Here is a 144,179-nt window from a genome sequence, read left to right on the forward strand (position 1 = left end):
ATTCCACCAGCGATAACGTTTCGAGGGCCTCCACGTGGGCGACCCCTGGCGACAGGAGATTCACTAGGTGTTGGAGGTACCCTAGTTCCTCCTTGAGCCCCTCTATCTGTTGCCGCACCGCGACCCGGCTGCGCCGTATTTGCTGGGGTTCCTCTATATCCTCCATCTGTAATTAAGGAGGGTACTGGGGTGTTATCGTTTTGTTCGCCCTCGAGCGGTGGAGTGTACGGCTTCAGGTCGGACACGTGCGACTTTCCGGCGTCCTTCCCTTCGGGGGTACTTAGTCGATAGACGACTGACGATAATACTTTCGCGACTCGGAAAGGGCCGCTGAACTTTGGGCACAATTTGGCCGCGATGTTCTGCGCGGCGGACGAGAGGACGCGCTGTCGACGAAGGACGAGGTCTCCCTCCACGAAACGGATGTCTTTTCGGTGCAGGTTGTAATTTTTCGCCTGCGTCTCGTACGCTCGCTCTAAGTTTTCGGTGACCCAGTGGCGTAATGTGGCCAGGTGCGACATACGCTCTGACCATCCCTCGATAGGCGCTACCTCCAGGTCAACCGGCGATTCCTCGCTCTCGCGAATGCATGACGCTGGTTTCGGTTCGCGTCCGAAATTCAAGAACGCGGGCGAAGCTTGCAGCACTGAGTGGTACGCGGTGTTATACGCGAATCGAAATTTCGCTAAGTGCGCGTCCCACGTACGGTGGTCTTTTTCGATGTAGGATACTATCATCGTTTTTAGTATCCGGTTCACCCTCTCGACAGGATTCGCCTGGGGGTGATACGGGGGTGTCGTCGTGATCGCGATCCCGTAAGTTCGTGCGAGTTCGTGAATCGCTTTATTCACGAATTCGGTACCGTTATCTGTGAGCAATACCTCGGGCGTCCCCCAACGTGAGAAGACAAGGTCTTCCAGCGCGTCCGAAATCTTGGCCCCGGTGGCCTTCCGCAGGGGGCAACACTCGACCCATTTCGTAAAAAGGTCTTGAATTACGAGCAGGTACGAAAACCCTGCACGACTCGGGGGAAGCGGGCCCATAATATCGGTTGCGATAACCATCCACGGCGCGCCTATACGACGCCTTCCCATGAGCCCAGAAGGGAGTGATTGCTCAACCTTCGTTAACTGACACGTGGGGCAGCGTCGCACGTATTCTACGACCGTGCGAAACATTCCCGGCCAATAGTACCGGGTCGCTATTCGATGGTAGGTTTTCTCAACCCCCAAATGACCCGCTTGCACCTCGTCGTGGCTTTCCCTCAAAATTTCAGTTCTTTTCTCGGCCGGTACGACGAGTTTCCACTCGTCTAAATCACCGCCGAGAATTTCGGAGATTAACGGGTCGGTACGACGATGGAAAAGTTGCCCCTCGCGAATGGACCAGTCGGGGTGGCGCTCTGGGCCGCTTTCTACTTCTCGGAATTTCTGATCGAACCATTCGAGTTTCGTCACGGCCGCGGTCACTAATTCGACCCCCCCTTCCCCCGGTTCGACTCCCTCGTACATGCGTGATAACGCGTCCGGTACGCGATTGAGCGCTCCTTTTCGATACTTAATCTCGAAATCGTACTCTAATAGTTGGAGCGCCCACCGCGCGAGCCGACCGGAGGGGTTCGACAATTTTCTTAACCACCGTAAACTATTGTGGTCGGTCACGATCGTAAAGTGGTATCCTTCGAGATACGCTCTGTATTTCTCTACGGCCCACACTATCGCGAGGCATTCTAGTTCGGTCGCGGAATATTTTCGTTCAGCCGCGCTAAGCGACCGACTCGCGAACGCGATAACCCTTTCGGTTCCCTCGATCTCTTGTACAAGCACGGCTCCCAGTCCTACCATGCTCGCGTCAGTCTGTAAGGTGAAGGGCACCTCGAAATGTGGGCAGGCCAGGGTTGGGGCGGTCGCGACTAACGTTCGTAATTTTTCGAAAGCGGATTGCTGTTCACGCTCCCACTTCCACTTCGCGTCCTTCCGCAAAAGGATGTTCAGCGGATCCGCGACTGTGGCGAAATCCGGAATGAACCTGCGATACCACGAGGCCATCCCCAGAAATCGCCGCAGTTGTTTTACATTCCGCGGGACCGGAAACGATATTACCGGTGCGACTTTATCGGAATCGACCTTTAACCCTTCCTGGCTGACCACAAATCCGAGGTACCGAACTTCCTCCTTACAGAATTCGCATTTATCCGGGTTTACGAGTAATCCCGCCGATTTTATGCGATCTAGAACCCGTTGGAGCCACTCGAGATGGCCTTCGAACGTGGGTGTCGCGATGATGACGTCATCTAAATACACGAACACGTAAGGCTCCATTTCGGGCCCGATCAACCTGTCTACGAGACGTTGAAAAGTTGCCGGGGCTCCCGTGAGCCCATACGGCATTCTCTTAAATTGGAATAACCCTTTCCCCGGAACGGTAAATGCTGTTATCTCCTTGCTCGATTCTTCGAGCGGAATCTGGAAGTACGCTTGCGAGAGATCGAGGGTCGAAATGTATTTCGCGGCTCGTAATTTATCTAGAATGCTCGACATGATAGGCAGCGGGTACGCGTCTTTCTTAGAAACTTCGTTCACTTTCCGGAAGTCTAAACAAAACCGATATTTGCCGTTCGCTTTCTTTACCATGACGATCGGACTCGACCACTCACTTTCCGACGGCTCGATTATTCCGTTTTCCAGCAGCGAATCCACTTCTCGGTAGATCGCTTGCTGGACGATCGGCGAGACCGGATAGTAACGTTGTTTGATCGGCCTATTATCACCGACATCGATTCGGTGAGCGGTCAGAGTCGTCACGCCAGGCACCCGGTCGAAGCCTTTCATTTCTCGCTCGAGAAATACGCGCAACCGCTCCTTCTGCGATTCGGAAATTCGCTGTAGGCCGCAGCAGAGCGGCTTTTCCGAGATACAACCGAATGAAAATTCTACCTGCGGCCGCGATGCAAAGTGCCATTTCTCCCGATGATATTCGACAACGATACCGAACTGAGCGATCGCGTCGACTCCCAGCAAAACCGGATTTACTAAATTATCGAGGACGTAAGCGAAAATTTCCCTCGTTTGGTCTCTGATTCGTAGCGAAAATCGAGCTTGATCTACGGCGCGATCGACGGCTCCCGTGGCCAGAAGAAAATAACACTCGTTTTCGGCCGTCGTTATCGTGGCCGCCTCCCCCACGACCACAATGGTTTCGCGACTCACGAACGAGAGCGACGAGCCCGAGTCGATCAGTGCGAGCACCCGGTGGAAAGCAATGCGCGCGCCTACGACAAGTAGCGGAGGTTTCGATACGGTTGCTGATCCGAACTCTGTATTCGCTACGCGGGCCGAAATGACTGGGTACGAGGCCGTTCGGGCCCTTACGAGCGGCTTCGGTAGTAGTTTTCCGCCCGCGGAGGGCAACGACGGCAGTCTCTCGCGGTTACCCCGGGTTCCCCGCAACGATAACAATGTCGAGTCTGCGGCTCTGGACATTGGCGCGATCTATGCCCTGGCCGGTGACAATTCCAGCACGTGCTGTCAGCCGCCGGCTGTCTGACCGGCGAAGTGACAGTTCGGCTGGTCTCGGTCGCGGTCGGGTGCGTTCGGCGCGGCTCGTCTCGCGAGCGGTTGAACGGCGGTCGGTTATGACGCGGTTGCTCGGCGATCGGGGGTTCGCGCGGACGAGAGGGGCCCGCACGATACCGCGGTTCCCCTCCTGACGCGTCGACTACCGCGTTAACCCTTTCGTACTCCTTCGGCTTTTCCGGCTCCGCGTCCGCCGCCTTCGCGTATTTCTTCGGGTCGTACGCGAATTCTTTATTCGCTATCGTGTGCACGAGATATTTATCGACGCTTTGCGGCATCGCGAATCGTTCCGCCTCGCGCATTAATGTCGCGAGCTCCGCTACTGACGTAACCGTCCGTTTTTCTATACCGACTCGGCACTCTGCCCTCGCGCCCCAGAAAATGCGGTCGATTTTCATTTGCTCCGACCACGGTCGCTTCAATCGCGCGAACATACTACGCATATTCGCGAGGAAATCGCGAAGCGGTTCTTCGGGTCCTTGCCTTCGAACGAGAATGTCGTGCTCGAGCAGCTGTTGGTAGTCGGGATCGCGGAAATTCTGGTGCCACTCGTACTCGAATTCCTCCCAGGTGGACATCGGAGGGCAGGTGTCAAACCATTTCGCCGCGGTACCGGTGAAACAAATCGGAAGACAGAGTAGGAGGTCGTCATCGCGAACGGTACAGGCTCTTCGCATAACGGAGAGCCTCTTGAAAAATTCCTCCGGGTCTTCCCCGGGTTTCCCTTCAAACGAAAGGTCCCATTTCCGCATGACCTCGTACGCCGTCTTGTTACCCTCAGAGTCGGCCGGAGGGACTGAAGTCGTTACTGCGGCTGGACGCGGTACTGTCGGGGATGGTTTCCATCCCGTCGGTACCTGCAGCATAGTTGGACCAGGGGGGTGGGACTCAGGGTCCTGTTTTATTACAGTCCCGTCGTCCTCACTCCCGTGCGCGCTGTAGTACGATTTGTCGTCCTCCGGCCACTTCGAAACGTAGGTCCTACTACCCTCCGCCATCGCTACCTGAGAGTTATTTACGAGAACCGTACTCGAGAGCGAGACAAAAGATCTTGAAATGTGGCCGGCAACGCCGAAGCTGTTTTTCGAACGCGATGTCTCGACTTGTTTTTCACGCGCGACCGTTACCGAACTTTACCCGGAGCTGTCGAACTCAAGGACCCTCGACCGCGCAGTGTTTATCCGAACGTCCGGGCACGGCTCGGATTCTTCGCTACGATACGAAACTCGACTTCGAGCTCGACTAGATCGCGGTTGCTAACCGAAATCGCTGTCCTTGAGAATCGAAATATTTTCGTTTTCGAAATCTAACCGCCTCACTCAGTGCTGAAGTCCCGTATTCCCAAATATCTCGCAAGGTCGTTACAGGGGGTATCTCGTCCTTGCTTTGTACGCGTCGAGAGTCGTTCGCACACAAAAAAAAATACAAAAAAAAAGACTAACTACGCGACGAACACGAGGGAATTTGCCTCTACAGGCGGGGAACAAAAGGAAACACCGAAGACGTACACTCCAACAAGCACAAATTTCAATAAATTAAATAAATTAACAAGAAATACGTGGGCAAGAATTAAGAAAAAAAATTCTTGTCGAGCTGGCTCGCCTCAACAAGTCCTCGTATCGCGAGGAACCTCGAAAGTCACGCGACGGAACGTGGTTGTGCGTGGCTTTCGTTTGATACGTTCGTGAGAGTAATTTCACGAATACGGAGAAATTTTCGTGCGTTGCTTTAATTTTCTCTAATCGCCGAACCCGTGTCTCGCAATTCCCGTCGATTCTCCTAATTCCGCGCGGGTGATCACGGCGTGCCGGAAGGTCGATACACGATCTGCCCTGTGAGAGTCTTTCGTCAACCCGTGCCTCTCTCCGTGTTCAGGGAAAACCCTTTCGAAAGAGAGGTCCCTGTTCGGGCGCCAATTTGTCACGTTAACCTTTTTCCGTCGAGCTGTTAGACCCGCGGAAGCCGGTTACCTTCGGGCCTTGCAGGCGCTGAGACCAGGCCGCGTGCAAGCCGAGTGCACGCGGTCCGCCCGAGACAATACGAGACTCGAAGATTCGACGATTTCCTCACGAAAGCTAACGGTTCGGGCGCCAGGCACCGCAAGGATGCCACACGAAACGCAAAACTCTGCTCGAGCTCGGAGACGCCGAGGTCGAGAGCCGAATCTTCGAGATACGCGGATCGAAAATGACGTCACGACTAGGCCAGATGGTTCGAACACGGGGTGACTAGGACAGCCCTCTCGGCAGGACGGATCTCACAGGGAATCGAATAATTCGACTACGATATGGTCTCGAGCTATTTATTGTAGCAGTCGTTGATTTACAAAATCAGCGGCCACGTGGCCGCGACCCGAGAGCCCGCGCTCTTCATACAAGATAGCGAAAAGATGGCCGTTCGCTGCGCGGTTGTCCTACCGATTTCGCTCGCAACGATACCGCTGACAATTATCGTCGTTTCGTTCGCAACGAACTTCGGAAACGCGAGGCGCAGATGACCGGCGAACTGCGAGACTGCCGCGATGACTTCCGCACGTGAATCGCCCCGACGCGTACGTTATCGATTACGCGATCGAACGCCGACGGACAGAATACGCGTTTCGACAGGAGACCCAGGATTCGAGAAACGCGAAGATACCGAATTGAATTACTTTCACGAACGCGACTCCTCGGAAGACACTCTTCCGCACGCAATTTACAGAGGAAAACTCTCCCGAAATATTCCCGAACAATCTCAAAGCATTCCGAGAGGAATGCGAGCGAATTATCGAGGACTGAACGGGAAGCGTTCGTCCTCGCACGACGAAGGTCGAGCCGGCGCGCAACGAAAATACCGAATGGATCACAAGTGCGACTTACCGCTTCTCGTGGCGTTATTGTTCCGTTTTCCGGAGGATAAACGGCTCCCGATAGAGCTGGGCTCGTTGAAACTTTGCCGACGCCACGTAATCCTCTCAACGGGACACTCGGTTCGCAACTTCCGATTTCGCGGCGCGATTACAATGTGGGAAGCACGTCTCAACGTCGTGATAGCCAGCGCGACAGTGATCCATCGATTTTCGGCCGCCTAGCGGATCGAACTCGGCTCCCCCCCACTCGACCGTTTTCCCGAATTGCTTATGGCGTGTTTCCACGGCGTGACTCGGCGGCACAGGAGCGTTCCCTCTTCGCGCCCTAGGGCCCCGGGCAATCACGAAATTGGTCAAGGAGCCTATCGCTCGACTTGACCAGCGGAGGGGCTTCCTCTTCTTGGCTACGAGGGCACCGACCCCGGGGCAGCTCTCCCTTGATGGGGCGAGACGACGTCAGGGTGTTCCGTCAGTCCGTATCGGACGAGATGTTCGCAAGCTGCTGTCCTGGCGGCGCCTCCGGTTTGCTTGCCGAGTGTCCTCGCACCAAGCTCTAATTTCTCGAAACGGCCATTCGCTTTTCCGTCGGGAGCTTCCTGGCCTTGGGGCGATTGTTCATTTCCCGTGACAATTCGGACGATCGGTGGTTCCTTCTGCGCGTTCCATATACGGCCCTGAAACTTGCCGTTCTCGGCACGCGCGACAGATGTCATTAGGAGGTCCTCGATAATATCGGAATCTCTTAGAGGAGCGCTCTCGAATCCTGTCTCGGTACGTGTCCCGTTAGAGGGCGGTCCGGTCCTTTATCGCTCTCGAAAATATGCACGAAACAAACGGAGAAGGGACGTCGCAAACGTTGCAACGTCACAGTATAAACTTGGTAGTATAATAATAAATGAATTAAACGTAATAATCGTATACGGAGTATGAGTTAGTAAGAGTTAGAATTGGAATTGATTTAGGAATTGAATTGGAATGGATTTGGAATAGAATAGTAGAACAAACGTCGATGAACGTCGAAGCGCGAATTAGAAGAGCGCAGATCGACACGTCTGCTCGCTTCGCTGGCTTGGGCCAGACTGACTGATGTCGTTGTGTGAGAATGGAGTGAGCGCAGACCGACACGTCCGCTCACTTCGCTGGCTAGCACCAGACTGATGCAAGAGGCAGCTCTGCGTAGCCTCCTTCGCTCGGAGTGGGGGTTGCTGACGCTGCAGTCCCTTTGTCCTCGCTCGTCGGAGTGGTGACGGGTGCAAGACTGCTGACGTTGCAGTCTCTTTGTCCTCGCTCTCGACAGAGTGGTGACGCGTGCAAGACTGCTGACGTTGCGATCTCTTTGTTCTCGAGGTGGCGTTTACTCGAGCGGAGTTGAGGATTTGAACAAGTTGTAAGTGTAGATGAGGGTTTGAACAAGTGAAAGTAAGTTCGGAGTGATGGTTGGGTTTAGAACAATTGGGAGAGTCGAGATTTAAGTAGTGATGGGTATTAGAACAAGTTTAGGGAAAGTTGTGGGTGAAGTAGTGATGGGTTTAAGAGGTTGTTATGTACTTAATATTTAGTCTTAACCTAGAATAGAGGTACGGTCCTCGATTCGACCAACGTCGGAGGTCGTCCGACGTAACACGAGACAGGGATGACATTTCAGTGCATCCTGTCTACCGCCACCCAGAGGCAGAGATTCCACTGCGTGAAATCTCTTCTCTAAGGGGGGAGGTGTGACGTCGGTCGCACCTCCGACGTTAGCTTTAAGACTACATGTAAAATTAGATACATAAGAGCGAGCGTTACCCTTTAAAGATTCCAAAACTCCTAAAAATCCTTCATAACAATGAATCCTTAACACCACGTACATCTGATCGAAATCCATCAACATAACCTAAAATCCAAAATCTGTCAAAATCCTAAAATAGCCAAAAATGGCCCAAACTCGAAGATTGAAATATCATTGGACTCGTGAGCGAAAATCATGAAACTAACCTAAAAATTTGTAGGTTATGTTCTCAATTCGCGTTTGTTTAGACTTTACCAAAATTTCGATTTTTGGTAATTTTCAAAAGTACTTAGAATATTTTCAAACATATGATCGGTCGACAAATGATGTCAACTAATCATATGACATATAAAATTTACATCGAAACGCCTTGCAAGAGCAAGCGCTCGAAAATATTCTAAGTCCCAATTTAATTAAATAAATAAATAGGTACGCCAATGGTTACCACTTAATTTTCGAGTCCTGCACCACTGGGAACGAAAACTGCTGACTCTAGTGCGGCGGCCATCGCGCTGTTTACGACGAAGACCGGCACAAAGAGGACACGGTCCCCTTTTGCGAAGTCAGCATTTTTCGAACGAACGTTGTTCGTCGACGAACGTTCGATTCTCCCCAGTCCTCTCCGGGGACCCGAGTGGGTCAGTCGAGTTTTCGTCAATCTTCCAAATCCAGATTGTTTAGACACAATCTTTCCAAATCCATACTGTTTAGACACAGTCCCTAATACCATTCAATAATATCGTATTCTTATTCGTTTAATTCAAACATTACTTCGTTTATTCAATTAAACATTTTTATTGCGTTTCATATTTCGTACTTAGTACGTATTTCGATTTCGTTAATAATAAGCATCTTTACCTTTGTATTCTTTTACGTTTATAATATACTTTGTTTTACCAGAGTCAATCTAAATCCCAATTATTATTTCCTTGCTCCTAACTTCGTAGTTTGAAGTGACACGTTGTTAGCTAGAGATAGAGTTCTCACTGGAAAGTTCGCGAATAGTATTCCTTATTCAATTTCCTGTTTCAACGTGTTCGCGTACGTGCGTGATAGTGATAGACTTGCTCGCATAGCAAGCCCCGCAGCATCCACGTCCGTTTTCTCGAATCAAAATATCGTCAACCACGCGGACGATATTCGCGAGAAAAATTCACGGGATCGCACAGCGTCCACGCCCGTTTTCGCTAGTTAAAATATCGTCAATCACGCGGACGATATTCGTGAGTTAGATTCACGGTATCGTACAGCGTCCACGCCCGTTTCCTCAACGAGCGCATCCGTCTACAATACCGTAGCCGCCAGCTGTCAACCATTGGAGGTCGTTCCTGCCAAATATTGACGTGACAGAATTTGGCGCAGTTGTCAATTGTTACGTCGGACGACCTCCGACGTTGGTCGAATCGAGGACCGTGTCACGTCCGTCACTGTGTTTTTGTTACAGGTACCAAGAGAGAGAAAAGGATGGCACTCAAGAACAGTGACAGACGGACGGTGGATATATGAAAAGTAATTGAGGAGTGGTCTTTCGTGCCGAGACAGCCGCGGGCTGTCATATGCACTAGGACAACCGATATTGCTATGGATGCAGTCAAGAAAAGAACGTCCGACGCGGTTACAAGAAGTGTCCCGACAAGAATCACGCGCGAGATGATGCGACGAAAACGGTGAGTTTACAGGATTCAGCAATTATACAAGACATTATACGACTCACCGCAATGCTGTATTAACGCCTAATAATATTGTTGCAGCAGGAACTGGCGGTACTGGCAGTAGGTGTCGTACATCGGGTCTTCTATACAGATGTCCTCGAGGTGGGGAAGATCTGGCAGAGTTGCTGCTGCTCGGTTCGGGACGACGTTAGTGGCCTTGGATGCTGGCCGCAAGACGACACGTTGATGAGTTGGCAGAGGAACGTCACTGATGATTCGGCAACGGACCCTGGGAACGATGATCGTGTCTCGGCTGTCGTCGTCGTCGGATATGTCGATTACCTCTGGACGATCGACCGGATGCAGAACTGGCGTCGGAGCTCGCGAGAGGTCCGCGTGGTTGACCTCTTTAGGAAGGCTGCAAGGGCAACCGTATACAGAAACGTAATCGGACGCGTCACACGGAATGTGTTCGGTGGTTCCCAGAAGTTCTGTCCACTCGGTAGTGGCAATGATTTGATCGAGCACCGCTTTATTTCTCAACGCGCGCCTCGATTTAGCAAGTTGATACTTGCGTCCCGCTCGACGTGGGCGTCGCATAGGTAAGGAATAGTAATGATGGAATATTAATAATATAATGAAAATGAACTTCCACTTGTTATTAACCTTTTTGGTAGTTAACTCGCTTCACGTCTATAGTGGCGGCTCAGCGTTTCCACTGCGCACTTTAGACCAATTCTAGACGTGGCACGAGAACTTCTCTATGACTCGCTTCAAATTCCTTATTGGCGGCTCAGCGTTTCCACTGCGCACTTTAGACCAAGTCCGGATATGTCACGAGTATAATACATTCAATGTAAGAACTGAATTGGAAGATGGTGTTGAACTAACACAAGAATAACAAGATCGAAGCACTGGTATAACAACGATATATTAAATAAGAACTGGTAAGTACACTGGTATACAATATGTAAGTAGTATTATAATAGGAGTAGTAATTGGATTAATGAATAATGGATATTGTAATATGTTATAGGAATAACGTATGAGAATTAGGACTTGAGTTGAGTTGAGTTAGAGTTGGAATTGGAATTGGAATTAGGAGTGAAGGATCGACACACTTCACTTTCGCGGAGCTAGACTGAACACGTCTGAATTTGTACTGACAGTTTATAAGCAGTGCAACGCAGATAACGGCTCCGCGCTTGTGATACATAAAGTGTGATAAAAAAGCTCAAAAAGTGGAAAATTTTGTGACGGGTAAGAACGTTTAATAATATTACACGCTGGCTGAAAAAATTACAACAAAAAAATTAATAGTTTAAAAGCTATCAGCAACTAAAGATTCCAAGCGGCCAACGGCCGCCGGAAAATTCAAAAAAAAAAACAAACAGAATCAGAAATTAAAGTACTATTATACTAAAAATAATTCATCCTCAAGGCCCACAAGGCACCAAATAACCCGAAATTCAGGAATATTACTGCTAAGCTCAAATTTCGACCGATACTAAGTAAAACAAATGAAAAAAAAGAAAACGAAAAGTGACAGGTACAACGGTAGAGTGGACAAAGAAAACGCGACCGCGGAAGTTTTGTCCGACTCCCAAGTGAAAACGGTGAAGAAAGCGAAATTAAATAGAAAATATCTACTGCCAAAAACTTACTGGGACAGAATAAGAAACAGTAGGTCTCACTTAGAACAATAAGAACCTTGTGAAAGTGAACTGCCACTTAGGTTAGGAAACCTGTCAAAAGACACAACAGTAAATAGGAAATATGGAAGACCCCGGAGGCACAGGATCCAACATAGAAAAGATTAGGGAACTCATACAAAACTCCCTTAGCGATGAGAGCCTACATATACTCTCAGGAAGCATGACCCCCACGGAAATCAAGGAACTAATGAGCTCTACCATCCGAGAGGCAAGCGAAAAACCAACGGTGAACAAGACACAAGGAGGAAAATCAGACCCTGGAAAGAAATTTAGCACCATTCAAGAATCTGACCCAGACAGTGAAACTACGGAACTAGAGGTCTTCTCTGAAGTGGAAGAGAAGCTAAAGAAAACGGACAGGCAGAACTACAAAACACCGATACTGGCAAACATATACAACCCGACTAACAAAGGAACGGAGGCAAACCAGAACAGAGAAAAGAAAACGAACACCCCAAAAATCACTAAAGTTACAACATTACAACAACAAATGAACCTTAGAGATGAACTCGAAAGAGGAAACGTAGGGTTACAAGGAACCAACAACCAACAGAACACAGAACCAAAGGAAGGAACAGACAACAAGCACGCAAAAACGACAGAAGAGGAAGAAATCAACGACAATAAGCCAGACACAGATACCGAAACAGTAGACAGAATGCTCACCTCGGACGAGATCATTAGGAAATATGAAACAGGATCGGGGAGCCTCTACCTCAAGAAATTCCCCCGGCTTTCTAACATAACAGCCGGTACAGAGGAAGAAAGAACGTACAGGATGAGAAATTACGACGTCAATGTAAACGTCACTGAGGTAGTCAACAGCATCCACACCCTACAGAGGAACTTCTTAGCAATCGAAAGAGAGTTACAAAAATCCAAATACACAAAGAAAAGTACAAAACTACTGACAACTATAACAGTAAGTGAGATGAGAGAGACGATCAAACAAACCAACAAGCTTCTTAACACACTCGAAGCACAAGACCGTGAGGTACAAGACATCCTCGAAAATAAAAAGAAGCAAGTACTTCTGGACCTCTCGGCGGAAATAAGGTCAACAAAAGAAGACAAAACAGGAAAGACTAAAAGAAAGAGGGACTCCCCGACAGACGGAAGAGGAATCCATAAACAAATACGGAGAGTCCAGGAAACGGAAACAAGAGACTCAGACGCAGACAATGAAACCAATACTACGAACGATGAAGCCACCCCCGCAAAAGACAGATTCAGAACACAGACACGTAAACATAAGAGATCCACGAAAACGGAAACAACTAAAAACTCACATATGTTCATATTCGGCCAACCGAACCACAATACAGAAACGTCTTCTAAACAGGTGACAGACAAAGATACTAACGCAACTAACAGAACACCTGCAAACAACACTAACAAAATTTCGTGGGCGGACGTAGCCAGGAAGTCTGCGCCCTCCACTTCAGATGGACTAGAACAAAAGAAGGGCAAACAAATTAAGAAACTTGAGATACAGGCCTCCAAGAGAAACAATGCCATAATAATCAACACTAAAATAGGAACACCCGACGCCGAAAATAAAAAGGAAAACGGAAGAGGAAAAAATAAAACTTTCGCTGAGATCCTTACAGAACTCAAAAACAAAAAGACACTTGATCCCAAGGAAATCACTAACGTCAGGAAAACGAGAGAAGGTAATCTTCTTATAGAAATCACGGCGAACGCAAACGCAGAAAAAATCAGAGCACAAGTAGAAGCAGCCACCGATAACTTGTACCCGGTGATCAAAAAAGTACAGAACACTACAATAGAGATAGACAGTGTAGAACCCTCCATCACAGAGGACGAGATACAGAAAGAATTGTTCAAATACTTAGAGTTGAAAGGCAATACTTCAGACATTAAAATTATTAAAAAATACACAAACAACAACGGACTTCAAAAATTCATTGTCAGATTCCCTACCCCGGACAAAAAGATAGACATTGCAAGCAAAGAAAGGCTGAGATTAGGATACTCTATCGCAAAAATCAAGATCCTTCCCAACATCAACAGGTGCAACAGATGCCACTCTCTCGAGCATCAAACAACAAACTGCAACAAACCAGCTAACTATATAGTCTGCCGAAAATGCAGCGAAGAAGGCCATCTTATGGAAAAATACACTAATGCACCTAGCTGCAGACTCTGTAAGGAAAATGGATATTCTCAAAACAAATGCCTACATGTTACAGGCTCTTTAAACTGCCCGTCTTACAAAGAGCATGTGAAAAACCTATAAGAAGCAACCCGGCTCATTCTGGAAACCATAAAATAGAGACAAAAGAAAAAAGAAATGGAAGCACAACAGGGAAAAGGAGCAGTGCTGGAACATCGATCAAATTGCTACAAATAAATCTAAATCACACCTACCGAGCAACAACAAACCTTGAGTTCAAACAATCCCATATGGAATACGACGTGATAGCGATTACCGAACCGACAATAAAAAATAGAAAATGGATATACAATAAGAAAAACACTGCAGCAGTCCAAGTCGGGTATAGATCCACGATCTGGCACTACCAAGACCGGAACATCATAGAAGACCACTGGGTAGCAGTTTACATAAGAGATACCTACTACTTTTCCACGTACATCTCACCAAACTGCAAATTCGAAGAATACAAACACATAGTAGACGAACTCTTCACACAACTCCTAAACAGGACGGACAATAACTTTGTAGTCACCGGGGACTTCAATGCCCACTCCCCGGAATGGGGTGATAAGAGACTGGACCAAAGAGGAAAATACCTGGCCCTGGCAATCCACGAAAATAACTACAAAGTAATACAAACCATAGGTACCTACACCTTCAACAGAAACGGACGAAATTCTAAAATAGACATCGCCTTCGCACCTACGGCAAACTACAAAAAATTCAATAGAGCAGAAATCCTCAAAGAAAATACAGTGTCACGGCCGTCACTGTGTTTTTGTTACAGGTACGAGGAGAGAGAAAAGAGAACAGTGACAGACGGACGGTTGAGATATTATGATTAAAATGAGGAGTGGTCTTTCGTGCCGAGACAGCCGCGGGCTGTCATATGCACTAGGACAACCGATATTGCTATGGATGCAGTCAAGAAAAGAACGTCCGACGCGGTTACAAGGAGTGTCCCGACAAGAATCGCGCGCGAGAGGATGCAACGAGAACGGTGAGTTTACAGGATTCAACAATTATACAAGATATTATACGACTCACCGCAATGTTGTATTAACGCCTAATAATATTGTTGCAGCAGGAACTGGCGGTACTGACAGTAGGTGTCGTACATCGGATCTTCTATACAGATGTCCTCGAGGTGGGGAAGATCTGGCAGAGTTGCTGCTGCTCGGTTCGGGACGACGTTAGTGGCCTTGGATGCTGGCCGCAAGACGACACGTTGATGAGCTGGCAGAGGAACGTCACGGATGATTCGGCAACGGACCCTGGGAACGATGATCGTGTCTCGGCTGTCGTCGTCGTCGGCTATGTCGATCACCTCTGGACGATCGACCGGATGCAGAACTGGCGTCGGAGCTCGCGAGAGGTCCGCGTGGTTGACCTCTTTAGGAAGGCTGCAAGGGCAACCGTATACAGAAACGTAATCGGACGCGTCACACGGAATGTGCTCGGTGGTTCCCAGAAGTTCTGTCCACTCGGTAGTGGCAATGATTTGATCGAGCACCGCTTTATTTCTCAACGCGCGTCTCAATTTAGCAAGTTGATACTTGCGTCCCGCTCGACGTGGGCGTCGCATGGGTAAGGAATAGTAATGATGGAATATTAATAATATAATGAAAATGAACTTCCATTTGTTGTTAACCTTTTAGGTAGTTAACTCGCTTCACGTCTATAGTGGCGGCTCAGCGTTTCCACTGCGCTCTTTAGACCAATTCTAGACGTGGCACGAGAACTTCTCTATGACTCGCTTCAAATTCCTTATTGGCGGCTCAGCGTTTCCACTGCGCACTTTAGACCAAGTCCGGATATGTCACGAGTTTAATATATTCGATGCAAGAACTGAATTGGAAGATGGTGTTGAACTAACACAAGAATAACAAGATCGAAGCACTGGTATAACAACGATATATTAAATAAGAACTGGTAAGTACACTGGTATACAATATGTAAGTAGTATTATAATAGGAGTAGTAATTGGATTAATGAATAATGGATATTGTAATATGTTATAGGAATAATGTATGAGAATTAGGACTTGAGTTGAGTTGAGTTAGAGTTGGAATTGGAATTGGAATTAGGAGTGAAGGATCGACACACTTCACTTTCGCGGAGCTAGACTGAACACGTCTGCTCTTGAAGTCGGAAGAAGCCGGACTGGCACGTCCGTGCGAGTCGCTCGCTTGGAGCGGACCGTTCGAGTCGCTGTCTGAAGGCGGACTGATGCAAGCGCCTGCTCTGCCTTGCCTCCTTCGGTCGGAGTGGGGATAGCTGACGCTGCAGTCTCTTTGTTCTTCAGTCGTCGGAGTGGGAGAACCGCTGACGCAGCAGCGTCTTCGCTCCCGGGGACTGCACGTGCATTTCTGCTGACGCTGCAGTCTCGTGGCTGTCCTATTGCCCTCTACGAGCGTGGGACTGCTGATGCAGCAGTCTTTGGACTTCTCGACGTTTCTAGAAGCTTCTAGATGCTTCCAGAGTGATGCAATACTTTATTGCATTATGTGTCGTGGTGATGGGTTGAAACTGAGGTAAGGTGTTGATCAAGGTGAAGTTATGGTGATGGGTAGAGACGGAGATAAGGATTAGAACAATAGAATAATGAGATCTTAATACTATGCTCTTATGTCTAGGGGACGGTGTATGGATCTTATGCAGATCAGACCTTGTATACATAGTGTGTGTACAAGGCCAACGTCGTACATCGGACGACGTAACACCTCCCAACGCGGAAAAGAAATTTCTTACAAGGAAGAAATTTCTCGCTCAACACTCGATCACACACTCATTCATGCGACGCATCGTCCGGAGGTACTCCGCGCAGGGAGCACAGTTCTCGGCGAGTATTTCCTATATTTGTACGAAACACTGGTCGCACTGAAATGTTGTCGGTGTCGGCACGTGGGGCTGGGGCTGGTTTTGTAATGTCCGACAAGTCGTATTCGCAATGTTCATTATTCGACTGTCTTTTCTCGGGGTTTAGGGTGGGTGGGGAATCACTGGTGTCACTGTCACTTTTGTCTTTTCTTATCTGTGTCCAGATGAGTGTCACGCTTCGCTGACGCGGGGTTTGCGTTGGATTATTCGGCGCACGCTTGAGTTTGTTTGCATGTACAATCTTAAAATGGTTCCCTACTTTAATTTTTACATTGTTTGAGTCTAGAATTTCGCAAATTTCGTGAGGACCCGTATATTGCGCATCGAATTTGCCCTTGCAGGGTTCTTTGAGTAGGAATACCTGTTCTCCCACCTTGAATTCTACCGGGTTAATTCTTCTATCGTAGTATGATTTTGATTTTCTTTTCGCGGAGACTAAGTTTCCGCGCGCGCGAATCTGGGTTTCGGTTATCTTTCTTTGCAATTGGGAGAGGTAGTGGGTATAGGAGTCGTTTTCGCATTCGTAGGAGTAGGAATCGGCGGATGGGACTCGTGCCAAAGAGCCGAATACTAACTCGTGCGGCGTGAAATCTGTGCCCTCGTGGACACTCGTATTGTAACTAAACATTGCCAAATCGACCCATTTGTCCCAGTTGTTCTTGTGGACGTATTGCTTCAGGTACTCTGCCAAGACGTGGTGGGATCTCTCGATTGACCCGTTGCTTTGAGGGTGGAAAGCTGTTGTTTGCAGCCGAGTTATTCTGAATCGTTTTGCGATGGCCTTCATCAGGGAACTTGTGAAATTCGCTCCTTGATCCGTTAGGATGGCTTTAGGTGTTCCGAAACGGCAGATAAAATTGTTTATAAATGCGTCCGCAGTGCTGATGGCATCGGCGGATTTAAGAGGGATTGCGGTTGAGTGTTTCGTTAATAGATCCTGTATGGTTAAGATGTATGTGTTTCCGTCGTTGGTTGTTGGAAGGGGCCCTACAATGTCCATGGACACCTTATCGAACGCTCTACCGGGTGTATCCGTTATTCTCATCGGCAGGCGCGTTTTTACCCTGGTCAGTTTATTACGTTGGCAACTGAGGCAGTTATTAACGTAGTTCGTTATCTGGATCTTCATACCGCTCCACCAATATCTTTCGCGGATTCTCTTCAGGGTTTTTGTAATTCCTTTGTGCCCTGCGTACGCAGAGACGTGATTTTCTGCGATAATATCATTCCATCTATCTTCGGCCGGTATCTGGATTTCGTTTGCGCAGAAGAATATGTGTACGGGGGTGTCTTCGAATGTCGCGATGAGGAGGTTCGAGACGTACTCCATGGAATTGTCGTCTATATAGGTTTTAGAGATTGAAAATGTTCGCAGTCTGAGTTCGTTGGCTACATCAAGTAATGTCCGGAAACATTCTTTTAGGTCGTCAGTTGAAACCTCGTGAGTCAGGAATGGTTTGATGGGTATCTGTATCAGCTTGTTGCTACCGAAATTACTTATCTTTGCTTTGAATAAGGTCAGATCTCGACCGTCGGACAGTTTCCTTTGTCTATGGAGGTCTACGGCTCCTGGGTCTACAGGTTGACCATCCAGGGTTGTGAAACATACTAAATTATCTTTCCTCATAATTAGTCGGTCGCGGAGATACGTTATTCTCCCTTGTCGTCTTGGCTCCTCATCTTCTTCCTCGTCCTCGGAGGGTAAGGTTTCTTCTTCTTCATCGAGCCAGTTTGGTCCCGTTGGTTGGGGAATTAGGCTGGGGACGGCGGTTAAAATGTCCTCTAGTCCTGTTATGGGTGACTCCTCTTGACTGGAGGCGGGTACTAGGGGTGGTGATACCAAAAGGCTGTCGTCATCTGAACTCGCCCTAGGGCGTGGTGGCGTTTTCGATGGTGGTTCAGATGTTGAGTTCGACGATGATTTCCTCTTCCTCGGGGGAATTGACTGAGGCGGTGGCATAAGATGCGAGTCGGCCCATCTCCTTCGGCGGTTATCGAAGAGAGGGGTTCCTGGATTTGATAACGGTGCTCTTGGCGGCGATGTGCCTCCAGGGGTGCTCCATGAGAGGGGCAACGTAACTGGGTTTCGGGAGAGGGCATCAGCGTTAGAATTCGCTTTTCCCGGTTTGTAGACGACTTTATATTCAAACTCGGCCAGTTTTAGGCGCCATCTGAGGAGGCGCGACGTAGGGTCTTTTACTGACGTCATCCAGACCAGCGGTTTATGGTCTGTGATTAGTGTAAATTTTCGGCCGTAGATATATGGTCTAAAATACTGTACTGCGAATATTATTGCTAAGCACTCCTTCTCTATTGTAGAATAGTTCACTTCAGCGCCCTGCAGGATCCTTGAGGCATAGGCAACGGGACGATCCTTGCCTACTTCGCCTTGGCTTAGTACGGCGCCGATGGCATATCCAGATGCATCGCAGGTGACGTTAAACGGCTTATCGAAATCCGGGTATTGAAGGACCGGTTCGTCACACAGAGCTTGTCGTAGGTCTTCGAAGGCCTTTTCTTGTTTTGGACCCCATTCGAAATTGTGCTCTTTGGCGAGGAGTTGGGTTAGGGGTTTGGAGATTTTAGCGAAGTCATTAATAAATTTGCGGTAGTACCCTGCAAGGCCTAAAAATTCGCGCACGTTTTTCGCGTTCTTAGGTCGTGGGAAATTTTGTACGGCATTAATTTTCTTTGGACATGGTCTGACGCCGTCTTGACTGATCTGATGTCCCAGGTATGCCACTTCCTTATGAAGGAAGCCGCATTTCGAGGGCTGTAATTTGAGGTTGGCTCCGCGCAGTCGGCGGGCTAGTTTATTGAATTTGGCATAATGTTCTTCTAATGAACGCGCGTAGATCACGATATCATCGAGGTACACGAAGAGTTCGTTGCCTTGTAGGCCGCAGAGGACTGTGTCCATTAATCTTTGGAAGGTAGCCGGAGCATTACGGAGACCGAATGGCATTCTGTTGAATTCGTAGTGGCCGAAAGGCGTGGAGAAGGCGGTCTTCGCGGCATCCTCCTTCTCCATTCCTATCTGATGGAATCCGCTGGCTAAGTCAAACACACTGAAGTATGCGGCGCTGCCTAACTGATCTAGGATTTCGTTAATGCTAGGTAGCGGGTACGCGTCGGCCACCGATTTCTCGTTTAATGCGCGGTAATCGATTACCATGCGCCATTTTTTGTTACCCTCGGCGTCCGCTTTCTTAGGAACAATCCACAAGGGGGAATTATAAGGTGAGTTAGATGGAACGACTATGTCATTCCGTAAGAGTTCGGACATTTGTTTGTTGATTTCGTCCTTGTGGATTGGTGGGTAGCGATACTGTTTAACATGGATTGGAATATCATCCGTCGTGATGATTCTGTGAGTCACCGCATTTGTTTTTCCCAAACGATCCCCTTGGAGATGGAAAAGATCATTGTGCTTTTCTAACAAAGATTTAACATGGTCCATTTCGTCGCCGCTGAGATGATCCATGGGGATAGTTTCTAATAGCTCTTTCACGCGAGCTTCGTGGGAATTTGCGATGGAATAGGTCATTCTGACCTTGGTTTTATCGGGCTGGTTACCGGAGTTAGTATAATGATCGGGCTGGTTACCGGAGTTAGAATAAGGATCGGGCTGGTTACCGGAGTTAGAATAAGAATCGGGCTGGTTACCGGAGTTAGTAAGGTCGGGATGGTTACCGAGGTTAGAATAAGAATCGGGCTGGTTACCGGAGTTAGTAAGGTCGGGATGGTTACCGAATACGTCGGGACGATACCCGGAAGTAGAATGGTCGGGATGGTTACCGAATACGTCGGGATGGTTCCCGGAATTAGAAAGGTCGGGATGGTTACCGAATACGTCGGGATGGTTCCCGGAATTAGAAAGGTCGGGATGGTTACCGAATACGTCGGAATGGTTCCCGGAATTAGAAAGGTCGGGATGGTTACCGAATACGTCGGGATAGTACCCGGAATTAGAAAGGTCGGGATGGTTACCGAATACGTCGGGATGGTTCCCGGAATTAGAAAGGTCGGGATGGTTACCGAATACGTCGGGATGGTTCCCGGAATTAGAAAGGTCGGGATGGTTACCGAATACGTCGGGATAGTACCCGGAAGTAGAAAGGTCGGAAGAGTACGACTCGATTTCTTCCATCTCCAATGGGGGCAATCGAAATGAAACTCTTTCCGACGAGGTGTTAAAGCACCGGAGGCTCGCTTTGCCTTTACGATTGGTGACGACGCAGTCACCCAGGAATACATCCGGCGCTACGTTAACACGGCGGATATATCCCTGTTTAGGTCCTTCAACGTCGACCGCTATGCACGCAACGGTACGAGGTTCGAGGACGAATTCTTCGGAGTTCGGAGGAGTCTTTGTTCGGACTCGATCCTCACGCTCCACGATCTGACTTCTCGCAGTGTACTCCGATATCTATCGAGTCTCCTTCGATTCCGGCCGGCTTTTCACGGCGTTTTTCTCTAGGGAGTACTCGATCGAATCCCGAGGAGGCATTGAAATAACCTCCGTCACCGGAGCTCTGCAAGGTCTGACCGCGGGTGCACGAGGATTTGAGGAAGACACTCGAACGTTCCTTGCCGAATGTTCCTTACGCTCGACGGCTGGAGTTTTAACGAGATCGTTGGTCATAGACGAAGGCATTGAAATAACCTCTGCTGCCAATTTATCGCGAGGCTCAGCCGTGGGCGCGCAAGGGTTCGAGAAGGGAACCCGAATGTTTCCTATCGTAATGTATTCATTCGCAAAGGAGATCTCGGCTCCTGTTCTGAAGAAGGGAGAACCGAGGATTCCGTCGATGTTAATTGGGAAGTTTTCTTCCAAGACATGAAATTCAATAGGGTTTTGACCCTGTAAGTGTATTTTAATTTGACCGAGAGTTGGAATGGATCCCTCGGTTATTCCTTGGACTTCTATAGTGTTCGTATGATCTATAGGTAGATTTGGTTCTAGACTTGACGCACGAATTAAATTGATCTCCGAACCCGTGTCCAACAAAAATTCACACTTCTTTTGTAATTGAGGGGCGGAGATTTTTACGCGCGGGATTGGTGAGTCTGCAGCAAGATTTACTGCTGAGACGAATCGTCGGACTGGTCGTTCGTCCGGATAGCTGTTTGGGTGCGGGCTGTAGTTTGGGTTGAAGATGCGGCCTCCCGCCTGGGGTTGGCTTCGGTCGGGAGGCCGGACTCGTTTCCCGACCTCCTATTATTATTAAAAGCGCGCTTACGGCACTCGTGAATATCGTGCCCGGGGACTTTGCAGTAGTTGCAAAATTTGTTAGAGCTTGAAGGGCGATCTGTGCGACCATCGCGGTACGTGCTTTGGTCGCGAGGATTATTTTCCCATCGCCGTTGCGGCGTCGGGGAGCGATAAGAGTCCCGGTTTAAGTTTCTCGAGGACTGCTGAGACGAGTCCGGTCTGTTATCGCGGCGTTCTTGAGTTCGCTCTGGAATGTCACGAGGGGACTCGTACGTGGAACGCTGGCGATACGGCCGGTTATCAGAGAAGCTGACTCGTTTTTCTTCGCGGATCAGTTCTCGTCGACGAGTCTGGTCTGACTCATACTGCCTGTAAGCAGAGATGGCTGCTTCGAAAACAGTGGCAGGATTTCGCGAAGGGCAATGAAGCACTTCGGCACGCAGCTGAGGAAGGAGACCTCGTAGAAAACAATCTACTACGAAGCGATCTAGTTCTTCGTAATCAAGGCCAATATCTGTGGCATCTTGAATCGCGGTTCGAAGGTCCTTAACGCGATTGATGAAGTCTAAGATGTGCTCGTTTGGAGCCTGGAGTACACTCGCGAGATCGCCACGGTACTGGTCAACGAATTTGTATGGGCCCAGTACTGTTCGTAATTTCTCGCATAGTGCAGAAATTGTGAATATGTGCTGGCCTTCTATAGCGGCATAAGCACGATCGTGGAGTTTATTGCAGAGCAATTTCGTGAGGGCACGCTCTGCAGTGGCCGGTACGGTGTCACGCGCGCGTTTGCATGCACGTATGAATTGTAGGACGGAAGACGAAGTTCCGTCGAATCTAGGGACAAGCTCGGCGGCTTGTTTTAGAGCGAAATTACCAGTAGGTTCATACTGTGGGATTTCGCGTGGCTCTGGCGGTGAAGGTTCCCGCATATTAGAGACGTTACTAGGGCCTGGTGTAGGCGATTGTTGACGTAGGGTTTGACTCGTGATTTGGATGTTATGAAGCTCTTTTCGTATTTCGTCGAGCATATTCTTTTGGTTTTGTGCGTCTTCTTCATATTTGAGACGCAATTTGGCAATAAAATCAGTTTCTTCTTTGAGATATTGCTCTCTACGGGCGAGGTCTTGCGCATAAAGGAGTAGCTCTTCCTCGGTCATTGGAGGAAGGTCTGCGTTAGGATCTGCTCGGAGATCCTTTTGAGATCGCGTGATTGGGCGAGACATTTTGAAAGATATAAATGGGATTTAAGAAATGTGAACTTCGCTCTGACACGCGTCGGGGCTTATTAATGCAAATATCGGCGACCACTTCGATGTCCTACCGACTGCGCCAAATTTGTCACGTCCGTCACTGTGTTTTTGTTACAGGTACCAGGAGAGAGAAAAGAGAACAGTGACAGACGGACGGTTGAGATATTATGATTAAAATGAGGAGTGGTCTTTCGTGCCGAGACAGCCGCGGGCTGTCATATGCACTAGGACAACCGATATTGCTATGATGCAGTCAAGAAAAGAACGTCCGACGCGGTTACAAGGAGTGTCCCGACAAGAATCGCGCGCGAGAGGATGCAACGAGAACGGTGAGTTTACAGGATTCAACAATTATACAAGATATTATACGACTCACCGCAATGTTGTATTAACGCCTAATAATATTGTTGCAGCAGGAACTGGCGGTACTGACAGTAGGTGTCGTACATCGGATCTTCTATACAGATGTCCTCGAGGTGGGGAAGATCTGGCAAAGTTGCTGCTGCTCGGTTCGGGACGACGTTAGTGGCCTTGGATGCTGGCCGCAAGACGACACGTTGATGAGCTGGCAGAGGAACGTCACGGATGATTCGGCAACGGACCCTGGGAACGATGATCGTGTCTCGGCTGTCGTCGTCGTCGGCTATGTCGATCACCTCTGGACAATCGACCGGATGTAGAACTGGCGTCGGAGCTCGCGAGAGGTCCGCGTGGTTGACCTCTTTAGGAGGGTTGCAAGGGCAACCGTATACAGAAACGTAATCGGACGCGTCACACGGAATGTGCTCGGTGGTTCCCAGAAGTTCTGTCCACTCGGTAGTGGCAATGATTTGATCGAGCACCGCTTTATTTCTCAACGCGCGTCTCAATTTAGCAAGTTGATACTTGCGTCCCGCTCGACGTGGGCGTCGCATGGGTAAGGAATAGTAACGATGGAATATTAATAATAATATAATGAAAATGAACTTCCACTTGTTATTAACCTTTTAGGTAGTTAACTCGCTTCACGTCTATAGTGGCGGCTCAGCGTTTCCACTGCGCACTTTAGACCAATTCTAGACGTGGCACGAGAACTTCTCTATGACTCGCTTCAAATTCCTTATTGGCGGCTCAGCGTTTCCACTGCGCACTTTAGACCAAGTCCGGATATGTCACGAGTTTAATATATTCGATGCAAGAACTGAATTGGAAGATGGTGTTGAACTAACACAAGAATAACAAGATCGAAGCACTGGTATAACAACGATATATTAAATAAGAACTGGTAAGTACACTGGTATACAATATGTAAGTAATATTATAATAGGAGTAGTAATTGGATTAATGAATAATGGATATTGTAATGTGTTATAGGAATAACGTATGAGAATTAGGACTTGAGTTGAGTTGAGTTAGAGTTGGAATTGGAATTGGAATTAGGAGTGAAGGATCGACACACTTCACTTTCGCGGAGCTAGACTGAACACGTCTGCTCTTGAAGTCGGAAGAAGCCGGACTGGCACGTCCGTGCGAGTCGCTCGCTTGGAGCGGACCGTTCGAGTCGCTGTCTGGAGGCGGACTGATGCAAGCGCCTGCTCTGCCTTGCCTCCTTCGTTCGGAGTGGGGATAGCTGACGCTGCAGTCTCTTTGTTCTTCGGTCGTCGGAGTGGGAGAACCGCTGACGCAGCAGCGTCTTCGCTCCCGGGGACTGCACGTGCATTTCTGCTGACGCTGCAGTCTCGTGGCTGTCCTATTGCCCTCTACGAGCGTGGGACTGCTGATGCAGCAGTCTTTGGACTTCTCGACGTTTCTAGAAGCTTCTAGATGCTTCCAGAGTGATGCAATACTTTATTGCATTATGTGTCGTGGTGATGGGTTGAAACTGAGGTAAGGTGTTGATCAAGGTGAAGTTATGGTGATGGGTAGAGACGGAGATAAGGATTAGAACAATAGAATAATGAGATCTTAATACTATGCTCTTATGTCTAGGGGACGGTGTGTGGATCTTATGCAGATCAGACCTTGTATACATAGTGTGTGTACAAGGCCAACGTCGTACATCGGACGACGTAACACGATCTTGTTATTCTTGTGTTAGTTCAACACCATCTTCCAATTCAGTTCTTGCATCGAATATATTAAACTCGTGACATATCCGGACTTGGTCTAAAGTGCGCAGTGGAAACGCTGAGCCGCCAATAAGGAATTTGAAGCGAGTCATAGAGAAGTTCTCGTGCCACGTCTAGAATTGGTCTAAAGTGCGCAGTGGAAACGCTGAGCCGCCACTATAGACGTGAAGCGAGTTAACTACCAAAAAGGTTAATAACAAGTGGAAGTTCATTTTCATTATATTATTAATATTCCATCATTACTATTCCTTACCCATGCGACGCCCACGTCGAGCGGGACGCAAGTATCAACTTGCTAAATTGAGACGCGCGTTGAGAAATAAAGCGGTGCTCGATCAAATCATTGCCACTACCGAGTGGACAGAACTTCTGGGAACCACCGAGCACATTCCGTGTGACGCGTCCGATTACGTTTCTGTATACGGTTGCCCCTGCAACCCTCCTAAAGAGGTCAACCACGCGGACCTCTCGTGAGCTCCGACGCCAGTTCTACATCCGGTCGATTGTCCAGAGGTGATCGACATAGCCGACGACGACGACAGCCGAGACACGATCATCGTTCCCAGGGTCCGTTGCCGAATCATCCGTGACGTTCCTCTGCCAGCTCATCAACGTGTCGTCTTGCGGCCAGCATCCAAGGCCACTAACGTCGTCCCGAACCGAGCAGCAGCAACTCTGCCAGATCTTCCCCACCTCGAGGACATCTGTATAGAAGATCCGATGTACGACACCTACTGTCAGTACCGCCAGTTCCTGCTGCAACAATATTATTAGGTGTCAATACAACATTGCGGTGAGTCGTATAATATCTTGTATAATTGTTGAATCCTGTAAACTCACCGTTCTCGTTGCATCCTCTCGCGCGCGATTCTTGTCGGGACACTCCTTGTAACCGCGTCGGACGTTCTTTTCTTGACTGCATCCATAGCAATATCGGTTGTCCTAGTGCATATGACAGCCCGCGGCTGTCTCGGCACGAAAGACCACTCCTCATTTTAACCATAATATCTCAACCGTCCGTCTGTCACTGTTCTCTTTTCTCTCTCCTGGTACCTGTAACAAAAACACAGTGACGGACGTGACAAATTTGGCGCAGTCGGTAGGACATCGAAGTGGTCGCCGATATTTGCATTAATAAGCCCGACGCGTGTCAGTGCGAAATTCACATTTCTAAATCCCATTCATATCTTTCAAAATGTCTCGCCCAATCACGCGATCTCAAAGGGATCTCCAAGCAGATCCTAACGCAGACCTTCCCCCAATGACCGAGGAAGAGCTACTCCTATACGCACAAGACCTCGCCCGTAGAGAGCAATATCTCAAAGAGGAAACAGATTTCATTGCCAAATTGCGTCTCAAATATGAAGAAGACGCACAAAACCAAAAGAACATGCTCGACGAAATACGAAAAGAGCTTCGCAACATCCAAATCACGAGTCAAACCCTACGTCAACAAACGCCTACACCAGGCCCTAGTAACGTCTCTAATATGCGGGAACCTTCACCGCCAGAGCCACGCGAAATCCCACAGTATGAACCTACTGGTAATTTCGCTCTAAAACAAGCCGCCGAGCTTGTCCCTAGATTCGACGGAACTTCGTCTTCCGTCCTACAATTCATACGTGCATGCAAACGCGCGCGTGACACCGTACCGGCCACTGCAGAGCGTGCCCTCACAAAATTGCTCTGCAATAAACTCCACGATCGTGCTTATGCCGCTATAGAAGGCCAGCACATATTCACAATTTCTGCACTATGCGAGAAATTACGAACAGTACTGGGCCCATACAAATTCGTGGACCAGTACCGTGGCGATCTCGCGAGTGTACTCCAAGCTCCAAACGAGCACATCTTAGACTTCATCAATCGCGTTAAAGACCTTCGAACCGCGATTCAAGATGCCACAGATATTGGCCTTGATTACGAAGAACTAGATCGCTTCGTAGTAGATTGTTTTCTACGAGGTCTCCTTCCCCAGCTGCGTGCCGAAGTGCTTCATTGCCCTTCGCGAAATCCTGCCATTGTTTTCGAAGCAGCCATCTCTGCTTACAGGCAGTATGAGTCAGACCAGACTCGTCGACGAGAACTGATCCGCGAAGAAAAACGAGTCAGCTTCTCTGATAACCGGCCGTATCGCCAGCGTTCCACGTACGAGTCCGCTCGTGACATTCCAGAGCGAACTCAAGAACGCCGCGATAACAGACCGGATTCGTCTCAGCAGTCCTCGAGAAACTTAAACCGGGACTCTTATCGCTCCCCGACGCCGCAACGGCGATGGGAAAATAATCCTCGCGACCAAAACACGTACCGCGATGGTCGCACAGATCGCCCTTCAAGCTCTAACAAATTTTGCAACTACTGCAAAGTCCCCGGGCACGATATTCACGAGTGCCGTAAGCGCGCTTTCAATAATAATAGGAGGTCGGGAAACGAGTCCGGCCTCCCGACCGAAGCCAACCCCAGGCGGGAGGCCGCATCTTCAACCCAAACTACAGCCCGCACCCAAACAGCTATCCGGACGAACGACCAGTCCGACGATTCGTCTCAGCAGTAAATCTTGCTGCAGACTCACCAATCCCGCGCGTAAAAATCTCCGCCCCTCAATTACAAAAGAAGTGTGAATTTTTGTTGGACACGGGTTCGGAGATCAATTTAATTCGTGCGTCAAGTCTAGAACCAAATCTACCTATAGATCATACGAACACTATAGAAGTCCAAGGAATAACCGAGGGATCCATTCCAACTCTCGGTCAAATTAAAATACACTTACAGGGTCAAAACCCTATTGAATTTCATGTCTTGGAAGAAAACTTCCCAATTAACATCGACGGAATCCTCGGTTCTCCCTTCTTCAGAACAGGAGCCGAGATCTCCTTTGCGAATCAATCCATTACAATAGGAAACATTCGGGTTCCCTTCTCGAACCCTTGCGCGCCCACGGCTGAGCCTCGCGATAAATTGGCAGCAGAGGTTATTTCAATGCCTTCGTCTATGACCAACGATCTCGTTAAAACTCTAGCCGCCAAGCGTGAGGAACATTCGGCAAGGAACGTTCGAGTGTCTTCCTCAAATCCTCGTGCACCCGCGGTCAGACCTTGCAGAGCCCCGGTGACGGAGGTTATTTCAATGCCTCCTCGGGATTCGATCGAGTGCTCCCTAGAGAAAAACGCCGTGAAAAGCCGGCCGGAATCGAAGGAGACTCGAGAGATATCGGAGTACACTGCGAGAAGTCGGATCGTGGAGCGTGAGGATCGAGTCCGAACAAAGACTCCTCTGAAATCCGAAGAATTCGTCCTCGAACCTCGTACCGTTGCGTGCATAGCGGTCGACGTCGATGGACCCAAACAGGGATATATCCGCCGTGTTAACGTAGCGCCGGATGTATTCCTGGGTGACTGCGTCGTCACCAATCGTAAAGGCAAAGCGAGCCTCCGGTGTTTTAACACCTCGTCGGAAAGAGTTTCATTTCGATTGCCCCCATTGGAGATGGAAGAAATCGAGTCGTACTCTTCCGACCTTTCTAATTCCGGGAACCATCCCGACGTATTCGGTAACCATCCCGACCATTCTACTTCCGGGTATCATCCCGACGTATTCGGTAACCATCCCGACCTTTCTAATTCCGGGAACCATCCCGACGTATTCGGTAACCATCCCGACCATTCTACTTCCGGGTATCATCCCGACGTATTCGGTAACCATCCCGACCTTACTAATTCCGGGAACTATCCCGACGCATTCGGTAACCATCCCGACCTTTCTAATTCCGGGTACTATCCCGACGCATTCGGTAACCATCCCGACCTTTCTAATTCCGGGAACTATCCCGACGCATTCGGTAACCATCCCGACCTTTCTAATTCCGGGTATCATCCCGACGTATTCGGTAACCATCCCGACCTTTCTAATTCCGGGTATCGTCCCGACGCATTCGGTAACCATCCCGACCTTTCTAACTCCGGTAACCAGCCCGATTCTCATACTAACTCCGGTAACCAGCCCGATTCTTATACTAACTCCGGTAACCAGCCCGATCATTATACTAACTCCGGTAACCAGCCCGATCCTTATTCTAACTCCGGTAACCAGCCCGATCAATTCCAAGACCAACTCCATTCCTACGACAATCAAAGATTTTCAAGACCCATATGTAAGCAGGTCTGTTCTATATTGCACAATAAATCCAGCGACAGTTCTAAACCAGAGAAGGATATCAAAGCCTCCAGAGTAAAAGAACTTCTTAACTTACTTCAAAATCATATCTTTGATGATCCACAGAAACTCGATTCCTTTCAACTTCCATCTGCACGTTGCCATGCGAAGCGAAACGAATACGATAAAATTAATCTCTGCGCTACAGCGAAATACGCGTCAGCAAGAAAGCAATATAAATCCGAGTACCCTCGCGATAACGGATATTCCTATGAGAATAAGCGAGCGAAATTCGAAGCCCAGCATCGGCAAAATCTCCTTCGACCACCGGAAGATATAGAACAAGTATTCCTACTCAAAGAACCCTGCAAGGGCAAATTCGATGCGCAATATACGGGTCCTCACGAAATTTGCGACATCCTAGACTCAAACAATGTAAAAATTAAAGTAGGGAACCATTTTAAGATTGTACATGCAAACAAACTCAAGCGTGCGCCGAATAATCCAACGCAAACCCCGCGTCAGCGAAACGTGACACTCATCTGGAAGAAGATAAGGAAAGAACCCTGCCCGTTCTCAGTAGCCCCCACCTCCCTGATGAGATACAGGCAATACCAAAGTAATGACGACACTAGCAACTTGACGAAAGACCGTCAGTACGCTACGAACCGTCACGACAGCAGCATCCAAGCGGGACAACCTAACAAGATGTGCAAACAAGGCAAGATCCATAGGACATCAGACCGTAGAGCCAAGAGGTATCTACAGAACTACCTCCAAGTAATCTGTTTCACGGGAACAATCTACATAACCTCCGAGGGAAAACAATTATGCTGCACATGCAGTCTCCCTGCTAAGATAGGAAGAACGGAACGCTTCGATCACGTTAGAATGTACGGCATGTACAACACATGTGAACAATGCAAAGAGAACATCTGTGATGAAAAGCCAGTCTGGGACTGTGCTCCATGCGCTTACCAAATAGCACGTATGCGATCCAGGACAGATTTCCCTCACAGCCGTAGGCCAGTTATCGAAGAATTCAGTTTCGACTCTGAATCCAATTCCGACTCCGACACTGACTTCGACTCTGACTCCGACTCGGAAGACCTCCAAACCAGCGATAGTGACGCCACTTCAGACGAAGATGACTGGACGGTGCCATCAAAGGTACACATAGCTGCAGACATCAGGGACCACAATGCGGATCCCGACCAGGACGGAACAGCCGAACCTAACAATTAAAATATACAGTCAGTTACAGAAAAGTGCAAGTGAAAGTATTAGTGAACAAAGTGATTCCCCACCCACCCTAAACCCCGAGAAAAGACAGTCGAAAAATGAACATTGCGAATACGACTTGTCGGACATTACAAAACCAGCCCCAGCCCCACGTGCCGACACCGACAACATTTCAGTGCGACCAGTGTTTCGTACAAATATAGGAAATACTCGCCGAGAACTGTGTTCCCTGCGCGGAGTACCTCCGGACGATGCGTCGCATGAATGAGTGTGAGATCGAGTGTTGAGCGAGAAATTTCTTCTTTGTAAGAAATTTCTTTTCCGCGTTGGGAGGTGTTACGTCGTCCGATGTACGACGTTGGCCTTGTACACACACTATGTATACAAGGTCTGATCTGCATAAGATCCATACACCGTCCCCTAGACATAAGAGCATAGTATTAAGATCTCATTATTCTATTGTTCTAATCCTTATCTCCGTCTCTACCCATCACCATAACTTCACCTTGATCAACACCTTACCTCAGTTTCAACCCATCACCACGACACATAATGCAATAAAGTATTGCATCACTCTGGAAGCATCTAGAAGCTTCTAGAAACGTCGAGAAGTCCAAAGACTGCTGCATCAGCAGTCCCACGCTCGTAGAGGGCAATAGGACAGCCACGAGACTGCAGCGTCAGCAGAAATGCACGTGCAGTCCCCGGGAGCAAAGACGCTGCTGCGTCAGCGGTTCTCCCACTCCGACGACTGAAGAACAAAGAGACTGCAGCGTCAGCTATCCCCACTCCGAACGAAGGAGGCAAGGCAGAGCGGACGCTTGCATCAGTCCGCCTACAGCCAGCGACTCGAACGGTCCGCTCCAAGCGAGCGACTCGCACGGACATGCCAGTCCGGCTTCTTCCGACTTCAAGAGCAGACGTGTTCAGTCTAGCTCCGCGAAAGTGAAGTGTGTCGATCCTTCACTCCTAATTCCAATTCCAATTCCAACTCTAACTCAACTCAACTCCTAATTCTCAAACATTATTCCTATAACATATTACAATATCCATTATTCATTAATCCAATTACTACTCCTATTATAATACTACTTACATATTGTATACCAGTGTACTTACCAGTTCTTATTTAATATATCGTTGTTATACCAGTGCTTCGATCTTGTTATTCTTGTGTTAGTTCAACACCATCTTCCAATTCAGTTCTTGCATCGAATATATTAAACTCGTGACATATCCGGACTTGGTCTAAAGTGCGCAGTGGAAACGCTGAGCCGCCAATAAGGAATTTGAAGCGAGTCATAGAGAAGTTCTCGTGCCACGTCTAGAATTGGTCTAAAGTGCGCAGTGGAAACGCTGAGCCGCCACTATAGACGTGAAGCGAGTTAACTACCAAAAAGGTTAATAACAAGTGGAAGTTCATTTTCATTATATTATTAATATTCCATCATTACTATTCCTTACCCATGCGACGCCCACGTCGAGCGGGACGCAAGTATCAACTTGCTAAATTGAGACGCGCGTTGAGAAATAAAGCGGTGCTCGATCAAATCATTGCCACTACCGAGTGGACAGAACTTCTGGGAACCACCGAGCACATTCCGTGTGACGCGTCCGATTACGTTTCTGTATACGGTTGCCCCTGCAACCCTCCTAAAGAGGTCAACCACGCGGACCTCTCGTGAGCTCCGACGCCAGTTCTACATCCGGTCGATTGTCCAGAGGTGATCGACATAGCCGACGACGACGACAGCCGAGACACGATCATCGTTCCCAGGGTCCGTTGCCGAATCATCCGTGACGTTCCTCTGCCAGCTCATCAACGTGTCGTCTTGCGGCCAGCATCCAAGGCCACTAACGTCGTCCCGAACCGAGCAGCAGCAACTCTGCCAGATCTTCCCCACCTCGAGGACATCTGTATAGAAGATCCGATGTACGACACCTACTGTCAGTACCGCCAGTTCCTGCTGCAACAATATTATTAGGTGTCAATACAACATTGCGGTGAGTCGTATAATATCTTGTATAATTGTTGAATCCTGTAAACTCACCGTTCTCGTTGCATCCTCTCGCGCGCGATTCTTGTCGGGACACTCCTTGTAACCGCGTCGGACGTTCTTTTCTTGACTGCATCCATAGCAATATCGGTTGTCCTAGTGCATATGACAGCCCGCGGCTGTCTCGGCACGAAAGACCACTCCTCATTTTAACCATAATATCTCAACCGTCCGTCTGTCACTGTTCTCTTTTCTCTCTCCTGGTACCTGTAACAAAAACACAGTGACGGACGTGACAAAGGCACAGTCCTGGGAAAAATTCATCTGCAGCTTGAAGAACAACCCATGGGGCAAACCCTATCAGATAATCAGAAACTTGATCAAAGAGAAGAAACAGGCACCAATCATCACCAAAGATGCCGCTTCAGCAACACTAGACGCACTCTTCCCTGAAGACAAGCCAGAGCTATGTCTACAAAGAAGAAATAAAGATATCATGGACCCAGAAAATCCTGATACTTCCATCGGTGTTCCAATAACATACATAACACAGCCAAACGGCGATACATACGACATGCACACACAGAAGCTAGTCGCATTCAGACCTGTCACAGTAGAGGAAATCACGAAAATAACAAACGACCTTAACAACAAAAAGGCACCCGGCAGAGACAATATGAGCGCGCCTATATGTAAATCTATAGTACACGCGATCCCACAGCTGATCACAAAAATCATGAACTCGTGCCTAAGAACAGGATACTTCCCCAATCAATGGAAGGTACAAAAAGTGATCCTAATCAAGAAGCCGAACAAACCGGACGGCGTACCAAGCAGCTACAGACCACTTGCCTTACTAAGCACCTGGGCAAAGATACTGGAGAGACTAATCAAAAACAGAATGGAAGAACACTTGGAGACTAATCCGCTGCACAAAAACCAATTTGGCTTCCGTAAGAACAGAGGCACGATTCATGCCATCACTGCAGCAACAAACTTCCGTGACGCTGCCACAAAGAAAGCACACTACACAGCGATCGTAACATTGGACGTCAGGAATGCGTTCAACTCGGTGACATGGAAGGCCATTAGAGATGCAATAACAACGAGAGGTTTCCCTGCAAACCTACAGAAAATCTTATTCAATTATCTGTCAAATAGATCGCTGATTTACGAACCACAAAACAAATCTTACACGATTAAAAGAGAGATTCACCGCGGAGTGCCTCAGGGAGCTATAATAGCACCGCCGATGTGGAACATCGCATACGACGACATATACAAACTGGAAATACCCAAAACCGTCAACATCATCACCTACGCAGACGACGCAGCACTATTGGTTTCCAGTAGAAATCTAGAAAAAATGAAAAACGATATCAAAACGACAATAGATACAATAGAAAGATGGATGGGCACCAAAGGACTAGTGCTAGTGTTACGTCGTCCGATGTACGACGTTGGCCTTGTACACACACTATGTATACAAGGTCTGATCTGCATAAGATCCATACACCGTCCCCTAGACATAAGAGCATAGTATTAAGATCTCATTATTCTATTGTTCTAATCCTTATCTCCGTCTCTACCCATCACCATAACTTCACCTTGATCAACACCTTACCTCAGTTTCAACCCATCACCACGACACATAATGCAATAAAGTATTGCATCACTCTGGAAGCATCTAGAAGCTTCTAGAAACGTCGAGAAGTCCAAAGACTGCTGCATCAGCAGTCCCACGCTCGTAGAGGGCAATAGGACAGCCACGAGACTGCAGCGTCAGCAGAAATGCACGTGCAGTCCCCGGGAGCGAAGACGCTGCTGCGTCAGCGGTTCTCCCACTCCGACGACTGAAGAACAAAGAGACTGCAGCGTCAGCTATCCCCACTCCGACCGAAGGAGGCAAGGCAGAGCAGGCGCTTGCATCAGTCCGCCTCCAGACAGCGACTCGAACGGTCCGCTCCAAGCGAGCGACTCGCACGGACGTGCCAGTCCGGCTTCTTCCGACTTCAAGAGCAGACGTGTTCAGTCTAGCTCCGCGAAAGTGAAGTGTGTCGATCCTTCACTCCTAATTCCAATTCCAATTCCAACTCTAACTCAACTCAACTCAAGTCCTAATTCTCATACATTATTCCTATAACATATTACAATATCCATTATTCATTAATCCAATTACTACTCCTATTATAATACTACTTACATATTGTATACCAGTGTACTTACCAGTTCTTATTTAATATATCGTTGTTATACCAGTGCTTCGATCTTGTTATTCTTGTGTTAGTTCAACACCATCTTCCAATTCAGTTCTTGCATCGAATATATTAAACTCGTGACATATCCGGACTTGGTCTAAAGTGCGCAGTGGAAACGCTGAGCCGCCAATAAGGAATTTGAAGCGAGTCATAGAGAAGTTCTCGTGCCACGTCTAGAATTGGTCTAAAGAGCGCAGTGGAAACGCTGAGCCGCCACTATAGACGTGAAGCGAGTTAACTACCAAAAAGGTTAATAACAAGTGGAAGTTCATTTTCATTATATTATTAATATTCCATCATTACTATTCCTTACCCATGCGACGCCCACGTCGAGCGGGACGCAAGTATCAACTTGCTAAATTGAGACGCGCGTTGAGAAATAAAGCGGTGCTCGATCAAATCATTGCCACTACCGAGTGGACCGAACTTCTGGGAACCACCGAGCACATTCCGTGTGACGCGTCCGATTACGTTTCTGTATACGGTTGCCCTTGCAACCCTCCTAAAGAGGTCAACCACGCGGACCTCTCGCGAGCTCCGACGCCAGTTCTGCATCCGGTCGATCGTCCAGAGGTGATCGACATAGCCGACGACGACGACAGCCGAGACACGATCATCGTTCCCAGGGTCCGTTGCCGAATCATCAGTGACGTTCCTCTGCCAACTCATCAACGTGTCGTCTTGCGGCCAGCATCCAAGGCCACTAATGTCGTCCCGAACCGAGCAGCAGCAACTCTGCCAGATCTTCCCCACCTCGAGGACATCTGTATAGAAGACCCGATGTACGACACCTACTGTCAGTACCGCCAGTTCCTGCTGCAACAATATTATTAGGCGTTAATTCAGCATTGCGGTGAGTCGTATAATACCTTGTATAATTGTTGAATCCTGTAAACTCACCGTTCTCGTTGCATCCTCTCGCGCGCGATTCTTGTCGGGACACTTCTTGTAACCGCGTCGGACGTTCTTTTCTTGACTGCATCCATAGCAATATCGGTTGTCCTAGTGCATATGACAGCCCGCGGCTGTCTCGGCACGAAAGACCACTCCTCATTTTAATCATAATATCTCAACCGTCCGTCTGTCACTGTTCTCTTTTCTCTCTCCTGGTACCTGTAACAAAAACACAGTGACGGACGTGACAAATTTGGCGCAGTCGGTAGGACATCGAAGTGGTCGCCGATATTTGCATTAATAAGCCGACGCGTGTCAGTGCGAAATTCACATTTCTAAATCCCATTCATATCTTTCAAAATGTCTCGCCCAATCACGCGATCTCAAAGGGATCTCCAAGCAGATCCTAACGCAGACCTTCCCCCAATGACCGAGGAAGAGCTACTCCTATACGCACAAGACCTCGCCCGTAGAGAGCAATATCTCAAAGAGGAAACTGATTTTATTGCGAAATTGCGTCTCAAATATGAAGAAGACGCACAAAACCAAAAGAATATGCTCGACGAAATACGAAAAGAGCTTCGCAACATCCAAATCACGAGTCAAACCCTACGTCAACAATCGCCTACACCAGGCCCTAGTAACGTCTCTAATATGCGGGAACCTTCACCGCCAGAGCCACGCGAAATCCCACAGTATGAACCTACTGGCAATTTCGCTCTAAAACAAGCCGCCGACCTTGTCCCTAGATTCGACGGAACTTCGTCTTCCGTCCTACAATTCATACGTGCATGCAAACGCGCGCGTGACACCGTACCGGCCACTGCAGAGCGTGCCCTCACGAAATTGCTCTGCAATAAACTCCACGATCGTGCTTATGCCGCTATAGAAGGCCAGCACATATTCACAATTTCTGCACTATGCGAGAAATTACGAACAGTACTGGGCCCATACAAATTCGTTGACCAGTACCGTGGCGATCTCGCGAGTGTACTCCAAGCTCCAAACGAGCACATCTTAGACTTCATCCATCGCGTTAAAGACCTTCGAACCGCGATTCAAGATGCCACAGATATTGGCCTTGATTACGAAGAACTAGATCGCTTCGTAGTAGATTGTTTTCTACGAGGTCTCCTTCCCCAGCTGCGTGCCGAAGTGCTTCATTGCCCTTCGCGAAATCCTGCCACTGTTTTCGAAGCAGCCATCTCTGCTTACAGGCAGTATGAGTCAGACCAGACTCGTCGACGAGAACTGATCCGCGAAGAAAACCGAGTCAGCTTCTCTGATAACCGGCCGTATCGCCAGCGTTCCACGTACGAGTCCGCTCGTGACATTCCAGAGCGAACTCAAGAACGCCGCGATAACAGACCGGACTTGTCTCAGCAGTCCTCGAGAAACTCAAACCGGGACTCTTATCGCTCCCCGACGCCGCAACGGCGATGGGAAAATAATCCTCGCGACCAAAACACGTACCGCGATGGTCGCACAGATCGCCCCTCAAGCTCTAACAAATTTTGCAACTACTGCAAAGTCCCCGGGCACGATATTCACGAGTGCCGTAAGCGCGCTTTTAATAATAATAGGAGGTCGGGAAACGAGTCCGGCCTCCCGACCGAAGCCAACCCAAGGCGGGAGGCCGCATCTTCAACCCAAACTACAGCCCGCACCCAAACGACTATCCGGACGAACGACCAGTCCGACGATTCGTCTCAGCAGTAAATCTTGCTGCAGACTCACCAATTCCGCGCGTAAAAATCTCCGCCCCTCAATTACAAAAGAAGTGTGAATTTTTGTTGGACACGGGTTCGGAGATCAATTTAATTCGTGCGTCAAGTCTTGAACCAAATCTACCTATAGATCACACGAACATTATAGAAGTCCAAGGAATAACCGAGGGATCCATTCCAACTCTCGGTCAAATTAAAATACACTTACAGGGTCAAAACCCTATCGAATTTCATGTCTTGGAAGAAAACTTCCCAATTAACATCGACGGAATCCTCGGTTCTCCCTTCTTCAGAACAGGAGCCGAGATCTCCTTTGCGAATGAATACATTACGATAGGAAACATTCGGGTTCCCTTCTCGAACCCTTGCGCGCCCACGGCTGAGCCTCGCGATAAATTGGCAGCAGAGGTTATTTCAATGCCTTCGTCTATGACCAACGATCTCGTTAAAACTCCAGCCGCCAAGCGTGAGGAACATTCGGCAAGGAACGTTCGAGTGTCTTCCTCAAATCCTCGTGCACCCGCGGTCAGACCTTGCAGAGCTCCGGTGACGGAGGTTATTTCAATGCCTCCTCGGGATTCGATCGAGTACTCCCTAGAGAAAAACGCCGTGAAAAGCCGGCCGGAATCGAAGGAGACTCGAGAGATATCGGAGTACACTGCGAGAAGTCAAATCGTGGAGCGTGAGGATCGAGTCCGAACAAAGACTCCTCCGAAATCCGAAGAATTCGTCCTCGAACCTCGTACCGTTGCGTGCATAGCGGTCGACGTCGAAGGACCTAAACAGGGATATATCCGCCGTATTAACGTAGCGCCGGATGTATTCCTGGGTGACTGCGTCGTCACCAATCGTAAAGGCAAAGCGAGCCTCCGGTGCTTTAACACCTCGTCGGAAAGAGTTTCATTTCGATTGCCCCCATTGGAGATGGAAGAAATCGAGTCGTACTCTTCCGACCTTTCTACTTCCGGGTACTATCCCGACGTATTCGGTAACCATCCCGACCTTTCTAATTCCGGGAACCATCCCGACGTATTCGGTAACCATCCCGACCTTTCTAATTCCGGGAACCATCCCGACGTATTCGGTAACCATCCCGACCTTTCTAATTCCGGGTACTATCCCGACGCATTCGGTAACCATCCCGACCTTTCTAATTCCGGGAACTATCCCGACGCATTCGGTAACCATCCCGACCTTTCTAATTCCGGGTATCATCCCGACGTATTCGGTAACCATCCCGACCTTTCTAATTCCGGGTATCGTCCCGACGCATTCGGTAACCATCCCGACCTTTCTAACTCCGGTAACCAGCCCGATTCTCATACTAACTCCGGTAACCAGCCCGATTCTTATACTAACTCCGGTAACCAGCCCGATCATTATACTAACTCCGGTAACCAGCCCGATCCTTATTCTAACTCCGGTAACCAGCCCGATCAATTCCAAGACCAACTCCATTCCTACGACAATCAAAGATTTTCAAGACCCATATGTAAGCAGGTCTGTTCTATATTGCACAATAAATCCAGCGACAGTTCTAAACCAGAGAAGGATATCAAAGCCTCCAGAGTAAAAGAACTTCTTAACTTACTTCAAAATCATATCTTTGATGATCCACAGAAACTCGATTCCTTTCAACTTCCATCTGCACGTTGCCATGCGAAGCGAAACGAATACGATAAAATTAATCTCTGCGCTACAGCGAAATACGCGTCAGCAAGAAAGCAATATAAATCCGAGTACCCTCGCGATAACGGATATTCCTATGAGAATAAGCGAGCGAAATTCGAAGCCCAGCATCGGCAAAATCTCCTTCGACCACCGGAAGATATAGAACAAGTATTCCTACTCAAAGAACCCTGCAAGGGCAAATTCGATGCGCAATATACGGGTCCTCACGAAATTTGCGACATCCTAGACTCAAACAATGTAAAAATTAAAGTAGGGAACCATTTTAAGATTGTACATGCAAACAAACTCAAGCGTGCGCCGAATAATCCAACGCAAACCCCGCGTCAGCGAAACGTGACACTCATCTGGAAGAAGATAAGGAAAGAACCCTGCCCGTTCTCAGTAGCCCCCACCTCCCTGATGAGATACAGGCAATACCAAAGTAATGACGACACTAGCAACTTGACGAAAGACCGTCAGTACGCTACGAACCGTCACGACAGCAGCATCCAAGCGGGACAACCTAACAAGATGTGCAAACAAGGCAAGATCCATAGGACATCAGACCGTAGAGCCAAGAGGTATCTACAGAACTACCTCCAAGTAATCTGTTTCACGGGAACAATCTACATAACCTCCGAGGGAAAACAATTATGCTGCACATGCAGTCTCCCTGCTAAGATAGGAAGAACGGAACGCTTCGATCACGTTAGAATGTACGGCATGTACAACACATGTGAACAATGCAAAGAGAACATCTGTGATGAAAAGCCAGTCTGGGACTGTGCTCCATGCGCTTACCAAATAGCACGTATGCGATCCAGGACAGATTTCCCTCACAGCCGTAGGCCAGTTATCGAAGAATTCAGTTTCGACTCTGAATCCAATTCCGACTCCGACACTGACTTCGACTCTGACTCCGACTCGGAAGACCTCCAAACCAGCGATAGTGACGCCACTTCAGACGAAGATGACTGGACGGTGCCATCAAAGGTACACATAGCTGCAGACATCAGGGACCACAATGCGGATCCCGACCAGGACGGAACAGCCGAACCTAACAATTAAAATATACAGTCAGTTACAGAAAAGTGCAAGTGAAAGTATTAGTGAACAAAGTGATTCCCCACCCACCCTAAACCCCGAGAAAAGACAGTCGAAAAATGAACATTGCGAATACGACTTGTCGGACATTACAAAACCAGCCCCAGCCCCACGTGCCGACACCGACAACATTTCAGTGCGACCAGTGTTTCGTACAAATATAGGAAATACTCGCCGAGAACTGTGTTCCCTGCGCGGAGTACCTCCGGACGATGCGTCGCATGAATGAGTGTGAGATCGAGTGTTGAGCGAGAAATTTCTTCTTTGTAAGAAATTTCTTTTCCGCGTTGGGAGGTGTTACGTCGTCCGATGTACGACGTTGGCCTTGTACACACACTATGTATACAAGGTCTGATCTGCATAAGATCCATACACCGTCCCCTAGACATAAGAGCATAGTATTAAGATCTCATTATTCTATTGTTCTAATCCTTATCTCCGTCTCTACCCATCACCATAACTTCACCTTGATCAACACCTTACCTCAGTTTCAACCCATCACCACGACACATAATGCAATAAAGTATTGCATCACTCTGGAAGCATCTAGAAGCTTCTAGAAACGTCGAGAAGTCCAAAGACTGCTGCATCAGCAGTCCCACGCTCGTAGAGGGCAATAGGACAGCCACGAGACTGCAGCGTCAGCAGAAATGCACGTGCAGTCCCCGGGAGCAAAGACGCTGCTGCGTCAGCGGTTCTCCCACTCCGACGACTGAAGAACAAAGAGACTGCAGCGTCAGCTATCCCCACTCCGAACGAAGGAGGCAAGGCAGAGCGGACGCTTGCATCAGTCCGCCTACAGCCAGCGACTCGAACGGTCCGCTCCAAGCGAGCGACTCGCACGGACATGCCAGTCCGGCTTCTTCCGACTTCAAGAGCAGACGTGTTCAGTCTAGCTCCGCGAAAGTGAAGTGTGTCGATCCTTCACTCCTAATTCCAATTCCAATTCCAACTCTAACTCAACTCAACTCCTAATTCTCAAACATTATTCCTATAACATATTACAATATCCATTATTCATTAATCCAATTACTACTCCCATTATAATACTACTTACATATTGTATACCAGTGTACTTACCAGTTCTTATTTAATATATCGTTGTTATACCAGTGCTTCGATCTTGTTATTCTTGTGTTAGTTCAACACCATCTTCCAATTCAGTTCTTGCATCGAATATATTAAACTCGTGACATATCCGGACTTGGTCTAAAGTGCGCAGTGGAAACGCTGAGCCGCCAATAAGGAATTTGAAGCGAGTCATAGAGAAGTTCTCGTGCCACGTCTAGAATTGGTCTAAAGTGCGCAGTGGAAACGCTGAGCCGCCACTATAGACGTGAAGCGAGTTAACTACCAAAAAGGTTAATAACAAGTGGAAGTTCATTTTCATTATATTATTAATATTCCATCATTACTATTCCTTACCCATGCGACGCCCACGTCGAGCGGGACGCAAGTATCAACTTGCTAAATTGAGACGCGCGTTGAGAAATAAAGCGGTGCTCGATCAAATCATTGCCACTACCGAGTGGACAGAACTTCTGGGAACCACCGAGCACATTCCGTGTGACGCGTCCGATTACGTTTCTGTATACGGTTGCCCCTGCAACCCTCCTAAAGAGGTCAACCACGCGGACCTCTCGTGAGCTCCGACGCCAGTTCTACATCCGGTCGATTGTCCAGAGGTGATCGACATAGCCGACGACGACGACAGCCGAGACACGATCATCGTTCCCAGGGTCCGTTGCCGAATCATCCGTGACGTTCCTCTGCCAGCTCATCAACGTGTCGTCTTGCGGCCAGCATCCAAGGCCACTAACGTCGTCCCGAACCGAGCAGCAGCAACTCTGCCAGATCTTCCCCACCTCGAGGACATCTGTATAGAAGATCCGATGTACGACACCTACTGTCAGTACCGCCAGTTCCTGCTGCAACAATATTATTAGGTGTCAATACAACATTGCGGTGAGTCGTATAATATCTTGTATAATTGTTGAATCCTGTAAACTCACCGTTCTCGTTGCATCCTCTCGCGCGCGATTCTTGTCGGGACACTCCTTGTAACCGCGTCGGACGTTCTTTTCTTGACTGCATCCATAGCAATATCGGTTGTCCTAGTGCATATGACAGCCCGCGGCTGTCTCGGCACGAAAGACCACTCCTCATTTTAACCATAATATCTCAACCGTCCGTCTGTCACTGTTCTCTTTTCTCTCTCCTGGTACCTGTAACAAAAACACAGTGACGGACGTGACAAAGGCACAGTCCTGGGAAAAATTCATCTGCAGCTTGAAGAACAACCCATGGGGCAAACCCTATCAGATAATCAGAAACTTGATCAAAGAGAAGAAACAGGCACCAATCATCACCAAAGATGCCGCTTCAGCAACACTAGACGCACTCTTCCCTGAAGACAAGCCAGAGCTATGTCTACAAAGAAGAAATAAAGATATCATGGACCCAGAAAATCCTGATACTTCCATCGGTGTTCCAATAACATACATAACACAGCCAAACGGCGATACATACGACATGCACACACAGAAGCTAGTCGCATTCAGACCTGTCACAGTAGAGGAAATCACGAAAATAACAAACGACCTTAACAACAAAAAGGCACCCGGCAGAGACAATATGAGCGCGCCTATATGTAAATCTATAGTACACGCGATCCCACAGCTGATCACAAAAATCATGAACTCGTGCCTAAGAACAGGATACTTCCCCAATCAATGGAAGGTACAAAAAGTGATCCTAATCAAGAAGCCGAACAAACCGGACGGCGTACCAAGCAGCTACAGACCACTTGCCTTACTAAGCACCTGGGCAAAGATACTGGAGAGACTAATCAAAAACAGAATGGAAGAACACTTGGAGACTAATCCGCTGCACAAAAACCAATTTGGCTTCCGTAAGAACAGAGGCACGATTCATGCCATCACTGCAGCAACAAACTTCCGTGACGCTGCCACAAAGAAAGCACACTACACAGCGATCGTAACATTGGACGTCAGGAATGCGTTCAACTCGGTGACATGGAAGGCCATTAGAGATGCAATAACAACGAGAGGTTTCCCTGCAAACCTACAGAAAATCTTATTCAATTATCTGTCAAATAGATCGCTGATTTACGAACCACAAAACAAATCTTACACGATTAAAAGAGAGATTCACCGCGGAGTGCCTCAGGGAGCTATAATAGCACCGCCGATGTGGAACATCGCATACGACGACATATACAAACTGGAAATACCCAAAACCGTCAACATCATCACCTACGCAGACGACGCAGCACTATTGGTTTCCAGTAGAAATCTAGAAAAAATGAAAAACGATATCAAAACGACAATAGATACAATAGAAAGATGGATGGGCACCAAAGGACTAGTGCTAGTGTTACGTCGTCCGATGTACGACGTTGGCCTTGTACACACACTATGTATACAAGGTCTGATCTGCATAAGATCCATACACCGTCCCCTAGACATAAGAGCATAGTATTAAGATCTCATTATTCTATTGTTCTAATCCTTATCTCCGTCTCTACCCATCACCATAACTTCACCTTGATCAACACCTTACCTCAGTTTCAACCCATCACCACGACACATAATGCAATAAAGTATTGCATCACTCTGGAAGCATCTAGAAGCTTCTAGAAACGTCGAGAAGTCCAAAGACTGCTGCATCAGCAGTCCCACGCTCGTAGAGGGCAATAGGACAGCCACGAGACTGCAGCGTCAGCAGAAATGCACGTGCAGTCCCCGGGAGCGAAGACGCTGCTGCGTCAGCGGTTCTCCCACTCCGACGACTGAAGAACAAAGAGACTGCAGCGTCAGCTATCCCCACTCCGACCGAAGGAGGCAAGGCAGAGCAGGCGCTTGCATCAGTCCGCCTCCAGACAGCGACTCGAACGGTCCGCTCCAAGCGAGCGACTCGCACGGACGTGCCAGTCCGGCTTCTTCCGACTTCAAGAGCAGACGTGTTCAGTCTAGCTCCGCGAAAGTGAAGTGTGTCGATCCTTCACTCCTAATTCCAATTCCAATTCCAACTCTAACTCAACTCAACTCAAGTCCTAATTCTCATACATTATTCCTATAACATATTACAATATCCATTATTCATTAATCCAATTACTACTCCTATTATAATACTACTTACATATTGTATACCAGTGTACTTACCAGTTCTTATTTAATATATCGTTGTTATACCAGTGCTTCGATCTTGTTATTCTTGTGTTAGTTCAACACCATCTTCCAATTCAGTTCTTGCATCGAATATATTAAACTCGTGACATATCCGGACTTGGTCTAAAGTGCGCAGTGGAAACGCTGAGCCGCCAATAAGGAATTTGAAGCGAGTCATAGAGAAGTTCTCGTGCCACGTCTAGAATTGGTCTAAAGAGCGCAGTGGAAACGCTGAGCCGCCACTATAGACGTGAAGCGAGTTAACTACCAAAAAGGTTAATAACAAGTGGAAGTTCATTTTCATTATATTATTAATATTCCATCATTACTATTCCTTACCCATGCGACGCCCACGTCGAGCGGGACGCAAGTATCAACTTGCTAAATTGAGACGCGCGTTGAGAAATAAAGCGGTGCTCGATCAAATCATTGCCACTACCGAGTGGACCGAACTTCTGGGAACCACCGAGCACATTCCGTGTGACGCGTCCGATTACGTTTCTGTATACGGTTGCCCTTGCAACCCTCCTAAAGAGGTCAACCACGCGGACCTCTCGCGAGCTCCGACGCCAGTTCTGCATCCGGTCGATCGTCCAGAGGTGATCGACATAGCCGACGACGACGACAGCCGAGACACGATCATCGTTCCCAGGGTCCGTTGCCGAATCATCAGTGACGTTCCTCTGCCAACTCATCAACGTGTCGTCTTGCGGCCAGCATCCAAGGCCACTAATGTCGTCCCGAACCGAGCAGCAGCAACTCTGCCAGATCTTCCCCACCTCGAGGACATCTGTATAGAAGACCCGATGTACGACACCTACTGTCAGTACCGCCAGTTCCTGCTGCAACAATATTATTAGGCGTTAATTCAGCATTGCGGTGAGTCGTATAATACCTTGTATAATTGTTGAATCCTGTAAACTCACCGTTCTCGTTGCATCCTCTCGCGCGCGATTCTTGTCGGGACACTTCTTGTAACCGCGTCGGACGTTCTTTTCTTGACTGCATCCATAGCAATATCGGTTGCCCTAGTGCATATGACAGCCCGCGGCTGTCTCGGCACGAAAGACCACTCCTCATTTTAATCATAATATCTCAACCGTCCGTCTGTCACTGTTCTCTTTTCTCTCTCCTGGTACCTGTAACAAAAACACAGTGACGGACGTGACAAATTTGGCGCAGTCGGTAGGACATCGAAGTGGTCGCCGATATTTGCATTAATAAGCCGACGCGTGTCAGTGCGAAATTCACATTTCTAAATCCCATTCATATCTTTCAAAATGTCTCGCCCAATCACGCGATCTCAAAGGGATCTCCAAGCAGATCCTTTTTTTTTTTTTTTTTTTTTTTATTGTTTATAGTATAGGGTGTTTAATACTTTATGTACATGCCCCGGGATCATCGCAACCCCGGGGTGTGTGGGACTCCCTCAGCTGTGACCTTGAAAATGTCAAGGAGCACGTGCAATGCCCTGGGTGACGCTGTGCGGGGTAGTGCGATACACAGTGTCACGGGGTATACCCACTAACACTCACCCTACACTGGAGATCCTCCACTTACCATTGGGAAGGTCCGACCGGAACTATCCGAAGATTTTACTTCAGCCTGACCTGGGGTTCCTCCGTTGTTGTTGTCCGATTCTGTGTCTTCTTCTTCTTCTGTGGTGACTCTACGTCATCTTTAACTTCTTATGGGTCGACTCTACGTCGTCTTCTTCTTCTTATGCGTCGCTATCTCTTCTTTCTTCGTATCCTATCTCTTCTTTCTTCGTATCCTGTGGTCCTATTTGGTTGTTGCGTTCGTTTCCGTGTGTTTGTTGCGTGGTTAGTGACTATTATCTTTATTGTGTTTTGTATTACGTGTACCACCGGTTTCCCCTTCTTGTATCCTTTCTGTAGTCCATTTAGTCTGTGTTATCTGGCGTTCTATAGCCGTTTCGGTTTTCCTTCCGAATTGGATATCTATCATCTATATTTTCAGTGCTTATTCCGTGTGCGATGTGTTCGTTGTAGTTGGTTATCCTTCTACTATCTTCTGTTTACTTTTAATATTGACGTTTCTATTTTGCATTAGCGTTTTGCCCTCTGGTGTCTGTAAGATCTATGTTTGCTTCGTTTTGATTGGTTTGCGGTTTTACGGCTACCATGTTGTCGTTTATGTTGGTAAGGGCGTCATCTTGTACTTCTTTGACGTCTGTTCGCACGTGTTTTGGTTGTTGCAATTTGTTTGCCTGTTTGTGTGTTCTGAGATTGTTGGTCAGCGTTTCGTATTTGGCGAGGAGTTCCGGTTTTGTTGGTTCCTGTCGGTCCTGTTGCAGTGTTATTGCTAGTGTGGTTACTGTGTCTGCTGTTTAGTTCCTCGAATCTTTTCCTGCGTTCTTCTCTCTGTCTGTCATTTTCTGTTTGTTGTTTATCCTTCATAATGTAGCTGCATAGGTTTTGGAATTCCTTCCAGGCTTCGTCGGATTTGTGGATAACATCAGAGAATTTTTTGATGTCGTACGGGTGGGTAATATCATGCTTTTTGCAGAATTCCTCTCTTTCCGCTTTCCATCTGGGACATTCTGTTAGTGTGTGTCTTGGTGTATCCTGTGCGTCGCATTCGAACCAGCATTTGTCCGTAGCGCATCGGTTTATTTTATGCAGGTAGCTTGCAAAGATTCCATGTCCTGTGAGGAGTTGTATCGTGTAGTGGTTGATATTTTGACGCTGGACGGAGAGCCATTTTCCCATGTCCGGAATCCACTCATAGAGGAGCTTAGATGAGAATTCTTTATCCCATTTCTCCTGTAGGTTTCTGAGAGTATTTAATCTTTCTCTTTCTCTCTGTCTTTTCCTTTCTCCTTTTAATTGATCCTGGCGGTCTTGTAAGATTACTGTTGTCGGTGTTGTATTTCTTTGCGGTGTTCCCTCGTTGGTTGTCCGTGGTGTGTTTGGTTGATTGTTGCGTTCGTTGTTTGAAACAATTTGGTGTTCTACTATCCTCCTTCTGATGTTTCTTCGAGTTCTCAGAGCTGGACCTGGTATTCTTGACTGAAGGTGGGTGTTCGGCGGTTCTGATCCCTCTAGGAATTGAAGTTCCCATGTTGCGAGCTTGTGTCTCTCTTTGATTGTCTCTATTATGTTCGGGATTCCAGTAAGTATATTCAGGTATATTAGAGGGGTGGTCCTATACGCTCGCACCACTCTTACTAAAGCCAGTTTTTGCGATTGTTGTAGGAGTCTGCAGTTCCTTCTACACTCAATGGCCTTGGCCCATGTAGTTCCAAGCAGATCCTAACGCAGACCTTCCCCCAATGACCGAGGAAGAGCTACTCCTATACGCACAAGACCTCGCCCGTAGAGAGCAATATCTCAAAGAGGAAACTGATTTTATTGCGAAATTGCGTCTCAAATATGAAGAAGACGCACAAAACCAAAAGAATATGCTCGACGAAATACGAAAAGAGCTTCGCAACATCCAAATCACGAGTCAAACCCTACGTCAACAATCGCCTACACCAGGCCCTAGTAACGTCTCTAATATGCGGGAACCTTCACCGCCAGAGCCACGCGAAATCCCACAGTATGAACCTACTGGCAATTTCGCTCTAAAACAAGCCGCCGACCTTGTCCCTAGATTCGACGGAACTTCGTCTTCCGTCCTACAATTCATACGTGCATGCAAACGCGCGCGTGACACCGTACCGGCCACTGCAGAGCGTGCCCTCACGAAATTGCTCTGCAATAAACTCCACGATCGTGCTTATGCCGCTATAGAAGGCCAGCACATATTCACAATTTCTGCACTATGCGAGAAATTACGAACAGTACTGGGCCCATACAAATTCGTTGACCAGTACCGTGGCGATCTCGCGAGTGTACTCCAAGCTCCAAACGAGCACATCTTAGACTTCATCCATCGCGTTAAAGACCTTCGAACCGCGATTCAAGATGCCACAGATATTGGCCTTGATTACGAAGAACTAGATCGCTTCGTAGTAGATTGTTTTCTACGAGGTCTCCTTCCCCAGCTGCGTGCCGAAGTGCTTCATTGCCCTTCGCGAAATCCTGCCACTGTTTTCGAAGCAGCCATCTCTGCTTACAGGCAGTATGAGTCAGACCAGACTCGTCGACGAGAACTGATCCGCGAAGAAAACCGAGTCAGCTTCTCTGATAACCGGCCGTATCGCCAGCGTTCCACGTACGAGTCCGCTCGTGACATTCCAGAGCGAACTCAAGAACGCCGCGATAACAGACCGGACTTGTCTCAGCAGTCCTCGAGAAACTCAAACCGGGACTCTTATCGCTCCCCGACGCCGCAACGGCGATGGGAAAATAATCCTCGCGACCAAAACACGTACCGCGATGGTCGCACAGATCGCCCCTCAAGCTCTAACAAATTTTGCAACTACTGCAAAGTCCCCGGGCACGATATTCACGAGTGCCGTAAGCGCGCTTTTAATAATAATAGGAGGTCGGGAAACGAGTCCGGCCTCCCGACCGAAGCCAACCCAAGGCGGGAGGCCGCATCTTCAACCCAAACTACAGCCCGCACCCAAACGACTATCCGGACGAACGACCAGTCCGACGATTCGTCTCAGCAGTAAATCTTGCTGCAGACTCACCAATTCCGCGCGTAAAAATCTCCGCCCCTCAATTACAAAAGAAGTGTGAATTTTTGTTGGACACGGGTTCGGAGATCAATTTAATTCGTGCGTCAAGTCTTGAACCAAATCTACCTATAGATCACACGAACATTATAGAAGTCCAAGGAATAACCGAGGGATCCATTCCAACTCTCGGTCAAATTAAAATACACTTACAGGGTCAAAACCCTATCGAATTTCATGTCTTGGAAGAAAACTTCCCAATTAACATCGACGGAATCCTCGGTTCTCCCTTCTTCAGAACAGGAGCCGAGATCTCCTTTGCGAATGAATACATTACGATAGGAAACATTCGGGTTCCCTTCTCGAACCCTTGCGCGCCCACGGCTGAGCCTCGCGATAAATTGGCAGCAGAGGTTATTTCAATGCCTTCGTCTATGACCAACGATCTCGTTAAAACTCCAGCCGCCAAGCGTGAGGAACATTCGGCAAGGAACGTTCGAGTGTCTTCCTCAAATCCTCGTGCACCCGCGGTCAGACCTTGCAGAGCTCCGGTGACGGAGGTTATTTCAATGCCTCCTCGGGATTCGATCGAGTACTCCCTAGAGAAAAACGCCGTGAAAAGCCGGCCGGAATCGAAGGAGACTCGAGAGATATCGGAGTACACTGCGAGAAGTCAAATCGTGGAGCGTGAGGATCGAGTCCGAACAAAGACTCCTCCGAAATCCGAAGAATTCGTCCTCGAACCTCGTACCGTTGCGTGCATAGCGGTCGACGTCGAAGGACCTAAACAGGGATATATCCGCCGTATTAACGTAGCGCCGGATGTATTCCTGGGTGACTGCGTCGTCACCAATCGTAAAGGCAAAGCGAGCCTCCGGTGCTTTAACACCTCGTCGGAAAGAGTTTCATTTCGATTGCCCCCATTGGAGATGGAAGAAATCGAGTCGTACTCTTCCGACCTTTCTACTTCCGGGTACTATCCCGACGTATTCGGTAACCATCCCGACCTTTCTAATTCCGGGAACCATCCCGACGTATTCGGTAACCATCCCGACCTTTCTAATTCCGGGAACCATCCCGACGTATTCGGTAACCATCCCGACCTTTCTAATTCCGGGTACTATCCCGACGTATTCGGTAACCATCCCGACCTTTCTAATTCCGGGAACCATCCCGACGTATTCGGTAACCATCCCGACCTTTCTAATTCCGGGAACCATCCCGACGTATTCGGTAACCATCCCGACCTTTCTAATTCCGGGAACCATCCCGACGTATTCGGTAACCATCCCGACCATTCTACTTCCGGGTATCGTCCCGACGTATTCGGTAACCATCCCGACCTTACTAACTCCGGTAACCAGCCCGATTCTTATTCTAACTTCGGTAACCATCCCGACCTTACTAACTCCGGTAACCAGCCCGATTCTTATTCTAACTCCGGTAACCAGCCCGATCCTTATTCTAACTCCGGTAACCAGCCCGATCATTATACTAACTCCGGTAACCAGCCCTATAAAACCAAGGTCAGAATGACCTATTCCATCGCAAATTCCCACGAAGCTCGCGTGAAAGAGCTATTAGAAACTATCCCCATGGATCATCTCAGCGGCGACGAAATGGACCATGTTAAATCTTTGTTAGAAAAGCACAATGATCTTTTCCATCTCCAAGGGGATCGTTTGGGAAAAACAAATGCGGTGACTCACAGAATCATCACGACGGATGATATTCCAATCCATGTTAAACAGTATCGCTACCCACCAATCCACAAGGACGAAATCAACAAACAAATGTCCGAACTCTTACGGAATGACATAGTCGTTCCATCTAACTCACCTTATAATTCCCCCTTGTGGATTGTTCCTAAGAAAGCGGACGCCGAGGGTAACAAAAAATGGCGCATGGTAATCGATTACCGCGCATTAAACGAGAAATCGGTGGCCGACGCGTACCCGCTACCTAGCATTAACGAAATCCTAGATCAGTTAGGCAGCGCCGCATACTTCAGTGTGTTTGACTTAGCCAGCGGATTCCATCAGATAGGAATGGAGAAGGAGGATGCCGCGAAGACCGCCTTCTCCACGCCTTTCGGCCACTACGAATTCAACAGAATGCCATTCGGTCTCCGTAATGCTCCGGCTACCTTCCAAAGATTAATGGACACAGTCCTCTGCGGCCTACAAGGCAACGAACTCTTCGTGTACCTCGATGATATCGTGATCTACGCGCGTTCATTAGAAGAACATTATGCCAAATTCAATAAACTAGCCCGCCGACTGCGCGGAGCCAACCTCAAATTACAGCCCTCGAAATGCGGCTTCCTTCATAAGGAAGTGGCATACCTGGGACATCAGATCAGTCAAGACGGCGTCAGACCATGTCCAAAGAAAATTAATGCCGTACAAAATTTCCCACGACCTAAGAACGCGAAAAACGTGCGCGAATTTTTAGGCCTTGCAGGTGTTACGTCGGACGACCTCCGACGTTGGTCGAATCGAGGACCGTACCTCAATTCTAGGTTAAGACTAAATATTAAGTACATAATATCTCTTAAACCCATCGCTATCAAACTCTTGTTCTAATTCTAATACATCTTAAACCCATCACTACTTCACCCACGACTTTCCCTAAACTTGTTCTAATACCCATCACTACTTAAATCTCGACTCTCCCAATTGTTCTAAACCCAACCACCACTCCAAACTCTCAATCTGACCTAACACTTGTTCAAACCCTCATCTACACTTATAACTTGTTTAAACCCTCATCTACACTTAACACTTGTTCAAACCCTCATCTACACTTACAACTTGTTCAAATCCTCAACTCCGCTCGAGTAAACGCCACCTCGAGAACAAAGAGATCGCAACGTCAGCAGTCTTGCACGCGTCACCACTCTGTCGAGAGCGAGGACAAAGAGACTGCAACGTCAGCAGTCTTGCACCCGTCACCACTCCGACGAGCGAGGACAAAGGGACTGCAGCGTCAGCAACCCCCACTCCGAGCGAAGGAGGCTACGCAGAGCTGCCTCTTGCATCAGTCTGGTGCTAGCCAGCGGAGTGAGCGGACGTGTCGGTCTGCGCTCACTCCATTCTCACACAACGACATAAGTCAGTCTGGCCCAAGCCAGCGAAGTGAGCAGACGTGTCGACCTGCGCTCTTCTAATTCGCGCTTCGACGTTCATCGACGTTTGTTCTACAATTCCAATTCCAAATCTAATTCCAATTCTAATTCAAACTCAATACCAATTCCGACTCAACGCAGTCTCTATTCCAACACTAATTCATTTACTAACTCCTACGCAATTAATTCATTTAATTCATATTCACATTTATATTAATACAATTGTAACCAAGTGTAACCAAGTTATTATTATAATATATCTTATTTTACCAGAACTTCGCGAGTGACTTCTCTTACAATTCAATCAATTCAGTGACCTATTTCTCTCCGATATTCAAACTATATCTTCGTTTATCGTGCACTTGTAGAGTATTGAAACTCGGTCACAAAGGGAGAAGCTTACAGCTCCGCCGAGACAATACGTCTGCAAGCGACATTTTGAACAATTGTTTCCATTAGCAATCGTGCACTTGTTGAGTATTGAAACTCGGTCACAAAGGGAGAAGCTTACAGCTCCGCCGAGACAATACGTCTGCAAGCGACATTTTGATCGGTCAAGTGTTTTCTCGGTCAAGTGTTCGATCAAGTCTCCATCAAGTGACAGTTCACACAAGGAATACGTGCAGTGCTAGATCTATAGTGACAGTTCTAACAGTGCCCTCGTTCGTTATACAGTGACCCGGCTTGGAGGCCAGTTCGTCCGCTCCGCTTGGGTAGTGTCAATGAACGAGCGGACCTTTTCAATAACTATATTTTATTAAAGTCACAGGTGGAATACCGCTGGCCAGCGCCTCCGGGGAACCCCTGGCCAATTTTCCCTTTTCATTCAGAACATAGACAAAATTCCTATAAAGGATTTCTTGAGAAGGAGTTGTTAAACCAAGTTCCTTTCGCTCCTCTCTCCTCATGCGTCGAACACGTCACGACCGAGAATATCGAGTGTGACGCGTCAGATTACGTATCGGTATACGGTTGTCCGTGCCGTCCGATTCCGAACACAGAGATCAACCACGCGGATCTCTCGCGTTCCATGCCTGTCAACGTTACGCCAGCTGCCCGCTATGAGATCATCGATCCCATAGACATCTCTGACGACGACGATAGCCAGGACACAGTGATCCTGCCACGTCCTCGTTGCGTCATCACCAACAGCACGTTCCTGTCACCACGTCAACGTATTACGTTGCGTCTTCCCAATCTTCCTCGCCTGGAAGATATTTGCATCGAGGACCCACAGTACGAGGTCTACGCAGCGCAGAGGAAACAACTCCTGCGACAGTATTATTAAGGCGTAACAACAAACCGGTGAGAATCAGTATCTTGTATCCATCTTTACCCCATGTCAACTCACCGCGTTCGTTGCGTTTACGTATAAGTATCGCCATCCGCGTTGACTGCTAGCGGGTGTCGGTCTCAAATGACTATCGGTGTCCTAGCGCATATGACTGCCCGTCTGGCTGTCTTGGCGTAAAAGACCGTTTCCTCTTCAATTCCACGTGCCGCCTCCTGGGGTCATCTTCTTTGCCTAGGACGTGGGGCGTGACGTAACAAAATTTGGCGCAGTCGGTAGGACACGAAAACGGTCGCCGGTAGTTGAACCATTAACAAATTGTTTTCGTACGTCTGACATTTGTTCTCTATATCGTGTGTCGAGTAAGAATTCACACTAATATCGCAAAATGTCTCGCCCAATCACACGATCCCAAACGGATCCCCGAGCGGATCCTAATCAAGACCTTCCTCCGCCAACCGAGGAAGAGCTACTTCTTTACGCGCAAGATCTCGCCCGTAAAGAGGAATATTTAAAAGAGCAAACCGAATTCATTGCTAAATTGCGTCTTAAATATGAAGAAGACGCACAGAATCAAAATAACATGCTCGATGAAATACGCAAAGAGCTCCACAATATTCAAGCCTTGAACCAAAACTTACGTCACCAAGCGCCTACACCAGGCCCCAGTAACGTCTCTAACACGCGAGAACCTTCATTATCAGAGCCACGCGAAACCCCGCAATATGAGCCAACAGGAAATTTCGCGTTGAAACAAGCCGCAGAACTCGTACCCAAATTCGACGGAACATCGATTCCCGTCCTAAAATTCATCCGCGCCTGCAAACGCGCGCGTGATTCTATCCCCGAATCCATAGAACGTGCCCTTACTAAACTAATCTGCAATAAACTTTCCGATCGTGCGTACGCTGCCATTGAAGGCGAAAACATACGTACGATCTCACAACTTTGCGATAAGCTACGAACAGTACTGGGACCCTACAAATTCGTGGACCAGTACCGTGGCGAATTGGCAAGCGTAGCCCAGGGCAACAATGAGCATATTCTTGACTTCATAAATCGAGTCAAAGATTTACGAACCGCCATCAGCGATTCTACCGAAGGACATTACGACTACAGAGAAATCGATCGTTTCACAGTCGAGTGCTTCCTTCGCGGTCTACTCCCACAACTTCGCAGCGAAGTTTTGCATTGCCGTTCTCAGAATTCGGCAGAGATCTTCGAAGCAGCCATCTCTGCATATAAGCAATATGAGCTGTATCAAAACCGTCGTCGCGAATCTAATCGTGACGATTCCCGCAAGGTAAGCTTCTCAGATAACAGAAGCTCCTATCGCCCACGCTCTTCTGACAATTTCAATTCTCGCGAACGCATCCCTGAACGTCGCGACAACAGACCGGATGAGCGTCGCGATAACGGGTCCGACCAACGTCGAGACTCGTGGAGAAACTCGAACCGCGACTCTTATCGTTCTCCAACTCCGCAGTGGCGATCCGAAACCCCTCGCGAACAAAACCCGCAGCGCGAAAACCGGGACCCGAATTCAAATCGCGACAGACGTTCGGGAGAGCCCCGCAAGTTTTGCAACTATTGCAAAACTCCCGGGCATGACATTCACGAATGTCGAAAAAGAGCCTATAACAATAACCTGCGCTCGGGAAACGAGTCAGGCCTCCCGACAGGAACGAATCAACAGCGGGAGGCCGCCCCAACAAAGCGCAACCAAACATTCACGCAGACCGCCGTTCGAACGAACGAGCTCCCCGAAGACCAGATCGACGATTCGTCTCTGCAGTTAACCTCGCAGTAGACTCGCCGATCCCGCGCGTACAAATCTCCGCCCCTCAGCTTCGCGAGAAAAGTGAATTCTTATTAGACACGGGCTCGGAAGTCAATTTGATACGCGCGTCTAGTTTAAAACCTGGGATAACCATTGATCCCACGAGCACGATCGAAGTTCATGGAATAACCGAGGGTTCCATAGTAACACTCGGCGAAGTCGTTATATTCATTCAAGGGACAATCCCTGTCAAATTCCACGTGCTCGGGGACGATTTTCCAGTCAGTGTTAACGGAATTCTCGGCTCGCCCTTCTTTATAGGAGGAGCTGAGATTTCCTTTGCAAGGCAATTTGTTTTAGTCGGAAACATTTCAATTCCGTTCTCTAATTCACGCGCACTGCCGACTGAGCCCCGCGATAGTTCAATGACGAGGGTTATTTCAATGCCTTCTCCGAAAACGGAGGTCTCTCTTGAAAAGCACGCCGCAAGGACAGAGGAAGAAACATTCCCTCTCTCAAAACGTCGGGTGCAACCGGGAGAGATTCGTATCACATCGAATAATATCGTAGAGGAACCGGTCGATAAGCGCAAAAATCAAAATCAACAGTCCGAATCAAGGACTGCAGCAGACTCTAATGAGTTTGCCGTTGAGCCCCGAACAGCCGCCTGCATTGCAGTCAGCGTACAGGGCCCGAAACAGGGATATATCCGCCGCGTCAGCGTAGCGCCGGATGTATTCCTCGGTGACTGTGTAGTCACTAATCGCGGAGGCAAAGCGAGCCTCAGATGTTTCAACACATCTCCGCGTCCGATCTCATTCCGATTACCCGTGTTAGAGGTGGAAGAGATCGAGCGTTATTCAACTAATTCCGGGCACTATCCCGACGTATTCGGTAACCATCCCGACCTTTCTAATTCCGGTAACCATCCCGACGTATTCGGTAACCATCCCGACCTTTCTAATTCCGGTAACCATCCCGACGCATTCGGTAACCATCCCGACCTTTTCAATTCCGGTAACCATCCCGACGTATTCGGTAACCATCCCGACCTTTTCAATTCCGGTAACCATCCCGACGTATTCGGTAACCATCCCGACAATTTTAATCCAGAGTCCAAAGAAGACTCCCACGAATTCAAACCTATGAAGGTTTATTCTACAAGCTCCGGTATCAAGTCCGATTGTTTCTATTCCGAGTCTAGGTTGAAAGGAAATGTCCCCGCCTTTGATTCTCTAAAGACGACAGAACGTCTACATAAAATAAAGCATAAAACTCTACCTCGTATAGACCGAGTATACGAGTCGATCATAAAAGATCATCCCGCGATAATTTCTAAATCAGAGTCAAAGAGAGTCTATATTTCATTTCAAAAACCTACCTCTGATTTTTCGCCGGAACATGATCTCTTCCAGTCTCAACGGTCAAGTATCCGTGCACCGCAAAGCGAGTTTCATCCATCTAGGAATTATACGTCTGTAAAATACGCGTCAGCAAAAAGGAGAAACAAATTTCGTATTATACTATACCTCTGCGATAACCCGCGAACAATGATTGTAGCATCTCCTGCGACTTGCGATAAGAAACCCTCCCAGGAGATTTCATTACAGTCTTCCGCTGACGCGAAATTAGAATCCGCGTTAATCACGCGTCCGGTCAACACCGACAAACGAGCGAAATCCGAAACCCAGCGTCGACAAAATCTCCTTCTACAGCCGGAAGATAAGCTTGTCGCATCACGACTCAGCCCCTCGGAAGATAGGATCATTCCAGAGGAGCTCCAGTCTTCAGACAATTTCGCAACCACAAACATGTATCCGTTACAAGTTGCCATCCTATGCACCATTACCACGCAAGTTTATACCCTCATTGGATATGATTGCGGTGGACCGACACTCAACGTCACTACGTACTCTACCATCGATAACCTGAATTGCGAACCCGAAGATGTCACACCGATCGAGAGTTTAGAGCGAATTCAACTTCTGCAGCTAGCCGAGTTTTCGCAAGCCCGAGTCCTCCAATGCCACATTGAAATAGACAGAACGATCTACTACTGTGGCATGCATTCGCATAATTCCGTCGTCGCCAATGGTAGACAAGAGTATCTCCTAACCACCACCAGTGAAACATGCTCTAATCTACACACTACTGGAACTCTGTATATTACGCCAGCGGCACAGATCACAGGAGTCCAGCCAAATTCCACAACCTCTCGTAGCCTCACAATGGCAGGAGAAATCAAGAATGACGGAAGCTGCTCAGGCACAACCTACAACGATCCTTTTGGAACCTGGACGGACGTCGTGGTGCAAGCCATAATACGCATCACGATACGGGACTATATTGCACCGATAAAGCTATCCACAGCACAAATTCATTTACAATCCGGACAAACCTGTCCTCTTCAGAAAGGCAACTGCCTCGATTCACAGGACGGATACACATTCTGGGAACCCGCACCAACAGATTCATGCAGATTCAACAACTACGATGTTCTATACGAAGGGCTAGCGACCAAGCTATCCCCACAGTTAAAATCCTCGCCAACCTTGTATACAGTTGCCTCTCAGGATACAACATTTGCACTAACCGAGACAGGACGATCTTCAGTCTGCGGATTTATCATAATCCGTACAGAACATCCAAAACTGTTCATACTAGAAACGGGGAAGTCAGGGAAATTCAAGGAGAAGTCACCCACCCTCGTCAACAATCTCGACATATTCACCTATGTCAACAGCAAATTCGTCTACGTAGAGAAACATCTCCGTACACAATTTTCTCAACTATATAAGGACGTCATTCGTCAAAAGTGCGAACTAGAACGACAAATTCTCCAGAACGCACTCACTCAGCTGCACACAGCCCCTGAAGAAGTGGCAACCGCCATCATGAAAGACGCTGGATTTATTGCAGTCCCAGCAGGTGAAGTGGTCCATATTATCAAATGTATCCCAGTGACAGTCCAGATCCGGAAAACGGAACGCTGTTATGACGAACTGCCCGTCACGTACAAGAATTCTTCAAGATTCCTGAAACCAAAGGACCACATTATTTCAAACACCGGTACAGAGAAGCCGTGCAGCGAGTTACTATCTCCATATTACAGAATACATGGAACATGGTACCGACTCACTCCATCACTAACAGAAACTATTGCACCGTCAGAACTCCATCCAATCTCTAAGGCCACATGGAAATACGTGGACCCCAAAAACCTTGCGACTGGAGGCATATATTCGCAAGACGACCTCGACAAACTGCAGGATCACATAATGTTCCCTGTAGAAAAGGTAGCCGTAATAAATACTATTGCACAAGGCGCCTCAGGTAGACAATACGCAGCAGGAAATATTAACATGTTCAACCTGCTCGACGAAGAGTCGCTTCAACAAATAGCTGAATCTACCGCACAGAAGTTATGGTCAGGATTTACCACGTTCGGATCCGTAACCGCTGGATTAATAGGAATATATGTGGCAATTCGCACAATAAAAACTATTATCAGCACAATCATCAATGGCATCGCTCTCCATTCGTTATACGGCTGGAGCCTCCACCTCATCGTCGCCATCTGGAGTTCCTTGACAAGATTCTTCATTTTCCTGAAACAAAGAGACGAAACATACACATACGCTGTCAGATATCGGAAAAGTGAAAGTGAAAATGACATAAGTGAGCCCATTCCCTCCCAAGACCCCAATAAAAGACAGTCAAATAATGAACATTGCGATTATAGACTGTCGGACATTGCGAAACCTACCCCAACTCCTCGCGCAGAATCAGACAACATCTCAGTGCATCCAGTGTTTCGTACTGTTAATACAGTCAACGTGCGCCGAGAACTGAGCTCCCTGCGCGGATCGCTCACTAACGATGCGTCTCAAGACCAAAAATTGTAATGCGAGCGCTCACCGAACACAACCTCGGACCGAGAGATTTCACTCCGAGAAATCTCTTCTCCGGCGAGGGAGGTGTTACGTCGGACGACCTCCGACGTTGGTCGAATCGAGGACCGTACCTCAATTCTAGGTTAAGACTAAATATTAAGTACATAATATCTCTTAAACCCATCGCTATCAAACTCTTGTTCTAATTCTAATACATCTTAAACCCATCACTACTTCACCCACGACTTTCCCTAAACTTGTTCTAATACCCATCACTACTTAAATCTCGACTCTCCCAATTGTTCTAAACCCAACCACCACTCCAAACTCTCAATCTGACCTAACACTTGTTCAAACCCTCATCTACACTTATAACTTGTTTAAACCCTCATCTACACTTAACACTTGTTCAAACCCTCATCTACACTTACAACTTGTTCAAATCCTCAACTCCGCTCGAGTAAACGCCACCTCGAGAACAAAGAGATCGCAACGTCAGCAGTCTTGCACGCGTCACCACTCTGTCGAGAGCGAGGACAAAGAGACTGCAACGTCAGCAGTCTTGCACCCGTCACCACTCCGACGAGCGAGGACAAAGGGACTGCAGCGTCAGCAACCCCCACTCCGAGCGAAGGAGGCTACGCAGAGCTGCCTCTTGCATCAGTCTGGTGCTAGCCAGCGGAGTGAGCGGACGTGTCGGTCTGCGCTCACTCCATTCTCACACAACGACATCAGTCAGTCTGGCCCAAGCCAGCGAAGTGAGCAGACGTGTCGACCTGCGCTCTTCTAATTCGCGCTTCGACGTTCATCGACGTTTGTTCTACAATTCCAATTCCAAATCTAATTCCAATTCTAATTCAAACTCAATACCAATTCCGACTCAACGCAGTCTCTATTCCAACACTAATTCATTTACTAACTCCTACGCAATTAATTCATTTAATTCATATTCACATTTATATTAATACAATTGTAACCAAGTGTAACCAAGTTATTATTATAATATATCTTATTTTACCAGAACTTCGCGAGTGACTTCTCTTACAATTCAATCAATTCAGTGACCTATTTCTCTCCGATATTCAAACTATATCTTCGTTTATCGTGCACTTGTAGAGTATTGAAACTCGGTCACAAAGGGAGAAGCTTACAGCTCCGCCGAGACAATACGTCTGCAAGCGACATTTTGAACAATTGTTTCCATTAGCAATCGTGCACTTGTTGAGTATTGAAACTCGGTCACAAAGGGAGAAGCTTACAGCTCCGCCGAGACAATACGTCTGCAAGCGACATTTTGATCGGTCAAGTGTTTTCTCGGTCAAGTGTTCGATCAAGTCTCCATCAAGTGACAGTTCACACAAGGAATACGTGCAGTGCTAGATCTATAGTGACAGTTCTAACAGTGCCCTCGTTCGTTATACAGTGACCCGGCTTGGAGGCCAGTTCGTCCGCTCCGCTTGGGTAGTGTCAATGAACGAGCGGACCTTTTCAATAACTATATTTTATTAAAGTCACAGGTGGAATACCGCTGGCCAGCGCCTCCGGGGAACCCCTGGCCAATTTTCCCTTTTCATTCAGAACATAGACAAAATTCCTATAAAGGATTTCTTGAGAAGGAGTTGTTAAACCAAGTTCCTTTCGCTCCTCTCTCCTCATGCGTCGAACACGTCACGACCGAGAATATCGAGTGTGACGCGTCAGATTACGTATCGGTATACGGTTGTCCGTGCCGTCCGATTCCGAACACAGAGATCAACCACGCGGATCTCTCGCGTTCCATGCCTGTCAACGTTACGCCAGCTGCCCGCTATGAGATCATCGATCCCATAGACATCTCTGACGACGACGATAGCCAGGACACAGTGATCCTGCCACGTCCTCGTTGCGTCATCACCAACAGCACGTTCCTGTCACCACGTCAACGTATTACGTTGCGTCTTCCCAATCTTCCTCGCCTGGAAGATATTTGCATCGAGGACCCACAGTACGAGGTCTACGCAGCGCAGAGGAAACAACTCCTGCGACAGTATTATTAAGGCGTAACAACAAACCGGTGAGAATCAGTATCTTGTATCCATCTTTACCCCATGTCAACTCACCGCGTTCGTTGCGTTTACGTATAAGTATCGCCATCCGCGTTGACTGCTAGCGGGTGTCGGTCTCAAATGACTATCGGTGTCCTAGCGCATATGACTGCCCGTCTGGCTGTCTTGGCGTAAAAGACCGTTTCCTCTTCAATTCCACGTGCCGCCTCCTGGGGTCATCTTCTTTGCCTAGGACGTGGGGCGTGACGTAACACAGGGTACTACCGCAAATTTATTAATGACTTCGCTAAAATCTCCAAACCCCTAACCCAACTCCTCGCCAAAGAGCACAATTTCGAATGGGGTCCAAAACAAGAAAAGGCCTTCGAAGACCTACGACAAGCTCTGTGTGACGAACCGGTCCTTCAATACCCGGATTTCGATAAGCCGTTTAACGTCACCTGCGATGCATCTGGATATGCCATCGGCGCCGTACTAAGCCAAGGCGAAGTAGGCAAGGATCGTCCCGTTGCCTATGCCTCAAGGATCCTGCAGGGCGCTGAAGTGAACTATTCTACAATAGAGAAGGAGTGCTTAGCAATAATATTCGCAGTACAGTATTTTAGACCATATATCTACGGCCGAAAATTTACACTAATCACAGACCATAAACCGCTGGTCTGGATGACGTCAGTAAAAGACCCTACGTCGCGCCTCCTCAGATGGCGCCTAAAACTGGCCGAGTTTGAATATAAAGTCGTCTACAAACCGGGAAAAGCGAATTCTAACGCTGATGCCCTCTCCCGAAACCCAGTTACGTTGCCCCTCTCATGGAGCACCCCTGGAGGCACATCGCCGCCAAGAGCACCGTTATCAAATCCAGGAACCCCTCTCTTCGATAACCGCCGAAGGAGATGGGCCGACTCGCATCTTATGCCACCGCCTCAGTCAATTCCCCCGAGGAAGAGGAAATCATCGTCGAACTCAACATCTGAACCACCATCGAAAACGCCACCACGCCCTAGGGCGAGTTCAGATGACGACAGCCTTTTGGTATCACCACCCCTAGTACCCGCCTCCAGTCAAGAGGAGTCACCCATAACAGGACTAGAGGACATTTTAACCGCCGTCCCCAGCCTAATTCCCCAACCAACGGGACCAAACTGGCTCGATGAAGAAGAAGAAACCTTACCCTCCGAGGACGAGGAAGAAGATGAGGAGCCAAGACGACAAGGGAGAATAACGTATCTCCGCGACCGACTAATTATGAGGAAAGATAATTTAGTATGTTTCACAACCCTGGATGGTCAACCTGTAGACCCAGGAGCCGTAGACCTCCATAGACAAAGGAAACTGTCCGACGGTCGAGATCTGACCTTATTCAAAGCAAAGATAAGTAATTTCGGTAGCAACAAGCTGATACAGATACCCATCAAACCATTCCTGACTCACGAGGTTTCAACTGACGACCTAAAAGAATGTTTCCGGACATTACTTGATGTAGCCAACGAACTCAGACTGCGAACATTTTCAATCTCTAAAACCTATATAGACGACAATTCCATGGAGTACGTCTCGAACCTCCTCATCGCGACATTCGAAGACACCCCCGTACACATATTCTTCTGCGCAAACGAAATCCAGATACCGGCCGAAGATAGATGGAATGATATTATCGCAGAAAATCACGTCTCTGCGTACGCAGGGCACAAGGGAATTACAAAAACCCTGAAGAGAATCCGCGAAAGATATTGGTGGAGCGGTATGAAGATCCAGATAACGAACTACGTTAATAACTGCCTCAGTTGCCAACGTAATAAACTGACCAGGGTAAAAACGCGCCTGCCGATGAGAATAACGGATACACCCGGTAGAGCGTTCGATAAGGTGTCCATGGACATTGTAGGGCCCCTTCCAACAACCAACGACGGAAACACATACATCTTAACCATACAGGATCTATTAACGAAACACTCAACCGCAATCCCTTGTCACGTCCGTCACTGTGTTTTTGTTACAGGTACCAGGAGAGAGAAAAGAGAACAGTGACAGACGGACGGTTGAGATATGAAGATTAAAATGAGGAGTGGTCTTTCGTGCCGAGACAGCCGCGGGCTGTCATATGCACTAGGACAACCGATATTGCTATGGATGCAGTCAAGAAGAGAACGTCCGACGCGGTTACAAGAAGTGTCCCGACAAGAATCGCGCGCGAGAGGATGCAACGAGAACGGTGAGTTTACAGGATTCAGCAATTATACAAGTTATTATACGACTCACCGCAATGTTGTATTGACACCTAATAATATTGTTGCAGCAGAAACTGGCGGTACTGACAGTAGGTGTCGTACATCGGATCTTCTATACAGATGTCCTCGAGGTGGGGAAGATCAGGCAGAGTTGCTGCTGCTCGGTTCGGGACGACATTAGTGGCCTTGGATGCTGGCCGCAAGACGACACGTTGATGAGCTGGCAGAGGAACGTCACGGATGATTCGGCAACGGACCCTGGGAACGATGATCGTGTCTCGGCTGTCGTCGTCGTCGGCTATGTCGATCACCTCTGGACAATCGACCGGATGTAGAACTGGCGTCGGAGCTCGCGAGAGGTCCGCGTGGTTGACCTCTTTAGGAGGGTTGCAAGGGCAACCGTATACAGAAACGTAATCGGACGCGTCACACGGAATGTGCTCGGTGGTTCCCAGAAGTTCGGTCCACTCGGTAGTGGCAATGATTTGATCGAGCACCGCTTTATTTCTTAACGCGCGTCTCAATTTAGCAAGTTGATACTTGCGTCCCGCTCGACGTGGGCGTCGCATGGGTAAGGAATAGTAATGATGGAATATTAATAATATAATAAAAATGAACTTCCACTTGTTATTAACCTTTTTGGTAGTTAACTCGCTTCACGTCTATAGTGGCGGCTCAGCGTTTCCACTGCGCTCTTTAGACCAATTCTAGACGTGGCACGAGAACTTCTCTATGACTCGCTTCAAATTCCTTATTGGCGGCTCAGCGTTTCCACTGCGCACTTTAGACCAAGTCCGGATATGTCACGAGTTTAATATATTCGATGCAAGAACTGAATTGGAAGATGGTGTTGAACTAACACAAGAATAACAAGATCGAAGCACTGGTATAACAACAATATATTAAATAAGAACTGGTAAGTACACTGGTATACAATATGTAAGTAGTATTATAATAGGAGTAGTAATTGGATTAATGAATAATGGATATTGTAATATGTTATAGGAATAATGTATGAGAATTAGGACTTGAGTTGAGTTGAGTTAGAGTTGGAATTGGAATTGGAATTAGGAGTGAAGGATCGACACACTTCACTTTCGCGGAGCTAGACTGAACACGTCTGCTCTTGTCGTCGGAAGAAGCCGGACTGGCGGCTGAGGCCAGGTAGGCACGTCTGTGCGAGTCGCTGGCTGAAGGCGGACTGCTCGAGTCGCGAGATGGAGGCGGACTGCTCGAGTCGCGAGATGGAGGCGGACTGCTCGAGTCGCGAGATGGAGGCGGACTGCTCGAGTCGCGAGATGGAGGCGGACTGCTCGAGTCGCGAGATGGAGGCGGACTGATGCAAGCGCCTGCTCTGCCTTGCCTCCTTCGTTCGGAGTGGGGATAGCTGACGCTGCAGTCTCTTTGTTCTTCAGTCGTCGGAGTGGGAGAACCGCTGACGCAGCAGCGTCTTCGCTCCCGGGGACTGCACGTGCATTTCTGCTGACGCTGCAGTCTCGTGGCTGTCCTATTGCCCTCTACGAGCGTGGGACTGCTGATGCAGCAGTCCTTGGACTTCTCGACGTTTCTAGAAGCTTCTAGATGCTTCCAGAGTGATGCAATACTTTATTGCATTATGTGTCGTGGTGATGGGTTGAAACTGAGGTAAGGTGTTGATCAAGGTGAAGTTATGGTGATGGGTAGAGACGGAGATAAGGATTAGAACAATAGAATAATGAGATCTTAATACTATGCTCTTATGTCTAGGGGACGGTGTATGGATCTTATGCAGATCAGACCTTGTATACATAGTGTGTGTACAAGGCCAACGTCGTACATCGGACGACGTAACACCCTCTTAAATCCGCCGATGCCATCAGCACTGCGGACGCATTTATAAACAATTTTATCTGCCGTTTCGGAACACCTAAAGCCATCCTAACGGATCAAGGAGCGAATTTCACAAGTTCCCTGATGAAGGCCATCGCAAAACGATTCAGAATAACTCGGCTGCAAACAACAGCTTTCCACCCTCAAAGCAACGGGTCAATCGAGAGATCCCACCACGTCTTGGCAGAGTACCTGAAGCAATACGTCCACAAGAACAACTGGGACAAATGGGTCGATTTGGCAATGTTTAGTTACAATACGAGTGTCCACGAGGGCACAGATTTCACGCCGCACGAGTTAGTATTCGGCTCTTTGGCACGAGTCCCATCCGCCGATTCCTACTCCTACGAATGCGAAAACGACTCCTATACCCACTACCTCTCCCAATTGCAAAGAAAGATAACCGAAACCCAGATTCGCGCGCGCGGAAACTTAGTCTCCGCGAAAAGAAAATCAAAATCATACTACGATAGAAGAATTAACCCGGTAGAATTCAAGGTGGGAGAACAGGTATTCCTACTCAAAGAACCCTGCAAGGGCAAATTCGATGCGCAATATACGGGTCCTCACGAAATTTGCGACATCCTAGACTCAAACAATGTAAAAATTAAAGTAGGGAACCATTTTAAGATTGTACATGCAAACAAACTCAAGCGTGCGCCGAATAATCCAACGCAAACCCCGCGTCAGCGAAGCGTGACACTCATCTGGACACAGATAAGAAAAGACAAAAGTGACAGTGACACCAGTGATTCCCCACCCACCCTAAACCCCGAGAAAAGACAGTCGAATAATGAACATTGCGAATACGACTTGTCGGACATTACAAAACCAGCCCCAGCCCCACGTGCCGACACCGACAACATTTCAGTGCGACCAGTGTTTCGTACAAATATAGGAAATACTCGCCGAGAACTGTGCTCCCTGCGCGGAGTACCTCCGGACGATGCGTCACATGAATGAGTGTGTGATCGAGTGTTGAGCGAGAAATTTCTTCCTTGTAAGAAATTTCTTTTCCGCGTTGGGAGGTGTTACGTCGTCCGATGTACGACGTTGGCCTTGTACACACACTATGTATACAAGGTCTGATCTGCATAAGATCCATACACCGTCCCCTAGACATAAGAGCATAGTATTAAGATCTCATTATTCTATTGTTCTAATCCTTATCTCCGTCTCTACCCATCACCATAACTTCACCTTGATCAACACCTTACCTCAGTTTCAACCCATCACCACGACACATAATGCAATAAAGTATTGCATCACTCTGGAAGCATCTAGAAGCTTCTAGAAACGTCGAGAAGTCCAAAGACTGCTGCATCAGCAGTCCCACGCTCGTAGAGGGCAATAGGACAGCCACGAGACTGCAGCGTCAGCAGAAATGCACGTGCAGTCCCCGGGAGCGAAGACGCTGCTGCGTCAGCGGTTCTCCCACTCCGACGACTGAAGAACAAAGAGACTGCAGCGTCAGCTATCCCCACTCCGACCGAAGGAGGCAAGGCAGAGCAGGCGCTTGCATCAGTCCGCCTCCAGACAGCGACTCGAACGGTCCGCTCCAAGCGAGCGACTCGCACGGACGTGCCAGTCCGGCTTCTTCCGACTTCAAGAGCAGACGTGTTCAGTCTAGCTCCGCGAAAGTGAAGTGTGTCGATCCTTCACTCCTAATTCCAATTCCAATTCCAACTCTAACTCAACTCAACTCAAGTCCTAATTCTCATACATTATTCCTATAACATATTACAATATCCATTATTCATTAATCCAATTACTACTCCTATTATAATACTACTTACATATTGTATACCAGTGTACTTACCAGTTCTTATTTAATATATCGTTGTTATACCAGTGCTTCGATCTTGTTATTCTTGTGTTAGTTCAACACCATCTTCCAATTCAGTTCTTGCATCGAATATATTAAACTCGTGACATATCCGGACTTGGTCTAAAGTGCGCAGTGGAAACGCTGAGCCGCCAATAAGGAATTTGAAGCGAGTCATAGAGAAGTTCTCGTGCCACGTCTAGAATTGGTCTAAAGAGCGCAGTGGAAACGCTGAGCCGCCACTATAGACGTGAAGCGAGTTAACTACCAAAAAGGTTAATAACAAGTGGAAGTTCATTTTCATTATATTATTAATATTCCATCATTACTATTCCTTACCCATGCGACGCCCACGTCGAGCGGGACGCAAGTATCAACTTGCTAAATTGAGACGCGCGTTGAGAAATAAAGCGGTGCTCGATCAAATCATTGCCACTACCGAGTGGACCGAACTTCTGGGAACCACCGAGCACATTCCGTGTGACGTGTTACGTCACGTCCCACGTCCTAGGCAAAGGAGATGACCCCAGGAGGCGGCACGTGGAATTGATGAGGAAACGGTCTTTTACGCCAAGACAGCCAGACGGGCAGTCATATGCGCTAGGACACCGATAGTCATTTGGAAAATCGGCACCCGCTTGCAGTCAACGCGGATGGCGATACTTATACGTAAACGCAACGAACGCGGTGAGTTGACATGGGGTAAAGATGGATACAAGATACTGATTCTCACCGGTTTGTTGTTACGCCTTAATAATACTGTCGCAGGAGTTGTTTCCTCTGCGCTGCGTAGACCTCGTACTGTGGGTCCTCGATGCAAATATCTTCCAGGCGAGGAAGATTGGGAAGACGCAATGTAATACGTTGACGTGGTGACAGGAACGTGCTGTTGGTGATGACGCAACGAGGACGTGGCAGGATCACTGTGTCCTGGCTGTCGTCGTCGTCAGAGATGTCTATGAGATCGATGATCTCATAGCGGGCAGCTGGTGTAACGTTGACAGGCGTGGAACGCGAGAGATCCGCGTGGTTGATCTCTGTGTTCGGAATCGGACGGCACGGACAACCGTATACCGATACGTAATCTGACGCGTCACACTCGATATTCTCGGTCGTGACGTGTTCGACGCATGAGGAGAGAGGAGCGAAAGGAACTTGGTTTAACAACTCCTTCTCAAGAAATCCTTTATAGGAATTTTGTCTATGTTCTGAATGAAAAAGGGAAAATTGGCCAGGGGTTCCCCGGAGGCGCTGGCCAGCGGTATCCCACCTGTGACTTTAATAAAATGTAGTTATTGAAAAGGTCCGCTCGTTCATTGACACTACCCAAGCGGAGCGGACGAACTGGCCTCCAAGCCGGGTCACTGTGTAACGAACGAGGGCACTGTTAGAACTGTCACTATAGATCTAGCACTGCACGTATTCCTTGTGTGAACTGTCACTTGATGGAGACTTGATCGAACACTTGACCGAGAAAACAGTTGACCGATCAAAATGTCGCTTGCAGACGTATTGTCTCGGCGGAGCTGTAAGCTTCTCCCTTTGTGACCGAGTTTCAATACTCAACAAGTGCACGATTGCTAATGGAACAATTGTTCAAAATGTCGCTTGCAGACGTATTGTCTCGGCGGAGCTGTAAGCTTCTCCCTTTGTGACCGAGTTTCAATACTCTACAAGTGCACGATAAACGAAGATATAGTTTGAATATCGGAGAGAAATATGTCACTGAATTGATTGAATTGTAAGAGAAGTCACTCGCGAAGTTCTGGTAAAATAAGATATATTATAATAATAACTTGGTTACACTTGGTTACAATTGTATTAATATAAATGTGAATATGAATTAAGTGAATTAATTGCGTAGGAGTTAGTAAATGAATTAGTGTTGGAATAGAGACTGCGTTGAGTCGGAATTGGTATTGAGTTTGAATTAGAATTGGAATTAGAATTGGAATTGGAATTGTAGAACAAACGTCGATGAACGTCGAAGCGCGAATTAGAAGAGCGCAGGTCGACACGTCTGCTCGCTTCGCTGGCTTGGGCCAGACTGACTGATGTCGTTGTGTGAGAATGGAGTGAGCGCAGACCGACACGTCCGCTCACTCCGCTGGCTAGGACCAGACTGATGCAAGAGGCAGCTCTGCGTTGCCTCCTTCGCTCGGAGTGGGGGTTGCTGACGCTGCAGTCCCTTTGTCCTCGCTCGTCGGAGTGGTGACGGGTGCAAGACTGCTGACGTTGCAGTCTCTTTGTCCTCGCTCTCGACAGAGTGGTGACGCGTGCAAGACTGCTGACGTTGCGATCTCTTTGTTCTCGAGGTGGCGTTTACTCGAGCGGAGTTGAGGATTTGAACAAGTTGTAAGTGTAGATGAGGGTTTGAACAAGTGTTAAGTGTAGATGAGGGTTTAAACAAGTTATAAGTGTAGATGAGGGTTTGAACAAGTGTTAGGTAAGATTGAGAGTTTGGAGTGGTGGTTGGGTTTAGAACAATTGGGAGAGTCGAGATTTAAGTAGTGATGGGTATTAGAACAAGTTTAGGAAAAGTCGTGGGTGAAGTAGTGATGGGTTTAAGATGTATTAGAATTAGAACAAGAGTTTGATAGCGATGGGTTTAAGAGATATTAGATTTAGAACAAGAGTTTGATAGCGATGGGTTTAAGAGGTATTATGTACTTAATATTTAGTCTTAACCTAGAATCGAGGTACGGTCCTCGATTCGACCAACGTCGGAGGTCGTCCGACGTAACACCTCCCTCGCCGGAGAAGAGATTTCTCGGAGTGAAATCTCTCGGTCCGAGGTTGTGTTCGGTGAACGCTCGCATTACAATTTTTGGTTTTGAGACGCATCATTAGTGAGCGATCTGCGCAGGGAGCTCAGTTCTCGGCGCACGTTGACTGTATTAACAGTACGAAACACTGGATGCACTGAGATGTTGTCTGATTCTGCGCGAGGAGTTGGGGTAGGTTTCGCAATGTCCGACAGTCTATAATCGCAATGTTCATTATTTGACTGTCTTTTATTGGGGTCTTGGGAGGGAATGGGCTCACTTATGTCATTTTCACTTTCACTTTTCCGATATCTGACAGCGTATGTGTATGTTTCGTCTCTTTGTTTCAGGAAAATGAAGAATCTTGTCAAGGAACTCCAGATGGCGACGATGAGGTGGAGGCTCCAGCCGTATAACGAATGGAGAGCGATGCCATTGATGATTGTGCTGATAATAGTTTTTATTGTGCGAATTGCCACATATATTCCTATTAATCCAGCGGTTACGGATCCGAACGTGGTAAATCCTGACCATAACTTCTGTGCGGTAGATTCAGCTATTTGTTGAAGCGACTCTTCGTCGAGCAGGTTGAACATGTTAATATTTCCTGCTGCGTATTGTCTACCTGAGGCGCCTTGTGCAATAGTATTTATTACGGCTACCTTTTCTACAGGGAACATTATGTGATCCTGCAGTTTGTCGAGGTCGTCTTGCGAATATATGCCTCCAGTCGCAAGGTTTTTAGGGTCCACGTATTTCCATGTGGCCTTAGAGATTGGATGGAGTTCTGACGGTGCAATAGTTTCTGTTAGTGATGGAGTGAGTCGGTACCATGTTCCATGTATTCTGTAATATGGAGATAGTAACTCGCTGCACGGCTTCTCTGTACCGGTGTTTGAAATAATGTGGTCCTTTGGTTTCAGGAATCTTGAAGAATTCTTGTACGTGACGGGCAGTTCGTCATAACAGCGTTCCGTTTTCCGGATCTGGACTGTCACTGGGATACATTTGATAATATGGACCACTTCACCTGCTGGGACTGCAATAAATCCAGCGTCTTTCATGATGGCGGTTGCCACTTCTTCAGGGGCTGTGTGCAGCTGAGTGAGTGCGTTCTGGAGAATTTGTCGTTCTAGTTCGCACTTTTGACGAATGACGTCCTTATATAGTTGAGAAAATTGTGTACGGAGATGTTTCTCTACGTAGACGAATTTGCTGTTGACATAGGTGAATATGTCGAGATTGTTGACGAGGGTGGGTGACTTCTCCTTGAATTTCCCTGACTTCCCCGTTTCTAGTATGAACAGTTTTGGATGTTCTGTACGGATTATGATAAATCCGCAGACTGAAGATCGTCCTGTCTCGGTTAGTGCAAATGTTGTATCCTGAGAGGCAACTGTATACAAGGTTGGCGAGGATTTTAACTGTGGGGATAGCTTGGTCGCTAGCCCTTCGTATAGAACATCGTAGTTGTTGAATCTGCATGAATCTGTTGGTGCGGGTTCCCAGAATGTGTATCCGTCCTGTGAATCGAGGCAGTTGCCTTTCTGAAGAGGACAGGTTTGTCCGGATTGTAAATGAATTTGTGCTGTGGATAGCTTTATCGGTGCAATGTAGTCCCGTATCGTGATGCGTATTATGGCTTGCACCACGACGTCCGTCCAGGTTCCAAAAGGATCGTTGTAGGTTGTGCCTGAGCAGCTTCCGTCATTCTTGATTTCTCCTGCCATTGTGAGGCTACGAGAGGTTGTGGAATTTGGCTGGACTCCTGTGATCTGTGCCGCTGGCGTAATATACAGAGTTCCAGTAGTGTGTAGATTAGAGCATGTTTCACTGGTGGTGGTTAGGAGATACTCTTGTCTACCATTGGCGACGACGGAATTATGCGAATGCATGCCACAGTAGTAGATCGTTCTGTCTATTTCAATGTGGCATTGGAGGACTCGGGCTTGCGAAAACTCGGCTAGCTGCAGAAGTTGAATTCGCTCTAAACTCTCGATCGGTGTGACATCTTCGGGTTCGCAATTCAGGTTATCGATGGTAGAGTACGTAGTGACGTTAAGTGTCGGTCCACCGCAATCATATCCAATGAGGGTATAAACTTGCGTGGTAATGGTGCATAGGATGGCAACTTGTAACGGATACATGTTTGTGGTTGCGAAATTGTCTGAAGACTGGAGCTCCTCTGGAATGATCCTATCTTCCGAGGGGCTGAGTCGTGATGCGACAAGCTTATCTTCCGGCTGTAGAAGGAGATTTTGTCGACGCTGGGTTTCGGATTTCGCTCGTTTGTCGGTGTTGACCGGACGCGTGATTAACGCGGATTCTAATTTCGCGTCAGCGGAGGACTGTAATGAAATCTCCTGGGAGGGTTTCTTATCGCAAGTCGCAGGAGATGCTACAATCATTGTTCGCGGGTTATCGCAGAGGTATAGTATAATACGAAATTTGTTTCTCCTTTTTGCTGACGCGTATTTTACAGACGTATAATTCCTAGATGGATGAAACTCGCTTTGCGGTGCACGGATACTTGACCGTTGAGATTGGAAGAGATCATGTTCCGGCGAAAAATCAGAGGTAGGTTTTTGAAATGAAATATAGACTCTCTTTGACTCTGATTTAGAAATTATCGCGGGATGATCTTTTATGATCGACTCGTATACTCGGTCTATACGAGGTAGAGTTTTATGCTTTATTTTATGTAGACGTTCTGTCGTCTTTAGAGAATCAAAGGCGGGGACATTTCCTTTCAACCTAGACTCGGAATAGAAAAAATCGGACTTGATACCGGAGCTTGTAGAATAAACCTTCATAGGTTTGAATTCGCGGGAGTCTTCTTTGGACTCTGGATTAAAATTGTCGGGATGGTTACCGAATACGTCGGGATGGTTACCGGAATTGAAAAGGTCGGGATGGTTACCGAATGCGTCGGGATGGTTACCGGAATTAGAAAGGTCGGGATGGTTACCGAATACGTCGGGATGGTTACCGGAATTAGAAAGGTCGGGATGGTTACCGAATGCGTCGGGATGGTTACCGGAATTAGAAAGGTCGGGATGGTTACCGAATGCGTCGGGATAGTACCCGGAATTAGTTGAATAACGCTCGATCTCTTCCACCTCTAACACGGGTAATCGGAATGAGATCGGACGCGGAGATGTGTTGAAACATCTGAGGCTCGCTTTGCCTCCGCGATTAGTGACTACACAGTCACCGAGGAATACATCCGGCGCTACGCTGACGCGGCGGATATATCCCTGTTTCGGGCCCTGTACGCTGACTGCAATGCAGGCGGCTGTTCGGGGCTCAACGGCAAACTCATTAGAGTCTGCTGCAGTCCTTGATTCGGACTGTTGATTTTGATTTTTGCGCTTATCGACCGGTTCCTCTACGATATTATTTGATGTGATACGAATCTCTCCCGGTTGCACCCGACGTTTTGAGAGAGGGAATGTTTCTTCCTCTGTCCTTGCGGCGTGCTTTTCAAGAGAGACCTCCGTTTTCGGAGAAGGCATTGAAATAACCCTCGTCATTGAACTATCGCGGGGCTCAGTCGGCAGTGCGCGTGAATTAGAGAACGGAATAGAAATGTTTCCGATTAAAACAAATTGCCTTGCAAAGGAAATCTCAGCTCCTCCTATAAAGAAGGGCGAGCCGAGAATTCCGTTAACACTGACTGGAAAATCGTCCCCGAGCACGTGGAATTTGACAGGGATTGTCCCTTGAATGAATATAACGACTTCGCCGAGTGTTACTATGGAACCCTCGGTTATTCCATGAACTTCGATCGTGCTCGTGGGATCAATGGTTATCCCAGGTTTTAAACTAGACGCGCGTATCAAATTGACTTCCGAGCCCGTGTCTAATAAGAATTCACTTTTCTCGCGAAGCTGAGGGGCGGAGATTTGTACGCGCGGGATCGGCGAGTCTACTGCGAGGTTAACTGCAGAGACGAATCGTCGATCTGGTCTTCGGGGAGCTCGTTCGTTCGAACGGCGGTCTGCGTGAATGTTTGGTTGCGCTTTGTTGGGGCGGCCTCCCGCTGTTGATTCGTTCCTGTCGGGAGGCCTGACTCGTTTCCCGAGCGCAGGTTATTGTTATAGGCTCTTTTTCGACATTCGTGAATGTCATGCCCGGGAGTTTTGCAATAGTTGCAAAACTTGCGGGGCTCTCCCGAACGTCTGTCGCGATTTGAATTCGGGTCCCGGTTTTCGCGCTGCGGGTTTTGTTCGCGAGGGGTTTCGGATCGCCACTGCGGAGTTGGAGAACGATAAGAGTTGCGGTTCGAGTTTCTCCACGAGTCTCGACGTTGGTCGGACCCGTTATCGCGACGCTCATCCGGTCTGTTGTCGCGACGTTCAGGGATGCGTTCGCGAGAATTGAAATTGTCAGAAGAGCGTGGACGATAGGAGCTTCTGTTATCTGAGAAGCTTACCTTGCGGGAATCGTCACGATTAGATTCGCGACGACGGTTTTGATACAGCTCATATTGCTTATATGCAGAGATGGCTGCTTCGAAGATCTCTGCCGAATTCTGAGAACGGCAATGCAAAACTTCGCTGCGAACTTGTGGGAGTAGACCGCGAAGGAAGCACTCGACTGTGAAACGATCGATTTCTCTGTAGTCGTAATGTCCTTCGGTAGAATCGCTGATGGCGGTTCGTAAATCTTTGACTCGATTTATGAAGTCAAGAATATGCTCATTGTTGCCCTGGGCTATGCTTGCCAATTCGCCACGGTACTGGTCCACGAATTTGTAGGGTCCCAGTACTGTTCGTAGCTTATCGCAAAGTTGTGAGATCGTACGTATGTTTTCGCCTTCAATGGCAGCGTACGCACGATCGGAAAGTTTATTGCAGATTAGTTTAGTAAGGGCACGTTCTATGGATTCGGGGATAGAATCACGCGCGCGTTTGCAGGCGCGGATGAATTTTAGGACGGGAATCGATGTTCCGTCGAATTTGGGTACGAGTTCTGCGGCTTGTTTCAACGCGAAATTTCCTGTTGGCTCATATTGCGGGGTTTCGCGTGGCTCTGATAATGAAGGTTCTCGCGTGTTAGAGACGTTACTGGGGCCTGGTGTAGGCGCTTGGTGACGTAAGTTTTGGTTCAAGGTTTGAATATTGTGGAGCTCTTTGCGTATTTCATCGAGCATGTTATTTTGATTCTGTGCGTCTTCTTCATATTTAAGACGCAATTTAGCAATGAATTCGGTTTGCTCTTTTAAATATTCCTCTTTACGGGCGAGATCTTGCGCGTAAAGAAGTAGCTCTTCCTCGGTTGGCGGAGGAAGGTCTTGATTAGGATCCGCTCGGGGATCCGTTTGGGATCGTGTGATTGGGCGAGACATTTTGCGATATTAGTGTGAATTCTTACTCGACACACGATATAGAGAACAAATGTCAGACGTACGAAAACAATTTGTTAATGGTTCAACTACCGGCGACCGTTTTCGTGTCCTACCGACTGCGCCAAATTTTGTTACGTCACGTCCCACGTCCTAGGCAAAGGAGATGACCCCAGGAGGCGGCACGTGGAATTGATGAGGAAACGGTCTTTTACGCCAAGACAGCCAGACGGGCAGTCATATGCGCTAGGACACCGATAGTCATTTGGAAAATCGGCACCCGCTTGCAGTCAACGCGGATGGCGATACTTATACGTAAACGCAACGAACGCGGTGAGTTGACATGGGGTAAAGATGGATACAAGATACTGATTCTCACCGGTTTGTTGTTACGCCTTAATAATACTGTCGCAGGAGTTGTTTCCTCTGCGCTGCGTAGACCTCGTACTGTGGGTCCTCGATGCAAATATCTTCCAGGCGAGGAAGATTGGGAAGACGCAATGTAATACGTTGACGTGGTGACAGGAACGTGCTGTTGGTGATGACGCAACGAGGACGTGGCAGGATCACTGTGTCCTGGCTGTCGTCGTCGTCAGAGATGTCTATGAGATCGATGATCTCATAGCGGGCAGCTGGTGTAACGTTGACAGGCGTGGAACGCGAGAGATCCGCGTGGTTGATCTCTGTGTTCGGAATCGGACGGCACGGACAACCGTATACCGATACGTAATCTGACGCGTCACACTCGATATTCTCGGTCGTGACGTGTTCGACGCATGAGGAGAGAGGAGCGAAAGGAACTTGGTTTAACAACTCCTTCTCAAGAAATCCTTTATAGGAATTTTGTCTATGTTCTGAATGAAAAAGGGAAAATTGGCCAGGGGTTCCCCGGAGGCGCTGGCCAGCGGTATTCCACCTGTGACTTTAATAAAATGTAGTTATTGAAAAGGTCCGCTCGTTCATTGACACTACCCAAGCGGAGCGGACGAACTGGCCTCCAAGCCGGGTCACTGTGGAACGAACGAGGGCACTGTTAGAACTGTCACTATAGATCTAGCACTGCACGTATTCCTTGTGTGAACTGTCACTTGATGGAGACTTGATCGAACACTTGACCGAGAAAACACTTGACCGATCAAAATGTCGCTTGCAGACGTATTGTCTCGGCGGAGCTGTAAGCTTCTCCCTTTGTGACCGAGTTTCAATACTCAACAAGTGCACGATTGCTAATGGAACAATTGTTCAAAATGTCGCTTGCAGACGTATTGTCTCGGCGGAGCTGTAAGCTTCTCCCTTTGTGACCGAGTTTCAATACTCTACAAGTGCACGATAAACGAAGATATAGTTTGAATATCGGAGAGAAATATGTCACTGAATTGATTGAATTGTAAGAGAAGTCACTCGCGAAGTTCTGGTAAAATAAGATATATTATAATAATAACTTGGTTACACTTGGTTACAATTGTATTAATATAAATGTGAATATGAATTAAGTGAATTAATTGCGTAGGAGTTAGTAAATGAATTAGTGTTGGAATAGAGACTGCGTTGAGTCGGAATTGGTATTGAGTTTGAATTAGAATTGGAATTAGAATTGGAATTGGAATTGTAGAACAAACGTCGATGAACGTCGAAGCGCGAATTAGAAGAGCGCAGGTCGACACGTCTGCTCGCTTCGCTGGCTTGGGCCAGACTGACTGATGTCGTTGTGTGAGAATGGAGTGAGCGCAGACCGACACGTCCGCTCACTCCGCTGGCTAGGACCAGACTGATGCAAGAGGCAGCTCTGCGTTGCCTCCTTCGCTCGGAGTGGGGGTTGCTGACGCTGCAGTCCCTTTGTCCTCGCTCGTCGGAGTGGTGACGGGTGCAAGACTGCTGACGTTGCAGTCTCTTTGTCCTCGCTCTCGACAGAGTGGTGACGCGTGCAAGACTGCTGACGTTGCGATCTCTTTGTTCTCGAGGTGGCGTTTACTCGAGCGGAGTTGAGGATTTGAACAAGTTGTAAGTGTAGATGAGGGTTTGAACAAGTGTTAAGTGTAGATGAGGGTTTAAACAAGTTATAAGTGTAGATGAGGGTTTGAACAAGTGTTAGGTAAGATTGAGAGTTTGGAGTGGTGGTTGGGTTTAGAACAATTGGGAGAGTCGAGATTTAAGTAGTGATGGGTATTAGAACAAGTTTAGGAAAAGTCGTGGGTGAAGTAGTGATGGGTTTAAGATGTATTAGAATTAGAACAAGAGTTTGATAGCGATGGGTTTAAGAGATATTAGATTTAGAACAAGAGTTTGATAGCGATGGGTTTAAGAGGTATTATGTACTTAATATTTAGTCTTAACCTAGAATCGAGGTACGGTCCTCGATTCGACCAACGTCGGAGGTCGTCCGACGTAACAGACGCGTCCGATTACGTTTCTGTATACGGTTGCCCTTGCAACCCTCCTAAAGAGGTCAACCACGCGGACCTCTCGCGAGCTCCGACGCCAGTTCTGCATCCGGTCGATCGTCCAGAGGTGATCGACATAGCCGACGACGACGACAGCCGAGACACGATCATCGTTCCCAGGGTCCGTTGCCGAATCATCAGTGACGTTCCTCTGCCAACTCATCAACGTGTCGTCTTGCGGCCAGCATCCAAGGCCACTAATGTCGTCCCGAACCGAGCAGCAGCAACTCTGCCAGATCTTCCCCACCTCGAGGACATCTGTATAGAAGACCCGATGTACGACACCTACTGTCAGTACCGCCAGTTCCTGCTGCAACAATATTATTAGGCGTTAATTCAGCATTGCGGTGAGTCGTATAATACCTTGTATAATTGTTGAATCCTGTAAACTCACCGTTCTCGTTGCATCCTCTCGCGCGCGATTCTTGTCGGGACACTTCTTGTAACCGCGTCGGACGTTCTTTTCTTGACTGCATCCATAGCAATATCGGTTGTCCTAGTGCATATGACAGCCCGCGGCTGTCTCGGCACGAAAGACCACTCCTCATTTTAATCATAATATCTCAACCGTCCGTCTGTCACTGTTCTCTTTTCTCTCTCCTGGTACCTGTAACAAAAACACAGTGACGGACGTGACACTAGCAAAGGAAAAGACGGAGATGACCCTACTAAATAGAAAGAGAATAGACTCACCGTTTGAAATCAAACTCAGAGAGGACGTAATCATTACACCAGCAGAGAGTATCAGATACCTTGGAATCTACCTCGAAAAAAATAATAGGTACTTCACGCAAGTTGAGAAGAGCACGGCTAAGGCAACAAACGCTGCAAACTACCTAGCACGTCTGACACCGAACATAGGAGGTCCAGGAGCACCGGCTCGACACTTGTACTATTACGTGTTCGAATCCATAGTAATGTACTCCGCAACTACATGGGCCAAGGCCATTGAGGTTAGAAGGAACTGCAGACTCCTACAACAATCGCAAAAACTGGCTTTAGTAAGAGTGGTGCGAGCGTATAGGACCACCCCTCTAATATACCTGAATATACTTACTGGAATCCCGAACATAATAGAGACAATCAAAGAGAGACACAAGCTCGCAACATGGGAACTTCAATTCCTAGAGGGATCAACACCCACCTTCAGTCAAGAATACCAGGTCCAGCTCTGAGAACTCGAAGAAACATCAGAAGGAGGATAGTAGAACACCAAATTGTTTCAAACAACGAACGCAACAATCAACCAAACACACCACGGACAACCAACGAGGGAACACCGCAAAGAAATACAACACCGACAACAGTAATCTTACAAGACCGCCAGGATCAATTAAAAGGAGAAAGGAAAAGACAGAGAGAAAGAGAAAGATTAAATACTCTCAGAAACCTACAGGAGAAATGGGATAAAGAATTCTCATCTAAGCTCCTCTATGAGTGGATTCCGGACATGGGAAAATGGCTCTCCGTCCAGCGTCAAAATATCAACCACTACACGATACAACTCCTCACAGGACATGGAATCTTTGCAAGCTACCTGCATAAAATAAACCGATGCGCTACGGACAAATGCTGGTTCGAATGCGACGCACAGGATACACCAAGACACACACTAACAGAATGTCCCAGATGGAAAGCGGAAAGAGAGGAATTCTGCAAAAAGCATGATATTACCCACCCGTACGACATCAAAAAATTCTCTGATGTTATCCACAAATCCGACGAAGCCTGGAAGGAATTCCAAAACCTATGCAGCTACATTATGAAGGATAAACAACAAACAGAAAATGACAGACAGAGAGAAGAACGCAGGAAAAGATTCGAGGAACTAAACAGCAGACACAGTAACCACACTAGCAATAACACTGCAACAGGACCGACAGGAACCAACAAAACCGGAACTCCTCGCCAAATACGAAACGCTGACCAACAATCTCAGAACACACAAACAGGCAAACAAATTGCAACAACCAAAACACGTGCGAACAGACGTCAAAGAAGTACAAGATGACGCCACCATCAACATAAACGACAACATGGTAGCCGTAAAACCGCAAACCAATCAAAACGAAGTAAACATAGATCTTACAGACACCAGAGGGCAAAACGCTAATGCAAAATAGAAACGTCAATATTAAAAGTAAACAGAAGATAGTAGAAGGATAACCAACTACAACGAACACATCGCACACGGAATAAGCACTGAAAATATAGATGATAGATATCCAATTCGGAAGGAAAACCGAAACGGCTATAGAACGCCAGATAACACAGACTAAATGGACTACAGAAAGGATACAAGAAGGGGAAACCGGTGGTACACGTAATACAAAACACAATAAAGATAATAGTCACTAACCACGCAACAAACACACGGAAACGAACGCAACAACCAAATAGGACCACAGGATACGAAGAAAGAAGAGATAGGATACGAAGAAAGAAGAGATAGCGACGCATAAGAAGAAGAAGACGACGTAGAGTCGACCCATAAGAAGTTAAAGATGACGTAGAGTCACCACAGAAGAAGAAGAAGACACAGAATCGGACAACAACAACGGAGGAACCCCAGGTCAGGCTGAAGTAAAATCTTCGGATAGTTCCGGTCGGACCTTCCCAATGGTAAGTGGAGGATCTCCAGTGTAGGGTGAGTGTTAGTGGGTATACCCCGTGACACTGTGTATCGCACTACCCCGCACAGCGTCACCCAGGGCATTGCACGTGCTCCTTGACATTTTCAAGGTCACAGCTGAGGGAGTCCTGTTACGTCGTCCGATGTACGACGTTGGCCTTGTACACACACTATGTATACAAGGTCTGATCTACATAAGATCCACACACCGTCCCCTAGACATAAGAGCATAGTATTAAGATCTCATTATTGTATTGTTCTAATCCTTATCTCCGTCTCTACCCATCACCATAACTTCTCCTTGATCAACACCTTACCTCAGTTTCAACCTATCACCACGACACATAATGCAATAAAGTATTGCATCACTCTGGAAGCATCTAGAAGCTTCTAGAAACGTCGAGAAGTCCAAAGACTGCTGCATCAGCAGTCCCACGCTCGTAGAGGGCAATAGGACAGCCACGAGACTGCAGCGTCAGCAGAAATGCACGTGCAGTCCCCGGGAGCGAAGACGCTGCTGCGTCAGCGGTTCTCCCACTCCGACGACTGAAGAACAAAGAGACTGCAGCGTCAGCTATCCCCACTCCGAACGAAGGAGGCAAGGCAGAGCGGACGCTTGCATCAGTCCGCCTCCATCTCGCGACTCGAGCAGTCCGCCTTCAGCCAGCGACTCGCACAGACGTGCCTACCTGGCCTCAGAGTCAGTCCGGCTTCAAGAGCAGACGTGTTCAGTCTAGCTCCGCGATAGTGAAGTGTGTCGATCCTTCACTCCTAATTCCAATTCCAATTCCAACTCTAACTCAACTCAACTCAAGTCCTAATTCTCATACATTATTCCTATAACATATTACAATATCCATTATTCATTAATCCAATTACTACTCCTATTATAATACTACTTACATATTGTATACCAGTGTACTGTTACGTCACGCCCCACGTCCTAGGCAAAGGAGATGACCCCAGGAGGCGGCACGTGGAATTTGATAGGGAAACGGTCTTTTACGCCAAGACAGCCAGACGGGCAGTCATATGCGCTAGGACACCGATAGTCATTTGGAAAATCGGCACCCGCTTGCAGTCAACGCGGATGGCGATACTTATACGTAAACGCAACGAACGCGGTGAGTTGACATGGGGTAAAGATGGATACAAGATACTGATTCTCACCGGTTTGTTGTTACGCCTTAATAATACTGTCGCAGGAGTTGTTTCCTCTGCGCTGCGTAGACCTCGTACTGTGGGTCCTCGATGCAAATATCTTCCAGGCGAGGAAGATTGGGAAGACGCAACGTAATACGTTGACGTGGTGACAGGAACGTGCTGTTGGTGATGACGCAACGAGGACGTGGCAGGATCACTGTGTCCTGGCTGTCGTCGTCGTCAGAGATGTCTATGAGATCGATGATCTCATAGCGGGCAGCTGGTGTAACGTTGACAGGCGTGGAACGCGAGAGATCCGCGTGGTTGATCTCTGTGTTCGGAATCGGACGGCACGGACAACCGTATACCGATACGTAATCTGACGCGTCACACTCGATATTCTCGGTCGTGACGTGTTCGACGCATGAGGAGAGAGGAGCGAAAGGAACTTGGTTTAACAACTCCTTCTCAAGAAATCCTTTATAGGAATTTTGTCTATGTTCTGAATGAAAAAGGGAAAATTGGCCAGGGGTTCCCCGGAGGCGCTGGCCAGCGGTATTCCACCTGTGACTTTAATAAAATGTAGTTATTGAAAAGGTCCGCTCGTTCATTGACACTACCCAAGCGGAGCGGACGAACTGGCCTCCAAGCCGGGTCACTGTGTAACGAACGAGGGCACTGTTAGAACTGTCACTATAGATCTAGCACTGCACGTATTCCTTGTGTGAACTGTCACTTGATGGAGACTTGATCGAACACTTGACCGAGAAAACACTTGACCGATCAAAATGTCGCTTGCAGACGTATTGTCTCGGCGGAGCTGTAAGCTTCTCCCTTTGTGACCGAGTTTCAATACTCAACAAGTGCACGATTGCTAATGGAAACAATTGTTCAAAATGTCGCTTGCAGACGTATTGTCTCGGCGGAGCTGTAAGCTTCTCCCTTTGTGACCGAGTTTCAATACTCTACAAGTGCACGATAAACGAAGATATAGTTTGAATATCGGAGAGAAATAGGTCACTGAATTGATTGAATTGTAAGAGAAGTCACTCGCGAAGTTCTGGTAAAATAAGATATATTATAATAATAACTTGGTTACACTTGGTTACAATTGTATTAATATAAATGTGAATATGAATTAAATGAATTAATTGCGTAGGAGTTAGTAAATGAATTAGTATTGGAATAGAGACTGCGTTGAGTCGGAATTGGTATTGAGTTTGAATTAAATTGGAATGGATTTGGAATAGAATAGTAGAACAAACGTCGATGAACGTCGAAGCGCGAATTAGAAGAGCGCAGATCGACACGTCTGCTCGCTTCGCTGGCTTGGGCCAGACTGACTGATGTCGTTGTGTGAGAATGGAGTGAGCGCAGACCGACACGTCCGCTCACTCCGCTGGCTAGCACCAGACTGATGCAAGAGGCAGCTCTGCGTAGCCTCCTTCGCTCGGAGTGGGGGTTGCTGACGCTGCAGTCCCTTTGTCCTCGCTCGTCGGAGTGGTGACGGGTGCAAGACTGCTGACGTTGCAGTCTCTTTGTCCTCGCTCTCGACAGAGTGGTGACGCGTGCAAGACTGCTGACGTTGCGATCTCTTTGTTCTCGAGGTGGCGTTTACTCGAGCGGAGTTGAGGATTTGAACAAGTTGTAAGTGTAGATGAGGGTTTGAACAAGTGTTAAGTGTAGATGAGGGTTTAAACAAGTTATAAGTGTAGATGAGGGTTTGAACAAGTGTTAGGTAAGATTGAGAGTTTGGAGTGGTGGTTGGGTTTAGAACAATTGGGAGAGTCGAGATTTAAGTAGTGATGGGTATTAGAACAAGTTTAGGGAAAGTTGTGGGTGAAGTAGTGATGGGTTTAAGAGGTATTAGAATTAGAACAAGAGTTTGATAGCAATGGGTTTAAGAGATATTAGAATTAGAACAAGAGTTTGATAGCGATGGGTTTAAGAGGTTGTTATGTACTTAGTATTTAGTCTTAACCTAGAATCGAGGTACGGTCCTCGATTCGACCAACGTCGGAGGTCGTCCGACGTAACACCTCCCTCGCCGGAGAAGAGATTTCTCGGAGTGAAATCTCTCGGTCCGAGGTTGTGTTCGGTGAACGCTCGCATTACAATTTTTGGTCTTGAGACGCATCGTTAGTGAGCGATCCGCGCAGGGAGCTCAGTTCTCGGCGCACGTTGACTGTATTAACAGTACGAAACACTGGATGCACTGAGATGTTGTCTGATTCTGCGCGAGGAGTTGGGGTAGGTTTCGCAATGTCCGACAGTCTATAATCGCAATGTTCATTATTTGACTGTCTTTTATTGGGGTCTTGGGAGGGAATGGGCTCACTTATGTCATTTTCACTTTCACTTTTCCGATATCTGACAGCGTATGTGTATGTTTCGTCTCTTTGTTTCAGGAAAATGAAGAATCTTGTCAAGGAACTCCAGATGGCGACGATGAGGTGGAGGCTCCAGCCGTATAACGAATGGAGAGCGATGCCATTGATGATTGTGCTGATAATAGTTTTTATTGTGCGAATTGCCACATATATTCCTATTAATCCAGCGGTTACGGATCCGAACGTGGTAAATCCTGACCATAACTTCTGTGCGGTAGATTCAGCTATTTGTTGAAGCGACTCTTCGTCGAGCAGGTTGAACATGTTAATATTTCCTGCTGCGTATTGTCTACCTGAGGCGCCTTGTGCAATAGTATTTATTACGGCCACCTTTTCTACAGGGAACATTATGTGATCCTGCAGTTTGTCGAGGTCGTCTTGCGAATATATGCCTCCAGTCGCAAGGTTTTTGGGGTCCACGTATTTCCATGTGGCCTTAGAGATTGGATGGAGTTCTGACGGTGCAATAGTTTCTGTTAGTGATGGAGTGAGTCGGTACCATGTTCCATGTATTCTGTAATATGGAGATAGTAACTCGCTGCACGGCTTCTCTGTACCGGTGTTTGAAATAATGTGGTCCTTTGGTTTCAGGAATCTTGAAGAATTCTTGTACGTGACGGGCAGTTCGTCATAACAGCGTTCCGTTTTCCGGATCTGGACTGTCACTGGGATACATTTGATAATATGGACCACTTCACCTGCTGGGACTGCAATAAATCCAGCGTCTTTCATGATGGCGGTTGCAGAATGACTGCTCTTCTGCTTTGTTTGTTCGATGTAGGTTAGTGGGGGGTGAGCAAGTCCAACCGGCAGGGGAATACTGAGTATGGATAAGTAATCTCCCTGTTGACTCGGCATTTTGCTCCCCTTGTTGGTTAGAGTAATCACTCTTGTCTCTGGTGACGAGATTACGGCTTTGGCACAAACACTCTGCATCTCTAATTTGCTTGAGTATTGGTGTCTTCGTCCGAGGAAGAGGTGCTTGAGTTTTCGTCCTCTTCTTCGTCGTCCGTGAGAATTTCGCCTCTTTCTCTTCTTATTCTGGCAGTGTCTGTTGCTGCCCGATCCAGTGCGAGGAGGAAGCTGCAGTGGATGCATTCCAATATTGGGGTTTCCCTCAATATGGGTTTTGTACACGCGTCGCATGCGTTCTTCTTTTTCCTTGTAAGAACGTGCGTGTATACGATGACCCTCCTGACTACCGCAGTGAGGCTGCAGACAAGGCATAGTTCTCTGCCATTTAGGGAGATTCTGTGTCTGCCATTGTAGCAGAATATTCCCTGGTATCTGTAGATGAAATCTCCGGCTTTGTTCGCCGATGGTCTCGACGGTTGTAAGTGTCCGCACATGTTGATTGTGTTTGTGGATACTGGACACGATGTGGTAGGCGGCTGGGAACAGGCTGGGATTCTGGCTGTAGGAACGTCTTCGAAGTGCTGCTGTCGTTTGTTCTGTATCTTCCGGCGGTGGAAGGAGATTCTGTCGACGCTGGGTTTCGGATTTCGCTCGCTTATCGGTGTTGACCGGACGCGTGATTAACGCGGATTCTAATTTCGCGTCAGCGGAGGACTGTAATGAAATCTCCTGGGAGGGTTTCTTATCGCAAGTCGCAGGAGATGCTACAATCATTGTTCGCGGGTTATCGCAGAGGTATAGTATAATACGAAATTTGTTTCTCCTTTTTGCTGACGCGTATTTTACAGACGTATAATTCCTAGATGGATGAAACTCGCTTTGCGGTGCACGGATACTTGACCGTTTAGATTGGAAGAGATCATGTTCCGGCGAAAAATCAGAGGTAGGTTTTTGAAATGAAATATAGACTCTCTTTGACTCTGATTTAGAAATTATCGCGGGATGATCTTTTATGATCGACTCGTATACTCGGTCTATACGAGGTAGAGTTTTATGCTTTATTTTATGTAGACGTTCTGTCGTCTTTAGAGAATCAAAGGCGGGGACATTTCCTTTCAACCTAGACTCGGAATAGAAACAATCGGACTTGATACCGGAGCTTGTAGAATAAACCTTCATAGGTTTGAATTCGCGGGAGTCTTCTTTGGACTCTGGATTAAAATTGTCGGGATGGTTACCGGAATTAGAAAGGTGGGGATGGTTACCGAATGCGTCGGGATGGTTACCGGAATTAGAAAGGTCGGGATGGTTACCGAATGCGTCGGGATGGTTACCGGAATTAGAAAGGTCGGGATGGTTACCGAATACGTCGGGATGGTTACCGGAATTAGAAAGGTCGGGATGGTTACCGAATACGTCGGGATGGTTACCGGAATTAGAAAGGTCGGGATGGTTACCGAATGCGTCGGGATAGTACCCGGAATTAGTTGAATAACGCTCGATCTCTTCCACCTCTAACACGGGTAATCGGAATGAGATCGGACGCGGAGATGTGTTGAAACATCTGAGGCTCGCTTTGCCTCCGCGATTAGTGACTACACAGTCACCGAGGAATACATCCGGCGCTACGCTGACGCGGCGGATATATCCCTGTTTCGGGCCCTGTACGCTGACTGCAATGCAGGCGGCTGTTCGGGGCTCAACGGCAAACTCATTAGAGTCTGCTGCAGTCCTTGATTCGGACTGTTGATTTTGATTTTTGCGCTTATCAACCGGTTCCTCTACGATATTATTCGATGTGATACGAATCTCTCCCGGTTGCACCCGACGTTTTGAGAGAGGGAATGTTTCTTCCTCTGTCCTTGCGGCGTGCTTTTCAAGAGAGACCTCCGTTTTCGGAGAAGGCATTGAAATAACCCTCGTCATTGAACTATCGCGGGGCTCAGTCGGCAGTGCGCGTGAATTAGAGAACGGAATAGAAATGTTTCCGATTAAAACAAATTGCCTTGCAAAGGAAATCTCAGCTCCTCCTATAAAGAAGGGCGAGCCGAGAATTCCGTTAACACTGACTGGAAAATCGTCCCCGAGCACGTGGAATTTGACAGGGATTGTCCCTTGAATGAATATAACGACTTCGCCGAGTGTTACTATGGAACCCTCGGTTATTCCATGAACTTCGATCGTGCTCGTGGGATCAATGATTATCCCAGGTTTTAAACTAGACGCGCGTATCAAATTGACTTCCGAGCCCGTGTCTAATAAGAATTCACTTTTCTCGCGAAGCTGAGGGGCGGAGATTTGTACGCGCGGGATCGGCGAGTCTACTGCGAGGTTAACTGCAGAGACGAATCGTCGATCTGGTCTTCGGGGAGCTCGTTCGTTCGAACGGCGGTCTGCGTGAATGTTTGGTTGCGCTTTGTTGGGGCGGCCTCCCGCTGTTGATTCGTTCCTGTCGGGAGGCCTGACTCGTTTCCCGAGCGCAGGTTATTGTTATAGGCTCTTTTTCGACATTCGTGAATGTCATGCCCGGGAGTTTTGCAATAGTTGCAAAACTTGCGGGGCTCTCCCGAACGTCTGTCGCGATTTGAATTCGGGTCCCGGTTTTCGCGCTGCGGGTTTTGTTCGCGAGGGGTTTCGGATCGCCACTGCGGAGTTGGAGAACGATAAGAGTTGCGGTTCGAGTTTCTCCACGAGTCTCGACGTTGGTGGGACCCGTTATCGCGACGCTCATCCGGTCTGTTGTCGCGACGTTCAGGGATGCGTTCGCGAGAATTGAAATTGTCAGAAGAGCGTGGGCGATAGGAGCTTCTGTTATCTGAGAAGCTTACCTTGCGGGAATCGTCACGATTAGATTCGCGACGACGGTTTTGATACAGTGTCACGTCCGTCACTGTGTTTTTGTTACAGGTACCAGGAGAGAGAAAAGAGAACAGTGACAGACGGACGGTTGAGATATTATGATTAAAATGAGGAGTGGTCTTTCGTGCCGAGACAGCCGCGGGCTGTCATATGCACTAGGACAACCGATATTGCTATGGATGCAGTCAAGAAGAGAACGTCCGACGCGGTTACAAGAAGTGTCCCGACAAGAATCGCGCGCGAGAGGATGCAACGAGAACGGTGAGTTTACAGGATTCAACAATTATACAAGATATTATACGACTCACCGCAATGTTGTATTAACGCCTAATAATATTGTTGCAGCAGGAACTGGCGGTACTGACAGTAGGTGTCGTACATCGGATCTTCTATACAGATGTCCTCGAGGTGGGGAAGATCTGGCAGAGTTGCTGCTGCTCGGTTCGGGACGACGTTAGTGGCCTTGGATGCTGGCCGCAAGACGACACGTTGATGAGCTGGCAGAGGAACGTCACGGATGATTCGGCAACGGACCCTGGGAACGATGATCGTGTCTCGGCTGTCGTCGTCGTCGGCTATGTCGATTACCTCAGGACGATCGACCGGATGCAGAACTGGCGTCGGAGCTCGCGAGAGGTCCGCGTGGTTGACCTCTTTAGGAGGGTTGCAAGGGCAACCGTATACAGAAACGTAATCGGACGCGTCACACGGAATGTGCTCGGTAGTTCCCAGAAGTTCTGTCCACTCGGTAGTGGCAATGATTTGATCGAGCACCGCTTTATTTCTTAACGCGCGTCTCAATTTAGCAAGTTGATACTTGCGTCCCGCTCGACGTGGGCGTCGCATGGGTAAGGAATAGTAATGATGGAATATTAATAATATAATGAAAATGAACTTCCATTTGTTGTTAACCTTTTAGGTAGTTAACTCGCTTCACGTCTATAGTGGCGGCTCAGCGTTTCCACTGCGCTCTTTAGACCAATTCTAGACGTGGCACGAGAACTTCTCTATGACTCGCTTCAAATTCCTTATTGGCGGCTCAGCGTTTCCACTGCGCACTTTAGACCAAATCCGGATATGTCACGAGTATAATACATTCAATGTAAGAACTGAATTGGAAGATAGTGTTGAACTAACACAAGAATAACACGATCGAAGCACTGGTATAATAATGATATATTGAGTAAGAACTGGTAAGTACACTGGTATACAATATGTAAGTAATATTATAATAGGAGTAGTAATTGGATTAATGAATAATGGATATTGTAATATGTTATAGGAATAATGTATGAGAATTAGGAGTTGAGTTGAGTTGAGTTAGAGTTGGAATTGGAATTGGAATTAGGAGTGAAGGATCGACACACTTCACTATCGCGGAGCTAGACTGAACACGTCTGCTCTTGAAGCCGGACTGGCGGCTGAGGCCAGGTAGGCACGTCTGTGCGAGTCGCTGGCTGAAGGCGGACTGATGCAAGCGTCCGCTCTGCCTTGCCTCCTTCGTTCGGAGTGGGGATAGCTGACGCTGCAGTCTCTTTGTTCTTCAGTCGTCGGAGTGGGAGAACCGCTGACGCAGCAGCGTCTTCGCTCCCGGGGACTGCACGTGCATTTCTGCTGACGCTGCAGTCTCGTGGCTGTCCTATTGCCCTCTACGAGCGTGGGACTGCTGATGCAGCAGTCTTTGGACTTCTCGACGTTTCTAGAAGCTTCTAGATGCTTCCAGAGTGATGCAATACTTTATTGCATTATGTGTCGTGGTGATGGGTTGAAACTGAGGTAAGGTGTTGATCAAGGTGAAGTTATGGTGATGGGTAAAGACGGAGATAAGGATTAGAACAATAGAATAATGAAATCTTAATACTATGCTCTTATGTCTAGGGGACGGTGTATGGATCTTATGTAGATCAGACCTTGTATACATGGTGTGTGTACAAGGCCAACGTCGTACATCGGACGACGTAACACCTCCCAACGCGGAAAAGAAATTTCTGACAAGGAAGAAATTTCTCGCTCAACACTAGATCACACACTCATTCATGCGACGCATCGTCCGGAGGTACTCCGCGCAGGGAGCACAGTTCTCGGCGAGTATTTCCTATATTTGTACGAAACACTGGTCGCACTGAAATGTTGTCGGTGTCGGCACGTGGGGTTGGGGCTGGTTTTGTAATGTCCGACAAGTCGTATTCGCAATGTTCATTTTTCGACTGTCTTTTCTCGGGGTTTAGGGTGGGTGGGGAATCACTTTGTTCACTAACACTTTCACTTGCACTTTTCCTGTATCTTGCTGTATACGTGTAAGTATTGTCCTTTTGCTTCAGGAAGATGAAGAATCTTGTGAGGGAGCTCCATACGGCGACTGCTAGATGCAAACTCCATCCGTAAAGTGAGTGCATTGCAATACCATTGATTATGGTACTTATGATAGTCTTTATTGTTCGGATTGCTATATATATTCCTAGCACTCCAGCACTGATTGAACCAAATGTGGTGAATCCTGACCACAGTTTTTGTGCTGTTGATTCCGCTATCTGTTGCAGGGAGTTTTCGTCAAGCAGGTTGAACATATTAACGTTTCCTGTTGCGTAATCTCTGCCGGATGCTCCTTGGGCGATAGAATTTATTACGGCCACTCTTTCCACTGGAAACATGATGTGGTCCTGTAGTTTGTTGAGATCCTCTTGGGAATAAATTCCGCCTGTTGCGATATTTGTTGGATCCACGTACTTCCACGTGGGTTTGATGAGCGGTTGTAATGTTGCTGGGGCAACGGTCTCTGTGAGTGACGGCGTTAAACGATACCAAATTCCGTTTATTTTGTAGAGAGGCGGCAGGAGTTCATTGCATGGCTTTTCTGTACCTGTGGCAACTATAATATGGTCTCCTGGCTTTAAGAACTTGGAAGAATTCTGGTAAGTGATCGGAAGTTCATCGAAACACTTATCCGTTTTCCGAACTTGTACGGTTACTGGAATGCACTTTATAATATGCACCACTTCTCCAGCTGGAATTGCGACGAATCCTGGTTCTCGCATAATGGCAGCTGCTATTTCTTCCGGTGATGAGTGTAACATCGTTAGTGCGTTTTGAAGGACCTGTTTCTCCAGTTCGCACTTTTGCCGGATGACATCCTGGTACAACTGGGTAAGTTGACTTTTCAGATGTTTTTCTACGTAGATGAACTTACTATTCACGTAGGTGAATATGTCCAGATTGCTTACTATGGTGTGAGTGCGTTCCTTGAATTTACCGGACAAACTTGTATCCAGAATAAAGAGCTTGGGGTGCTCCGTGCGAATAATAATATAACCGCAAATTGATGTACGACCAGATTCTGTCAACGCGAATGTGGTGTCTTCAGATTCCACCATATATAGTGTAGGTGAGAACTTTGTCTTTGTAGAAACTCTGGTAGCTAGTCCTTCGTAGAGAACGTCGTAGCTATTGAACTTGCAGTAATCGTTGGGAACGACATCCCAGAATGTATGTCCATCTTGCGTATCAAGGCAGCTTCCTTTTGTGAAGGAGCATATTTGTCCTGACTGTAGATGGATCTGACCTGTAGAGAGCTTCACTGTTGCTGTGTAGTCCCTCAGGGTTATTCGAACAATGGCCTGTACAACGACACTGGTCCAAGTGCCGAATGGGTCGTTGTACGTTGTTCCCGCGCATTGCCCGTTATTTTGAAGTTCTCCCGCCAATGTGAGGCTGCGGGATGTAGTAGAATTGGGCTGGACTCCCGTGACCTGGGCGGTCGGAGTGATGAGGATTGTTCCGGTCTTCTGCAACTCGGAACAGGTTTCACTGGTGGTTGCCAGTAAATATTCCTGTCGTCCGTTCGTGACGATGGAAACATGTGAGTGCATGCCACAATAGAATATCGTGCGGTCGATTTCTATGTGGCACTGGATTACTCTCGTCTGAGTAAACTCTGCTAGTTGTAGCAATTGGATTTTTACTGAGTCCTCCGTGGGCTTGATTTCTTCAGGCTCGCAATCAGGAATATCGATGATGGAGAACGTTGTCGTGTTCAGTGTAGATCCTCCACAATCGTATCCGATGAGGGTGTACACTCGCGTGGCTATAGAGAGTAAGATGGCAACTTGGATCGGCTGCATGATTACAGTTTCGTGTGTGTCTAAGGACTGACGGTCTTCTGAGGCGATTGCTGCTTCGGAGAAGCGGTGTTGCGATGTGATATGCTGATCTTCCAGTAGTGGAAGGAGATTTTGCTGACCAGAGGTTTCGTATTTCGCTCGTTTAATCTGGTAGGGGTATCTGTTATCGCGAGGGTACTCGGATTTATATTTCTTTCTTGCTGACGCGTATTTCGCTGTAGCGCAGAGATTAATTTTATCGTATTTGTTTCGCTTCGCATGGCAACGTGCAGATGGAAGTTGAAAGGAATCGAGTTTCTGTGGATCATCAAAGATATGATTTCGAAGTAAGTTATGAAGTTCTTTTACTCTGGAGGCTTTGATATCCTTCTCTGGTTTAGAACTGTCGCAGGATTTATTGTGCAATATAGAACAGACCTGTTTACATATGGGTCTTGAAGATCTTTGATTGTCGTAGGAATGGAGTTGGTCTTGGAATTGATCGGGCTGGTTACCGGAGTTAGAATAATGATCGGGCTGGTTACCGGAGTTAGAATAAAGATCGGGCTGGTTACCGGAGTTAGAATAAGAATCGGGCTGGTTACCGGAGTTAGTATAAGAATCGGGCTGGTTACCGGAGTTAGTATGGTCGGTATGGTTACCGAATGCGTCGGGATGGTACCCGGAATTAGAAAGGTCGGGATGGTTACCGAATACGTCGGGATGATACCCGGAATTAGAAAGGTCGGGATGGTTACCGAATGCGTCGGGATAGTTCCCGGAATTAGAAAGGCCGGGATGGTTACCGAATGCGTCGGGATAGTTCCCGGAATTAGAAAGGTCGGGATGGTTACCGAATGCGTCGGGATGATACCCGGAATTAGAAAGGTCGGAAGAGTACGACTCGATTTCTTCCATCTCCAATGGGGGCAATCGAAATGAAACTCTTTCCGACGAGGTGTTAAAACACCGGAGGCTCGCTTTGCCTTTACGATTGGTGACGACGCAGTCACCCAGGAATACATCCGGCGCTACATTAACACGGCGGATATATCCCTGTTTAGGTCCTTCAACGTCGACCGCTATGCACGCAACGGTACGAGGTTCGAGGACGAATTCTTCGGATTTCGGAGGAGTCTTTGTTCGGACTCGATCCTCACGCTCCACGATCCGACTTCTCGCAGTGTACTCCGATATCTCTCGAGTCTCCATCGATTCCGGCCGGCTTTTCACGGCGTTTTTCTCTAGGGAGTACTCGATCGAATCCCGAGGAGGCATTGAAATAACCTCCGTCACCGGGGCTCTGCAAGGTCTGACCGCGGGTGCACGAGGATTTGAGGAAGACACTCGAACGTTCCTTGCCGAATGTTCCTCACGCTTGGCGGCTGGAGTTTTAACGAGATCGTTGGTCATAGACGAAGGCATTGAAATAACCTCTGCTGCCAATTTATCGCGAGGCTCAGCCGTGGGCGCGCAAGGGTTCGAGAAGGGAACCCGAATGTTTCCTATCGTTATGTATTCATTCGCAAAGGAGATCTCGGCTCCTGTTCTGAAGAAGGGAGAACCGAGGATTCCGTCGATGTTAATTGGGAAGTTTTCTTCCAAGACATGAAATTCGATAGGGTTTTGACCCTGTAAGTGTATTTTAATTTGACCGAGAGTTGGAATGGATCCCTCGGTTATTCCTTGGACTTCTATAGTGTTTGTATGATCTATAGGTAGATTTGGTTCTAGACTTGACGCACGAATTAAATTGATCTCCGAACCCGTGTCCAACAAAAATTCACACTTCTTTTGTAATTGAGGGGCGGAGATTTTTACGCGCGGAATTGGTGAGTCTGCAGCAAGATTTACTGCTGAGACGAATCGTCGGACTGGTCGTTCGTCCGGATAGCTGTTTGGGTGCGGGCTGTAGTTTGGGTTGAAGATGCGGCCTCCCGCCTTGGGTTGGCTTCGGTCGGGAGGCCGGACTCGTTTCCCGACCTCCTATTATTATTAAAAGCGCGCTTACGGCACTCGTGAATATCGTGCCCGGGGACTTTGCAATAGTTGCAAAATTTGTTAGAGCTTGAAGGGCGATCTGTGCGACCATCGCGGTACGTGTTTTGGTCGCGAGGATTATTTTCCCATCGCCGTTGCGGCGTCGGGGAGCGATAAGAGTCCCGGTTTAAGTTTCTCGAGGACTGCTGAGACGAGTCCGGTCTGTTATCGCGGCGTTCTTGAGTTCGCTCTGGAATGTCACGAGCGGACTCGTACGTGGAACGCTGGCGATACGGCCGGTTATCAGAGAAGCTGACTCGTTTTTCTTCGCGGATCAGTTCTCGTCGACGAGTCTGGTCTGACTCATACTGCCTGTAAGCAGAGATGGCTGCTTCGAAAACAGTGGCAGGATTTCGCGAAGGGCAATGAAGCACTTCGGCACGCAGCTGGGGAAGGAGACCTCGTAGAAAACAATCTACTACGAAGCGATCTAGTTCTTCGTAATCAAGGCCAATATCTGTGGCATCTTGAATCGCGGTTCGAAGGTCTTTAACGCGATTGATGAAGTCTAAGATGTGCTCGTTTGGAGCTTGGAGTACACTCGCGAGATCGCCACGGTACTGGTCCACGAATTTGTATGGGCCCAGTACTGTACGTAACTTTTCGCATAGTGCAGAAATTGTGACTATGTGCTCGCCTTCTATAGCGGCATAAGCACGATCGTGGAGTTTATTGCAGAGCAATTTCGTGAGGGCACGCTCTGCAGTGGCCGGTACGGTGTCACGCGCGCGTTTGCATGCACGTATGAATTGTAGGACGGAAGACGAAGTTCCGTCGAATCTAGGGACAAGCTCGGCGGCTTGTTTTAGAGCGAAATTGCCAGTAGGTTCATACTGTGGGATTTCGCGTGGCTCTGGCGGTGAAGGTTCCCGCATATTAGAGATTTACTAGGGCCTGGTGTAGGCGATTGTTGACGTAGGCTTTGACTCGTGATTTGGATGTTATGAAGCTCTTTTCGTATTTCGTCGAGCATATTCTTTTGGTTTTGTGCGTCTTCTTCATATTTGAGACGCAATTTGGCAATAAAATCAGTTTCTTCTTTGAGATATTGCTCTCTACGGGCGAGGTCTTGTGCGTATAGGAGTAGCTCTTCCTCTGTCATTGGGGGAAGGTCTGCGTTAGGATCTGCTTGGAGATCCCTTTGAGATCGCGTGATAGGGCGAGACATTTTGAAAGATATAAATGGGATTTAAGAAATGTGAACTTCGCACTGACACGCGTCGGGGCTTATTAATGCAAATATCGGCGACCACTTCGATGTCCTACCGACTGCGCCAAATTTGTCACGTCCGTCACTGTGTTTTTGTTACAGGTACCAGGAGAGAGAAAAGAGAACAGTGACAGACGGACGGTTGAGATATTATGATTAAAATGAGGAGTGGTCTTTCGTGCCGAGACAGCCGCGGGCTGTCATATGCACTAGGACAACCGATATTGCTATGGATGCAGTCAAGAAGAGAACGTCCGACGCGGTTACAAGAAGTGTCCCGACAAGAATCGCGCGCGAGAGGATGCAACGAGAACGGTGAGTTTACAGGATTCAACAATTATACAAGATATTATACGACTCACCGCAATGTTGTATTAACGCCTAATAATATTGTTGCAGCAGGAACTGGCGGTACTGACAGTAGGTGTCGTACATCGGATCTTCTATACAGATGTCCTCGAGGTGGGGAAGATCTGGCAGAGTTGCTGCTGCTCGGTTCGGGACGACGTTAGTGGCCTTGGATGCTGGCCGCAAGACGACACGTTGATGAGCTGGCAGAGGAACGTCACGGATGATTCGGCAACGGACCCTGGGAACGATGATCGTGTCTCGGCTGTCGTCGTCGTCGGCTATGTCGATTACCTCAGGACGATCGACCGGATGCAGAACTGGCGTCGGAGCTCGCGAGAGGTCCGCGTGGTTGACCTCTTTAGGAGGGTTGCAAGGGCAACCGTATACAGAAACGTAATCGGACGCGTCACACGGAATGTGCTCGGTAGTTCCCAGAAGTTCTGTCCACTCGGTAGTGGCAATGATTTGATCGAGCACCGCTTTATTTCTTAACGCGCGTCTCAATTTAGCAAGTTGATACTTGCGTCCCGCTCGACGTGGGCGTCGCATGGGTAAGGAATAGTAATGATGGAATATTAATAATATAATGAAAATGAACTTCCATTTGTTGTTAACCTTTTAGGTAGTTAACTCGCTTCACGTCTATAGTGGCGGCTCAGCGTTTCCACTGCGCTCTTTAGACCAATTCTAGACGTGGCACGAGAACTTCTCTATGACTCGCTTCAAATTCCTTATTGGCGGCTCAGCGTTTCCACTGCGCACTTTAGACCAAGTCCGGATATGTCACGAGTATAATACATTCAATGTAAGAACTGAATTGGAAGATAGTGTTGAACTAACACAAGAATAACACGATCGAAGCACTGGTATAATAATGATATATTGAGTAAGAACTGGTAAGTACACTGGTATACAATATGTAAGTAATATTATAATAGGAGTAGTAATTGGATTAATGAATAATGGATATTGTAATATGTTATAGGAATAATGTATGAGAATTAGGAGTTGAGTTGAGTTGAGTTAGAGTTGGAATTGGAATTGGAATTAGGAGTGAAGGATCGACACACTTCACTATCGCGGAGCTAGACTGAACACGTCTGCTCTTGAAGCCGGACTGGCGGCTGAGGCCAGGTAGGCACGTCTGTGCGAGTCGCTGGCTGAAGGCGGACTGATGCAAGCGTCCGCTCTGCCTTGCCTCCTTCGTTCGGAGTGGGGATAGCTGACGCTGCAGTCTCTTTGTTCTTCAGTCGTCGGAGTGGGAGAACCGCTGACGCAGCAGCGTCTTCGCTCCCGGGGACTGCACGTGCATTTCTGCTGACGCTGCAGTCTCGTGGCTGTCCTATTGCCCTCTACGAGCGTGGGACTGCTGATGCAGCAGTCTTTGGACTTCTCGACGTTTCTAGAAGCTTCTAGATGCTTCCAGAGTGATGCAATACTTTATTGCATTATGTGTCGTGGTGATGGGTTGAAACTGAGGTAAGGTGTTGATCAAGGTGAAGTTATGGTGATGGGTAAAGACGGAGATAAGGATTAGAACAATAGAATAATGAAATCTTAATACTATGCTCTTATGTCTAGGGGACGGTGTATGGATCTTATGTAGATCAGACCTTGTATACATGGTGTGTGTACAAGGCCAACGTCGTACATCGGACGACGTAACAACAGCTCATATTGCTTATATGCAGAGATGGCTGCTTCGAAGATCTCTGCCGAATTCTGAGAACGGCAATGCAAAACTTCGCTGCGAAGTTGTGGGAGTAGACCGCGAAGGAAGCACTCGACTGTGAAACGATCGATTTCTCTGTAGTCGTAATGTCCTTCGGTAGAATCGCTGATGGCGGTTCGTAAATCTTTGACTCGATTTATGAAGTCAAGAATATGCTCATTGTTGCCCTGGGCTACGCTTGCCAATTCGCCACGGTACTGGTCCACGAATTTGTAGGGTCCCAGTACTGTTCGTAGCTTATCGCAAAGTTGTGAGATCGTACGTATGTTTTCGCCTTCAATGGCAGCGTACGCACGATCGGAAAGTTTATTGCAGATTAGTTTAGTAAGGGCACGTTCTATGGATTCGGGGATAGAATCACGCGCGCGTTTGCAGGCGCGGATGAATTTTAGGACGGGAATCGATGTTCCGTCGAATTTGGGTACGAGTTCTGCGGCTTGTTTCAACGCGAAATTTCCTGTTGGCTCATATTGCGGGGTTTCGCGTGGCTCTGATAATGAAGGTTCTCGCGTGTTAGAGACGTTACTGGGGCCTGGTGTAGGCGCTTGGTGACGTAAGTTTTGGTTCAAGGCTTGAATATTGTGGAGCTCTTTGCGTATTTCATCGAGCATGTTATTTTGATTCTGTGCGTCTTCTTCATATTTAAGACGCAATTTAGCAATGAATTCGGTTTGCTCTTTTAAATATTCCTCTTTACGGGCGAGATCTTGCGCGTAAAGAAGTAGCTCTTCCTCGGTTGGCGGAGGAAGGTCTTGATTAGGATCCGCTCGGGGATCCGTTTGGGATCGTGTGATTGGGCGAGACATTTTGCGATATTAGTGTGAATTCTTACTCGACACACGATATAGAGAACAAATGTCATACGTACGAAAACAATTTGTTAATGGTTCAACTACCGGCGACCGTTTTCGTGTCCTACCGACTGCGCCAAATTTTGTTACGTCACGCCCCACGTCCTAGGCAAAGGAGATGACCCCAGGAGGCGGCACGTGGAATTTGATAGGGAAACGGTCTTTTACGCCAAGACAGCCAGACGGGCAGTCATATGCGCTAGGACACCGATAGTCATTTGGAAAATCGGCACCCGCTTGCAGTCAACGCGGATGGCGATACTTATACGTAAACGCAACGAACGCGGTGAGTTGACATGGGGTAAAGATGGATACAAGATACTGATTCTCACCGGTTTGTTGTTACGCCTTAATAATACTGTCGCAGGAGTTGTTTCCTCTGCGCTGCGTAGACCTCGTACTGTGGGTCCTCGATGCAAATATCTTCCAGGCGAGGAAGATTGGGAAGACGCAACGTAATACGTTGACGTGGTGACAGGAACGTGCTGTTGGTGATGACGCAACGAGGACGTGGCAGGATCACTGTGTACTGGCTGTCGTCGTCGTCAGAGATGTCTATGAGATCGATGATCTCATAGCGGGCAGCTGGTGTAACGTTGACAGGCGTGGAACGCGAGAGATCCGCGTGGTTGATCTCTGTGTTCGGAATCGGACGGCACGGACAACCGTATACCGATACGTAATCTGACGCGTCACACTCGATATTCTCGGTCGTGACGTGTTCGACGCATGAGGAGAGAGGAGCGAAAGGAACTTGGTTTAACAACTCCTTCTCAAGAAATCCTTTATAGGAATTTTGTCTATGTTCTGAATGAAAAAGGGAAAATTGGCCAGGGGTTCCCCGGAGGCGCTGGCCAGCGGTATTCCACCTGTGACTTTAATAAAATGTAGTTATTGAAAAGGTCCGCTCGTTCATTGACACTACCCAAGCGGAGCGGACGAACTGGCCTCCAAGCCGGGTCACTGTGTAACGAACGAGGGCACTGTTAGAACTGTCACTATAGATCTAGCACTGCACGTATTCCTTGTGTGAACTGTCACTTGATGGAGACTTGATCGAACACTTGACCGAGAAAACACTTGACCGATCAAAATGTCGCTTGCAGACGTATTGTCTCGGCGGAGCTGTAAGCTTCTCCCTTTGTGACCGAGTTTCAATACTCAACAAGTGCACGATTGCTAATGGAACAATTGTTCAAAATGTCGCTTGCAGACGTATTGTCTCGGCGGAGCTGTAAGCTTCTCCCTTTGTGACCGAGTTTCAATACTCTACAAGTGCACGATAAACGAAGATATAGTTTGAATATCGGAGAGAAATAGGTCACTGAATTGATTGAATTGTAAGAGAAGTCACTCGCGAAGTTCTGGTAAAATAAGATATATTATAATAATAACTTGGTTACACTTGGTTACAATTGTATTAATATAAATGTGAATATGAATTAAATGAATTAATTGCGTAGGAGTTAGTAAATGAATTAGTATTGGAATAGAGACTGCGTTGAGTCGGAATTGGTATTGAGTTTGAATTAAATTGGAATGGATTTGGAATAGAATAGTAGAACAAACGTCGATGAACGTCGAAGCGCGAATTAGAAGAGCGCAGATCGACACGTCTGCTCGCTTCGCTGGCTTGGGCCAGACTGACTGATGTCGTTGTGTGAGAATGGAGTGAGCGCAGACCGACACGTCCGCTCACTCCGCTGGCTAGCACCAGACTGATGCAAGAGGCAGCTCTGCGTAGCCTCCTCCGCTCGGAGTGGGGGTTGCTGACGCTGCAGTCCCTTTGTCCTCGCTCGTCGGAGTGGTGACGGGTGCAAGACTGCTGACGTTGCAGTCTCTTTGTCCTCGCTCTCGACAGAGTGGTGACGCGTGCAAGACTGCTGACGTTGCGATCTCTTTGTTCTCGAGGTGGCGTTTACTCGAGCGGAGTTGAGGATTTGAACAAGTTGTAAGTGTAGATGAGGGTTTGAACAAGTGTTAAGTGTAGATGAGGGTTTAAACAAGTTATAAGTGTAGATGAGGGTTTGAACAAGTGTTAGGTAAGATTGAGAGTTTGGAGTGGTGGTTGGGTTTAGAACAATTGGGAGAGTCGAGATTTAAGTAGTGATGGGTATTAGAACAAGTTTAGGGAAAGTTGTGGGTGAAGTAGTGATGGGTTTAAGAGGTATTAGAATTAGAACAAGAGTTTGATAGCAATGGGTTTAAGAGATATTAGAATTAGAACAAGAGTTTGATAGCGATGGGTTTAAGAGGTTGTTATGTACTTAGTATTTAGTCTTAACCTAGAATCGAGGTACGGTCCTCGATTCGACCAACGTCGGAGGTCGTCCGACGTAACAGTACTTACCAGTTCTTATTTAATATATTGTTGTTATACCAGTGCTTCGATCTTGTTATTCTTGTGTTAGTTCAACACCATCTTCCAATTCAGTTCTTGCATCGAATATATTAAACTCGTGACATATCCGGACTTGGTCTAAAGTGCGCAGTGGAAACGCTGAGCCGCCAATAAGGAATTTGAAGCGAGTCATAGAGAAGTTCTCGTGCCACGTCTAGAATTGGTCTAAAGAGCGCAGTGGAAACGCTGAGCCGCCACTATAGACGTGAAGCGAGTTAACTACCAAAAAGGTTAATAACAAGTGGAAGTTCATTTTCATTATATTATTAATATTCCATCATTACTATTCCTTACCCATGCGACGCCCACGTCGAGCGGGACGCAAGTATCAACTTGCTAAATTGAGACGCGCGTTGAGAAATAAAGCGGTGCTCGATCAAATCATTGCCACTACCGAGTGGACCGAACTTCTGGGAACCACCGAGCACATTCCGTGTGACGCGTCCGATTACGTTTCTGTATACGGTTGCCCTTGCAACCCTCCTAAAGAGGTCAACCACGCGGACCTCTCGCGAGCTCCGACGCCAGTTCTGCATCCGGTCGATTGTCCAGAGGTGATCGACATAGCCGACGACGACGACAGCCGAGACACGATCATCGTTCCCAGGGTCCGTTGCCGAATCATCAGTGACGTCCCTCTGCCAACTCATCAACGTGTCGTCTTGCGGCCAGCATCCAAGGCCACTAATGTCGTCCCGAACCGAGCAGCAGCAACTCTGCCAGATCTTCCCCACCTCGAGGACATCTGTATAGAAGACCCGATGTACCACACCTACTGTCAGTACCGCCAGTTCCTGCTGCAACAATATTATTAGGCGTTAATACAGCATTGCGGTGAGTCGTATAATGTCTTGTATAATTGCTGAATCCTGTAAACTCACCGTTTCCGTTGCATCATCTCGCGCGTGATTCTTGTCGGGACACTTCCTGTAACCGCGTCGGACGTTCTCTTCTTGACTGCATCCATAGCAATATCGGTTGTCCTAGTGCATATGACAGCCCGCGGCTGTCTCGGCACGAAAGACCACTCTTCAATTACTCTTCATATCTCCACCGTCCGTCTGTCACTGTTCTTGAGTGCCATCCTTTTCTCTCTCTTGGTACCTGTAACAAAAACACAGTGACGGACGTGACAAATTTGGCGCAGTCGGTAGGACAACGAAGTGGTCGCCGATATTTGCATTAATAAGCCCCGACGCGTGTCAGTACGAAGTTCACATTTCTAAATCCCATTTATATCCCCCAAAATGTCTCGCCCAATCACGCGATCTCAAAAGGATCTCCGAGCAGATCCTAACGCAGACCTTCCTCCAATGACCGAGGAAGAGCTACTCCTTTATGCACAAGACCTCGCCCGTAGAGAGCAATATCTCAAAGGGGAAACTGATTTTATTGCCAAATTGCGTCTCAAATATGAAGAAGACGCACAAAACCAAAAGAATATGCTCGACGAAATACGAAAAGAGCTTCATAACATCCAAATCACGAGTCAAACCCTACGTCAACAGACGCCTACACCAGGCCCTAGTAACGTCTCTAATATGCGGGAACCTTCACCGCCAGAGCCACGCGAAATCCCACAGTATGAACCTACTGGCAATTTTGCTCTAAAGCAAGCCGCCGAGCTTGTCCCTAGATTCGACGGAACTTCGTCTTCCGTCCTACAATTCATACGTGCATGCAAACGCGCGCGTGACACCGTACCGGCCACTGCAGAGCGTGCCCTCACAAAATTGCTCTGCAATAAACTCCACGATCGTGCTTATGCCGCTATAGAAGGCGAGCACATATCCACAATTTCTGCACTATGCGAAAAGTTACGTACAGTACTGGGCCCATACAAATTCGTGGACCAGTACCGTGGCGATCTCGCGAGTGTACTCCAAGCTCCAAACGAGCACATCTTAGATTTCATTAATCGCGTTAAAGACCTTCGAACCGCGATTCAAGATGCCACAGATATTGGCCTTGATTACGAAGAACTAGATCGTTTCGTAATAGATTGTTTTCTACGAGGTCTCCTTCCCCAGCTGCGTGCCGAAGTGCTTCATTGCCCTTCGCGAAATCCTGCCACTGTTTTCGAAGCAGCCATCTCTGCTTACAGGCAGTATGAGTCAGACCAGACTCGTCGACGAGAACTGATCCGCGAAGAAAAACGAGTCAGCTTCTCTGATAACCGGCCGTATCGCCCGCGTTCCACGTACGAGTCCGCTCGTGACATTCCAGAGCGAACTCAAGAACGCCGCGATAACAGACCGGACTCGTCTCAGCAGTCCTCGAGAAACTTAAACCGGGACTCTTATCGCTCCCCGACGCCGCAACGGCGATGGGAAAATAATCCTCGCGACCAAAACACGTACCGCGATGGTCACACAGATCGCCCTTCAAGCTCTAACAAATTTTGCAACTACTGCAAAGTCCCCGGGCACGATATTCACGAGTGCCGTAAGCGCGCTTTTAATAATAATAGGAGGTCGGGAAACGAGTCCGGCCTCCCGACCGAAGCCAACCCCAGGCGGGAGGCCGCATCTTCAACTCAAACTACAGCCCGCACCCAAACAGCTATCCGGACGAACGACCAGTCCGACGATTCGTCTCAGCAGTAAATCTTGCTGCAGACTCACCAATTCCGCGCGTAAAAATCTCCGCCCCTCATTTACAAAAGAAGTGTGAATTTTTGTTAGACACGGGTTCGGAGATCAATCTAATTCGTGCGTCAAGTCTAGAACCAAATCTACCTATAGATCATACGAACACTATAGAAGTCCAAGGAATAACCGAGGGATCCATTCCAACTCTCGGTCAAATTAAAATACACTTACAGGGTCAAAACCCTATTGAATTTCATGTCTTGGAAGAAAACTTCCCAATTAACATCGACGGAATCCTCGGTTCTCCCTTCTTCAGAACAGGAGTCGAGATCTCCTTTGCGAATGAATACATTACGATAGGAAACATTCGGGTTCCCTTCTCGAACCCTTGCGCGCCCACGGCTGAGCCTCGCGATGAATTGGCAGCAGAGGTTATTTCAATGCCTTCGTCTATGACCAACGATCTCGTTAAAACTCTAGCCGCCGAGCGTGAGGAACATTCGGCAAGGAACGTTCGAATGTCTTCCTCAAATCCTCGTGCACCCGCGGTCAGACCTTGCAGAGCCCCGGTGACGGAGGTTATTTCAATGCCTCCTCGGGATTCGATCGAGTACTCCCTAGAGAAAAACGCCGTGAAAAGCCGGCCGGAATCGAAGGAGACTCGAGAGATATCGGAGTACACTGCGAGAAGTCGGGTCGTGGAGCGTGAGGATCGAGTCCGAACAAAGACTCCTCTGAAATCCGAAGAATTCGTCCTCGAACCTCGTACCGTTGCGTGCATAGCGGTCGACGTCGAGGGACCTAAACAGGGATATATCCGCCGTGTTAACGTAGCGCCGGATGTATTCCTGGGTGACTGCGTTGTCACCAATCGTAAAGGCAAAGCGAGCCTCCGGTGTTTTAACACCTCGTCGGAAAGAGTTTCATTTCGATTGCCCCCATTGGAGATGGAAGAAATCGAGTCGTACTCTTCCGACTTTTCTAATTCCGGGTATCATCCCGACGTATTCGGTAACCATCCCGACCTTACTACTTCCGGGTACCATCCCGACGTATTCGGTAACCATCCCGACCTTAGTAATTCCGGGTATCATCCCGACGCATTCGGTAACCATCCCGACCTTTCTAATTCCGGGAACCATCCCGACGTATTCGGTAACCATCCCGACCATTCTACTTCCGGGTATCATCCCGACGTATTCGGTAACCATCCCGACCTTTCTAACTCCGGTAACCAGCCCGATTCTTATACTAACTCCGGTAACCAGCCCGATCATTATACTAACTCCGGTAACCAGCCCGATTCTTATACTAACTCCGGTAACCAGCCCGATCCTTATACTAACTCCGGTAACCAGCCCGATTCTCATACTAACTCCGGTAACCAGCCCGATCCTTATTCTAACTCCGGTAACCAGCCCGATCAATTCCAAGACCAACTCCATTCCTACGACAATCAAAGATCTTCAAGACCCATATGTAAGCAGGTCTGTTCCATATTGCACAATAAATCCAGCGACAGTTCTAAACCAGAGAAGGATATCAAAGCCTCCAGAGTAAAAGAACTTCATAACTTACTTCAAAATCATATCTTTGATGATCCACAGAAACTCGATTCCTTTCAACTTCCATCTGCACGTTGCCATGCGAAGCGAAACGAATACGATAAAATTAATCTCTGCGCTACAGCGAAATACGCGTCAGCAAGAAAGCAATTGTAACGTCGTACCGACGTCTTGCGTCGGCCTCCTTCATACGAGCAAATTCTCGCCGTATATACATATATATACATATCCCCGTGAGCGTGAACATAGGGAATCGGAAAAGACGCAATAGTCACCGGTACAAGCGGACGCCAGCATGGCAACCGCGAGTACAGGTGTACGTACATCTAAACCGTCGCCTCGTTCAAACAGCGAAAAGTATACATCGACGACAACATATTCGTCCGTACCTCGTACGATTTAGACAAAGGACTTCACGGTTCACCGAATCCCTATGGTCCGCGCTCTCATTATAAATAAGACGAAATCGCGCGAATCGCCCTCTTCTAGTTCAAGCTCTCTTCTAGTTCAAATTCTCTTCTAGTTCAGACCCGCTTCCAGTTCAGACTCTCTTCCAGTTTCGGAATTCTACTAATTCAGTTCTCTCGCGTCTTCAATCGAATTCAGTTCGACTCAGTCTTTTCTCGCGTTTTCGGACTCTATTTCAGATCGTTCACGATATTCAGGTCGTATTGCTCCTTACCATTTACACTATTTCTTTATATATCATTTGGTTCTAAATTGTTATTCGAGTCTGCTCGTAGATTATTATTACGTATTTACAGATATTATTCTGGTTTATTGGTTGTACGAGGTTACTCGTAAACCGTCACCGTTATTTTGTTGTACGAGCTTACTCGCATTATCATTTCAAATTTATAATTACTATTTTCGTGCTATCTTGTTTATGCGATCTTGCTCGCTTTATTATTCACATTTCAATTGTTAATTTTGTGTTATTTGGCTTATACGAGCTTGCTCGCATTACTACTCGTATTGCAATTGCTATTTTTGTTAATTTGGCGCTATCTTTGTTTGAACGAGCTTGCTCGCATTACTATTCGTATTGCAATTGCTATTTTTGTTAATTTGGCGCTATTTTTGTTTGAACGAGCTTGCTCGCATTACTATTCGTATTGCAATTGCTAATTTTGTTAATTTGGCGCTATTTTTGTTTGAACGAGCTTGCTCGCATTACTATTCGTATTGATAAGTATCATCTAGTGCTATTTTGTTGTACGAGCTTGCTCGCATTATAATTAAGGCTGATAATTCTTATTTTTGTGCCATTTTGCTTTGTATGAGCTCGCTCGTAACCTGCTTGTTACTATTCTGTGCTATATATCTCGTTCGAGCTCGCTAGCGAACCGACATTGTATTTGGTTCACGAGTTCTGCTCGCAAGTCTTATTCTTGTACATATTCTGATTCATTATATTCTGTCTGTTTAAACCTATTACTTCGCAGCTTTATTCAGCAACATCCTGCTCCTCGATATCTTCCACTTCTAAAGTGTCGTTCCCAGTGACCGGTTAAAGTGATCGCGAGTGTGTGCGTGTGTGCGTGTGCGTCTCCGGGTTGTTCAATTCCGATCGGTCCGTCGATCGATTCCTCACATTCCTCACATTCGTTCCTATAACCCCTAAAATTGGTGTATCAATCGTGTACGTCTGAGCCCAGAGGGTGCTCGGTACCGAGAGAACACTAATTTCCCTTCGGTCGAGAATCCTGTCACGAATCGAACAACCCACGCGTTCGGACGAGTCACACACAACACGCCCACATAGTGACACTCTGATCGCAGGGAGCTGTCACCGTCATCGCGCAGTTCGTCGCTCCGTCGCGACATCCCCGCCGGACGACGTCCATTCATTTCCCTCTTCGCCCCTTTTCAACAACGACGAACGCCGGTATCGGGTCCCTGATCAGACGTGGACGTTACGCGCCACGTGGATCTAAGATCGTCTTAAATAAATTGGTCCGGTTACGTCCCCGCCCCGTCTGGGCGTCGTTTCGTCGGATCATATCCGACGCGGGACGTAACACAATATAAATCCGAGTACCCTCGCGATAACGGATATTCCTATGAGAATAAGCGAGCGAAATTCGAAGCCCAGCATCGGCAAAATCTCCTTCGACCACCGGAAGATATAGAACAGGTATTCCTACTCAAAGAACCCTGCAAGGGCAAATTCGATGCGCAATATACGGGTCCTCACGAAATCTGCGACATCTTAGACTCAAACAATGTAAAAATTAAAGTAGGGAACCATTTTAAGATTGTACATGCAAACAAACTCAAGCGTGCGCCGAATAATCCAACGCAAACCCCGCGTCAGCGAAACGTGACACTCATCTGGAAGAAGATAAGAAAAGACAAAAGTGACAGTGACACCAGTGATTCCCCACCCACCCAAAACCCAACTATGCAAAATGAACAAAGCGAAATAAATTGCACAAAACCAGCCCCAGCCCCACGTGCCGACACCGACAACATTTCAGTGCGACCAGTGTTTCGTACAAATATAGGAAATACTCGCCGAGAACTGTGCTCCCTGCGCGGAGTACCCCCGGACGATGCATCGCATGAATGAGTGTGTGGTCGAGTGTTGAGCGAGAAATTTCTTCCTTGTAAGAAATTTCTTTTCCGCGTTGGGAGGTGTTACGTCGTCCGATGTACGACGTTGGCCTTGTACACACACTATGTATACAAGGTCTGATCTACATAAGATCCACACACCGTCCCCTAGACATAAGAGCATAGTATTAAGATCTCATTATTGTATTGTTCTAATCCTTATCTCCGTCTCTACCCATCACCATAACTTCTCCTTGATCAACACCTTACCTCAGTTTCAACCCATCACCACGACACATAATGCAATAAAGTATTGCATCACTCTGGAAGCATCTAGAAGCTTCTAGAAACGTCGAGAAGTCCAAAGACTGCTGCATCAGCAGTCCCACGCTCGTAGAGGGCAATAGGACAGCCACGAGACTGCAGCGTCAGCAGAAATGCACGTGCAGTCCCCGGGAGCGAAGACGCTGCTGCGTCAGCGGTTCTCCCACTCCGACGACTGAAGAACAAAGAGACTGCAGCGTCAGCTATCCCCACTCCGAACGAAGGAGGCAAGGCAGAGCGGACGCTTGCATCAGTCCGCCTCCATCTCGCGACTCGAGCAGTCCGCCTTCAGCCAGCGACTCGCACAGACGTGCCTACCTGGCCTCAGAGTCAGTCCGGCTTCAAGAGCAGACGTGTTCAGTCTAGCTCCGCGATAGTGAAGTGTGTTGTTACGTCGTCCGATGTACGACGTTGGCCTGTCACGTCCGTCACTGTGTTTTTGTTACAGGTACCAAGAGAGAGAAAAGGATGGCACTCAAGAACAGTGACAGACGGACGGTTGAGATATTATGATTAAAATGAGGAGTGGTCTTTCGTGCCGAGACAGCCGCGGGCTGTCATATGCACTAGGACAACCGACATTGCTATGGATGCAGTCAAGAAGAGAACGTCCGACGCGGTTACAAGAAGTTTCCGACAAGAATCACGCGCGAGATGAAGCAACGAAAACGGTGAGTTTACAGGATTCAGCAATTATACAAGACATTATACGACTCACCGCAATGCTGTATTAACGCCTAATAATATTGTTGCAGCAGGAACTGGCGGTACTGGCAGTAGGTGTCGTACATCGGGTCTTCTATACAGATGTCCTCGAGGTGGGGAAGATCTGGCAGAGTTGCTGCTGCTCGGTTCGGGACGACATTAGTGGCCTTGGATGCTGGCCGCAAGACGACACGTTGATGAGCTGGCAGAGGAACGTCACGGATGATTCGGCAACGGACCCTGGGAACGATGATCGTGTCTCGGCTGTCGTCGTCGTCGGCTATGTCGATTACCTCAGGACGATCGACCGGATGTAGAACTGGCGTCGGAGCTCGCGAGAGGTCCGCGTGGTTGACCTCTTTAGGAGGGTTGCAAGGGCAACCGTATACAGAAACGTAATCGGACGCGTCACACGGAATGTGCTCGGTGGTTCCCAGAAGTTCTGTCCACTCGGTAGTGGCAATGATTTGATCGAGCACCGCTTTATTTCTCAACGCGCGTCTCAATTTAGCAAGTTGATACTTGCGTCCCGCTCGACGTGGGCGTCGCATGGGTAAGGAATAGTAATGATGGAATATTAATAAGATAATGATAATGAACTTCCATTTGTTGTTAACCTTTTTGGTAGTTAACTCGCTTCACGTCTATAGTGGCGGCTCAGCGTTTCCACTGCGCTCTTTAGACCAATTCTAGACGTGGCACGAGAACTTCTCTATGACTCGCTTCAAATTCCTTATTGGCGGCTCAGCGTTTCCACTGCGCACTTTAGACCAAGTCCGGATATGTCACGAGTATAATACATTCAATGTAAGAACTGAATTGGAAGATAGTGTTGTACTAACACAAGAATAACACAATCGAAGCACTGGTATAATAATGATATATTGAATAAGAACTGGTGAGTACACTGGTATACAATATGTAAGTAATATTATAATAGGAGTAGTAATTGGATTAATGAATAATGGATATTGTAATATGTTATAGGAATAATGTATGAGAATTAGGAGTTGAGTTGAGTTGAGTTAGAGTTGGAATTGGAATTGGAATTAGGAGTGAAGGATCGACACACTTCACTTTCGCGGAGCTAGACTGAACACGTCTGCTCTTGAAGCCGGACTGGCGGCTGAGGCCAGGTAGGCACGTCTGTGCGAGTCGCTGGCTGAAGGCGGACTGCTCGAGTCGCGAGATGGAGGCGGACTGATGCAAGCGTCCGCTCTGCCTTGCCTCCTTCGTTCGGAGTGGGGATAGCTGACGCTGCAGTCTCTTTGTTCTTCAGTCGTCGGAGTGGGAGAACCGCTGACGCAGCAGCGTCTTCGCTCCCGGGGACTGCACGTGCATTTCTGCTGACGCTGCAGTCTCGTGGCTGTCCTATTGCCCTCTACGAGCGTGGGACTGCTGATGCAGCAGTCTTTGGACTTCTCGACGTTTCTAGAAGCTTCTAGATGCTTCCAGAGTGATGCAATACTTTATTGCATTATGTGTCGTGGTGATGGGTTGAAACTGAGGTAAGGTGTTGATCAAGGTGAAGTTATGGTGATGGGTAGAGACGGAGATAAGGATTAGAACAATAGAATAATGAAATCTTAATACTATGCTCTTATGTCTAGGGGACGGTGTGTGGATCTTATGCAGATCAGACCTTGTATACATAGTGTGTGTACAAGGCCAACGTCGTACATCGGACGACGTAACACCTCCCAACGCGGAAAAGAAATTTCTTACAAGGAAGAAATTTCTCGCTCAACACTCGATCTCACACTCATTCATGCGACGCATCGTCCGGGGGTACTCCGCGCAGGGAGCACAGTTCTCGGCGAGTATTTCCTATATTTGTACGAAACACTGGTCGCACTGAAATGTTGTCGGTGTCGGCACGTGGGGCTGGGGCTGATTTTATGCAATTTATTTCGCTTTGTTCATTTTGCATAATTGGGTTTTGGGTGGGTGGGGAATCACTGGTGTCACTGTCACTTTTGTCTCAGGTGACGAGATTACGGCTTTGGCACAAACACTCTGCATCTCTAATTTGCTTGAGTATTGGTGTCTTCGTCCGAGGAAGAGGTGCTTGAGTTTTCGTCCTCTTCTTCGTCGTCCGTGAGAATTTCGCCTCTTTCTCTTCTTATTCTGGCAGTGTCTGTTGCTGCCTGATCCAGTGCGAGGAGGAAGCTGCAGTGGATGCATTCCAATATTGGGGTTTCCCTCAATATGGGTTTTGTACACTCGTCGCATGCGTTCTTCCTTTTCCTTGTAAGAACGTGCGTGTATACGATGACCCTCCTGACTACCGCAGTGAGGCTGCAGGCAAGGCATAGTTCTCTGCCATTTAGGGAGATTCTGTGTCTGCCATTGTAGCAGAATATTCCCTGGTATCTGTAGATGAAGTCTCCGGCTTTGTTCGCCGATGGTCTCGCCGGTTGTAAGTGTCCGCACATGTTGATCGTGTTTGTGGATACTGGACACGATGTGGTAGGCGGCTGGGAACAGGCTGGGATTCTGGCTGTAGGAACTTCTTCGAAGTGCTGCTGTCGTTTGTTCTGTATCTTCCGGCGGTGGAAGGAGATTCTGTCGACGCTGGGTTTCGGATTTCGCTCGCTTATTCTCATAGGGATATCCGTTATCGCGAGGGTATTCGGATTTACATTTCTTTATTGCTGACGCGTATTTCGCTGTAGCGCAGGGATTAATTTTATCGTATTTGTTTCGCTTCGCATGGCAACGTGCAGATGGAAGTTGAAAGGAATCGAGTTTCTGTGGATCATCAAAGATATGATTTCGAAGTAAGTTATGAAGTTCTTTTACTTTGGAGGCTTTGATATCCTTCTCTGGTTTAGAACTGTCGCTGGATTTATCGTGCAATATAGAACAGACCTGCTTACATATGGGTCTTGAAAATCTTTGATTGTCGTAGGAATGGAGTTGGTCTTGGAATTGATCGGGCTGGTTACCGGAGTTAGAATAAGGATCGGGCTGGTTACCGGAGTTAGTATAATGATCGGGCTGGTTACCGGAGTTAGTATGAGAATCGGGCTGGTTACCGGAGTTAGAAAGGTCGGGATGGTTACCGAATGCGTCGGGATGATACCCGGAATTAGTAAGGTCGGGATGGTTACCGAATACGTCGGGATGATACCCGGAATTGGAAAGGTCGGGATGGTTACCGAATGCGTCGGGGTGATACCCGGAAGTAGAAAGGTCGGGATGGTTACCGAATGCGTCGGGATGATACCCGGAATTAGAAAGGTCGGGATGGTTACCGAATACGTCGGGATGATACCCGGAATTAGTAAGGTCGGGATGGTTACCGAATACGTCGGGATGATACCCGGAATTAGAAAAGTCGGAAGAGTACGACTCGATTTCTTCCATCTCCAATGGGGGCAATCGAAATGAAACTCTTTCCGACGAGGTGTTAAAACACCGGAGGCTCGCTTTGCCTTTACGATTGGTGACGACGCAGTCACCCAGGAATACATCCGGCGCTACGTTAACACGGCGGATATATCCCTGTTTAGGTCCTTCGACGTCGACCGCTATGCACGCAACGGTACGAGGTTCGAGGACGAATTCTTCGGATTTCGGAGGAGTCTTTGTTCGGACTCGATCCTCACGCTCCACGATCCGACTTCTCGCAGTGTACTCCGATATCTCTCGAGTCTCCTTCGATTCCGGCCGGCTTTTCACGGCGTTTTTCTCTAGGGAGTACTCGATCGAATCCCGAGGAGGCATTGAAATAACCTCCGTCACCGGAGCTCTGCAAGGTCTGACCGCGGGTGCACGAGGATTTGAGGAAGACACTCGAACGTTCCTTGCCGAATGTTCCTCACGCTTGGCGGCTGGAGTTTTAACGAGATCGTTGGTCATAGACGAAGGCATTGAAATAACCTCTGCTGCCAATTTATCGCGAGGCTCAGCCGTGGGCGCGCAAGGATTCGAGAAGGGAACCCGAATGTTTCCTATCGTTATGTATTCATTCGCAAAGGAGATCTCGGCTCCTGTTCTGAAGAAGGGAGAACCGAGGATTCCGTCGATGTTAATTGGGAAGTTTTCTTCCAAGACATGAAATTCGATAGGGTTTTGACCCTGTAAGTGTATTTTAATTTGACCGAGAGTTGGAATGGATCCCTCGGTTATTCCTTGGACTTCTATAGTGTTCGTATAATCTATAGGTAGGTTTGATTCTAGACTTGACGCACGAATTAGATTGATCTCCGAACCCGTGTCCAACAAAAATTCACACTTCTTTTGTAATTGAGGGGCGGAGATTTTTACGCGCGGAATTGGTGAGTCTGCAGCAAGATTTACTGCTGAGACGAATCGTCGGACTGGTCGTTCGTCCGGATAGCCGTTTGGGTGCGGGCTGTAGTTTGAGTTGAAGATGCGGCCTCCCGCCTGGGGTTGGCTTCGGTCGGGAGGCCGGACTCGTTTCCCGACCTCCTATTATTATTAAAAGCGCGCTTACGGCACTCGTGAATATCGTGCCCGGGGACTTTGCAGTAGTTGCAAAATTTGTTAGGGCTTGAGGGGCGATCTGTGCGACCATCGCGGTACGTGTTTTGGTCGCGAGGATTATTTTCCCATCGCCGTTGCGGCGTCGGGGAGCGATAAGAGTCCCGGTTTAAGTTTCTCGAGGACTGCTGAGACGAGTCCGGTCTGTTATCGCGGCGTTCTTGAGTTCGCTCTGGAATGTCACGAGCGGACTCGTACGTGGAACGCTGGCGATACGGCCGGTTATCAGAGAAGCTGACTCGTTTTTCTTCGCGGATCAGTTCTCGTCGACGAGTCTGGTCTGACTCATACTGCCTGTAAGCAGAGATGGCTGCTTCGAAAACAGTGGCAGGATTTCGCGAAGGGCAATGAAGCACTTCGGCACGCAGCTGGGGAAGGAGACCTCGTAGAAAACAATCTACTACGAAGCGATCTAGTTCTTCGTAATCAAGGCCAATATCTGTGGCATCCTGAATCGCGGTTCGAAGGTCTTTAACGCGATTGATGAAATCTAAAATGTGCTCATTTGGAGCTTGGAGTACACTTGCGAGATCGCCACGGTACTGGTCCACGAATTTGTATGGGCCCAGCACTGTACGTAACTTTTCGCATAGTGCAGAAATTGTGGATATGTGCTCGCCTTCTATAGCGGCATAAGCACGATCGTGGAGTTTATTGCAGAGCAATTTCGTGAGGGCACGCTCTGCAGTGGCCGGTACGGTGTCACGCGCGCGTTTGCATGCACGTATGAATTGTAGGACGGAAGACGAAGTTCCGTCGAATCTAGGGACAAGCTCGGCGGCTTGTTTTAGAGCGAAATTACCAGTAGGTTCATACTGTGGGATTTCGCGTGGCTCTGGCGGTGAAGGTTCCCGCATATTAGAGACGTTACTAGGGCCTGGTGTAGGCGATTGTTGACGTAGGGTTTGACTCGTGATTTGGATGTTATGAAGCTCTTTTCGTATTTCGTCGAGCATATTCTTTTGGTTTTGTGCGTCTTCTTCATATTTGAGACGCAATTTGGCAATAAAATCAGTTTCCTCTTTGAGATATTGCTCTCTACGGGCGAGGTCTTGCGCATAAAGGAGTAACTCTTCCTCGGTCATTGGAGGAAGGTCTGCGTTAGGATCTGCTCGGAGATCCTTTTGAGATCGCGTGATTGGGCGAGACATTTTGAAAGATATGAATGGGATTTAAGAAATGTGAACTTCGCACTGACACGCGTCGGGGCTTATTAATGCAAATATCGGCGACCACTTCGATGTCCTACCGACTGCGCCAAATTTGTCACGTCCGTCACTGTGTTTTTGTTACAGGTACCAAGAGAGAGAAAAGGATGGCACTCAAGAACAGTGACAGACGGACGGTTGAGATATTATGATTAAAATGAGGAGTGGTCTTTCGTGCCGAGACAGCCGCGGGCTGTCATATGCACTAGGACAACCGACATTGCTATGGATGCAGTCAAGAAGAGAACGTCCGACGCGGTTACAAGAAGTTTCCGACAAGAATCACGCGCGAGATGAAGCAACGAAAACGGTGAGTTTACAGGATTCAGCAATTATACAAGACATTATACGACTCACCGCAATGCTGTATTAACGCCTAATAATATTGTTGCAGCAGGAACTGGCGGTACTGGCAGTAGGTGTCGTACATCGGGTCTTCTATACAGATGTCCTCGAGGTGGGGAAGATCTGGCAGAGTTGCTGCTGCTCGGTTCGGGACGACATTAGTGGCCTTGGATGCTGGCCGCAAGACGACACGTTGATGAGCTGGCAGAGGAACGTCACGGATGATTCGGCAACGGACCCTGGGAACGATGATCGTGTCTCGGCTGTCGTCGTCGTCGGCTATGTCGATTACCTCAGGACGATCGACCGGATGTAGAACTGGCGTCGGAGCTCGCGAGAGGTCCGCGTGGTTGACCTCTTTAGGAGGGTTGCAAGGGCAACCGTATACAGAAACGTAATCGGACGCGTCACACGGAATGTGCTCGGTGGTTCCCAGAAGTTCTGTCCACTCGGTAGTGGCAATGATTTGATCGAGCACCGCTTTATTTCTCAACGCGCGTCTCAATTTAGCAAGTTGATACTTGCGTCCCGCTCGACGTGGGCGTCGCATGGGTAAGGAATAGTAATGATGGAATATTAATAAGATAATGATAATGAACTTCCATTTGTTGTTAACCTTTTTGGTAGTTAACTCGCTTCACGTCTATAGTGGCGGCTCAGCGTTTCCACTGCGCTCTTTAGACCAATTCTAGACGTGGCACGAGAACTTCTCTATGACTCGCTTCAAATTCCTTATTGGCGGCTCAGCGTTTCCACTGCGCACTTTAGACCAAGTCCGGATATGTCACGAGTATAATACATTCAATGTAAGAACTGAATTGGAAGATAGTGTTGTACTAACACAAGAATAACACAATCGAAGCACTGGTATAATAATGATATATTGAATAAGAACTGGTGAGTACACTGGTATACAATATGTAAGTAATATTATAATAGGAGTAGTAATTGGATTAATGAATAATGGATATTGTAATATGTTATAGGAATAATGTATGAGAATTAGGAGTTGAGTTGAGTTGAGTTAGAGTTGGAATTGGAATTGGAATTAGGAGTGAAGGATCGACACACTTCACTTTCGCGGAGCTAGACTGAACACGTCTGCTCTTGAAGCCGGACTGGCGGCTGAGGCCAGGTAGGCACGTCTGTGCGAGTCGCTGGCTGAAGGCGGACTGCTCGAGTCGCGAGATGGAGGCGGACTGATGCAAGCGTCCGCTCTGCCTTGCCTCCTTCGTTCGGAGTGGGGATAGCTGACGCTGCAGTCTCTTTGTTCTTCAGTCGTCGGAGTGGGAGAACCGCTGACGCAGCAGCGTCTTCGCTCCCGGGGACTGCACGTGCATTTCTGCTGACGCTGCAGTCTCGTGGCTGTCCTATTGCCCTCTACGAGCGTGGGACTGCTGATGCAGCAGTCTTTGGACTTCTCGACGTTTCTAGAAGCTTCTAGATGCTTCCAGAGTGATGCAATACTTTATTGCATTATGTGTCGTGGTGATGGGTTGAAACTGAGGTAAGGTGTTGATCAAGGTGAAGTTATGGTGATGGGTAGAGACGGAGATAAGGATTAGAACAATAGAATAATGAAATCTTAATACTATGCTCTTATGTCTAGGGGACGGTGTGTGGATCTTATGCAGATCAGACCTTGTATACATAGTGTGTGTACAAGGCCAACGTCGTACATCGGACGACGTAACAGGCCTTGTACACACACTATGTATACAAGGTCTGATCTGCATAAGATCCATACACCGTCCCCTAAAAATAAGAGCATAGTATTAAGATTTCATTATTCTATTGTTCTACTCCTTATCTCCGTCTCTACCCATCACCATAACTTCACCTTGATCAACACCTTACCTCAGTTTCAACCCATCACCACGACACATAATGCAATAAAGTATTGCATCACTCTGGAAGCATCTAGAAGCTTCTAGAAACGTCGAGAAGTCCAAAGACTGCTGCATCAGCAGTCCCACGCTCGTAGAGGGCAATAGGACAGCCACGAGACTGCAGCGTCAGCAGAAATGCACGTGCAGTCCCCGGGAGCAAAGACGCTGCTGCGTCAGCGGTTCTCCCACTCCGACGACTGAAGAACAAAGAGACTGCAGCGTCAGCTATCCCCACTCCGAACGAAGGAGGCAAGGCAGAGCAGGCGCTTGCATCAGTCCGCCTCCATCTCGCGACTCGAGCAGTCCGCCTTCAGCCAGCGACTCGCACAGACGTGCCTACCTGGCCTCAGCCGCCAGTCCGGCTTCAAGAGCAGACGTGTTCAGTCTAGCTCCGCGAAAGTGAAGTGTGTCGATCCTTCACTCCTAATTCCAATTCCAATTCCAACTCTAACTCAACTCAACTCAAGTCCTAATTCTCATACGTTATTCCTATAACATATTACAATATCCATTATTCATTAATCCAATTACTACTCCTATTATAATACTACTTACATATTGTATACCAGTGTACTTACCAGTTCTTATTTAATATATTGTTGTTATACCAGTGCTTCGATCTTGTTATTCTTGTGTTAGTTCAACACCATCTTCCAATTCAGTTCTTGCATCGAATATATTAAACTCGTGACATATCCGGACTTGGTCTAAAGTGCGCAGTGGAAACGCTGAGCCGCCAATAAGGAATTTGAAGCGAGTCATAGAGAAGTTCTCGTGCCACGTCTAGAATTGGTCTAAAGTGCGCAGTGGAAACGCTGAGCCGCCACTATTGACGTGAAGCGAGTTAACTACCAAAAAGGTTAATAACAAGTGGAAGTTCATTTTCATTATATTATTATTATTCCATCATTACTATTCCTTACCCATGCGACGCCCACGTCGAGCGGGACGCAAGTATCAACTTGCTAAATTGAGACGCGCGTTGAGAAATAAAGCGGTGCTCGATCAAATCATTGCCACTACCGAGTGGACCGAACTTCTGGGAACCACCGAGCACATTCCGTGTGACGCGTCCGATTACGTTTCTGTATACGGTTGCCCTTGCAGCCTTCCTAAAGAGGTCAACCACGCGGACCTCTCGCGAGCTCCGACGCCAGTTCTGCATCCGGTCGATCGTCCAGAGGTGATCGACATAGCCGACGACGACGACAGCCAAGACACGATCATCGTTCCCAGGGTCCGTTGCCGAATCATCAGTGACGTCCCTCTGCCAACTCATCAACGTGTCGTCTTGCGGCCAGCATCCAAGGCCACTAATGTCGTCCCGAACCGAGCAGCAGCAACTCTGCCAGATCTTCCCCACCTCGAGGACATCTGTATAGAAGACCCGATGTACGACACCTACTGCCAGTACCGCCAGTTCCTGCTGCAACACTATTATTAGGCGTTAATACAGCATTGCGGTGAGTCGTATAATGTCTTGTATAATTGCTGAATCCTGTAAACTCACCGTTCTCGTTGCATCCTCTCGCGCGCGATTCTTGTCGGGACACTCCTTGTAACCGCGTCGGACGTTCTTTTCTTGACTGCATCCATAGCAATATCGGTTGTCCTAGTGCATATGACAGCCCGCGGCTGTCTCGGCACGAAAGACCACTCCTCATTTTAACCATAATATCTCAACCGTCCGTCTGTCACTGTTCTCTTTTCTCTCTCCTGGTACCTGTAACAAAAACACAGTGACGGACGTGACAGTGTCGATCCTTCACTCCTAATTCCAATTCCAATTCCAACTCTAACTCAACTCAACTCAAGTCCTAATTCTCATACATTATTCCTATAACATATTACAATATCCATTATTCATTAATCCAATTACTACTCCTATTATAATACTACTTACATATTGTATACCAGTGTACTTACCAGTTCTTATTTAATATATTGTTGTTATACCAGTGCTTCGATCTTGTTATTCTTGTGTTAGTTCAACACCATCTTCCAATTCAGTTCTTGCATCGAATATATTAAACTCGTGACATATCCGGACTTGGTCTAAAGTGCGCAGTGGAAACGCTGAGCCGCCAATAAGGAATTTGAAGCGAGTCATAGAGAAGTTCTCGTGCCACGTCTAGAATTGGTCTAAAGAGCGCAGTGGAAACGCTGAGCCGCCACTATAGACGTGAAGCGAGTTAACTACCAAAAAGGTTAATAACAAGTGGAAGTTCATTTTCATTATATTATTAATATTCCATCATTACTATTCCTTACCCATGCGACGCCCACGTCGAGCGGGACGCAAGTATCAACTTGCTAAATTGAGACGCGCGTTGAGAAATAAAGCGGTGCTCGATCAAATCATTGCCACTACCGAGTGGACCGAACTTCTGGGAACCACCGAGCACATTCCGTGTGACGCGTCCGATTACGTTTCTGTATACGGTTGCCCTTGCAACCCTCCTAAAGAGGTCAACCACGCGGACCTCTCGCGAGCTCCGACGCCAGTTCTGCATCCGGTCGATTGTCCAGAGGTGATCGACATAGCCGACGACGACGACAGCCGAGACACGATCATCGTTCCCAGGGTCCGTTGCCGAATCATCAGTGACGTCCCTCTGCCAACTCATCAACGTGTCGTCTTGCGGCCAGCATCCAAGGCCACTAATGTCGTCCCGAACCGAGCAGCAGCAACTCTGCCAGATCTTCCCCACCTCGAGGACATCTGTATAGAAGACCCGATGTACCACACCTACTGTCAGTACCGCCAGTTCCTGCTGCAACAATATTATTAGGCGTTAATACAGCATTGCGGTGAGTCGTATAATGTCTTGTATAATTGCTGAATCCTGTAAACTCACCGTTTCCGTTGCATCATCTCGCGCGTGATTCTTGTCGGGACACTTCCTGTAACCGCGTCGGACGTTCTCTTCTTGACTGCATCCATAGCAATATCGGTTGTCCTAGTGCATATGACAGCCCGCGGCTGTCTCGGCACGAAAGACCACTCTTCAATTACTCTTCATATCTCCACCGTCCGTCTGTCACTGTTCTTGAGTGCCATCCTTTTCTCTCTCTTGGTACCTGTAACAAAAACACAGTGACGGACGTGACAGTCCCACACACCCCGGGGTTGCGATGATCCCGGGGCATGTACATAAAGTATTAAACACCCTATACTATAAACAATAAAAAAAAAAAAAAAAAAAAAAAAAGACTGAACACGTCTGCTCTTGAAGCCGGACTGACTCTGAGGCCAGGTAGGCACGTCTGTGCGAGTCGCTGGCTGAAGGCGGACTGATGCAAGCGTCCGCTCTGCCTTGCCTCCTTCGGTCGGAGTGGGGATAGCTGACGCTGCAGTCTCTTTGTTCTTCAGTCGTCGGAGTGGGAGAACCGCTGACGCAGCAGCGTCTTTGCTCCCGGGGACTGCACGTGCATTTCTGCTGACGCTGCAGTCTCGTGGCTGTCCTATTGCCCTCTACGAGCGTGGGACTGCTGATGCAGCAGTCCTTGGACTTCTCGACGTTTCTAGAAGCTTCTAGATGCTTCCACAGTGATGCAATACTTTATTGCATTATGTGTCGTGGTGATGGGTTGAAACTGAGGTAAGGTGTTGATCAAGGTGAAGTTATGGTGATGGGTAAAGACGGAGATAAGGATTAGAACAATAGAATAATGAGATCTTAATACTATGCTCTTATGTCTAGGGGACGGTGTGTGGATCTTATGCAGATCAGACCTTGTATACATAGTGTGTGTACAAGGCCAACGTCGTACATCGGACGACGTAACAACCGTACCTCGATTCTAGGTTAAGACTAAATATTAAGTACATAACAACCTCTTAAACCCATCGCTATCAAACTCTTGTTCTAATTCTAATACCTCTTAAACCCATCACTACTTCACCCGCGACTTTTCCTAGAACCTGTTCTAATACCCATCACTACTTAAATCTCGACTCTCCCAATTGTTCTAAACCCAACCACCACTCCAAACTCTCAATCTTACCTAACACTTGTTCAAACCCTCATCTACACTTATAACTTGTTTGAACCCTCATCTACACCTAACACTTGTTCAAACCCTCATCTACACTTACAACTTGTTCAAATCCTCAACTCCGCTCGAGTAAACGCCACCTCGAGAACAAAGAGATCGCAACGTCAGCAGTCTTGCACGCGTCACCACTCTGTCGAGAGCGAGGACAAAGAGACTGCAACGTCAGCAGTCTTGCACCCGTCACCACTCCGACGAGCGAGGACAAAGGGACTGCAGCGTCAGCAACCCCCACTCCGAGCGAAGGAGGCTACGCAGAGCTGCCTCTTGCATCAGTCTGGTGCTAGCCAGCGGAGTGAGCGGACGTGTCGGTCTGCGCTCACTCCATTCTCACACAACGACATCAGTCAGTCTGGTCCTAGCCAGCGGAGTGAGCAGACGTGTCGATCTGCGCTCTTCTAATTCGCGCTTCGACGTTCATCGACGTTTGTTCTACTATTCCAAATCCATTCCAATTCAATTCCTAAATCAATTCCAATTCTAACTCTTACTAACTCATACTCCGTATACGATTATTACGTTTAATTCATTTATTATTATACTACCAAGTATACTCAAGTGTACTCAACGTTCTTTATTTCAATATATATTATATTTTACCAGTGCTACGTGAAGTTAATTTCGACATCATTCTACTAAATCCAGTGACAGTTTCTTTTCGAAATTCGAATCGTGCCCTCGTTAATCATACAGAACTCGGCTTGGAGGTCAGTTCGTCCGCTCCGCTGAGAAGTAGTGGTTGACGAGTAGACGTTTGGAAATAATAACTTTCCAAATCAGATAAACGCATTTAATATTAATAATAAATAAATGAGCTCTCGCTTACGTGTTCAACCTCGGTAACAAAGGGAGAAGCTTACAGCTCCGCCGAGGCAATACGTCAACGAGGTGACACTTAGTCAAAAGACTATCGAAGTTAAAGTGACAGTTTGTGAAAGGAAACATATCAGTGTCTAAAGTGAAGTGACTGTTTTAATAGTGCCCTCGTTGTCGCACGGTGACCCGGCTCGGAGGCCAGTTCGTCTGCTCTGCTGGGTAGTGCCGATTAACGAGTGGACATTTTCGAGTCAGGTAAATTACCTCTGGCCAGCGCCTACGGGGAACCCCTGGCCAATTTTTCTTTCACGTTTGGGACTTAGACAAAATCCGACAAAAGGATTTTCAGAGTATTAACTCTTCCTAAACAGTTCCTTCCATATCCATCCCTTATGCGTCGTACACGTCGTGCAGGCCGAAAGTATCAACTGGCCAAGTTCAAACGGGCATTAAATCAAACAGCCATCTTGAACCGCGTCTTAAGTTCGACTGATTGGACTGAACTTCTCGGAACGACCGAGAATATCGAGTGTGACGCGTCAGATTACGTATCGGTATACGGTTGTCCGTGCCGTCCGATTCCGAACACAGAGGTCGACCACGCGGACCTCTCGCGTTCTTCACCCGTCACCAAACCGTCTGCTGGTCGCTATGAGATAGCCGATCTCGTTGACATCTCTGACGACGACGACGACGTCAGGAATACCATAAACCTGTCAAGTGACAACAACAACCCGCCTGGCGTTCGTTACGAGGTCATTGATCTCGTCACCAGCTCTGATGACGATGACAGCAGGAGCACCATAATCTTGCCGCACGTTCGCTGTAGGATCATCAAGGACGAGTACCTACCGTCCAACAGACGCATTGTCGTGCGTACCCCAGCGAGACAGCTGCCAAACCTTCCACATCTCGATGAGATCTGTCTGGACGACCCGTTATACCAGACCCATGCTGACCGACGAGCTCAGCTCCTTCAACAGTACTACTAAGATACAACAACTAACCGGTGAGAATTCGTATCTTTTGTAACCCCTTTTGTTCCATGTCAACTCACCGCGTTCGTTGCGTCAGCGTAGAAGTATCGCCATCCGCGTTGACTGCTAGCGGGTGTCGGTCTCAAATGACTATCGGTGTCCTAGCGCATATGACTGCCCGTCTGGCTGTCTTGGCGTAAAAGAACGTTTCCTCTTCAATTCCACGTGCCGCCTCCTGGGGTCATCTTCTTTGCCTAGGACGTGGGACGTGACGTTACACAATCCTTGAAGGTCGTTTCCAGCCATTTGGATCAACGCCTGTCAAGCAGAGCGGACCGAATTCAAGGCCATCAGCGCAACCGTAGCCGATCATCCGTTGCGAACCCATTTCTTGTGTCAATCGACAAACAAGCGAAGCGTAAAAGTAAGTGGAACATATTATCGCGTATGTTTCAGGGTCGCGTGCATCATTCATCTGTGTAAGACCGCATGCAGGTGTCGGCATCGGGTCCTAGTCTGTTGATAAAAAGACCAACACTTTTATTAAATGTCAGTCAGTGGAAGAGCAGAGTAGCCGGGCCGCGGTATTCTCTTCTCTTGCTCTTATAGCCCCGCCAGGACGTGACACCGACCACCACCGGCAGTGGTCGGTAACGCTCGGGGGGTATAAGCTGCCGCGTTAAAAATGAAACCCGAATTTCGGCGCTTCCACGGTTCAGGGCTGAAAAGGGCCAGAAAGAAAATAACGGATTCAAACGTTCGAATTTAACGCCAACTTCGTGATGCTGACTTCGCAGCAGTGGCGAGTGCCGCCACAGTCGCCGCGTTTTCTCTCCCTTAATAGTTGAGCGAATCGACTTGTAACTTCGAGGTTACGAATCCGACTCTACGTTTGGGTTTACATTTTCCATTAATTTTAAAGGGGAGGGGGGGGGGTTGGGGGGATGGCGATGACAGACCAATTGTGCACCTCCCCGCCACCATCGTCGCTACCGACGACCTCGACCTCGAGCCGAGCCGAGCCGAGCCGAGCGGGGTCGAAGGCCCGACGTGATCCCGGAAAATTCGGAAAGGCAATATACCTTTAATTCCCAGTTGGCCGTAACTTTTTCGGTGACGTCAAATTAGTGAAATTTTGCGATTTCTTTGTCGCCGTATAGCTCGAGAACGGGTCGACGGGTGCGGGCGAGAGTAGGATCGTCGGACGGAGCACGCGGAGACGAAGGTTTACCGCGCGAAAAATTCGCGAAAATTCGCGAAAAATTTTTTACGTGTGCATCGGTAACGCGCGTCGACCTCGGCGGAGGATAACTTACCGACCACCACCGGCAGTGGTCGGTAACGCTCGGGGGGTATAACCTGCCGCGTTAAAAATGAAACCCGAATTTCGGCGCTTCCACGGTTTCAGGGCTGAAAAGGGCCGGAAAGAAAATAACTGATCCAAACGTTCGAATTTAACGCCAACTTCGTGATGCTGACTTCGTATCGGTGGCGAGTGCCACCACAGTTGCCGCGTTTTCTCTCCCTTGATAGTTGAGCGAATCGACTTGTAACTTCGAGGTTACGAATCCGACTCTACTTTTAGGTTTACATTTTCCATTAATTTTAAAAGGAGGGGGGGTTGGGGGGAGGATGGCGATGACAGACCAATCACGCGCCTCCCCGCCACCATCGTCGCTATCGACGACCTCGACCTCGAGCCGTGCCGAGCCGAGCCGAGCCGTGCGGAGCGGGGCCGAAGGCCCGATGGGCTCCCGGAAAATTCGGGAAGGCGATATACCTTTAATTCCCAGTTGGCCGTAACTTTTTCGGTGACGTCAAATTAGTGAAATTTTGCGATTTCTTTGTCGCCGTATAGCTCGAGAACGGGTCGACGGGTGCGGGCGAGAGTAGGCTCGTCGGACGGAGCACGCGGAGACGAAGGTTTACCGCGCGAAAAATTCGCGAAAATTCGCGAAAAATTTTTTACGTGTGCATCGGTAACGCGCGTCGACCTCGGCGGAGGATAACATACCGACCACCACCGGCAGTGGTCGGTAACGCTCGGGGGTATAAGCTGCCGCGTTAAAAATGAAACCCGAATTTCGGCGCTTCCACGGTTTCAGGGCTGAAAAGGGCCGGAAAGAAAATAACTGATCCAAACGTTCGAATTTAAAGCCAACTTCGTGATGCTGACTTCGTATCGGTGGCGAGTGCCACCACAGTTGCCGCGTTTTCTCTCCCTTGATAGTTGAGCGAATCGACTTGTAACTTCGAGGTTACGAATCCGACACTACGTTTGGGTTTACATTTTCCATTAATTTTAAAAGGAGGGGGGGTTGGGGGGAGGATGGCGATGACAGACCAATTGCGCACCTCCCCGCCACCATCGTCGCTACCGACGACCTCGACCTCGAGCCGAGCCGAGCCGAGCCGAGCGGGGTCGAAGGCCCGACGTGATCCCGGAAAATTCAGAAAGGCAATATACCTTTAATTCCCAGTTGGCCGTAACTTTTTCGGTGACGTCAAATTAGTGAAAAATCAAAGTTTCTTTGTCGCCGTATAGCTCGAGAACGGGTCGACGGGTGCGGGCGAGAGTAGGCTCGTTGGACGGAGCACGCGGAGACGAAGGTTTACCGCGCGAAAAATTCGCGAAAATTCGCGAAAAATATTTTACGAGTGCATCGGTAACGCGCGTCGACCTCGGCGGAGGATAACTTACCGACCACCACCGGCAGTGGTCGGTAACGCTCGGGGGGTATAAGCTGCCGCGTTAAAAGTGAAACCCGAATTTCGGCGCTTCCACGGTTCAGGGCTGAAAAGGGCCGGAAAGAAAATAACTGATTCAAACGTTCGAATTTAACGCCAACTTCGCGACGCTGACTTCGCATCGGTGGTGAGTGCCGCCACAGTCGCCGCGTTTTCTCTCCCTTGATAGTTGAGCGAATCGACTTGTAACTTCGAGGTTACGAATCCGACACTACGTTTGGGTTTACATTTTCCATTAATTTTAAAAGGAGGGGGGGTTGGGGGGAGGATGGCGATGACAGACCAATTGCGCACCTCCCCGCCACCATCGTCGCTACCGACGACCTCGACCTCGAGCCGAGCCGAGCCGAGCCGAGCGGGGTCGAAGGCCCGACGTGATCCCGGAAAATTCAGAAAGGCAATATACCTTTAATTCCCAGTTGGCCGTAACTTTTTCGGTGACGTCAAATTAGTGAAAAATCAAAGTTTCTTTGTCGCCGTATAGCTCGAGAACGGGTCGACGGGTGCGGGCGAGAGTAGGCTCGTTGGACGGAGCACGCGGAGACGAAGGTTTACCGCGCGAAAAATTCGCGAAAATTCGCGAAAAATATTTTACGAGTGCATCGGTAACGCGCGTCGACCTCGGCGGAGGATAACTTACCGACCACCACCGGCAGTGGTCGGTAACGCTCGGGGGGTATAAGCTGCCGCGTTAAAAGTGAAACCCGAATTTCGGCGCTTCCACGGTTCAGGGCTGAAAAGGGCCGGAAAGAAAATAACTGATTCAAACGTTCGAATTTAACGCCAACTTCGCGACGCTGACTTCGCATCGGTGGTGAGTGCCGCCACAGTCGCCGCGTTTTCTCTCCCTTGATAGTTGAGCGAATCGACTTGTAACTTCGAGGTTACGAATCCGACTCTACGTTTGGGTTTACATTTTCCATTAATTTGAAAGGGGAGGGGGGGGGTTGGGGGGATGGCGATGACAGACCAATTGCGCACCTCCCCGCCACCATCGTCGCTACCGACGACCTCGACCTCGAGCCGAGCCGAGCCGAGCCGAGCCGAGCGGGGTCGAAGGCCCGACGTGCTCCCGGAAAATTCGGGAAGGCGATATACCTTTAATTCCCAGTTGGCCGTAACTTTTTCGGTGACGTCAAATTAGTGAAATTTTGCGATTTCTTTGTCGCCGTATAGCTCGAGAACGGGTCGACGGGTGCGGGCGAGAGTAGGCTCGTCGGACGGAGGACGCGGAGACGAAGGTTTACCGCGCGAAAAATTCGCGAAGATTCGCGAAAATGTTTTTACGTGTGCATCGGTAAGGCGCGTCGACCTCGGCGGAGGATAACTTACCGACCACCACCGGCTGTGGTCGGTAACGCTCGGGGGGTATAAGCTGCCGCGTTAAATATGAAACCCGAATTTCGGCGCTTCCACGGTTCAGGGCTGAAAAGGGCCGGAAAGAAAATATCTGATTCAAACGTTCGAATTTAACGCCAACTTCGTGATGCTGACTTCGCATCCGTGGCGAGTGCCGCCACAGTCGCCGCGTTTTCTCTCCCTTGATAGTTGAGCGAATCGACTTGTAACTTCGAGGTTACGAATTCGACACTACGTTTGGGTTTACATTTTCAATTAATTTTAAAAGGAGGGGGGGTTGGGGGGAGGATGGCGATGACAGACCAATCACGCGCCTCCCCGCCACCATCGTAGCTATCGACGACCTCGACCTCGAGCCGAGCCGAGCCGAGCCGAGCGGGGTCGAAGGCCCGACGTGATCCCGGAAAATTCAGAAAGGCAATATACCTTTAATTCCCAGTTGGCCGTAACTTTTTCGGTGACGTCAAATTAGTGAAATTTTGCGGTTTCTTTGTCGCCGTATAGCTCGAGAACGGGTCGACGGGTGCGGGCGAGAGTAGGCTCGTCGGACGGAGGACGCGGAGACGAAGGTTTACCGCGCGAAAAATTCGCGAAGATTCGCGAAAATGTTTTTACGTGTGCATCGGTAACGCGCGTCGAACTCGGCGGAGGATAAGTTACCGACCACCACCGGCAGTGGTCGGTAACGCTCGGGGGGTACAAGCTGCCGCGTTAAAAATGAATCCCGAATTTCGGCGCTTCCACGGTTCAGGGCTGAAAAGGGCCCTAAAGAAATTAACTGATTCAAACGTTCGAATGTAACGCCAACTTCGCGACGCTGACTTCGCATCGGTGGCGAGTGCCGCCACAGTCGCCGCGTTTACTCTCCCTTGATAGTTGAGCGAATTGACTTGTAACTTCGAGGTTACGAATCCGACTCTACTTTTAGGTTTACATTTTCCATTAATTTTAAAAGGAGGGGGGGTTGGGGGGAGGATGGCGATGGCAGACCAATCACGCGCCTCCCCGCCACCATCGTCGCTATCGACGACCTCGACCTCGAGCCGAGCCGAGCCGTGCCAAGCGGGGCCGAAGGCCCGATGGGCTCCCGGAAAATTCGGGAAGGCGATACCTTTAATTCCCAGTTGGCCGTAACTTTTTCGGTGACGTCAAATTAGTGAAATTTTGCGATTTCTTTGTCGCCGTATAGCTCGAGAACGGGTCGACGGGTGCGGGCGAGAGTGGGCTCGTCGGACGGAGCCCGCGGAGACGAAGGTTTACCGCGCGAAAAATTCGCGAAAATTCGCGAAAAATTTTTTACTTGTGCATCGGTAAGGCGCGTCGACCTCGGCGGAGGATAACTTACCGACCACCACCGGCTGTGGTCGGTAACGCTCGGGGGGTATAAGCTGCCGCGTTAAATATGAAACCCGAATTTCGGCGCTTCCACGGTTCAGGGCTGAAAAGGGCCGGAAAGAAAATAACTGATTCAAACGTTCGAATTTAACGCCAACTTCGCGACGCTGACTTCGCATCCGTGGCGAGTGCCGCCACAGTCGCCGCGTTTTCTCTCCCTTGATAGTTGAGCGAATCGACTTGTAACTTCGAGGTTACGAATTCGACACTACGTTTGGGTTTACATTTTCAATTAATTTTAAAAGGAGGGGGGGTTGGGGGGAGGATGGCGATGACAGACCAATCACGCGCCTCCCCGCCACCATCATCGCTATCGACGACCTCGACCTCGAGCCGAGCCGAGCCGAGCCGAGCGGGGTCGAAGGCCCGACGTGATCCCGGAAAATTCAGAAAGGCAATATACCTTTAATTCCCAGTTGGCCGTAACTTTTTCGGTGACGTCAAATTAGTGAAATTTTGCGATTTCTTTGTCGCCGTATAGCTCGAGAACGGGTCGACGGGTGCGGGCGAGAGTAGGCTCGTCGGACGGAGGACGCGGAGACGAAGGTTTACCGCGCGAAAAATTCGCGAAGATTCGCGAAAATGTTTTTACGTGTGCATCGGTAACGCGCGTCGAACTCGGCGGAGGATAAGTTACCGACCACCACCGGCAGTGGTCGGTAACGCTCGGGGTGTACAAGCTGCCGCGTTAAAAATGAATCCCGAATTTCGGCGCTTCCACGGTTCAGGGCTGAAAAGGGCCCTAAAGAAATTAACTGATTCAAACGTTCGAATGTAACGCCAACTTCGCGACGCTGACTTCGCATCGGTGGCGAGTGCCGCCACAGTCGCCGCGTTTACTCTCCCTTGATAGTTGAGCGAATTGACTTGTAACTTCGAGGTTACGAATCCGACTCTACTTTTAGGTTTACATTTTCCATTAATTTTAAAAGGAGGGGGGGTTGGGGGGAGGATGGCGATGGCAGACCAATCACGCGCCTCCCCGCCACCATCGTCGCTATCGACGACCTCGACCTCGAGCCGAGCCGAGCCGTGCCAAGCGGGGCCGAAGGCCCGATGGGCTCCCGGAAAATTCGGGAAGGCGATACCTTTAATTCCCAGTTGGCCGTAACTTTTTCGGTGACGTCAAATTAGTGAAATTTTGCGATTTCTTTGTCGCCGTATAGCTCGAGAACGGGTCGACGGGTGCGGGCGAGAGTAGGCTCGTTGGACGGAGCACGCGGAGACGAAGGTTTACCGCGCGAAAAATTCGCGAAAATTCGCGAAAAATATTTTACGAGTGCATCGGTAACGCGCGTCGACCTCGGCGGAGGATAACTTACCGACCACCACCGGCAGTGGTCGGTAACGCTCGGGGGGTATAAGCTGCCGCGTTAAAAGTGAAACCCGAATTTCGGCGCTTCCACGGTTCAGGGCTGAAAAGGGCCGGAAAGAAAATAACTGATTCAAACGTTCGAATTTAACGCCAACTTCGCGACGCTGACTTCGCATCGGTGGTGAGTGCCGCCACAGTCGCCGCGTTTTCTCTCCCTTGATAGTTGAGCGAATCGACTTGTAACTTCGAGGTTACGAATCCGACTCTACGTTTGGGTTTACATTTTCCATTAATTTGAAAGGGGAGGGGGGGGTTGGGGGGATGGCGATGACAGACCAATTGCGCACCTCCCCGCCACCATCGTCGCTACCGACGACCTCGACCTCGAGCCGAGCCGAGCCGAGCCGAGCCGAGCGGGGTCGAAGGCCCGACGTGCTCCCGGAAAATTCGGGAAGGCGATATACCTTTAATTCCCAGTTGGCCGTAACTTTTTCGGTGACGTCAAATTAGTGAAATTTTGCGATTTCTTTGTCGCCGTATAGCTCGAGAACGGGTCGACGGGTGCGGGCGAGAGTAGGCTCGTCGGACGGAGGACGCGGAGACGAAGGTTTACCGCGCGAAAAATTCGCGAAGATTCGCGAAAATGTTTTTACGTGTGCATCGGTAAGGCGCGTCGACCTCGGCGGAGGATAACTTACCGACCACCACCGGCTGTGGTCGGTAACGCTCGGGGGGTATAAGCTGCCGCGTTAAAAATGAATCCCGAATTTCGGCGCTTCCACGGTTCAGGGCTGAAAAGGGCCCTAAAGAAATTAACTGATTCAAACGTTCGAATGTAACGCCAACTTCGCGACGCTGACTTCGCATCGGTGGCGAGTGCCGCCACAGTCGCCGCGTTTACTCTCCCTTGATAGTTGAGCGAATTGACTTGTAACTTCGAGGTTACGAATCCGACTCTACTTTTAGGTTTACATTTTCCATTAATTTTAAAAGGAGGGGGGGTTGGGGGGAGGATGGCGATGGCAGACCAATCACGCGCCTCCCCGCCACCATCGTCGCTATCGACGACCTCGACCTCGAGCCGAGCCGAGCCGTGCCAAGCGGGGCCGAAGGCCCGATGGGCTCCCGGAAAATTCGGGAAGGCGATACCTTTAATTCCCAGTTGGCCGTAACTTTTTCGGTGACGTCAAATTAGTGAAATTTTGCGATTTCTTTGTCGCCGTATAGCTCGAGAACGGGTCGACGGGTGCGGGCGAGAGTGGGCTCGTCGGACGGAGCCCGCGGAGACGAAGGTTTACCGCGCGAAAAATTCGCGAAAATTCGCGAAAAATTTTTTACTTGTGCATCGGTAAGGCGCGTCGACCTCGGCGGAGGATAACTTACCGACCACCACCGGCTGTGGTCGGTAACGCTCGGGGGGTATAAGCTGCCGCGTTAAATATGAAACCCGAATTTCGGCGCTTCCACGGTTCAGGGCTGAAAAGGGCCGGAAAGAAAATAACTGATTCAAACGTTCGAATTTAACGCCAACTTCGCGACGCTGACTTCGCATCCGTGGCGAGTGCCGCCACAGTCGCCGCGTTTTCTCTCCCTTGATAGTTGAGCGAATCGACTTGTAACTTCGAGGTTACGAATTCGACACTACGTTTGGGTTTACATTTTCAATTAATTTTAAAAGGAGGGGGGGTTGGGGGGAGGATGGCGATGACAGACCAATCACGCGCCTCCCCGCCACCATCGTCGCTATCGACGACCTCGACCTCGAGCCGAGCCGAGCCGAGCCGAGCGGGGTCGAAGGCCCGACGTGATCCCGGAAAATTCAGAAAGGCAATATACCTTTAATTCCCAGTTGGCCGTAACTTTTTCGGTGACGTCAAATTAGTGAAATTTTGCGATTTCTTTGTCGCCGTATAGCTCGAGAACGGGTCGACGGGTGCGGGCGAGAGTAGGCTCGTCGGACGGAGGACGCGGAGACGAAGGTTTACCGCGCGAAAAATTCGCGAAGATTCGCGAAAATGTTTTTACGTGTGCATCGGTAACGCGCGTCGAACTCGGCGGAGGATAAGTTACCGACCACCACCGGCAGTGGTCGGTAACGCTCGGGGTGTACAAGCTGCCGCGTTAAAAATGAATCTCGAATTTCGGCGCTTCCACGGTTCAGGGCTGAAAAGGGCCCTAAAGAAATTAACTGATTCAAACGTTCGAATGTAACGCCAACTTCGCGACGCTGACTTCGCATCGGTGGCGAGTGCCGCCACAGTCGCCGCGTTTACTCTCCCTTGATAGTTGAGCGAATTGACTTGTAACTTCGAGGTTACGAATCCGACTCTACTTTTAGGTTTACATTTTCCATTAATTTTAAAAGGAGGGGGGGTTGGGGGGAGGATGGCGATGGCAGACCAATCACGCGCCTCCCCGCCACCATCGTCGCTATCGACGACCTCGACCTCGAGCCGAGCCGAGCCGTGCCAAGCGGGGCCGAAGGCCCGATGGGCTCCCGGAAAATTCGGGAAGGCGATACCTTTAATTCCCAGTTGGCCGTAACTTTTTCGGTGACGTCAAATTAGTGAAATTTTGCGATTTCTTTGTCGCCGTATAGCTCGAGAACGGGTCGACGGGTGCGGGCGAGAGTAGGCTCGTCGGACGGAGCACGCGGAGACGAAGGTTTACCGCGCGAAAAATTCGCGAAAATTCGCGAAAAATTTTTTACGTGTGCATCGGTAACGCGCGTCGACCTCGGCGGAGGATAACTTACCGACCACCACCGGCAGTGGTCGGTAACGCTCGGGGGGTATAAGCTGCCGCGTTAAAAATGAAACCCGAATTTCGGCGCTTCCACGGTTTCAGGGCTGAAAAGGGCCGGAAAGAAAATAACTGATCCAAACGTTCGAATTTAACGCCAACTTCGTGATGCTGACTTCGTATCGGTGGCGAGTGCCACCACAGTTGCCGCGTTTTCTCTCCCTTGATAGTTGAGCGAATCGACTTGTAACTTCGAGGTTACGAATCCGACACTACGTTTGGGTTTACATTTTCCATTAATTTTAAAAGGAGGGGGGTTTGGGGGAGGATGGCGATGACAGACCAATTGCGCACCTCCCCGCCACCATCGTCGCTACCGACGACCTCGACCTCGAGCCGAGCCGAGCCGAGCCGAGCGGGGTCGAAGGCCCGACGTGATCCCGGAAAATTCAGAAAGGCAATATACCTTTAATTCCCAGTTGGCCGTAACTTTTTCGGTGACGTCAAATTAGTGAAATTTTGCGATTTCTTTGTCGCCGTATAGCTCGAGAACGGGTCGACGGGTGCGGGCGAGAGTAGGCTCGTCGGACGGAGGACGCGGAGACGAAGGTTTACCACGCGAAAAATTCGCGAAGATTCGCGAAAATGTTTTTACGTGTGCATCGGTAAGGCGCGTCGACCTCGGCGGAGGATAACTTACCGACCACCACCGGCTGTGGTCGGTAACGCTCGGGGGGTATAAGCTGCCGCGTTAAATATGAAACCCGAATTTCGGCGCTTCCACGGTTCAGGGCTGAAAAGGGCCGGAAAGAAAATAACTGATTCAAACGTTCGAATTTAACGCCAACTTCGTGATGCTGACTTCGCATCCGTGGCGAGTGCCGCCACAGTCGCCGCGTTTTCTCTCCCTTGATAGTTGAGCGAATCGACTTGTAACTTCGAGGTTACGAATCCGACTCTACTTTTAGGTTTACATTTTCCATTAATTTTAAAAGGAGGGGGGGTTGGGGGGAGGATGGCGATGGCAGACCAATCACGCGCCTCCCCGCCACCATCGTCGCTATCGACGACCTCGACCTCGAGCCGAGCCGAGCCGTGCCAAGCGGGGCCGAAGGCCCGATGGGCTCCCGGAAAATTCGGGAAGGCGATACCTTTAATTCCCAGTTGGCCGTAACTTCTTCGGTGACGTCAAATTAGTGAAATTTTGCGATTTCTTTGTCGCCGTATAGCTCGAGAACGGGTCGACGGGTGCGGGCGAGAGTAGGCTCGTCGGACGGAGCCCGCGGAGACGAAGGTTTACCGCGCGAAAAATTCGCGAAAATTCGCGAAAAATTTTTCACTTGTGCATCGGTAAGGCGCGTCGACCTCGGCGGAGGATAACTTACCGACCACCACCGGCTGTGGTCGGTAACGCTCGGGGGGTATAAGCTGCCGCGTTAAATATGAAACCCGAATTTCGGCGCTTCCACGGTTCAGGGCTGAAAAGGGCCGGAAAGAAAATAACTGATTCAAACGTTCGAATTTAACGCCAACTTCGCGACGCTGACTTCGCATCGGTGGCGAGTGCCGCCACAGTCGCCGCGGTTTCTCTCCCTTGATAGTTGAGCGAATCGACTTGTAACTTCGAGGTTACGAATCCGACACTACGTTTGGGTTTACATTTTCCATTAATTTTAAAAGGAGGGGGGGTTGGGGGGAGGATGGCGATGACAGACCAATCACGCGCCTCCCCGCCACCATCGTCGCTATCGACGACCTCGACCTCAAGCCGAGCCGAGCCGAGCCGAGCCGAGCCGAGCGGGATCGAAGGCCCGATGGGCTCCCGGAAAATTCGGGAAGGCGATATACCTTTAATTCCCAGTTGGCCGTAACTTTTTCGGTGACGTCAAATTAGTGAAATTTTGCGATTTCTTTGTCGCCGTATAGCTCGAGAACGGGTCGACGGGTGCGGGCGAGAGTAGGCTCGTTGGACGGAGCACGCGGAGACGAAGGTTTACCGCGCGAAAAATTCGCGAAAATTCGCGAAAAATATTTTACGAGTGCATCGGTAACGCGCGTCGACCTCGGCGGAGGATAACTTACCGACCACCACCGGCAGTGGTCGGTAACGCTCGGGGGGTATAAGCTGCCGCGTTAAAAGTGAAGCCCGAATTTCGGCGCTTCCACGGTTCAGGGCTGAAAAGGGCCGGAAAGAAAATAACTGATTCAAACGTTCGAATTTAACGCCAACTTCGTGATGCTGACTTCGCATCCGTGGCGAGTGCCGCCTCAGTCGCCGCGTTTTCTCTCCCTTGATAGTTGAGCGAATCGACTTGTAACTTCGAGGTTACGAATCCGACACTACGTTTGGGTTTACATTTTCCATTAATTTTAAAGGGGAGGGGGGGGTTGGGGGGATGGCGATGACAGACCAATTGCGCACCTCCCCGCCACCATCGTCGCTACCGACGACCTCGACCTCGAGCCGAGCCGAGCCGAGCCGAGCGTGGTCGAAGGCCCGACGTGATCCCGGAAAATTCGGAAAGGCAATATACCTTTAATTCCCAGTTGGCCGCAACTTTTTCGGTGACGTCAAATTAGTGAAAAATCAAAGTTTCTTTGTCGCCGTATAGCTCGAGAACGGGTCGACGGGTGCGGGCGAGAGTACGCTCGTCGGATGGAGGACGCGGAGACGAAGGTTTACCGCGCGAAAAATTCGCGAAAATTCGCGAAAAATTTTTTACGTGTGCATCGGTAACGCGCGTCGACCTCGGCGGAGGATAAGTTACCGACCACCACCGGCAGTGGTCGGTAACGCTCGGGGGGTATAAGCTGCCGCGTTAAAAATGAAACCCGAATTTTGGCGCTTCCACGGTTCAGGTCTGAAAAGGGCCGGAAAGAAAATAACTGATTCAAACGTTCGAATTTAACGCCAACTTCGTGATGCTGACTTCGCAGCCGTGGCGAGTGCCGCCACAGTCGCCGCGTTTTCTCTCCCTTGATAGTTGAGCGAATCGACTTGTAACTTCGAGGTTACGAATCCGACTCTACGTTTGGGTTTACATTTTCCATTAATTTTAAAGGGGAGGGGGGGGTTGGGGGGATGGCGATGACAGACCAATTGTGCACCTCCCCGCCACCATCGTCGCTACCGACGACCTCGACCTCAAGCCGAGCCGAGCCGAGCCGAGCCAAGCGGGATCGAAGGCCCGATGGGCTCCCGGAAAATTCGGGAAGGCGATATACCTTTAATTCCCAGTTGGCCGTAACTTTTTCGGTGACGTCAAATTAGTGAAATTTTGCGATTTCTTTGTCGCCGTATAGCTCGAGAACGGGTCGACGGGTGCGGGCGAGAGTAGGCTCGTCGGACGGAACACGCGGAGACGAAGGTTTACCGCGCGAAAAATTCGGGAAAATTCGCGAAAAATTTTTTACGTGTGCATCGGTAACGCGCGTCGACCTCGGCGGAGGATAACTTACCGACCACCACCGGCAGTGGTCGGTAACGCTCGGGGGGTATAAGCTGCCGCGTTAAAAATGAAACCCGAATTTCGGCGCTTCCACGGTTTCAGGGCTGAAAAGGGCCGGAAAGAAAATAACTGATCCAAACGTTCGAATTTAACGCCAACTTCGTGATGCTCACTTCGTATCGGTGGCGAGTGCCACCACAGTTGCCGCGTTTTCTCTCCCTTGATAGTTGAGCGAATCGACTTGTAACTTCGAGGTTACGAATCCGACACTACGTTTGGGTTTACATTTTCCATTAATTTTAAAAGGAGGGGGGGTTGGGGGGAGGATGGCGATGACAGACCAATTGCGCACCTCCCCGCCACCATCGTCGCTACCGACGACCTCGACCTCGAGCCGAGCCGAGCCGAGCCGAGCGGGGTCGAAGGCCCGACGTGATCCCGGAAAATTCAGAAAGGCAATATACCTTTAATTCCCAGTTGGCCGTAACTTTTTCGGTGACGTCAAATTAGTGAAAAATCAAAGTTTCTTTGTCGCCGTATAGCTCGAGAACGGGTCGACGGGTGCGGGCGAGAGTAGGCTCGTCGGACGGAGGACGCGGAGACGAAGGTTTACCGCGCGAAAAATTCGCGAAGATTCGCGAAAAAGTTTTTACGTGTGCATCGGTAACGCGCGTCGACCTCGGCGGAGGATAAGTTACCGACCACCACCGGCAGTGGTCGGTAACGCTCGGGGGGTACAAGCTGCCGCGTTAAAAATGAAACCCGAATTTCGGCGCTTCCACGGTTCAGGGCTGAAAAGGGCCCTAAAGAAAATAACTGATTCAAACGTTCGAATGTAACGCCAACTTCGCGACGCTGACTTCGCATCGGTGGCGAGTGCCGCGACAGTCGCCGCGTTTACTCTCCCTTGATAGTTGAGCGAATTGACTTGTAACTTCGAGGTTACGAATCCGACTCTACTTTTAGGTTTACATTTTCCATTAATTTTAAAAGGAGGGGGGGTTGGGGGGAGGATGGCGATGACAGACCAATCACGCGCCTCCCCGCCACCATCGTCGCTATCGACGACCTCGACCTCGAGCCGTGCCGAGCCGAGCCGAGCCGTGCCGAGCGGGGCCGAAGGCCCGATGGGCTCCCGGAAAATTCGGGAAGGCGATATACCTTTAATTCCCAGTAGGCCGTAACTTTTTCGGTGACGTCAAATTAGTGAAATTTTGCGATTTCTTTGTCGCCGTATAGCTCGAGAACGGGTCGACGGGTGCGGGCGAGAGTAGGCTCGTTGGACGGAGCACGCGGAGACGAAGGTTTACCGCGCGAAAAATTCGCGAAAATTCGCGAAAAATATTTTACGAGTGCATCGGTAACGCGCGTCGACCTCGGCGGAGGATAACTTACCGACCACCACCGGCAGTGGTCGGTAACGCTCGGGGGGTATAAGCTGCCGCGTTAAAAGTGAAACCCGAATTTCGGCGCTTCCACGGTTCAGGGCTGAAAAGGGCCGGAAAGAAAATAACTGATTCAAACGTTCGAATTTAACGCCAACTTCGCGACGCTGACTTCGCATCGGTGGTGAGTGCCGCCACAGTCGCCGCGTTTTCTCTCCCTTGATAGTTGAGCGAATCGACTTGTAACTTCGAGGTTACGAATCCGACTCTACGTTTGGGTTTACATTTTCTATTAATTTTAAAGGGGTGGGGGGGGGGGGGGGGATGGCGATGACAGACCAATTGCGCACCTCCCCGCCACCATCGTCGCTACCGACGACCTCGACCTCGAGCCGAGCCGAGCCGAGCCGAGCCGAGCGGGGTCGAAGGCCCGACGTGCTCCCGGAAAATTCGGGAAGGCGATATACCTTTAATTCCCAGTTGGCCGTAACTTTTTCGGTGACGTCAAATTAGTGAAATTTTGCGATTTCTTTGTCGCCGTATAGCTCGAGAACGGGTCGACGGGTGCGGGCGAGAGTAGGCTCGTCGGACGGAGGACGCGGGGACGAAGGTTTACCGCGCGAAAAATTCGCGAAGATTCGCGAAAATGTTTTTACGTGTGCATCGGTAAGGCGCGTCGACCTCGGCGGAGGATAACTTACCGACCACCACCGGCTGTGGTCGGTAACGCTCGGGGGGTATAAGCTGCCGCGTTAAATATGAAACCCGAATTTCGGCGCTTCCACGGTTCAGGGCTGAAAAGGGCCGGAAAGAAAATAACTGATTCAAACGTTCGAATTTAACGCCAACTTCGTGATGCTGACTTCGCATCCGTGGCGAGTGCCGCCACAGTCGCCGCGTTTTCTCTCCCTTGATAGTTGAGCGAATCGACTTGTAACTTCGAGGTTACGAATTCGACACTACGTTTGGGTTTACATTTTCAATTAATTTTAAAAGGAGGGGGGGTTGGGGGGAGGATGGCGATGACAGACCAATCACGCGCCTCCCCGCCACCATCGTCGCTACCGACGACCTCGACCTCGAGCCGAGCCGAGCGGGGTCGAAGGCCCGACGTGATCCCGGAAAATTCAGAAAGGCAATATACCTTTAATTCCCAGTTGGCCGTAACTTTTTCGGTGACGTCAAATTAGTGAAAAATCAAAGTTTCTTTGTCGCCGTATAGCTCGAGAACGGGTCGACGGGTGCGGGCGAGAGTAGGCTCGTCGGACGGAGGACGCGGAGACGAAGGTTTACCGCGCGAAAAATTCGCGAAGATTCGCGAAAATGTTTTTACGTGTGCATCGGTAACGCGCGTCGAACTCGGCGGAGGATAAGTTACCGACCACCACCGGCAGTGGTCGGTAACGCTCGGGGGGTACAAGCTGCCGCGTTAAAAATGAATCCCGAATTTCGGCGCTTCCACGGTTCAGGGCTGAAAAGGGCCCTAAAGAAATTAACTGATTCAAACGTTCGAATGTAACGCCAACTTCGCGACGCTGACTTCGCATCGGTGGCGAGTGCCGCCACAGTCGCCGCGTTTACTCTCCCTTGATAGTTGAGCGAATTGACTTGTAACTTCGAGGTTACGAACCCGACTCTACGTTTGGGTTTACATTTTCCATTAATTTTAAAGAGGAGGGGGGGGGGTTGGGGGGATGGCGATGACAGACCAATTGCGCACCTCCCCGCCACCATCGTCGCTACCGACGACCTCGACCTCGAGCCGAGCCGAGCCGAGCCGAGCCGAGCCGAGCGGGGTCGAAGGCCCGACGTGATCCCGGAAAATTCGGAAAGGCAATATACCTTTAATTCCCAGTTGGCCGTAACTTTTTCGGTGACGTCAAATTAGTGAAATTTTGCGATTTCTTTGTCGCCGTATAGCTCGAGAACGGGTCGACGGGTGCGGGCGAGAGTACGCTCGTCGGACGGAGGACGCGGAGACGAAAGTTTACCGCGCGAAAAATTCGCGAAAATTCGCGAAAAATTTTTTACGTGTGCATCGGTAACGCGCGTCGACCTCGGCGGAGGATAAGTTACCGACCACCACCGGCAGTGGTCGGTAACGCTCGGGGGGTACAAGCTGCCGCGTTAAAAATGAAACCCGAATTTCGGCGCTTCCACGGTTCAGGGCTGAAAAGGGCCCTAAAGAAAATAACTGATTCAAACGTTCGAATTTAACGCCAACTTCGTGATGCTGACTTCGCATCCGTGGCGAGTGCCGCCACAGTCGCCGCGTTTTCTCTCCCTTGATAGTTGAGCGAATCGACTTGTAACTTCGAGGTTACGAATCCGACTCTACGTTTGGGTTTACATTTTCCATTAATTTTAAAAGGAGGGGGGTTGGGGGGAGGATGGCGATGACAGACCAATCACGCGCCTCCCCGCCACCATCGTCGCTATCGACGACCTCGACCTCAAGCCGAGCCGAGCCGAGCCGAGCCGAGCGGGATCGAAGGCCCGATGGGCTCCCGGAAAATTCGGGAAGGCGATATACCTTTAATTCCCAGTTGGCCGTAACTTTTTCGGTGACGTCAAATTATTGAAATTTTGCGATTTCTTTGTCGCCGTATAGCTCGAGAACGGGTCGACGGGTGCGGGCGAGAGTAGGCTCGTCGGACGGAGCACGCGGAGACGAAGGTTTACCGCGCGAAAAATTCGCGAAGATTCGCGAAAAAGTTTTTACGTGTGCATCGGTAACGCGCGTCGACCTCGGCGGAGGATAAGTTACCGACCACCACCGGCAGTGGTCGGTAACGCTCGGGGGGTACAAGCTGCCGCGTTAAAAATGAAACCCGAATTTCGGCGCTTCCACGGTTCAGGGCTGAAAAGGGCCCTAAAGAAAATAACTGATTCAAACGTTCGAATTTAACGCCAACTTCGTGATGCTGACTTCGCATCCGTGGCGAGTGCCGCCACAGTCGCCGCGTTTTCTCTCCCTTGATAGTTGAGCGAATCGACTTGTAACTTCGAGGTTACGAATCCGACACTACGTTTGGGTTTACATTTTCCATTAATTTTAAAAGGAGGGGGGGTTGGGGGGAGGATGGCGATGACAGACCAATCACGCGCCTCCCCGCCACCATCGTCGCTATCGACGACCTCGACCTCAAGCCGAGCCGAGCCGAGCCGAGCCGAGCGGGATCGAAGGACCGATGGGCTCCCGGAAAATTCGGGAAGGCGATATACCTTTAATTCCCAGTTGGCCGTAACTTTTTCGGTGACGTCAAATTAGTGAAATTTTGCGATTTCTTTGTCGCCGTATAGCTCGAGAACGGGTCGACGGGTGCGGGCGAGAGTAGGCTCGTCGGACGGAGCACGCGGAGACGAAGGTTTACCGCGCGAAAAATTCGCGAAGATTCGCGAAAAAGTTTTTACGTGTGCATCGGTAACGCGCGTCGACCTCGGCGGAGGATAACTTACCGACCACCACCGGCAGTGGTCGGTAACGCTCGGGGGGTACAAGCTGCCGCGTTAAAAATGAAACCCGAATTTCGGCGCTTCCACGGTTCAGGGCTGAAAAGGGCCCTAAAGAAAATAACTGATTCAAACGTTCGAATTTAACGCCAACTTCGTGATGCTGACTTCGCATCCGTGGCGAGTGCCGCCACAGTCGCCGCGTTTTCTCTCCCTTGATAGTTGAGCGAATCGACTTGTAACTTCGAGGTTACGAATCCGACTCTACGTTTGGGTTTACATTTTCCATTAATTTTAAAAGGAGGGGGGGTTGGGGGGAGGATGGCGATGACAGACCAATCACGCGCCTCCCCGCCACCATCGTCGCTATCGACGACCTCGACCTCAAGCCGAGCCGAGCCGAGCCGAGCCGAGCGGGATCGAAGGACCGATGGGCTCCCGGAAAATTCGGGAAGGCGATATACCTTTAATTCCCAGTTGGCCGTAACTTTTTCGGTGACGTCAAATTAGTGAAATTTTGCGATTTCTTTGTCGCCGTATAGCTCGAGAACGGGTCGACGGGTGCGGGCGAGAGTAGGCTCGTCGGACGGAGCACGCGGAGACGAAGGTTTACCGCGCGAAAAATTCGCGAAAATTCGCGAAAAATTTTTTACGTGTGCATCGGTAACGCGCGTCGACCTCGGCGGAGGATAAGTTACCGACCACCACCGGCAGTGGTCGGTAACGCTCGGGGGGTACAAGCTGCCGCGTTAAAAATGAAACCCGAATTTCGGCGCTTCCACGGTTCAGGGCTGAAAAGGGCCCTAAAGAAAATAACTGATTCAAACGTTCGAATTTAACGCCAACTTCGTGATGCTGACTTCGCATCCGTGGCGAGTGCCGCCACAGTCGCCGCGTTTTCTCTCCCTTGATAGTTGAGCGAATCGACTTGTAACTTCGAGGTTACGAATCCGACTCTACTTTTAGGTTTACATTTTCCATTAATTTTAAAAGGAGGGGGGTTGGGGGGAGGATGGCGATGACAGACCAATCACGCGCCTCCCCGCCACCATCGTCGCTATCGACGACCTCGACCTCAAGCCGAGCCGAGCCGAGCCGAGCCGAGCGGGATCGAAGGCCCGATGGGCTCCCGGAAAATTCGGGAAGGCGATATACCTTTAATTCCCAGTTGGCCGTAACTTTTTCGGTGACGTCAAATTATTGAAATTTTGCGATTTCTTTGTCGCCGTATAGCTCGAGAACGGGTCGACGGGTGCGGGCGAGAGTAGGCTCGTCGGACGGAGCACGCGGAGACGAAGGTTTACCGCGCGAAAAATTCGCGAAGATTCGCGAAAAAGTTTTTACGTGTGCATCGGTAACGCGCGTCGACCTCGGCGGAGGATAAGTTACCGACCACCACCGGCAGTGGTCGGTAACGCTCGGGGGGTACAAGCTGCCGCGTTAAAAATGAAACCCGAATTTCGGCGCTTCCACGGTTCAGGGCTGAAAAGGGCCCTAAAGAAAATAACTGATTCAAACGTTCGAATTTAACGCCAACTTCGTGATGCTGACTTCGCATCCGTGGCGAGTGCCGCCACAGTCGCCGCGTTTTCTCTCCCTTGATAGTTGAGCGAATCGACTTGTAACTTCGAGGTTACGAATCCGACACTACGTTTGGGTTTACATTTTCCATTAATTTTAAAAGGAGGGGGGGTTGGGGGGAGGATGGCGATGACAGACCAATCACGCGCCTCCCCGCCACCATCGTCGCTATCGACGACCTCGACCTCAAGCCGAGCCGAGCCGAGCCGAGCCGAGCGGGATCGAAGGACCGATGGGCTCCCGGAAAATTCGGGAAGGCGATATACCTTTAATTCCCAGTTGGCCGTAACTTTTTCGGTGACGTCAAATTAGTGAAATTTTGCGATTTCTTTGTCGCCGTATAGCTCGAGAACGGGTCGACGGGTGCGGGCGAGAGTAGGCTCGTCGGACGGAGCACGCGGAGACGAAGGTTTACCGCGCGAAAAATTCGCGAAGATTCGCGAAAAATTTTTTACGTGTGCATCGGTAACGCGCGTCGACCTCGGCGGAGGATAACTTACCGACCACCACCGGCAGTGGTCGGTAACGCTCGGGGGGTATAAGCTGCCGCGTTAAAAATGAAACCCGAATTTCGGCGCTTCCACGGTTCAGGTCTGAAAAGGGCCGGAAAGAAAATAACTGATTCAAACGTTCGAATTTAACGCCAACTTCGTGATGCTGACTTCGTATCGGTGGCGAGTGCCGCCACAGTCGCCGCGTTTACTCTCCCTTGATAGTTGAGCGAATGGACTTGTAACTTCGAGGTTACGAACCCGACTCTACGTTTGGGTTTACATTTTCCATTAATTTTAAAGAGGAGGGGGGGGGGGTTGGGGGGATGGCGATGACAGACCAATTGCGCACCTCCCCGCCACCATCGTCGCTACCGACGACCTCGACCTCGAGCCGAGCCGAGCCGAGCCGAGCCGAGCCGAGCGGGGTCGAAGGCCCGATGGGCTCCCGGAAAATTCGGGAAGGCGATATACCTTTAATTCCCAGTTGGCCGTAACATTTTCGGTGACGTCAAATTAGTGAAATTTTGCGATTTCTTTGTCGCCGTATAGCTCGAGAACGGGTCGACGGGTGCGGGCGAGAGTAGGCTCGTCGGACGGAGGACGCGGAGACGAAGGTTTACCCCGCGAAAAATTCGCGAAAATTCGCCAAAAATTTTTTTCGTGTGCATCGGTAACGCGCGTCGTCTTCGGCGGAGGATAACTTACCGACCACCACCGGCAGTGGTCGGTAACGCTCGGGGGGTACAAGCTGCCGCGTTAAAAATGAAACCCGAATTTCGGCGCTTCCACGGTTCAGGGCTGAAAAGGGCCCTAAAGAAAATAACTGATTCAAACGTTCGAATTTAACGCCAACTTCGTGATGCTGACTTCGCATCCGTGGCGAGTGCCGCCACAGTCGCCGCGTTTTCTCTCCCTTGATAGTTGAGCGAATCGACTTGTAACTTCGAGGTTACGAATCCGACTCTACTTTTAGGTTTACATTTTCCATTAATTTTAAAAGGAGGGGGGTTGGGGGGAGGATGGCGATGACAGACCAATCACGCGCCTCCCCGCCACCATCGTCGCTATCGACGACCTCGACCTCAAGCCGAGCCGAGCCGAGCCGAGCCGAGCGGGATCGAAGGCCCGATGGGCTCCCGGAAAATTCGGGAAGGCGATATACCTTTAATTCCCAGTTGGCCGTAACTTTTTCGGTGACGTCAAATTATTGAAATTTTGCGATTTCTTTGTCGCCGTATAGCTCGAGAACGGGTCGACGGGTGCGGGCGAGAGTAGGCTCGTCGGACGGAGCACGCGGAGACGAAGGTTTACCGCGCGAAAAATTCGCGAAGATTCGCGAAAAAGTTTTTACGTGTGCATCGGTAACGCGCGTCGACCTCGGCGGAGGATAAGTTACCGACCACCACCGGCAGTGGTCGGTAACGCTCGGGGGGTACAAGCTGCCGCGTTAAAAATGAAACCCGAATTTCGGCGCTTCCACGGTTCAGGGCTGAAAAGGGCCCTAAAGAAAATAACTGATTCAAACGTTCGAATTTAACGCCAACTTCGTGATGCTGACTTCGCATCCGTGGCGAGTGCCGCCACAGTCGCCGCGTTTTCTCTCCCTTGATATTTGAGCGAATCGACTTGTAACTTCGAGGTTACGAATCCGACACTACGTTTGGGTTTACATTTTCCATTAATTTTAAAAGGAGGGGGGGTTGGGGGGAGGATGGCGATGACAGACCAATCACGCGCCTCCCCGCCACCATCGTCGCTATCGACGACCTCGACCTCAAGCCGAGCCGAGCCGAGCCGAGCCGAGCGGGATCGAAGGACCGATGGGCTCCCGGAAAATTCGGGAAGGCGATATACCTTTAATTCCCAGTTGGCCGTAACTTTTTCGGTGACGTCAAATTAGTGAAATTTTGCGATTTCTTTGTCGCCGTATAGCTCGAGAACGGGTCGACGGGTGCGGGCGAGAGTAGGCTCGTCGGACGGAGCACGCGGAGACGAAGGTTTACCGCGCGAAAAATTCGCGAAGATTCGCGAAAAAGTTTTTACGTGTGCATCGGTAACGCGCGTCGACCTCGGCGGAGGATAACTTACCGACCACCACCGGCAGTGGTCGGTAACGCTCGGGGGGTACAAGCTGCCGCGTTAAAAATGAAACCCGAATTTCGGCGCTTCCACGGTTCAGGGCTGAAAAGGGCCCTAAAGAAAATAACTGATTCAAACGTTCGAATTTAACGCCAACTTCGTGATGCTGACTTCGCATCCGTGGCGAGTGCCGCCACAGTCGCCGCGTTTTCTCTCCCTTGATAGTTGAGCGAATCGACTTGTAACTTCGAGGTTACGAATCCGACTCTACGTTTGGGTTTACATTTTCCATTAATTTTAAAAGGAGGGGGGGTTGGGGGGAGGATGGCGATGACAGACCAATCACGCGCCTCCCCGCCACCATCGTCGCTATCGACGACCTCGACCTCAAGCCGAGCCGAGCCGAGCCGAGCCGAGCGGGATCGAAGGACCGATGGGCTCCCG

General features: G+C 48.8%; 1 protein-coding gene across 1 annotated transcript in view; it reads right to left on the reverse strand.

Annotated features, from left to right (window-relative positions):
* Positions 1-6,667, reverse strand: part of LOC143219482 (uncharacterized) — a 7,338-nt gene extending 671 nt beyond the window's left edge. Inside the window, exons 1-2 of the mRNA XM_076445431.1 lie at positions 6,434-6,667; positions 1-166 (exon numbers count right to left, since the gene is read on the reverse strand). The exon at positions 1-166 is cut by the window's left edge and continues 671 nt beyond it. Of these exons, the coding sequence (XP_076301546.1) occupies positions 1-166 (166 nt within the window). The 5' untranslated portion in view covers positions 6,434-6,667. The remainder of the gene's footprint in view (positions 167-6,433) is intronic.
* Positions 6,668-144,179: the final 137,512 nt, after the last annotated feature.

Source organism: Lasioglossum baleicum, unplaced genomic scaffold, assembly GCF_051020765.1.
Source record: "Lasioglossum baleicum unplaced genomic scaffold, iyLasBale1 scaffold0030, whole genome shotgun sequence".
NCBI lineage: Eukaryota > Metazoa > Arthropoda > Insecta > Hymenoptera > Halictidae > Lasioglossum > Lasioglossum baleicum.